At 44.9% G+C, this 144179-nt stretch overlaps 1 long non-coding RNA gene across 2 annotated transcripts; it reads left to right on the top strand.

Moving 5' to 3' along the window:
• The first annotated feature begins 36778 nt into the window (after positions 1-36778).
• LOC139279351 (uncharacterized) lies at positions 36779-114447 on the top strand. Of its 2 annotated transcripts, none has more exons than XR_011596453.1 (3): positions 36779-36837; positions 42509-42859; positions 78656-79813. It is a non-coding gene; the product is annotated as an uncharacterized lncRNA (long non-coding RNA). The 2 variants fall into 2 exon arrangements; XR_011596454.1 differs by lacking the exons at positions 42509-42859; positions 78656-79813 and adding exons at positions 110455-110693; positions 114153-114447 and having other exon boundaries at positions 36793-36837.
• Positions 114448-144179: the final 29732 nt, after the last annotated feature.

The raw sequence follows: 144179 nt of genomic DNA, 5'->3' as shown, positions 1-144179 counted from the left end.
GCTCCCGAGGAAGGTTTCGGGGCTTGGTGCCAATGAAGAATTCTATCTGGACAGGGGTCAATTTGGACGGGATCACCCCACAAGCTTGAGCCTCCACGACACACCTAGTGGAGTCAAGGCCCAGTGCAATTTTTCGCGACTCAATGGCATTGGCCGAGAGCTGGAAGTCCGCCCAGGACAGGCACCGCACGAGCTCTTCTGGCGCCATCCAACCTGCTCCTTCGCCATCCAGTAGGTCCCTGACCCTATTCACCTTGCCAAACACAGCCTTCTCGTCTGCCTGCCACCTAAAAATGCGCTCGTGGAGGTACGGATTCCTGAGCAGTGGCTCTCGAAGGACAGCCGCCACTCCAGACGGGGGAGAATTACACTTGCAGGCGACCTTGTTCCAGACCCTGATGAGTTCCTGGTAAAAGACAGGCAGCCCCTGCATGGAGGCCCGAACGCTTCTCAGGTTTACAAACTGGAGCTGCGTGTCATAAATGAGGCCGTACTGCTGGCGGAATACATCGTTGCGCACACCATCTGGGAGGATGCTCAATGTACAGGTATCTCTGCAGGGTCTGAAGATGGAAAGTCACAGTTTGGGTGCTCACGCACACCAGCACCTGACTGCCCTCCCCAAATGGGAGACTCAGAATCGCAGCAGAGACCCAGTGCTTCCTGTTGTCCCAGAAGAAGTCGACGAGCTTGGTGACAAATGCAGGGGGAGGGATCAAAGTGACCCACTGGTACCACAGCATAGCGGCCACCAGTTGGTTTATGACTAGCGCTAAACCCCTGTAGGATAGCACTCGGAGCAGTCCTGTCCAGCGCTCTGGGCGAGTGGTGACTTTGTCCTCCAGCTCTTGCCAGTTCGCCATCCTCGGCAGGGCTAAGGTAGATTTCCAGATAGAGGAGATGGGTCGTGCTCCAGGCAAAAGGCCTGAACTCCTGCGGCAGGGAGACCACCCGCCACTGACCCACCAGGAGTCTGGAATATTTCTCCCAGTTGATCCTTGCGCAGGACCCGGCTGAGTAAATCTCCTGGCACTCACGCATCCTCCGTAAGTCAAGGGCAACAGCTCTACAACTCTTTTTGTAGAAAACAAAAATAAACATTAAATCAAGGCCTCCTTATTAAAAAGGGGGGGGGGGAGCGTGGTGGGGGGGGGGGGGGGTAGCTCTCCAAACAGTTTTCAAGTGCCCGTTTTTGTATTTTTTTGTGGGGTTTTTTGGGCACTAAAACCACAAATGATACAAGTGCCCACTGGCTAAAAGGGGAGGGGGACACTGAAACCCATAATAAAACAAATTAAACTTTAAAACATATAAAATCAAATTAAAATTTGGTTGCCAGGGGTGATGATGCACTCCAGTCCCTCCGGTGCCCACCTCTCGCGGAAGACCGCGAGCGTACCGGTGGACACTGCGTGCTCCATCTCCAGGGACACCCTGGCTTGGATGTAACTGCGGAAGAGAGGCAGGCAGTCAGGCTGAATGACCCCCTCGACTGCCCGCTGGCTGGACCGGCTGATGGCACCCTTGGCCATGCCCAGGTCCAGTGCTACGAGGAGGCCCTCGGACCTACCCGCTCCCCTCCGCACAGGGTGCCTAAAGATCAGGAGTGTGGGACTGAAGTGCAACCAGAATTAGGGGAGCAGCCCCTTTAAATAATGGAAGAGGGGCTGCAACCTCGCACCCTCAATAATAACATGGAACACGGACTCCTCCAGACCGCAGAAATTGCAGGCGGCCTGGGAGCCCGTGAACCAACTTAAAAATTTATTGCACGGGACTGCTCCGTGCACCACCCTCCAGGCCAAGTCCCCAATAAATAGTGGGAGGACTCCCGCGTAGACTGCACTCCATCGGGGACCTCCAACTCCTCCGGACGGCTAGATGGTGCGCCATGGCATGTCTGGATGGCAGACGAGGATGGCAAAGTTGAGAGTGTGCAGGAGCAGCCCGTACAGGAAACCCCTCCACGCAGAACTGAAAGGCACGGAGGGGATTTCCCTGAGGCGGCTCAAGTTGTGAGGCGCCGGCTCCCGAGGGAGGTTCCGGGGTTTGGCGCCGATGAGGAATTCCGTCCGGACGGGGGTCAGTTCGGACGGGATCTCCACACGTGCTTGGGCCTCCTCGATGCACCTAACAGAGTCAGGGCCCAGCGCTGTTTTTAGCGACTCGATGGCATCGGTCGCGCGGAGGACGTCGGCCCAGTTTAGGCGCCGTGCCAGCACGTCTGGCGCCATCCAGCCTGCTCCTCCGCCATCGAGCAGGTCCCTGACCCTGGTCACCTTGCCAGCCACAGCCCTCTCGTCCGCCTGCCACCTAAAACCGCGGTCGTGGAGGTACGGATTCCTGAGCAGCGACTCCTGCAGGACAGCCGCCACTCCAGACGGTGGAGAGCTGTGCTTGGTGGCGACTTTGTTCCAGACCCTGATGAGTTCCTGGTAAAAGACAGGCAGCCCCTACACGGCAGTCCTGACGCCCCCCAGGCTCACAAACAGGAGCTGCGTGTCGTAGTTGAGGCTGTACTGCTGGCGGAAGAAATACATCGCCAGCGCACGCCACCTAGGAGGGGGCTCGACGTAAGGGTATCTCTGCAGGGTCTGAAGACGGAAAGTCGCTAGCTGCGTGCCGATACACACCAACGACTGACCGCCCTCCCCCTAAGCAGGAGACTCAAGACCGCCGCAGAGACCCAGTGCTTCCTGTTGTTCCAGAAGAAGTCCACCGGCTTCTTCTGTATCTTGGCGACAAACGCAGGGGGAGGGGTCAAAGTGACCAGCCGGTACCACAGCATAGCAGCCACCAGTTGGTTTATGACTAGCGCTCGACCCCTGTAGGACAGCACTCGGAGCAGTCCTGTCCAGCGCCCTCGGCAAGCAGCGACCTTGGCTTCCAGCTCTTGCCAGTTCGCCATCCTCGGCAGGGTTAAGGTAGACTCCCAGGTGGAGGAGATGGGTTGTGCTCCAGGCAAAAGGCCTGAACTCCTCCGGCAGGGAGTCCACCCACCACTGACCCACCAGGAGTCTGGAACATTTCTCCCAGTTGATCCTTGCGCAGGACGCGGCCGAGTAAATCTCCTGGCACTCACGCATCCTCCGTAAGTCAAGGGCAACAGCCCGACAAACCTGTGAGCATACTCACAGGTGCATACATTACAGTGGCAGTATATTTTATAGCATAACTTTCAACTATGCTGGGTATTATTGTGGCCTCCCAGTAGTGTGCCCCATAGCTTTAATGCTTTGAAAGAGTGACAGAAATGGCAAATAAAAGTTATTTCCATTATTTTCCATGTATCTCCCTGAAGGCGCATCAACCGAACATTTACATTTAAGCCAAGTTTTTTACGCGTCAATTGTAAAGGTGGATATACTTCTCCAATTGGCAGAACTTTGCATTTTCTCCAAGGTACAACAAATCTAAAGGCATAATGTTAACTTCCTGTGCTATGGGATGCGGTTCAAATACTGCTCCATTTGTATTTGACATTAGGGGCTGGATTTTCGGGTTTCAGGATTTTCAGGTGCTATTCGCAACGAAGCGCAAAAGTTAACGCCAGGATAACTTTAGCGACCCAGCGAGGAACTTTCACCAACAGAAAGCTCTGGAGGAGCATGGGCGTTAAGTCCGGCATTGCACGACAGAGTCTGTGCGCCAGAGCCCGAAACTTCCGGCCTTGATGGAGGCGGCCATTTTGCGCATGCGCTTTTATTCATTTGTTTATTTCCCACCTCCTGGTTTTGTTTCCTGCCGCAAACGCTAATGCAGGGCGTGGCAGCTTCCTGCGCACATGCGCATTTAAACTGGCCCACTTCCGCCATTTCTGCTGAGATGGAGGAGCAGGAGGGAAGGCAGCGTGCCTGACGCTTCACCCATGAGGCCAATGAAGCATTGGTGGGCGCGGTGGAGAGGTGGTGGGCCTCCCTCCATCTTCGGGGGGGTATTCAGACCTCTGCCTGCCGTTTTCAAACAGACCTGGAGGGAGATAGCTGAAGAAATCACTGTTTCAGACACTGCCCAGGACTGGCACATCATGCCGGAAAAAAGTTTAGCGCCTCACTAGAGTCATCAGTGAGTAACATTTTCATCTATGCACTCCTCCATGACTTCAAGGATAAATCTGAGACACTATGTGATTGTTGTCATGTTTTTGTTCCTCTCAACACTCTGTGGGTTGCCTCCTACAATGCATAACACAAAGGAAGACTTACTTCGGCACCCTATTTGCGTTGAATGAGCTATGTACATAATTATCATTGTTCATCGCAATGCACTGCAACTGCTCCTATCGCTTTATGACAGATCTCTTACACACCTCATCTTAACTGTCTGTAGACTTCAATAACCATCTGACGAAGCACATGCAAGATCCAAGCGCATTAAACTGAGGCCCCAGAACATCCTCACAGTATCGCCTAATCATCATCATCATAGGCAGTACCTCGGAATCGAGGAGTACTTGCTTCCACTCTTAAAATGAGTCCTTAGTGTTATGTCTCGAATAAAGCAATGTGATTGAGTACTGTAGACGTGAGTAAGTGTGACCTTAGTCTCTTTATTCTAACTCCAGAGTACTGGTACAGCATTGGAGGCCTGTTTATATACTGTGCTCCCAAGGGATGCTGGGATCCCTTGGGACTCCAACAGATGCGCCCTCTGGTGGCGGTATAATGCTGGTTACATGGTGTTGCATACATAACATCACTCCCTCCTAAAGTCAATAGTACACTTATTTACAGGATGAGATGATATGGGGCTTTCCGCTCCCTTGTCGATCGTCTCGGTACAAATGCAGGTGCAGGTGAGTTGGTTGGTTCTTCGCTGGGCTGCTGCGCAGCTGGCCTTGCTGGGCTGCTGGGGATGATGAGTTCATCTTCATTGTCAGCCGTGATGTCGGTTGCCACTTGTGTGTGTGTGTCGGAGGGTCGAAGTTGGTGGTGTCCTCCTTAGGTTGCTCGTGGCCGTCTGTGAATCTCAGTTTGGTTTGGTCCAAATGCTTTCTGCAAGTTAGTCCATTTGCGAGTTTGACCTGAAACACCCTACTTCCTTCTTTGGCTATGACAGTGCCAGCAAGTCATTTGGGACCATGTCCATAGTTGAGTACAAATACAGGGTCATTAACATCAATATCACGTGACAAATTTGCACGATCATGGCACATGCTTTGTTGATGCCGACTGCCCTCGACATGATCATGGAGATCAGGGTGGACTAGCGAGAGCGTTGTTTTGAGCGTCCTTTTCATGAGCAGTTTGGCCGGGGGAAGCCCGGTGAGCAAGTGGGGTCTAGTGTGGTAGCTGAGCAGGACTCGGGACACGCAGGTTTGCAGGGAGCTTTCCGACATGCGTTTCAAGCTTTGCTTGATGGTTTGGACTTCCCGTTCTGCCTGGCCATTGGATGCGGCTTGAACGGGGCAGATGTGACGTGCTTGATCCCATTGCGGGTCATGATTTCCTTAAATTCAGCGCTGGTGAAGCACGGCCTGTTGGCGCTGACTAGGACATCAGGCAGGCCGTGCGTGGCAGACATTATTACACTCTCAATCCATTTTGAATAAGCATCCACAACAACCAAGAACATTTTGCCTAGAAACGGGCCAGCGAAGTCAACGTGGATCCTAGACCACGGTTTGGAGGGCCATGACCACAAACTTAGTGGTGTCTCCCTGGTGCATTGCTCAGTTGAGAGCAAGTGTTGCATTTGCGCACACAAGACTCCAAATCTGAGTCGATGCCGGGCCACCACACATGGGTTCTGGCTATAGCTTTCATCATTACTATGCCTGGGTGGGTACTGTGCAGGTCGTGTATGAACGTTTCCCTGCCTCTCTTGGACAAAACCACGTGATTACCCCACAAAAGACAAGTCCGCCTGTATGGACATTTCGTCTTTACGCCGCTGGAACAGCTTGATCTCTTCATACATCTCTGCTGGGACGCTGGACCAACTCCCATGGAGGACACAGTTTTTTACAAGGGACAGTAAAGCATCCTGGCTGGTCCAGGTCCTGATCTGTCGGGTCGTAAAGGGTGACTTTTCATTTTCAAATGCATCCATCACCAAGAGCAAGTCTGCAGGCTGTGCCATTTCCACCCCGGTGGTGGGCAATGGTAGTCTACTGAGGATGTCAGCGCAGTTCTCTATGCCTGGCCTGTGGCGAATTACATAGTTATATGCAGACAGCGTGAGCGCCCATCTTTGGATGCGAGCAGAGGCATTGGTATTGATACCTTTGCTCTCTGAGAATAGCGATATAAGCGGCTTATAGTCAGTTTCTAACTCGAACTTGAGCCCAAACAGATACTGGTGCATTTTTTTACCCCGTAAACGCATGCCAGAGCTTCTTTTTCAATCATGCTGTCGGCCCTTTCGGCCTTGGACAAGCTCCTGGACGCATACGCAACCGGTTGCAATGTTCCCGATTCATTTGCTTGTTGTAACACACCCCTGACCCCATACGAAGACGCATCGCAAGCTAGCACTAAACGTTTACAAGGATTATACAGGACAAGCAGTTTGTTGGAACATTACAGATTTCAGGCTTTCTCAAAAGCTGTCTTTTGTGATTTCCCCCATAACCAGTCATCTCCCTTGCGTAGCAACACGTGTAGAGGTTCTAGCAAGGTGCTTAACCCGGGTAGGAAATTACTAAAATAATTGAGGAGTCCCAGAAACGACCGCAGCTCCGTCACGTTCTGTGGTCTCTGCGCGTTCTTGATGGCTTCCGTCTTGGCGTCGGTGGGTCTGGTGGGTCTGATGCCGTCTGCCGCGATTCTTCTCCCTAAGAACTCAACCTCTGGTGCTAGGAAAACACACTTCGAGAGTTTCAACCTGAATCCCACACGATCTAGCCGACTTAGAACCTCTTCCAGGTTCTGCAAGTGTTCGATGATGTCCCGGCTTGTGATCAATATGTCGTCCTGGAAAACCACGGTGCACGGGAATGACTTTAGCAGGCTCTCCATGTTCCTTTGAAAAATGGCCGCGGCCAATCAAATCCCAAACGGGCATCTATTGTAGATGAACAGACCTTTGTGTGTGTTGATGCAGGTAAAGCCTTTCGAAGATTCCGCCAGCTCCTGCATCATGTAGGCCGAGGTCAGATCCAACTTGGTGAACGCCTTCCCTTCTGCCACCATCGCAGCGTTTGCCTTCGGTAATGGGTACTGGTCCTACAGCGAAAAACAGTGAATCGTTACTTTATAGTCACCACAAATTCTGACCGTGCCATCGCCCTTGAGGACCGGAACAATAGGTCTGGCCCACTCGTTGAACTCCACCGGTGCGATGATGCCCTCTCATTGCAGCCTGTCTAGCTCAATCTCCACTTTCTCTCGCATCATATATGGCACCGCCCGTGCCTTGTGGTGGATGGGTCGTGTACCGGGAATCAAGTGGATCTGCACCTTCGCCCCCAAGAAACCTCCGATGCCTGGCTCAAACAATGACAGAAATTTGCCCAGAACCTGGGCACATGATGTCGTCCCAGTTCCAGCGGATTTTTCCCAGCCAGCTTCTGCTGAACAGTGTGGGGCCATCTCCTGATACAACCCATAGTTGTAGTTCGTGCACTGCTCCATCATAGGAGACTTTTACTGCTGCGCTGCCAATTACAGGGATCAGCTCTTTAGTGTAAGTTCTCAGCTTGGTATTAATAGGGCTCAGCTTGGGCCTGAGTGCCTTGTTGCTCCACAGCCTGTCGAAGGCCTTTTTGCTCATGATGGACTGACTCACGCCCGTGTCCAAGTCCATGGATACTGGAATTCCGTTCAGTTCAACTTTTAACATTGATCGGTGGACATTTCATGGTGAAGGTGTGTACCCCGTACACTTCTGCCTCCTCGGTTTGAGTCTCTAGTTCAGTTTGATCCGCCATGGATTGGTCTTCCTCTGCAATGTGGTGGTTTGCAGGGTTTGCAGCTCATCTGCACATTCACTGGAGGTGTCCCATTGTTCCACAGCCTTTGCACGCATAGTGTTTGAAGCGGCATTGATGGGCTCGATGATCAACCCCGCAGCGCCAACAAGGTGTCAATTACCTCATATTCACACTTGATGCATTAATAGTGGACTCTGGGTCATCTGAGGTCGTGCAGCTGTAGGCGTGTACATTCTGCCATATGCATTCCTGCCTGAAAACGACATTACTTTGCTGAAACATCTTTATGCTGCAAAATTTGTTTGGTGTTATCACTGGCGGACATAACTGCCTGGGCTATCGTTATGGCTTTGCTCAGGTTCGGTGTTTCAACAGTCAATAGTTTACGGAGGGTAACCTCATGGCCAATGCCAAGCACAAAAACGTCTCTTAGCATTTGCTCCAGGAATCCATCAAATTCGCAATATCCTGCAAGGCACCTTAGTTCGGCGACGAAGCTTGCCACTTCCTGGCCTTCAGACCGTTGACATGTGTAAAATCGATACCTTGCCATCAGAACACTCTCCTTCGGATTTAGGTGCTCCCAGACCAGTGTACACAGTTCTTCATATGATTTGGTTGTTGATTTCACTGAGCAAGAAGATTCTTCATGACGTCATAGATTGTTGCCCCGCAGATGGTGAGGAGGATCGCCCTTCGTTTGGTAGCGTTCACACTCCCTTCCAGCTCGTTGGCCACGAAGTATTGGTCGAGTCGTTCCATGAAGGTCTCCCAATCATCCCCTTCTGAGAATTTCTCCAGGATACCAACAGTTCTCTGCATTTTCACGTGATGGTTTGTTATCTCATCATCTCATCGCCAGTTGTTATGTCTGGAATAAAGCAATGCGACTGAGTACTGTAGACATGAGTAAGTATGACCTTAGTCTCTTTATTCTAACTCCAGAATACTGGTACAGCATGGAAGGCCTGCTTATATACAGTGCTCTCAAGGGATGCTGGGATCCCTTGGGACTCCAACAGATGCGCCCTCTGGTGGCAGTAGAATGCTGGTGACATATTGTTGCATACATAACACTTAGGTGGCTGAACAGTCCAATACAAGAAGTACAGTCTCTATCACAGGTGGGATAGATATTCGTTGAGGGAAGGGGTGGGTGGGACTGGTTTGCCGCACGTTCTTTCCGCTGCCTGCTCTTGATTTCTGCATGCTCTCGGCGATGAGACTCAAGGTGCTCAACGCCCTCCCAGATGCACTTCCTCCACTTAGGGCGGTCTTTGGCTAGGGACTCCCAGATGTCAGTGGGGATATTGCACTTTATCAGGGAGGCTTTGAGGGTGTCCTTGTAATGTTTCCTCTGCCCACCTTTGGCTCGTTTGCTATGAAGGAGTTCCGAGTAGAGCGCTTGCTTTGGGAGTCTCGTGTCTGGCATGCGAACAATGTGGCCTGCCCAGCGGAGCTGATCAAGCATGGTCAGTGCTTCAATGCTGGGGATGTTGGCCTGGATGAGGACGCTAACGTTGGTGCATCTGTCCTCCCAGGAGATTTGTAGGATCTTGCGGAGATATCGTTGGCGGTATTTCTCCAGTGACTTGAGGTGTCCATGTCTCTGAGCCATACAGGAGGGAGGGTATTACTGCAGCCCTGTAGACCATGGACTTGGTGGCCTAAACTACCTTGGTGGCCATCTATGCCACAACAGAAGATGCACCCTTTTGCAACTATTCCCATTTTTATCTTTTCAGTCGAAGCACTCCCACAGACACTGCCACTGACTGATATGGAGGAGAGAGTGGCAGCCCTTATCAGAGTCACAGGTTGGACAGCTGCCGTGGGGTTGCTGAGCCCCCTTCGGATACGAAGGGTAAGTAAATGGATCGCGCGACTCAAAACACTGCATTGACACATATAATGGAGTAACGGCGGTCCTTCAAATGAACCTGTGCTATGCCGTCTTCCTCATGTCGCCCTGCCCCCTCCCCTGCTGCTAACCATTCATTTGTTTCTTTCTACTTCCAGATGACCAGCCAGAGGCACCGTATCCCTCGAGGGAGCCCTCCATGCCAGGCCATGGTTTGGAGGATGACGAAATGGATGAGAAAGCTCCGGCGGTGCATCTTAGCCCACCAGGATGTCCCATCGGGACTGAGTTCATCTGGGGACAAGGCTGACTTCCCGGGCTTTGAGGACTCGGAGGCTCCTGATCCTTTCAACATGCAGCAACGCAGTGCTGGGGTGGAATCCCACAGGCCAGCTCTCCGGAGGGTGAGTTGGCAAAGTCAGGCTGCTAACAGACAGGCAGACCTAGAACTGGACCTGGTGGCAATGTCCAGGGCATCACAGAGCTGAACTGTGAGCTCATTGATGCATTGGGACGGATCCCCGCGAGCTTTGACAAGCTCACTGCGACTGTTACAGACAGCGGGTCGTAGATTGTCGCTGTGAGCCAAGAGTCCAGCGAGGCCATCATTGCCATCAGAGGCTGGTGGTCTCAAGCAGCGACAGTGGAGTTCCAGAGAGTGTGGCGCCTGCACTTGATCACGCAGCAGACTCGGGCGCTTCACAAGCACAAGCTCTGCTTCAGTTTGGGTAAGTGATGCAGTCCATGTCTGCCTCCATTCTCTCTGTGTTCCCCACTGTCCCATGGGGAAGTGACGGTGCTGAAGCAGGCCAGCAAGGTGCTCCTTTACATCGCGCTCTGCTTGCTAAGGCTCAGCCCCGTCGGTGGCAGAGTGGCTCCAGGGAGATGGGATGTGCTGCCATTCCTCAGGATGACAGCATTCAGTCTCCCCCCGCTCACTCGCCAACCAAACACCAACGACGGTTGACACCCAAACCACCTGTGACTGGCAACGCCGAGGAAGAGGTGAGCCAGTCAGAAGCTGAGTCTTACAGGCCAGCAGCTGCTCCAGTGCGTCCTCAGACGGCGTCTCCATTGACTCAGCCCCCAAAACAGCAACCCTTTAGCAGCCTTGCTGCATGTCCTGATGCCACATTGAGGAGGAGCAACAGGCATGGGAGGGGGATGAAGGGAAGGGGGGGGCTAAAAACATTAGCCATAAGCAGTAGGACGTCCCAAGAATATAGACCACGGCAGTATGGCTTGTTAATCAATGCTGCATATTGTACACTGCAGGATGCAGATTTTCCATTGAATGATTGTGGGCTTTGTTTGGCGAGGAGGGGGGGGTGGTGCAGGTTGAGACTCTTACATTTTTGATAAAATATTTCCTTCACCTTAACCATTGCTGTCTAGTGTCTCATTTTCAGAGTAAGTGGGGGCATAGCCCACATGGTGGCATAGAGTGGTGAGGCAATGCTAAAACCTCCCGTTACCCGTTCAAGCAAACCGGTCAATGATGAGCTGCTGATGTAAGGCTCTTCCCGCGGCCACATCTCCACACTGCCTCCCCTATAGTTGTGGTGGTTGCGGCATGGATTCCTCGCCAGGCTCCTCTTCCTCGTCTTCCTCCTCCTCCTCCTGAGGTGGTCCTGCAATCCCCATTGGCAGTGCCTGTCCCTTCATGATGGCTAAGTTGTGTAAGATGCAGCACACCACAATGAACTCAGAGACCTGCTGAGGGGCGTATTGCAGGCTGCCTCCAGAGTGGTCCAGGCATCGGAAGCGCTGCTTCAGTACGCCAATTGTCTGTTCAATGATGTTGTGGGTGGCTGCATGGCTGTCATTATGGTGTTGCTCGGCTTCTGAAGCAGGGTTCCGGAGGGGGGTCATGAGCCAGGTGGCCAGGCCGTATCCTTTGTCTCTGATCAGCCAGCTCTGACCTTGTGTTTGTTGCTGAAATATGCGTTAGACATTGCTCTCACGCAAGATGAAAGCATCATGTGTGCTCCCTGGATAGCGGACATTGACTGTGAGGATGCGCTGACTGTGGTTGCAGACTAGCTGACCGTTTAAGGAGTGATATCCCTTTCTGTTACGGAAGAAATGCCAATAATCATGGGCGATTTTAATCTCCATATTGATTGGACAAATCAAATTGGCCAAGGTAACCTTGAGAAAGAGTTCATAGAGTGTATCCAGGATAGTTTCCTTGAACAGTATGTTGCGGAACCAACCAGGAAGCAGGCTATCTTAGATCTGGTACTGTGTAATGAGACAGGATTAATAAATAATCTCCTAGTAAAGGATCCTGTAGGAAAGAGTGATCATAGCATGGTTGAGTTTCAAATTCAGTTGGAGGGTGAGAAAGTTGGATCTGAAACCATTGTCCTCAGCTTAAATAAAGGAGACTACACAGGTATGAAAGCAGAGATGGCTAAAGTGGACCGGGAAACTAGATTGAAGAGTGGGATGGTTGATGAGCAGTGGCAGACATTTAAGGAGATATTTCATAACTCGCAACAAAAATATCCCAATGAAAAGGAAAGACTATAAGAGAAAGAATAACACCCTAACTTAATAATAGGTTGTGGCAACCAGGATTTGATCAGAAAATCTTCCGGACTGCTACATATGGATTGTACTGCATTAATGACCAATATTTAATCATGCAAAGAGAGAGCAGGGACATCTTCTGTAAGGCTTGCTAAAGGTGGACTACACTTTGTGTAAGCATAGTGCAACATAAGAACATTTGATAATGATTGTTAAAGCTATCAATGAATGACATTTATCAAATGACTTTAGGCAGGGTAGTGAAGGGTTACATTCCAGTAATAGTCCCACTAAAATTCAATCAATAATATTTTAAAAACAAAGAAGTTAATTGTTTAACAAATTTAAATGAGTTGTATAAATGGAATACTCAAATAGGTACTTACTGAATATCCCATTTATCGGGCTCACCTTGGGAATTCACGAGCAACAGTGTTACTTGTCAATTATTCAGTTATGGGATAAAAATGGTGTTCCATGATTGCCCAGTGAATGTCTCTATTTATAGTGCCTCTTACTGGCACCACAATCCCCTGGTACCTCAATGAAATGCTCATGATTCATATATGAACCCAGGTAGTGAGTCTAGATGGGTTATTTAATTAAGAAGGGTATCATAGTTGAAAGCCCAGATGTGCTTTCATGACACTTGTGTGTGTGTGTTTTCAGCAGGAGGGAAATGGATGGCAATTAGGAGCAGGAACCCTATCTGCAGACCCAATAGAGATCATCTGACTCAGTGAGGACAGGGGTTCAAACCTGCAGTGTTTTGGTCTGTTTTAAAAGCTATTTTCCTTGTCACGTTTTGTGCATGTGTCTTGTGGATAAGCTGCTAGACCTGATTTATTCATTTTTCAGAATACTTTTCCAGAGAAATTATGTATTTTTTTTGTAATTAAATATATACATGCTTCAATCACTGCACTCCATTATAAACTAGCCACCTTTCCCTTCAGTTCCCCCAGTCAGAAAACCCTGTAACAAGCATAACACGTTCCTAATTATTTGAAGTTAACACTCGATATATAAGCAGCTTTCATCTAGAGGCAGCAACCTGTATCTTAAATCTATTCACCTTTGTGTAAATCATATGCCTTTGTTACGCATTCTGACTTTCCTCTTTAACTTTGGAAAGAGAGAATGAACAGGTTCTCCTGACAGCTTGGTGGGTAGATGCATCCCATGGCCCAATGCAGCAGGTAGGATCTGGTTTCGATCTCTTAGTCTCCGCTGTATGAATTGATTTCAGGCAGAGGTCTTGTGGGACCAGTGCAATTACTTGCATTACCTTTGGGCTGGAGAATGACAGTAAGCCAGAGCTTTCACTCCTGCTGGCTGACACTCGCTGGGCAGGATCATGAAAAATGGTGACCTGGGCAAGATATCAGAGGGCTATTGAACAACACCCCACTGGTATCACTGGAGAAGAGAAAGAAAGACTTGGATTTATATAGCACCTTTCATGACCACCAAACCATCTCAAAGCACTTTACAGCCAATGAAGTAGCTTTGAATTGTAGTCACTGTTGTAATGTAGGAAAATGTATTGTGAAAAGCAACAATCACAACACCAATTTAACATAGAAACATAGAAAATAGGTGCAGGAGTAGGCCATTCGGCCCTTCGAGCCTGCACCACCATTCAATAAGATCATGGCTGATCATTCCCTTGTCCTGCTTTCTCTCCATACCCCTAGCCCCTTTAGCCGTAAGGGCCATATCTAACGTCCTCTTGAATATATCCAATGAACTTGCATCAACTACTCTCTGCGGTAGGGAATTCCACAGGTTAACAACTCTCTGAGTGAAGAAGTTTCTCCTCATCTCAGTCCTAAATGGCCTACCCCTAAATGGCAGACCAATTGAACAAGTACTTTGGTTCGGTATTCACTAAGGAGGACACAAACAACCTTCCGGATATAAAAGGGGTCAGAGGGTCTAGTAAGAAGGAGGAACTGAGGGAAATCCTTATTAGTTGGGAAATTGTGTTGGGGAAATTGATGGGATTGAAGGCCGATAAATCCCCAGGGCTTGATGGACTGCATCCCAGAGTACTTAAGGAGGTGGCCTTGGAAATAGCGGATGCATTGACAGTCATTTTCCAACATTCCATAGACTCTGGATCAGTTCCTATGGAGTGGAGGGTAGCCAATGTAACCCCACTTTTTAAAAAAGGAGGGAGAGAGAAAACAGGGAATTATAGACTGGTCAGCCTGACATCGGTAGTGGGTAAAATGATGGAAACAATTATCAAGGATGTCATAGCAGCGCATTTGGAAAGAGGTGACATGATAGGTCCAAGTCAGCATGGATTTGTGAAAGGGAAATCATGCTTGACAAATCTTCTGGATTTTTTTGAGGATGTTTCCAGTAGAGTGGACAAGGGAGAACCAGTTGATGTGGTGTATTTGGACTTTCAGAAGGCTTTCGACAAGGTCCCACACAAGAAATTAATGTGCAAAGTTAAAGCACATGGGATTGGGGTAGTGTGCTGACATGGATTGAGAACTGGTTGTCAGACAGGAAGCAAAAAGTAGGAGTAAATGGGTACTTTTCAGAATGGCAGGCAGTGACGAGTGGGGTACCGCAGGGTTCTGTGCTGGGGCCCCAGCTGTTTGCATTGTACATTAATGATTTAGACGAGGGGATTAAATGTAGTATCTCCAAATTTGCCGATGACATTAAGTGGGTGGCAATGTGAGCTGCGAGGTGGATGCTATGAGGCTGCAGAGTGACTTGGATAGGTTAGGTGAGTGGGCAAATGCATGGCAGATGAAGTATAATGTGGATAAATGTGAGGTTATCCACTTTGCTGGTAAAAACAGAGAGACAAACTATTATCTGAATGGTGACAGATTAGGAAAAGGGGAGGTGTATCGAGACCTGGATGTCATGGTACATCAGTCATTGAAGGTTGGGATGCAGGTACAGCAGGCGGTTAAGAAAGCAAATGGCATGTTGGCCTTCATAGCAAGGGAATTTGAGTACAGGGGCAGGGAGGTGTTGCTACAGTTGTACAGGGCCTTGGTGAGGCCACACCTGGAGTATTGTGTACAGTTTTGGTCTCCTAATTTGAGGAAGGACGTTCTTGCTATTGAGGGAGTGCAGTGAAGATTCACCAGACTGATTCCCGGGATGGCGGGACTGACATATCAAGAAAGACTGGATCAACTGGGCTTGTATTCACTGGAGTTCAGAAGAATGAGAGGGGATCTCATAGAAATGTTTAAAATTCTGACGGGTTTAAACAAGTCAGATGCAGGAAGAATGTTCCCAATGTTGGGGAAGTCCAGAACCAGGGGTCACAGTCTAAGGATAAGGGGTAAGCCATTTAGGACCGAGATGAGGAGAAACTTCTTCACCCAGAGAGTGGTGAACCTGTGGAATTCTCTACCACAGAAAGTTGTTGAGGCCAATTCACTAAATATATTCAAAAAGGAGTTAGATGTAGTCCTTACTACTGGGGGGATCAAGGTGTATGGTGAGAAAGCAGGAATGGTGTACTGAAGTTGCATGTTCAGCCATGAACTCATTGAATGGCGGTGCAGGCTCGAAAGGCCGAATTGCCTACTCCTGCACCTATTTTCTATGTTTCTATATTTCTATCCAAAGACTGTGTCCCCTGGTTCTGGACTTCCCCAACCTCGGGAACATTCTTCCCGCATCTAACCTGTCCAGTCCCGTCAGAATCTTAAATGTTTCTATGAGATCCCCTCTCATCCTTCTAAACTCCAGTGTATAAATGCCCAGTCGATCCAATCTCTCCTCATATGTCAGTCCAGCCATCCTGGGAATCAGTCTGGTGAACCTTCGCTGCACTCCCTCAATAGCAAGAACGTCCTTCCTCAGATTAGGAGACCAAAACTGAACATAATATTCCAGTTGAGGCCTCACTAAGGCCCTGTACAACTGCAGTAAGGCCTCTCTGCTTCTATACTCAAATCCCCTAGCTATGAAGGCCAACATACCATTTGCCTTCTTCACAGCCTGCTGTACCTTATATATATAACTTATATAGCCTCTTTAACGTAGTAAAACATCACAACGCATTTCACAGGAGCGTTTTAAAACAAAGTCTAACACTGAGCAACACAAGGAGAGATTAGGGCAGATGGTCAAAAGCTTGGTCAAAGAGGTAGGTTTTAAGAAGCGTCTTAAAGGAGGAACGAGAGGTAGAAATGCAGAGGTTTAAGGAGAGAATGTTTGTGGTGAAAGGAGGATGTACATACACGTTGAAAGCTGTGAAGGACATTGAGAAGTGAAAGGTGTGAGGTGGGTAATACCCAGCATTACTCTAGTGGACAGAATGGTTCGATATCACTGCCTGGAAGGGTGGCGGATGCAGAAACCCTCACCACATTTAAATGGTGCTTGGATGGGCACTTGAAATGCCGTAACTTGCAGGGTTATGGACCTAGAGCTGGTAAGTGGGATTAGACTGGATAAACACTTGTTGGCTGGTGCAAATATGATGGTAAGTACTGCAAGGAATCAAATATGGCCAGGGTTATCTCCCAGACTAGTTCTGATCGCCTGCAATGGTCAGACAGGAACTTTCCCAGATTTTTTCCCCCCAACTGGCCTGGGTTTTTTATCTGTTTTTTTGCCTCTCCCAGGAGATCACATGGTTCCGGTTGGGGTGGAGTATAGAATGTTTCAGTGTAAGGGGTGTCGGAGTTGTGTGGGGCGGACTGGTTGGACTGGATGCTCTTTACCTTTCTGCCATTGTTCATTGTTTATAGCTTAATATGTAACCTTCAGGGCTGCTGACCGAGGGCCGCGTGGCTCTTTGTCGGCCAGCGCGGACACGATGGGTCGAAATGGCCTCCTTCTGCGGTGTAGATTTCTATGTTTCTATCAGTTCACACCTGCGGTTTGAATTTCCTGTTTGATTACACTGGTACTTCCCCAGCTGCTGATCACTCACACCTCAGCTTCAGTAACGATCCAACACTATCAGCTACCTGAGTAGTTGTGTGACCAGTCACTGAGGCTATTACAGCCCTGTCAGGCTCTTTTACCTCTGCACTGGAGTCAAATCGATCTGACAGAGCTCGGAACGTGTGGGTACAAATAAAGCCTTTTAGTTTCTAGTCTTCAAATTTTGGAAAAGATTGTAAGTAACACATTTTATAAAGAGGGACATATTTCAGATCACTTAGCAATATCTTTGAAAATATGCAGTTTTTATTATAATCTGATTATTGGAAGATTACAGAAGATCAGAAGCCAGATTCTAATGTAATTCAGACAGTTCAAAAGCACAAAGGAAATAGTCTGCAGGAATCCCAAAACATTTAATTTAATTGTAATTGGCTCGAGTGGAGCATAAACGCCGGCATGGACTGGTTGTGCCGAATGGCCTATTTCTGTGCCGTATATTAGTATTAGGCAGTCCCTCGTATCGAGAATGACTCACTTCCACACCAGAAAGGGATGATTTCACAGGTGTTTCAATGAGGGACCTGACATTCTAGGTCCCGAACTACATATTGAAGGGTGGAAGATGCCTGTGCGTGGATTCTTTTAACGTGGGGTGGCTGTTGCACACCAGCCACCACACGGGCTTGACAGAGCTAGGTCTTGATCCAGTGAAAGGGTTAACCAAGACGACTGGAGACCAAGCTCTGCCTCACAGACCGAGTGTGCACACATACTCCTACTACCCATAGATCGCAGTGTAGGCTGGCCCCAAACCCTCACCTCTCCTGGACCCCGATCATGATGCTCCTGGACCCCGATCTCTCACCGCTCCTCCGCCCCGATCAAAAATGGAACAGTCAGTAACCGCACATCAATTAGCCTCTTATCTTGGAGACATTAAATATCGACACACTGCTCAGTGCCATATAGCCTATGTAATTCATTGTTTATGACGTCTAGGATTTTTTACACTACAAGTTCCATACTGAGAACAAGTTAAAATGTTTTACAAAGTAAATGAAATGCAACTGCCTTTGTACTCAATGTGTTCATGCTGTTCCCTGGGCCGCACGCATGCAAGAAACCATCAGCAACAGGTCGGGGCCATAAAAGGAGCAGTGAGCGGCGGCCATGGGCCGCATGGAAGCATACCACTACAGGGTACAGCGCGAGCTAGTGCAGGAGGGCAATGGCAGCGAAGAGTGACGTCAGCAAGGTCCAGGTCGGTGATTGGAGCGTGGGCAGATACAGCAGGAGCAGTGAGAGACTGTGAAGGGATGTGATCGCGGCCCAGGGGAGGCGTGAGTTCGGGGCCAGGGGCCCAGGAGCAGCACAGACCAGCCACACTGCGATATGTGCGCGCAGTAGGTCCGTGCAGCAGAGCAGGTCTCCAGTTGTCTTGGGTTACCCTTGCCACTGGACCAAGACCAAGCTCTGTCAAGCCCGTGTGGTGGCTGGTGTGCAACGGCCACCACATGTTAAAAAAATCCACGCGCAGGCATCTTCCACCCTTCAGGATGTAGTTCGGCTTCTTCATTCAAAACACCTGTGATCCTTTTTTTGGGCGTGGAAGCAAGTCATCCTCATTCAAGGGACTGCCTATGATGATGATTCAGCATTGAGAATTTCAAACTCCTGCCACCATATCAAATTACTCAATGTAAGTAACAGGATAATGACAGGCAAGATGGACATGCAATAACGGGCAGCAGTCAACTACAAGAGACTTTACATACATCCCGTCCGCTCTGGAAGAGACCGTCATGGGAATTGTGAGCACAGAGTGTTCCTTCTAGAGAGGCAAAAGTACATGTCCCTTGGGGGTTTTGGCCATCTCATCCACTTTCCCCTCTCACTAAAATCTCACTCACAATGCACGAGAAAGTCATTCCTCTGTTTCTGAATGAATGAATACAATAATGCTGCCTTTTTCGGTAGCTTCAGGGAAAAGAGTGAAGCATTATTCATTTAGTACCAAAATATTAGATAAAGTTCCCTTTCAGATCCTGCAACTCCAGAAGGCACAGAGGGACAACAGGAAGAGGAGGCCACCCCTCCCTCCAGAAGATCCAGCATCACTAAACCTTACCCGAGCAAGCACCGGCCCAGAGGCTAGAGCACAGAGGACTGCACTGGGAGATTCACCGATCACAAGCAAAGGCAGGTGGATAGGACACCCCAGGAGGCATATCGCTGGAGGGCAATCTCACATCTTAGCCCTGGTGTAGAGGATAGAGATGAAAACCTTGAGGACTCATCCTACAGAAGAGAACTGTCCCATTTTCATCCGCTTTTGCTTTGCATCATCATCCCTTTGGTCATTTAATTTCTCCTGCCTTCCACCTTATCACAGACTTTCCCTTTTGTTCTTTCCTCCCCCTCTCCCTTTCCCTGCCTCTTCACTTGCTTAAAACCTGATACATCTCTAACTTTTTCCAGTTGGATGAAAGGTCATCGATCTGAACCGTTAACTCTATTTCTCTCTCCACAGACGCTGCCTGACCTGCTGAGTAATTCCAGCATTTTCTGTTTTTAGTTGAGATTTCTGGCATCTGCAGTATTTTGCTTTTATACAGAAGAGAACTGTTACCTATATAGGATGAACTTCTAACTGCAATGGGCAGCCTGCTAGCAAGCTTGCGTAGAATGGCACAGCACAGAGGAGTCCAACTCTAATTTGTGCGGGAACTTTGGGCACGCCGTGCCATGCAGCCAATCATAGAGTGAGTGCTCAGCCTGATGAACATTGCACTGGGATGCACAATGGTGGAGTTTCTGCTGGCAGCTCTGACAGATTCGATGGAAGCTCAGACTGCTGCCACCTTGGGTCTGAGCTCTAGCACTTCCTTTCAAAGCATGAAGGACAGTGTAGACCGGGACTTTGACAACTTCTCATTGCTCCTGCACTCTGTTCGCGCGCAGAGCAGCGGGAGTGCTGAGGTGCGGCCCCACGAGAGTGGCATTGGCTCCATGGGAGGGGTCGATGCTGTCCTCACTCAGAAGGACAGCACACCTGCTCCCTCACCACACTCTCAACCAGTGTTCTTGTTGGTGCCAGAGAGCTAGTTGGGCCTGACCGCTGAGATACATCAGTGCAAAGCTGGCCCTCTAGGGTCAGAGCTATTCAAGGTTTCCCACTACAGCAATCTCAGGTGTCCTCAATGGAAGTGAGCAGCCTTCTAACTCCCTTGCTGTGGCCACTGGGGACGCGCCTCGCAAGAGCGCCAGAATAGGTAAGCAAACACACTAGGTATTATGTATGTTAACTGGGTTTTACCTGCCACCAGAGGGCGCGACTGTCGGAGTCCAAATGGTCACTGGCAGACACGTGCAAACCATGTATATAATGTTGGCCGTCATGTTGAATCCTCACTTTGAGAATAAATAAACTGGAGTAAAGCCATGCCTAAACTAGCTCACCGTACTTAGCCTCATGGAGTTATTTGATATTTAACAATTGGCGACGAGTTAAAAATACGAACTTTCACGCAACCATGTCTGTTGGAATTTTGGAGAGATTCGTGGAAGGAGAAGACTGGGAGGATTTCACTGATCGCCGCGAACAGTACTTCGTAGCCAACGGATTGGAAGGAACCGATAACGTAATTAAGCGCAGGGTGGTTCTCCTCACCGTTTGTGGGTCAAAAAAGTATGACCTTATCAAGAATCTACTCTCACCGACTCAACCAACGGATAAGACTTACGATGAATTGTGTACGCTGGTTCGGAACCACTTTAATCCGAAGGAAGGCATCATCATGGCAAGGTATCGTTTCTATACGCACAATCGCTCCGAGGGCCTGGACAGTGGAATTTGTCGCCGACCTGAGATGTCTCGCTGAACCGTGCAACTTCGGAGCTGCATTGGAGGAAATGCTGTGGGACATTTTCGTGCTTGGCATTGGCCACGAGGTCATACTTCGAAAGTTGCTGGCTGCTGAATCTCTAGACCTGAGCAGGGCCATCACGATTGCCCAGGCATGCATGTCCACGGACGAAAATTCGAAACAGATATCTTCCCAGCATCAAAACTCACTGGCAAGTACTGTGCATAAAATAATATCGTCGGCAGGCAGAGCTGCATATGGCAGGGCCTACTCGCCCGTGTTCATACGACCTGTAGCTGCTCAAAGTCCGCCATCGGGGATGAATCAAATCTCGCCTTGTTGGCGTTGCGAGGGCTATAATTGGGCCCATCAATACTGATTCAAGCAATACGTGTGCAAAGGCTGTGCAACAATTGGGCACCTTCAGCGAATGTGTCCGCAACTGAGCAAGCGTGCTGCGACACACCACGTGGCTGAGGATGATTGATCCAGCGTGGATCAAGTGGCACAGGCAACTCAACCCGAGATACAGGATGAAGAAGTGTATGGGGTACATTCTTTTACCAAAAGTCCTCCGATAATGCTGGAAGTTAAATTAAATGGGGTTCCAGTATCCATGGAATTGGACATGGGTGAAAGTCAGTCAATAATGAGCCAAAGGGTTTTCAAAAAGCTGTGGGACACTGAGGCAAGAAGTCCCAAACTGAGCCCAATCAATGCGAAGCTGCATACCGATACCAAAGAGCTCATACCAGTCATTGGCAGCGTGACAGTAAGGGTATCGTACGATGGAGCTGTGCATGATTTATCATTGTGGATCATTCCAGGCAATGGCCCAACGCTGTTTGGCAGGAGTTGGCTTGAGAAAATTAAATGGAACTGGAACAATATTAAAGTCTTATCATCAGTGGATGACGCTTCGTGTGCTCAAGTGCTGAGCAAGTTTCCCTCGTTGTTCGAACCAGGCAACGGCAACTTCATGGGAGCCAAGGTGCAGATCCACCTAGGCCCGGATGCAAGACCTGTCCATCACAAGACTCGGGCGGTTCCGTACATAATGAGGGAGAAGGTCGAAATCAAACTGGACAGACTTCAACGGGAGGGAATCATATCGCCAGTCAAGTTCAGCAAATGGACCAGTCCAATTGTTCCGGTGTAGAAAAGTGATGGCATGGTCAGGATCTGCGGCGACTACAAGGTAATGATCAACTGAGTCTTGATACAGGATCAGTACCCGTTACCCAAGTCTGATGACCTGTTTGCAACACTAGCGGGGTGGAAGACGTTCACCAAATTGGACCTGACCTCCACTTACATGACACAGGAGCTGGTCAAATCTTCGAAAAAACTGACATGCATCAACATGCACAAAGGACTGTTTATATACCACAGATGCCGTTTTGGAATTCGCTTGGCGGCAGCCATATTTCAGAGAAACATGGAGAGTTTGCTGAAGTCCATCCCAAGAACTGTCGTGTTCCAAGATGACATTCTGATCACCATCGTGACGCCACCGAACAACCTGGAAGAGGTTCTACGTCGTCTGGACAGAGTGGGTCTCAGGCTAAAATGCTCCAAGTGCGTTTTCATGGCACCAGAAGTCAAATTCCTGCAGTAGACGGCATCAGGCCTACGGACTCGAAGACCGAGTCCATCAAGAATGCACCCAGACCCCAGATTGTGACAGAGCTGCGTTCGTTCCTGAGTCTTCTCAACTATTTTGGTAACTTTCTATCTAGTTTGAGCACATTTCTAGAGCCCTTGCACATGTTGCTGAGAAAGGGTAACGACTGGGTTTGGGGCAAATCTCAAGACAGAGCCTTTGAGAAGGCCAGGAACCTGCTATGTTCCAACAAATTACTGGTACACTATGACCCATGTAAGCGGTTAGTGCTGGTCTGCGACGCCTCATCATATGGGGTCGGTTGTGTGCTCCAGCAAGCCAATGTATCAGGCAAACCCCAACGAGTTGCATACGCATCCAGAAGTCTGTCTAAGGCTGAAAGAGCCTATAGTATGGTAGAGAAAGAGGCTTTAGCATACATATATGGGGTTAGAAAAATGCATCAATACCTGTTTGGGCTTCGGTTTGAGCTTGAAACAGACCACAAGCTGCTCATTTCATTGTTTTCTGAGAGCAAAGATATAAACACCAATGCCTCATCCCACATCCAAAGATGGGCACTGATATTATCTGTTTATGATTATGTCATCTGCCACAGACCAGGCACTGAAAATTGTGCTGATGCGCTTAGCCGGCTACCATTGCCCACAACCGGGGTGGAAATGCCGCAGCCCGCAGACATGCTGCTGGTCATGGATGCCTTCGAGAGCAAGGGGTCACCCATCACGGCTGTCCAAATTAGGACCTGGACCAGCCAGGATCTTGTACTGTCAAGCGTAAAAAGGTGTGTCCTAAATGGAAATTGGTCTGCCATTCCCAGGGAAATGCAGGATGAAATTAAGCATTATAGTCGCCGCAAAGATGAATTGTCTATTCAGTCTGATTGTCTGGTATGGGGTAATCGTGTTGTTATGCCAAAAAAAGGCAGGGAAACTTTTGTGCCAGATTTGCACAGTACCCACCCAGGCATTGTCATGATGAAGGCCATTGCCAGGTCTCAGGTTTGGTGGCCCGGCATTGACGCGAACTTGGAGTCATGCGTGCATCAGTGCAACACTTGCATGCAACTGAGTAACGCACCTGTGGAGTCTTCACTGAGTCTGTGGTCATAGCCATCCAAATCGTGGTCAAGGATCCACATGGACATTGCCGGCCCCTTTCTCGGCAAAATGTTTTTAGTGGTAGTGGACACTTACTCCAAATGGATTGAATGCGTAATCATGTCATCCAGCACGTCCACAGCCACTATTGAAAGCCTCCGGGCCATGTTCGCCACCCATGGCCTGCCCGACGTCCTTGTCAGCGACAAAGGACTGTGTTTTACCAGTTCGGAGCTCCACAAGTTTATGACCTGTAATGGCATCATGCATGTCAGGTCTGCCCCTTTCAAACCCGCATCTAACGGTCAAGCGGAGCGGGCTGTCCAAACCATTAAGCAGAGCTTAAAATGCGTGACTTACGGCTCCTTACAGACCTGCTTGTCCCGCATTCTGCTCAGTTACCGGATGGGACCCCACTCGCTCACCGGGGTCCCTCTTGCCGAGCTGTTAATGAAGAGTGGCCTCAAAACCAGGCTCTCCCTTGTACACCCGGATCTCAATGATCATGTCGAAACCAGAAGGCAACAGTAGCAATGGTACCACGATCGCGCGGCCGTATCAGATAACATTGCTGTTCATGACCCTGTGTTTGTCCTGAATTATGGTCATGGTCCAAATTGGGTTGCTGGCACGGTTTTGGCCAAGGAGGGGAACAGGGTGTTTGTAGTCAAACTGTTAAATGGCCAAACGTGCAAGAGGCACATCGACCAAACCAATCTGCGATTCACAGACAACCCAGAAAAAATTGAAGATTACATCATCATCGACCAACCAACATACATCCAACCATCAGTTGACCCTTGTGTCATTCACAAAGACGAACCTACCATCCCTGACATTCTTGTCAGACCGACTACTCCGCAATGCAGCAAAGGTCCTATTAACTCACCCAAGCTTGGGTTCGAAATGAGAAGATCAACCAGGGAGCGGAAGGCCCCGGACCGTCTCAACTTGTAAGTACAACCTGTACCAAGGACTTTGGGAGGAATGATGTTATGTATGTTAACTGGGTTTTACCTGCCACCAGAGGGCGCAACTGGCGGAGTCCTAATGGTCACTGGCAGACACGTGAAGGCCGTGTATATAATGTTGGCAGCCATGTTGAATCCTCACTTTGAGAATAAATAAACTGGAGTAAGGTCATGCCTGAACTAGCGCACCGTACTTAGCCTCGTGGAGTTATTCGATACTTAACACTAGGGCTTTGCACAAGGGTGATTTTTTAGTTTTCAGTATAACAATTGCTAAATGAGGACTGATGAAGTATCTTGGCATGGTATACATTTTTTCTTGGATTGCTACTGGTCTTGATATTCTTTGTCAGGAAAGGGCAACTCTCATGAAGTTGGACTATATCAAAGAATCAGAATCATAGAATAGTTACAGCACAGAAGGAGGCCATTCGGCCTGTTGTGCCTGTGCCAGCTCTCTGCAAAGGCAATTCAGCTAGTCCCACTCCCCCGCCCTTTCCCCGTAGCCCTGCAATTTCTTTTTCTTCAGTGACTTATCCACTTCCCTTTTGAAAGCCAAAATTGAATTTGCCTCCACCACTCTTTCAGGCAGTGAATTCCAGATCGTAACTACTTGATATGTAAAAAGATTTTTCCTCGCCTTTGGTTCTTCTGCTAATCACCTTGAATTATGAGGATAGTCAGGTGGTAGTTGAGGACTGGGGTAGATGAATGGAGGGACTTTTAGTGCATTGGGGAGGGGAGGGAACATTCATGAGAATCTCTCATCAATGGGTTACTTCCTAAGTGCAACATTACATATAGTGTGACCTTTCATCGGGGCTCTGAAGTCTCTCAAGACAATAGCATGGGGCCATAAATAGATATTTATAAAAAGAGAAGTTCCACAAAATCTTGGTCCCGATACAGAGTTATGGAATCTCTTTTTTGTTCTGGTCATAAAGAAAAAGTATCAAGTGAAACATGATCAAGTCTATGGAATGGGCTTGAACACACAAATTTCTGACCCAGAGGTGAGGAAAGATTGAGCAGGTTGGGCCTTTACTCATTGGAGTTTGAAAAAATGAGAGTTGATCTTATTGAAACATATAAGATTCTGAGGGGGCTTGACAGGGTAGATGCAGAGAGGATGTGTCCCCTCGTGGGGGAATCTAGAACCAGAGGACATAGTTTCAGAATAAAGAGTCATAAGAACATAAGAACATAAGAAATAAGAGCAGGAGTAGGCCATTTGGCCCCTCGAGCCTGCTCCGCCATTTAATAAGATCATGGCTGATCTGATCATGGACTCAGCTCCACTTCCCTGCCCACTCCCCATAACCCTTTATTCCCTATCGCGCAAAAATCTGTCTATCTCTGCCTTAAATATATTCAATGACCCAGCGTCCATAGCTCTCTGGGGCAGAGAATGCCATTGACCCTCTGAGAGAAGAAATTCATCCTCATCTCAGTTTTAAATGGATGGCCCGTTATTCTGAGACAAAGCCCCTTAGTTTTAGTTTCCCCTATGAGTGGAAATATCCTCGCTGCATCCACCTTGTTGAGCCCCTTCATTAACTTATTTGTTCCGATAAGATCACCTCTCATTCTTCTGAACCCCAATTATTATAGATCCAACCTACTCAACCTATCTTCATGTCAACCCCCTCATCTCCGGAATCAACCAAGTGAACCTTCTCTGAACAGCCTCCAATGCAAGTATATCCTTCCTTAAATATAGAGAACAAAACTGTACACAGAACTCTAGGTATGGCCTATACAGTTGTAGCAGGACTTTTCTGCCTTTATACTCTATCCCCTTGCAATAAAGGCCAACATTCTATTTGCCTTCCTGATTACTTGCTGTGCCTGCATAATAACTTTTTGTGTTTCATGCACAAGGATCCCCAGGTCCTTCTGTACTGCAGCACTTTGCAATTTTTCTCCATTTAAATTATAAATTGCTTTTCTATTTTTTTCTGCCAAAGTGGATAACCTCACATTTTCCCACATTATACTCCATCTGCCAAATTTTTGTCCACTCAGCCTGTCTATATTCCTTTACAGATTTTTTATGTTCTCCTCACAATTTGCGTTCCCATCCATGTTTGTATCATAGAAACATAGAAACATAGAAAATAGGTGCAGGAGTAGGCCATTCGGCCTTCGAGCCTGCACCACCATTCAATAAGATCATTCCCTCAGTATCCATTTCCTGCTTTCTCTTCATACCCCTTGATCCCCTTAGCCGTAAGGGCCATATCTAACTCCCTCTTGAATATATCCAATGAACTGGCATCAACAGCTCTCTGCGGCAGGGAAGTTCATAGGTTAACAACTCTCTGAGTGAAGAAGTTTCTCCTCATCTCAGTCCTAAATGGCCTACCCCTTATCCTAAGACTATGTCCCCTGGTTCTGGACAGTCCCAACATCGGGAACATTCTTCCCGCATCTAACTTGTCCAGTCCCGTCAGAATCTTATACGTTTCTATGAGATCCCCTCTCATCCTTCTAAACTCCAGTGAATAAAGGCCCAGTTGATCCAGTCTCTCCTCATATGACAGTCCAGCCATCCCGGGAATCAGTCTGGTGAACCTTCGCTGCACTCCCTCAATAGCAAGAATGTCCTTCCTCAGATTGGGAGACCAAAACTGAACACAATATTCCAGGTGAGGCCTCACTAAGGCCCTGTACAACTGCAGTAAGACCTCTCTCTGCTCCTATAATCAAATCCCCTAGCTATGAAGGCCAACACACCATTTGGCTTCTTCACTGCCTGCTGTACCTGCATGCCCACTTTCAGTGACTGATGAACCATGACACCCAGGTCTTGTTGCACCTCCCCTTTTCCTAATCTGCCGCCATTTAGGTAATATTCTGCCTTCATGTTTTTGCCTCCAAAATGGATAACCTCACATTTATCCACATTATACTGCATCTGCCATGCATTTTCCCACTCACCTAACCTGTCCAAGTCACCCTTCAGCCACTTATTGTCCTCCTCACAGCTCACACCGCCACCTAGTTTAGTGTCATCCGCAAACTTGGAGATATTACACTCAATTCCTTCATCTAAATCATTAATGTATATTGTAAAGAGCTGGGGTCCCAGCACTGAGCCCTGCGGCACTCCACTAGTCACTGCCTGCCATTCTGAAACGGACCCGTTTATCCCGACTCTCTGCTTTCTGTCTGCCAGCCAGTTCTCTATCCACGTCAGCACATTACCCCAATACCATGCGCTTTGATTTTGCATACCAATCTCTTGTGCGGGACCTTTTCAAAAGCCAAATACACCACCTCCACTGGTTCTACCTTGTCCACTCTGCTAGATACATCCTCAAAAAATTCCAGAAGTTTCGTCAAGCATAATTTCCCTTTCATAAATCCATGCTGACTTGGTCCGATCCTGACACTGCTTTCGAAATGCACTGCTATTTCATCCTTAATGATTGATTCCAACATTTTCCCCACTACTGATGTCAGGCTAACCGGTCTATAATTACTCCTTTTCTCTCTCCCTCCCTTTTTAAAAAGTGGTGTTACATTAGCTACCCTCCAGTCCAGAGGAACTGATCCAGAGTCGATAAACTGTTGGAAAATGATCACCAATGCATCCACTATTTCTAGGGCCACTTCCTTAAGTACTCTGGGATGCAGACTATCAGGCCCCGGGGATTTATCGGCCTTCAATCCCATCAATTTCCCTAACACAAGTTCCCGCCGAATAAGGATATCCTTCAGTTCCTCCTTCTCACTAGACCCACTGTCCCCTAGTACATTCGGAAGGTTATTTGTGTCTTCCTTCGTGAAGACAAAACCGAAGTATTTCTTCAATTGGTCTGCCATTTCTTTGTTCCCCATTATAAATTCACCTGAATCCGACTGCAAGGGACCTACGTTTGTCTTCACTAATCTTTTTCTCTTCACATATTAATAGAAGCTTTTGCAGTCAATTTTTATGTTCCCTGCAAGCTTCCTCTCGTACTCTATTTCCCCCCTCTTAATTAAACCCTTTGTCCTCCTCTGTTGAATTCTAAATTTCTCCCAGTCCTCAGGTTTGTTGCTTTTTCTGGCCAATTTATATGCCTCTTCCTTGGCTTTAACACTATCCTTAATTTCCCTTGTTAGCCATGGTTGAGCCATCTTCCCCATTTTATTTTTACTCCAGACAGGGATGTACAATTGCTGAAGTTCATCCGTGTGATCTTTAAATGTTTGCCATTGCTTATCCACCGTCAACCCTTTAAGTATCCTTTGCCAGTCTATTCTAGCCAATTCATGCCTCATACCATCGAAGTTACCTTTCCTTAAGTTCAGGACCCTAGTTTCCGAATTAACTATGTCACTCTCCATCTTAATAAAAAATTCTACCATATTATGGTCACTCTTCCCCAAGGGGCCTCGCACTACAAGATTGCTAATTAGTCCCTTCTCATTACGCATCACCCAGTCTAGGATGGCCAGTTCTCTAGTTGATTCCTCGACATATTGGTCGAGAAAACCATCCCTAATACACTCCAGGAAATCCTCCTCCACTGCCTTGCTACCAGTTTGGTTAGCCCAATCAATATGTAGATTAAAGACGCCCATAATAACTGCTGTACCCTTATTGCACACATCCCTTATTTCTTGTTTGATGCTGTCCCCAACCTTACTACTACTGTTTGGTGGTCTGTACACAACTCCCACTAACGTTTTCTGCCCTTTGGAATTCCGCAGCTCCACCTATACCAATTCCACATCATCCAGGCTAATGTCCCTCTTTACTATTGCATTAATTTCCTCTTTAGCCAGCAACGCCACCCCGCCTCCTTTTCCTCTCTGCCTATCCTTCCTAACTGGAAGGATACCCTTGAATACCCCTGGATGTTGAGTTCCCAGCCTTGGTCACCCTGGAGCCATGTCTCCATGATGCCAATTACATCATATCCGTTAACCGCTGTCTGCATAGTTAATTCGTCCACCTTATTCCGAATACTCCTCGCATTGAGGCACAGAGCCTTCAGGCTTGTCTTTTTAACACTTTGCCCTTTAGAATTTTTCTGTAATGTGGCCCTTTTTGTTTTTTGCCTTAGGTTTCTCTGCCCTCCAATTTTATTATTCTCCTTTCTATCTTTAGCAAACTTGGCTACATTACACTCGGTTCCTTCATCCAAGTCATTAATATAGATTGTACATAGTTGAGACCCTAGCACCGATTCCTGCCGCACTCCACCAGTTACTGTTTGGCAACTGGAAAATGACCCATTCATCCCGACTCTCTGTTTTCTGTTAGTTAACCAATCCTCCATCCATGCTAATATATTACCCCAACCTCGTGAACTTTTATCTTGTGCAGTAACCTTTTATGTCAATCATCATAGGGGGTCCCTCGAATGAGGATGACTTGCTTCCATGAGTTCACAGGTGTTTCAATGAAGGACCCAATGTTTCAATCCTGAACTCCAATTGAGGGGGCGGAAGATGCCTGTGCGTGAATTTTTTTAACATGTGGTGACCGTTGCACACCAGCCGCCACACGGGCTTGGCAGGGTTAGGTCTAGGTCCAATGGCAAGGATTAACAAAGATGACTGGAGACCTGCTCTGCTGCACGGACCTAGCCTTCACACATATCGCAGTGTTCTTTGGCCCGTGCTGCCCCTGGGCGCTCGGTTCTTCTAGGCTCCGGACCCTCATCTGTCGCACCTCCGCCACGATCTCTCGGCGCTCCTCCACCACAAACATTCACCGCATCTCGCCACAAGCACTCGCTGCTCATCCGCCCTGACCTTCCCACTCCTCTGTACCTGGGTCCTGCCGATGTTCCTGCCCACGCTCCAAAATGGCGACCAGGGTTTTGATGACGTCACCCAGTCACCCATCTCAAAATCGTCGCACACTTGGAGCAGCTTGCGCTGGAGGTTGAAGTGGTATGCCGCTCCAGCTCTTTTATAGCCTGACCTGCGGAGCTCTTCTCTCGCAGGTCGGGGGGCCACGAAGTGCCACTATGTGGCACCTTATCGAATGCCTTCTGGAAATCCAAAGTCGCCCATTTAAGACGGAGATGAGGAGGAATTTCTTCTCTCAGATGGTTGTGAATTTTTGGAATTCTCTACCCCAGAGAGCTGTGGAGGCTGGGCCATTGAATATATTCAAAGCGGAGATAGACGGATTTTTGAATTATAGGCGAGTCAAAGCTTATGGGGAACAGGCAGGAAAGTGGAGTTGAGGCAAAGATCAGATCAGCCATGATCTTATTGAATGGTGGAGTAAGCCGGAGGAGCCAAATGGCCTACTCCTGTTCCTATTTCTTATGTTCTTATGAGTGCTACCAATGAGCCAAGACTCAGACCTAACTCAGCATATTTCACTAACTTTCTGTCACAAGTCTCTTGTGGAACCATTCGCTCTACCATGTACATACTCTGCATCTGCTCTGACCATAGCACCATATCCTGTCTCCGTATCCTGCCAATTGCTAGTACCTGAAGAAAATCTTATTCCCAAAGGTCTGCTGTCAATTTCCAATAGATCATCGTGTCAAAATATCAATGAATACTGAATTAAATCAATATGGAAATAAGTTCAATGAACGAGAGAAAAAAAATGTATAAGCCGCTCTCTGTCTCCAGGGTGAAGCAATCGCTAGGTGTCTACCAGCATCCAGTTTCTCCCCAAGCTACAACAGTGCAGACGTTGCATTAGAAATTGCATAATATTGTCCATGAAAGAATTTAGAATGGTGTTTACGCAACCATAGTCTATTTATGGGGCATTAGCAACTGGGACAGAATCAACCCTTCAAAGATAGATACACGGCAATACCATTTGAGCATACATACATATAATTGTAAAATCATCTGTGTCTTGCCTTCCATTAACTACCATAAAACTGCCTTGAGGGGAGAAGGGGAGTCTGCCACCTGATGCTTTAATTGAAATGACATTTTTTTTTATTAAAAGGAATTGCAGTGCCTCTTGCATTACTGGAGTAGGAGGAAAAACAGATCTGTCCCCTCCAATCTCATTTACATTCTGAGATGCTGCTTCAGTAAGGCATTTCTTGCAGTGTCGCTGGATTAGATTTAGACTTTGTAACAGAGCAGGAGATGCTGGAATACTTCACTGGAGGTGTTAGATCAAAATTACAGAAAGTTCCATGCACCGTGCCTTAATTCAACAATCGTTAAGTATGTTTCTAGAAAACAAATAAACTACAGGGAAGGCAACGAATTAATCATGAAATATATATATATATATATATATATATATGCGGGGTTTCTCTCAATGATAAATGACTTAGTAACAGTTAATGTTGATTCTTCAGGTGTCTTGCCATCATTACAGTGGAAGATCAGAAGAAACCCCTCAGAAATCCTCCTTCATTGTATATTATTTATAATCTCATAATTAAAAAAAAGAATTTCTGAGGAGAGCAATAGGGAAAATGTCAGCTTCTAGGTCACATGCTCCTATCTTCAAAACAAGCCATCCAATGTTAACAGTTCTTTCATCGCACCACCCCTTCAGAAACCAACCTTCTCCCACCCATGCCTCCCAGTAGAGACATATCTTTGGTGCCTGGGCTTTTCCTTCATCCTTGTATAGTTCACAAGATATCTTGCCAATTTTGACCATCTCACTCTCTTTCTTATCTCTAGATCTCTAGGAAATCATTGGCTTGACAAATGCGCATTACACCTGAGTCAGAAGGTTGTGGGTTCAAATCCCACTGCAGGGACTTGAGCACATAAATCTAGGCTGTCACTCCAATGCAGTGCTGATGGAATGCTGCATAGTCGGAGGTGCCGTCTTTCAGATGAGACGGCCCCATCTGCTCGTTCAGGTGGACATAAAACATCCCATGGAACTATTTTGAAGAAGAGCAGGGGAGTTATCCCTGGTGTCCTCACCAATATTTATCCCTCAATTAACATACAAAAACAGTTATTTGATCATTATTACATTGCTGTTTGTGGGAGCTTGCTGTGCGCAAATTGGCAGCCGCTTTTCTCACATTGCAACCGTGACTACACTCCAAAAGTATTTCATTGGTTGTAAATCACTTTGAGATGTCCAGTGGTCGTGAAAGGCGCCATATAAATGCAAACCTTTCTTTTTTTTCAAACAACTACATACTATACTACGTAAAAAGTAGCTTGGGACTTGGTAACAATTTGGGACAGCATATTTTTAGGATTTTTTATATTCTAAGATAATATCAAAACTTCAATTAACACCTTCACTGCTCCTTTCTGATGATATCATTGTAAATTTTCACCTATGCAATAATAACATACTGACATATTTTATTCCATCATTAATAACTCTCTGGGATTTAATCAATATTATTGTAAGCTGATGTTAACATTCCTTTCTTTAAATCTTTAATCATACTAGTGGGCTAGAAATTGAACTTTTGGTGATATTGGCATTTTTTCGGCAATTTTCGGCAAAAATACCATTAAAAATACCGCTATTTTTTAAAGGCCTAAAATTGGCAAAAAAATGCGGCCGACGGTAAAAATCGGCGTTGCACAAGGATTCGCAGTGGAAACCATCGTCCTCGCCAACTTTAACCCGAGGCCGATTACCACTAAAAAAACAGGAGGGAAAACACGCAAAATAAAATGGCCAAAAACAAAAAAATCAAAATTCACCAAACATTCACAAGGCACTTATCTAGCAAATCGCTGAAAAGGAATTAAAAAATAAAAACTTTAACTTACTTTTTTTGCAGGAACTTCATACTCTCTGCTGTTTCAGGGGCTGCAATGCAGGGTTTTCTCAGGAGTTTTTTTTCTTCCTAACTATGGGTGCGCCGAACGGCCAATTTTAAGTGTTCGCATTTTTTTTGGTGTTGTACGACGGTGGTCCGCTTTTCAGCAGTATTTCAAAACCGCCGACGCACAACTTTGGCCAATTTAGGTGATTACGTTTTACTGACAAAAAAGGCAAAATATCGCCGATAAAACGGGCGCAATGCTGGTCAATTTCTAGCCCACTGACTCTGTCTGATCCTCTCTTTTGTGTATATCTGTTCTCTCTACAGCATGTATTCCCTCTTTCACTATTAGTGCTACTCCTTCCCATTCTTCTTTCTTACCTATTCTGTTCCTCCTAAAAATATTATAAGCAGATAATATTTATGTTCCACTCCTGACCAGTTTGCAGCCAAGTTGTTTTAGCGCTATGAAATCCATAACTTCCGGTGACATAATTGTTTTGAATCTATTTTTGACCAAGCTTTCAGCCCTCCAGATATCTCCCTCCATGCTGGGCATCCACTCGCCTATTTCCATTAGTGAAGCACTTTGGGACTTTTATTTACATTTGAGGAGTTATATAGTAGCAAGCTCTTGTTGTTGTTGTTGTACTGGCCAGCAGTCCTTGCTCAGCCAACACCAGCAAAAACAGAGGCCGCGATTTCGCCTACCGGGTCGGGAGTGAGGCGGCCGGGGTGTTTAGTGAGATTCCGGCCCGCTGCCGGTTCCATCCCACTCTCTACAAGAGATTTAACCTTGATTGGGCTCGTTAAGCCCACCCAGTGAAGTTCCCGGCCAATTAAAAGGAAGTGGGTTTGATGATGTTATTTGATGATGCGTCATCAACTGGTTTCCTTAAAGAGACCATGATCACATTGACTTTGACAGTTGTGCTGTCAGTGTTCTGCAGCATTGAACTGCTGCAAACACTGACAAGCACTGCACAGAGGTGCATGGCCGCACCCAGGCTCTCCCATGACTCCCTCCATATGCTTATGGAGGGAGCACATTGCACAGGAGGGCACAAGCAGAAATGTCATCAAGAGGACCTGGCTGCAGTGGTGCAAACTATTCAATGGTCTCAGTAGATCACAAAACATTACTGCTAAGCCACACTCAACCTCATCCTGCTGTGCCACTCATCACATCCCCATTACTCTGCCTTCCCAACCCTACTCCTGCACATCCTTACTCCCACCAACTTACCTTGCACCTCCACCCATCCCTCTCTTTATCTACATTATCACGTCCCCATTTCACAAACCACCCCTCACCCTCATCCTAGTGCAAGCGTATCAACTAACACATAAGGGTAGGCACTTGGGTGTTTTCGCTAATGTTTATGTGAAGTTTCTGTTAATGTGTTGTCAAACATAAATATCTTTACATTCAACACTTTGCCTTCTTGGACAGATTTGTGTGTACCTCTGTCAGTTGCATGAAGGGTGAGACAAAACAATATCCCCCGCAATGGTGATGAGTGTGAAAGGAATGGGTTGGACATTGCAGGGAGGCTTTATGGTGTTGTTGTGGGGTGGTGCCAACCTGGGGCATCATGTAGCAGCCAGGGTGTACAGCGTCAAGTGAAGTAAATCTGGCCATCGTGAGGCCATCCCTGGCCTCCCGGGCAGCAATGTGGTCAGGTGCTGATGCCCTATGTCCTGTGCAGCATCAGTTGATTGCAGAGAAGGTTGGTATTGTTGTTGGTGCTGCTTGTGTGCCTGGTTAGGCTATGTGCTTAGTGATGTTGGTGTTGGGGCTGATCGTGGTGGGATTCTGAGGACCAAGGTGAGATTTTTTTCAAAGGCACCAATGCTGATGGAATAGATGGCAGGTGAGGTTGAGATGACAGAAGCGATCTGTCAATGGTGAGAGAGGTTGATCCAAGGAGGTGACAGTGGATAGAGAGCTTACTCCAAATACTTCCATCATGCATAAAGCTCAAATGTGTCTTTCAAATCCTGAAGGCTCCAACTTCTACGATTGGAAAATGAAGAGCTGTGAAATGGCAGCTTTTTATACCACATTTGCAGTTATCAACTGTTCAGAAGAATGGATACTGATGGAACACCCGACCTATTTATCTGACGTGATCCCCGAGTGCCATGGTCCTCGTGAAAAAGCTGGAAAAATGTTAAGTACGGGGCAAAATTGTGTTTAATTGGCTTTTAACCAGCTGTTAATGATCTAAATTGAATCTCCCACCACTTGGTGTAGTGTGTGTTACGCGCTGACAGACCCGACACATGGGAGACTAGAGTGGAGGCGGGTTGACAGCGGGCTCCCGACCCTCTGTCAATCATATTTTGACATCTGACCCGCCTCCGATCCCGCCCTCTCAGCACCGGTAAAATTCCGGCCAGAATATCCAGTCATTCGTTTCTTTGCTCTTTGTTGAACCAGGCTGTGTACAAATTGGCTGCTGCACATTGATTGTAAAGCACTTTGGGATGTCTTGAGGACATTCTAAGGCACTATATAAATGCAAGTTCATTTTTTATTACATGTGATTACTTTTCATTAATCGAATAAATTTTCTCAGAAACTGACATTTCAGACGTCAGCTGGATCAGGGAGATGGAATAATCTTTACACCTTTGGGCCTTAAGTTTGAATCTGATCCACAATGATGGGGTGGAGTTTTCCTCTGTTTGGGCAGTCTCAGTACAGTGTGTACTGACCATCAGCCAACAGGGGCCATAGATAAATGCAAGATTTAGAACCGAGAGCAAGGGAAGTTTCTTTATGCGGAGAGTTGTGAGGCCGTGGCATTCAATTCCCGGGTTAGTGGTTTGGGCAGAAGCTAGGTTAATATCCAACATTAGATTGAATAGGTGGATGAAGGAGGGTAAATCTGCTTAGAATTCTTTGCTCGATGGAGGGTAAATGTTGACATGGACTGGTTAGGCGGAATGGCCTGCCTGTGTGTTGTAACTTCTGTGTATTTCTATGCAACAGCACACGCCAACTCATAATTCAGCCGATATTTGCACTAAATTGGTGTGAGAAGTGGAAGAACGTGTAGTGATGCTTTAGGGGATGCTCTTCAAAGGTTGGGATAAAGCAGAGTTAAGGAAGTGTTACAGTGCAGCTGACCCATACTGTTTCTGACCTGGGAATGCTTAATGCTGACACTGAATTCCAAGAATGGTAAAACATTCCAGGGTAGAGTTTCTGCTTTGTGGACAATCGCGAAATTGTGCCAAAAATGCACTTGAAATTGCTCTGGTTAGCAAAATCCCCTGTAAGCTGCGCTTTGTTCTGCGCAGCCTGTTTCTTTTACTGCACGGTCCCTTTGCATTTCCACACATGCGCGGTACTTACAATGTAAAGGCCGGTGAGAGGCCTGCGCGAGACCTTTGAGATTGGCCGTGCACTTGCGGAGGAACATTGCTGGTCAGGATATGTTTCAAATTTCTGCTAAAAATCATTTGCATTATCACAAACGTCAAATCTTCCCTGAACCAGTGCAATGGGCAGCGTAATAGAAGGGAATGGTTTATTTTTAAAATCTTCTTTCCATTGAGACGTATTCCTTAATGTATTTAAGAGTGGTAACCTGATGCAGTTTTATTAATACAACTGAAAATGGATTTATCACCAAAAATAAGCATTTTAAATAAGACTTTCCAATCCTCCACCTGTGTGTAACTTGATTTAAAATCACTGAAAATTATTTAAATAGCTTCATTGGCGTACTCTAGTCAGTTTCTTAGTAAATTAAGTATTTCTTGATATGAAAAACTTCAAAACTGCGCCGAAGAAAATGAGTGAATTTGAAGAGCCTTCCCGAACCAGCACAATCGACGGCATCTCGCACCTGGGATACGGACAGTTTTGTGGGCGGGGCCTGATTTGGGCGAACTGAATCTTGAACCAGTGTGAAAGATCACAGAAAACAGAAGCAAAAGTGGCTTTGGGCGCAACTCGTCTAGATTTTAAATTCCCTGTTCATTTGCGCTGGTTCAACCAATTCTGCCCAGATTGTGCTGGAATCTGAACGCAAGACTAATGGCAACAAGCATAAACTCCACCACCCCCTTCAATTTTAAAGGACAGGGTCTCTCATATTAACAGGTGCAAACATTTATCACAAAATAAGAAGTTGGTATTTGAAGGTTTAGACTTCTGTAAATGCTCATTTAATTCATCAAAAATCCCAGTTATCTAGTGTTCTCAGCAAAGGGAATCCACATATTGTTAACCTGCTATCATGTGCTGATATATCCATGGTTCTTTTTCAGACAAATCAGGAGCCATCTTTTCTTTTCAACTAAATCCCAGTTTCTGACTTTCTCTCTCTTATTCGTTGTAATTTTCTGTATCTCTATCTCTTTCTCTTTCCCTTTCATCCATTGGTTTCTCTCTGACCAACAAGCATGCAATTATGCTTCTTGTTGGCTCTCTCAATTTTGCCTGAGGTGTGCATTATATCACTTCCAAAACCCACTAATGTTTATTGGGATTGTGGTGCACTGCCGTGTCGACCAACTGCTGACTTAACCATAAACCCTCTTAGCTACCTACTGATAACATTATTAGAATCAATAGTTCCTCAATGTGCAAATATGTTCCTTGTGTAATAGTTGTATTAATCAGATGGACAGGTACATATATATTCTTCCAAAAGATGGCCATACAGCAACAGAAAAGAAAGTAAAAGTTCCCTGTGGTTTATAGGGCTGTAACTGGAAAGAGAGGAAGAGGGGGAAAAAGGGAGGAAAGACAACCTAGCAGTAGGCCAGATCTGGGTTGAATTCCCAATATTTCAATGGAAGCCCGGTACCAGCTATTTGGGTATAATTCTGCGAATTGTTTCCTCGTTTTACACAAGAACATAATAGGAACAGGAGTAGGCCATACGACCCCTCGAGCCTGCTCCGCCATTCAATAAGATCATGGCTGATCTGATCATGGACTCAGCTCCACTTCCCCGCCCGCTCCCCATAACCCCTTAACCCCTTATCATTTCAGAAACTGTCTATTTCTGTCTTAAATTTATTCAATGTCCCATCTTCCACAGCTCTCTGAGGCAGCGAATTCCACAGATTTACAACCCTCTGAGAGAAGAAATTTCCCCTCATCTCAGTTTTAAATGGGCGACCGCTTATTCTAAGATCATGCCCTCCAGTTCTAGTCTCCCCCATGAGTGAAAACATCCTCTCTGCATCCACTTTGTCAAGCCCCCTCATAATCTTATACGTTTCGATAAGATCACCTCTCATTCTTCTGAATTACAATGAATAGAGGCCCAACCTACTCAACCCTTCCTCATAAGTCAACCCCCTCATCTCCGGAATCAACCTAGTGAACCTTCTCTGAACTGCCCCCAAAGCGAGCGCATCCCTTCGCAAATATGGAAACCAAAACTGCCGCAGTATTCCAGGTGTGGCCTCACCAATACCCTGTATAGCTGTAGCAAGACTTCCCTGCTTTCATACTCCATCCCCTTTGCAATAAAGGTCAAGATTCCATTGGCCTTCCTGATCACTTGCTGTACCTGCATACTATCCTTTTGTGTTTCATGCACAAGTACCCCCAGGTCCTGCTGTAGTGAAGCACTTTGCAATCTTTCTCCATTTAATTAATAACTTGCTCTTTGATTTTTTTTCTGCCAAAGTGCATGACCTCACACTTTCCAACATTATACTCCATCTGCCAAAATTTTGCCCACTGACTGTATCCTCTTCACACATTGCTTTTTCTCCCATCTTTGTATCGTCAGCAAACTTGGCTATGTTACACTCAGTTCCTTCTTCCAAGTTGTTAATATAGATTGTAAATAGTTGGGGTCTCAGCACTGATCCCTGCGGCACCCCACTAGTTACTGGTTGCCAACCAGAGAATGAACCATTTATCCTGACTCTCTGTTTTCTATTAGTTAGCCAATCCTCTATCCATGCTAATATATTACCCCCAACCCCGTGAACTTTTACCTTGTGCAGTAACCTTTTATGTGACACCTTGTCAAATGCCTTCTGGAAGTCCAAATAAACCACATCCACAGGTTCCCCTTTAGCCACCCTGTTCGTTACATCCTCAAAGAATTCCAGAAAATTTGTCAAACATGACTTCCGCTTCATATAAATCCATGCTGACTCTGCCTGATTGAATTTTGCTTTTCCAAATGTCCTGGACTCCAACTTTTTCCCAACCACAGATGTTAGGCTAACTGGTCTATAGTTTCCTGCTTTTTGTCTGCCTCCTTTTTTACATAGGGGCGTTAGATTTGAAGTTTCCCAATCTGTTGCTTAACCAATAAACACCAGAGAAACCTCACGTGACATAAAGTAGTAAGTATAATAAACGCTGATCATCTTTAGTGCTGAGTAATTTAAATGAAAGAAAAACAGGTGGGCACTCTGTGTCGTTGAATTTGATTTTTTGCTAAACTTGTTTCTGCATTTTGCTTGTGTCACCGTCGGGATTTTGGAGTTATGGTAAATAGAGCTGCCTTTGTAGTTCCGTCACACCTGCCCTGAGGCAAAGCAAATATTTTCTGCCTTGTATTTGGCTGAGCAACAATTTTCATTGGAACCAAAAAAGATTTGTAGATTTGTTGAAAGCTGTGCATAAAGAAGGACTGAGGTTACTGGTTTTTGGAATTATTGCTGGGACATGAGTCAAACGAGATCAATTATTAACATCATTTTTCCCAATAGAATGTTAGACGTATGGAATAGATTCAAAAGCAATTAATACAGGGTACTGCGCTATTTCATCTTTTTAAAAAGAAATTTGATAAACATTACCAAAGGTCATAAGCATAAATATAGACACAGGTGATTAAATACTGAATGGAATGGAATGGTTCCTATGCTACTGGGATGCAACTGGACAGATTTGAATATAGTGGATTGTAAATTTGTCTCGATGCTTTGGAGTTTTTCTTCAATATATCTGTCAGTAGGGGAGGAATCTCACAGAGTTTTATATTCATGGAAAATTATCTCAGGGATTGAGTGGCTTGGGAAAATTCTACGATGTGGAAAACCATATGTGCTCCATGGAAGTAATGGTCTTAATGTGTCAAATGATCCAGTTCCATATTTTCTTGAAGGATTGACCAGGTTTTGGGTCATTCATTCAAGCTTTTCCTCAGATGCATCCAGATGAGGAGCTAAACTATCAAAGGCCGCTTCTTGAACTTGGTGGAATTTCTGTTTCTATATTAGGCACTCTTGCACTTGCTTCGTCTGTATTGGCCTTTGTGTGACCTGGGGCCTCTGGCTGCTCTTTAGCACTGTCTGTTGGTGCTGTCCTCTGACAATGAGGAACACAAGGAGGAGGATGGATGCCTGATTGATTGCTCCCCCCAATAGATTGTTAGGATATGCCTGGTGTTGGGAAGTTGACTGTACTGGTCCCTATCAGGTTGTCTTAATTTTCTCTCTTGAACTGGAGATGTAAATACAGACAAGGATCTTGTATGATTTAATGGACATTTTGACATTGTCACAAAGGGGCGGTGGAGGGGGGTGGAAAGGGGGATTCCTCAAACAGTTTAGATTGTTACGAAGCTTCCTGTTGTGTACTTTTCTATGTTTCTATGTTTCTATGTTAACAAAGATACAGAGCAGTTGTTGAGTTTATGAGGAAATCTATACTTCTAAACACTGCAAGAGTACAGTGGCCAAGTGTGGCTATAATATTGTTTTAGTTTACTGTGGACTTGTGATTTATTTTAAAAAAGGAGCTTGAGTCAGTTTCCTGAATTATTTTATTATGGTATAGGTTGAACCTCCCTTATCCGGAACCTCGGGACCTGGCCTGTTCTGGATAAGGGATTTTTCCGGACGAGGGGTGGTCATGTTAAATTGGATGGTACAGATACTGAGCAAGGGGATATCGGGGCTGGCTGGCTTGGGGCTGGGAGTGCGACAGAGAAATCATAGGGGGCAGGGGTGGAGCACGGTGGATCGCGGGGTCAGGCCAGCGATTGTGGGAGTTGGCAGCGAGGAAGGACTTCAATTTGTTCATGTCGGAGCTCTGCATATGCACCATCCGGTGGCCGGGAATGGTTCTGTACGAGGGGTGGTTCTGGATAAGGGAGTTCTGGATAAGGGAGGTTGAACCTATAATACCCTGTACAATTTTTGGTGCATGAAAATGATAATTAAAGTATGCTGTTTTATCAGATATGAAAAAACTGAAGAGTAGTCAATAAACAATTTCAAATAAAAGTTTGTTATTGAAGTCAATGGAATTGAATGGTCGACCTATGCAACACCGCTTACTATGCGTGACCACCCAAGATGCTTTTCTACCACTAAATCTTCAGTAGAACATTATCTCATGTCACCTTCATTGAAGTTCCAGACCAATTGATACCCAGCATGACAATCTGCAGCTGGCAAAAAATTGCATAAATCTGCTTCAGCAGTGCCCATGTAACATTTCTATCTTTGCTTATATAAGGGCTTAACTGTCAGCTATGGCTCAGTGGGTAGCACTCTCGCCTCTGAGTCAGAAGGTTGTGGGTTCAAGTCCCACTCCAGAGACTTGAGTACAAAAATGTAGGCTGATGCTCCAGTGCAGTACTGAGGGAGTGCTGCAGTGTCGGAGGTGCTGTCTTTCAGATGAGGTGTTAAACCGAGGCCCCGTCTGCGCTCTCAGGTGGATATAAAAGGTCCCATGGTGCTATTTCGAAGAACAGCAGGGGAATTTTCCCAAGTGTCCTGGCCAATATTTATCCCTCAGTTAGCATCACTTAAACCGATTATCTAGTCATTGTCACATTGCTGTTTGTGGGAGCTTGCTGTGCGCAAATTGGCTGCCACGTTTCTTATGTTACAACAGTGACTACACTTCAAAAGTTCGTCATTGGCTGTAAAGCGCTTTACAGATGGTCATGAAAGGCGCTATAGAAATGCAAGTCTTTCTCTTTTTTGAGGGCACCCATCACACTTCAAAGTGTCAAAGGCAAAGAGATTGATTACAGGTTATTGTTTAAGACAGTTTACAGATTAACCTGCAGCTAGAAATCTACACCCAACCGGCAATTTTCAAACAAAACTCACCGACAACAATTAACTCTAATTGATCTCAGGTTTGCTCTTATTTATAGAAATTGGTCTTGGTGGCCTTAAAGGAACAAACTAGCATTATAAAACGGTAGAGCATCCAACTCTTCAATGCCACAGAAGATCTCTTGGCACATTATAAAAGCAGTGATATCAGAGCTGCAATCTCATCACAGGATTCAGATAAGTGTTTCACTCTGTTGGTTCATTGTGTTATCTCAATCCCTTAATTATCTTGAAACCCTTAATAGTATACGATTTATGCTAAGCTCTTAATTTCTTGAAAATTCTGCATTACATTTATTTCTTTATTATTCCTTCCTGCAGTATAAGGATTCAACCCACCCCGGATAGAATTTTTTTTTCATGCCTAATACAAAAGTCAGCTCATATAGGTAAGCTTGCACCTCTGAGGAACTGAATCATGATGTTATGCATGAAGTAATCGTGAATAGTGTGCCCTGGGCGAACAATAAATCCTTTTATTGTGACTGGAAAGTATGTAGGAATTCGCTTCACCTCACATCACTGCAGAAGACAGATAACATCAGGCAGGCACTTTCTGTAACAGACTAAACCATGAAACATGTTGAGAGTTATTTATAAAAGCAGCAATATAAGTGAGATATTGAATCCACTCGAATACATCATGCATAATTCTGGAGCCAGTTCGCCAAGGTTTAAACTGACAGACCAGCCAGGTGACATCCTTCAAAAGTTCGTTGCAGAACTTGGGATAAAGCAAATACTTGTCACTGACCTAAAACAGTTTTAATTCCTTAGTGTACCAACAAAATACAGTTTGCAAGATTTACAGTTGTCTGTCTCCTCTGTCAGACAAAACTGAAATGTTGATACCTGAAGTGTATGTTTATACTCATACCTGTAGTACTCTTTGAAGACTAGCTTGGGCAACATGCAGTGTTTAATGCCAATTGTAAATATGCCAAGGGAGATGTTCGTCTGAATACTGACTGATGCCGGAAGAACCTGAGAGAGAATCTAAATAACGATGCGGCAATGTCATGTGGCTCATTTCTATCATGGCCACATGTTTTACTGCCCCCTAGTCATCAAGATCCACGGCGCGGCCCTGGAAAACATGGACCACTTTCCATACCTTGGGAGCCTATTATCAGCAAGGGCAGACATCGACGATGCGGTTCAACACCACCTCCAGAACGCCAGCGCAGCCTTCGGCCGCCTGAGGAAGAGAGTTTTCGAAGATCAGGCCCTCAAATCTGGCACCAAGCTCATGGTCTACAGGGCTGTAGTGATACCCGCCCTTCTGTATGGCTCAGAGACGTGGACCATATTCAGTAGACACCGCAAATCGCTGGATAAATACCACCAACGATGTCTCCGCAAGATCCTGCAAATCCCCTGGGAGGACAGATGCACCAATGTCAGTGTTCTCGATCAGGCCAATATCCCCAGCATCGAAGCACTGACCACACTCGACCAGCTCCGTTGGGCGGGCTCCATTGTTCGCATGCCTGACACAAGACTCCCAAAGCAAGCGCTCTACTCGGAACTCCTACACGGCAAGTGAGCCCCAGGTGGGCAGAGGAAACGTTTCAAGGACACCCTCAAAGCCTCTTTGATAAAATGCAACATCCCCACCGACACCTGGGAGTCCCTGGCCAAAGACAGCCCTAAGTGGAGGAAGAGCACCTCGAGTCTCGTCGCGGAGAGCATGCGGAAACCAAGCGCAGGTAGCGGAAGGAGCGTGTGGCAAACCAGACTCCCCACCCACCCTTTCCTTCAACCACTGTCTGTCCCACCTGTGACAAGAGCTATAATTTCCATATTGAACTGTTCAATCACCTAAGAACTCACTTCTAGAGTGGAAGCAAATCTTCCTCAATTCCGAGGGACTGCCTATGATTATGACATGTTTTAGGCTGGATGTTAATCACACCATGCCATTGCTAGTCTATAGAAAAGGCAGACATAAAGTTAAAAGGCCACAACAGGCCATGCATACAGTACATGGTCCTTTCATGAATGCCATTATCTATGCCAACAGGAAAGGAATCCCCTCTTACTGTGCAATGTGTAGCTTGTTGCAACCAGCAGCACTGCATTATTCAAGTTAATGGTTACTTTCCTGGCAACTGCCCGTCTCCCAACTTTGCTATCTTCAAGTCGCTCTCTCAGCCGTGGCTCACCTCTGAGTCAGAAGGTTGTGGGTTCAAGGCCCATGCCAGGGACCTCAGCACAAAAAAATTTAGGCTGACACTCCGGTGCAGTATTGAGGGAGGGCTGCACTGTCTGTAGATGTCAAATCTTCAGGGAGCGCACAACACACAACCTGTAAGATGGCTGCAAGTTCCGGAATCTTCTGGCCTGCTGGTCAGGTGACCTGCTCTTTATTAAACAGCACTAGCTGCAGTAACACAGGCGTCCACAGTGTTGCGCTACAGACATTACACTAGGTGCCGTCTTTCAGATAAGACGTTAAACCGAGGCCATGTAAAAGATCCTGTGGCACTATTTCGAAGAAGAGCAGGGGAGTTATCCCTAGTGTCCTGGCCAATATTTATCCCTTAATCAACATAACAAAATAAAAGATTATCTGGTCATTGTCATGTTACTGTTTGTGGGAGCTTGCTTGTGCGCAAATTGGCTGCTGCATTTCCTACATTACAACAGTGACTACACTCCAAAAGTACTTCATTGGCTGCAAAGCGCTTTGAGACTTCCGGTGGTCGTGAAAGGCGCTATATAAATCCAAGTTTTTCTTTTCTATCTCTTTCTAGGATTGTAAGCAGTTGCTCCATGTTGTGGCATAGGCCAGAAAGTGGTCCCACCAGTGGCATTTCTCACATTTATTATAGTTGATCTGTGGGTACCACGACAAATGGTATCAGCAAGCAGCTCATAATGGGTCCGATGTGGTGATTCCATGCAAGTCTGTGTAGGAAATAATACTTTGAGGTGAAGACTGGGGGTGTAACGAGCATCATGCTGGGCATTGGTGCTTAGCAAATCATTTACTTTAACACAGAGTGATGGGATGTCACAAAGGCTTAATCAAAAAATGGATGCAACTACTGTCCCCCCAATTGGCCTCTCAACTATAAGTGCTGCCTCGATCAACCTTTTGGCCAGAACTGGGCCTTCTAAATTTTTGGCATCTTCCGAACATTCCCCTCCACCAGTTCTACCCCACTCGACACCATTTCCGCCTGCTGTTAGTGGAAGTTGATGTTATGGCACTCCATCAAGGCCTCTCAATGGCTCAGCCTGTACTCAGAATGAATGACCCTTTGGATCCGTGGACTCAGTATCCTATTACCATTTATTGGCCAAGAATATTTGAAACAAAAATCCAGATTCATACTTTATAAATAAAAATCACCTCCAGATTGGAGCGAGCCTTTGGAGAGGGGGCGGGAAAAAAATGGGAGGAGAAAAATCTGTATATATATCAAATAGGTTTTGATTAGTCATATACTCTATGACAAAAACAGAATCAGAAGCCAGGGTTATTCAGCTGAATATTTTTAACAGCTTTGACATTCCAGGGACTGAGAATGTCGCAGTCCCAAAGTCAAATACCTCCTGTGGACCGAGAAGGTCCATTACCCTTTGATCTTCTGTGCTGAGCTGACCATGAAACTGACTTTTCCGCTATTTTGAACTTGTCATTTTCTGTTATCCCTACCAATGCCGTTGATCGGAGTGGCTGTTGGTTGCCACACTTGCCACTCTCACACATAGGCCAACATGTCTTGTCCACAGCAAACTGACTCCATTGTGAATCACCTCCACTCAGAGGAGATGCATTTTCTCTTTAGATTTGGATTTTATTATTGGCCTCTGTTTTTATATTGATGCTAGACTTGCAAGTTCTCTAAAATAGCATTCTGTGATTAATGGTTAGTCCAGCTGTCCATCAAAAGAGCAAAATAATATATAGGGCCGGAATTTGCAGTGGCTAATAACGGTGAACTAACAGCGTTACCCCTTTGAAACTGACCGCAACGTCAGGATTCAGCGCAAGCGTATCTAAACTCGGAAATCCTGAAGTTGTGGTCAGTGATTCACTGCTCCAATACTGGCTGCGCTATGGACCCCCGCCCCATCCCTCCCATAGCCGGCAATCAGTGAAAGTGATGATAAACTTGAGCTTTTCCGTGGTAAAATTACTGTTTTAAAAACCCCATTCAAAGTTAGGCCTTATTGGATTAGGTGTAACTGGGATTTTAATAGCGTATTGATTGCTGAACAAACATTATGCCCCTGAAAAACTGACTTTAATTTTGTGGAGTGTCAAATTTTTCAGTTATGGTAAAAATTACAATTTTAAGAAACTTAAAACATTTTAACATAGTTTTTAAAAGTTTGTTCATATTTATTTCAGGTTTACCGTTTCCTCATGTGAGAGTTCCTAACTTTGTTTTGCTCTCTGTAACACTGTTTTAAAAAGTCAGAATAAAAGCAGCTTCTTCACTCTCTGGTTCCCTGTGAGAACCCTTTTTAAAAAAAAAAAATGTGGTCATGGGATGTGGGCGCCGCTGGCAAGGCCAGCATTTATTGCCCATTTCTATTTGCCCTTGAGAAGGTGGTGGGGAGCTGCTTCTGAATCGCTGCAGTTCGTGTGGTGAAGATACTCCCACAGTGCTTAGGGAGAGAGTTCCAGGATTTTGTCCCAGCGACGATGAAGGAATGGCAATATACAGGTACTTCCAAGTCAGGATGATGTGTGACTTGGAGGGGAATTTGGAGGTGGTGGCGTTCCTATGGGCCTGCTGCCCTTACTTCCAGGTACCATTGGTGGCTGTGCCTTCTGTTGCCTAGGCCCAATGCTCTGGAATTCCATCCCTAAACCTCGCGGGTTTGGGAGCTGTTGCCGAACAAGCTTTGGCGAGTTGCTACAGTGCATCTTGTAGATGGTACACACTAAAGCCACGATATTCCAGTGGTGGAAGGAGTGAATGCTTAAGGTGGTGAATGAGGTACCAATCAAATGGGCTGCTTTGGCCTGGATGGTGTTGAGCTTCTTGAGTGTTGTTGGAATTGCACTCATCCAGGCAAGTTGGGAGTATTCCATTACATTTGTGACAACTGCCCAAGATGTCTGCACTCCTCTAATTCTGGCTGCTTAAGCATTCCTCATTATAATCGCTCAACCATTGGTGGCCATGCCTTCTGTTGCCTAGGCTCCAAGCTCTGGAATTCCCTCCCTAAACCTCTCCGCATCTCTACCTCTCTTTCCTCCTTCAAGACGCTCCTTAAAAACCTACCTCTCTTCTGCCCTAATTTCTCCTTATGTGGCTTGGTGTCAAATTTTTTGTCTCATAATATTCCTGTAAAACGCTTGGGACGTTCCACTATGTTAAAGGCGATATATAAATATAAGTTGTTGTTGATATGCCTTGTAGATGGTGGAAAGGCTTTGGGTAGTAGAGGTGAGACACTCGCGGCAGAATACCCAGTCTCTGACCTGCTCTTGTTGCCATAGGTATTTATGTGGCTGGTCCAGTTAAATTTCTGGTCAATGGTGACCCCCAGGATATTGATGGTGGGGGATTCGACGATGGTAATGCCGTTGAATGTCATGGGGCGCTGGTTAGACTGTCGCTTGTTGGAGATAGTCATTGCCTGGTATTTGTGCAGCGCGAATGTTACTTGCCACTTATCAGCCCAAGCCTGAATGTTGTCCAGGTCTTACTGCATGCGGGCACAGACTGCTTCATTATCTGAGGAGTTGTGAATGGGACTGCACACTGTGCAGTCATCAGCGAACATTCCCACCTCTGACCTTATGCTGGAGGGAAGGTTGTTGATGAAGCAGCTGAAGATGGTTGGGCCTTGGACACTCACCTGAGGAACTCCTGGGGCTGTGATGATTGACCTCCAGCAACCACAACCATCTTCCTTTGTGCTAGGTATGACTACTGGAGAGCTTTACCACTGATTCCCATTGACTTCATTCTTACTAGGGCTCCTTGGTGTCACACTCAGTCAACTTCTATCTTGTTGTTAAGGGCAGTCTCACCTCACCTCTGGAATTCAGCTCTTTTGTCCATGTTTGGACCAAGGCTGTAATAAAGTCTGGAGCCGAGTGGTCCTGGCGGAACCCAAACTGGGCATCGGTTAGCAGGTTATTGGTGAGTAAGTGCCACTTGATAGCACTGTTGACGACACCTGTCATCACTTTGCTGATGATTGAGAGTAGACTGATGGGGCGGTAATTGGCCGGATTGGATTTGTCCTGCTTTTTGTGGACAGGACATACCTGGGCAGTTTTCCACATTGTCAGTGTTGTAGCTGTACTGGAACAGCTTGGCTACAGGCACGGCTAGTTCTGGAGCACAGGCCTTCAGCACGACAGCCGGGATGTTGTCGGGGTCTATAGCCTTTGCTGTATCCTTTGTGCTGAGCTGATTCTTGATATCAATGGAGTGAATCAAATTGGCTGAAGACTGGCTTCTGTGATGGTGTGGACCTCAGGAGGAGGCCGAGATGGATCATCCACTCTGCACTTCTGCCTGCAGATGGTTGCAAATGCTTCAGCCTTGTCTTTTGCACCCTCGTGCTGGGCTCCACCATCATTGAGGATGAGGATATTCATGGAGCCTCCTCTTCCCATTAGCTGTTTAATGGTCCACCACCATTCACAACTGGCTGTGGCAGGACTGCAGAGCTTTGATCTGATCTGTTGATTGTGGGATCTGTCTATAGCATGCTGCTTCAGCAGCTTCCCCAAGTTGGCACCTCATTTTTAGATGCGCTTGGTGCTGCTCCTGGCCTGTTCTTCTACACCCCTCATTGAAGCAGGATTGGTCCCCTGGCTTGATGATAATGGTAGAGTGAGGGATATGCCGGGCCATGAGGTTACAGATTGTTGTCAAATAAAATTCTGCTGCTGCTGATGGCCCACAGCAGCTAATGGATGCCCAGTTTTGAGCTTCTCGATCTGTTCTGAATCTATCCCATTTAGCATAATGGTAGTGCCACACGACATGGTGGAGGGTGTTGAAAGTGTGAAGTCGGGACTTCGTCTCCATAAGGACTGTGCGATGGTCACTGCTACCAATGCTATCATGGACAGATGCATCTGCGACAGGTAGATTGGTGAGGACGAGGTCAAGTAGATTTTTCCGTCGTGTTGGTTCTCTCACCACCAGCTGCAGGCCCAGTCTGTCAGCTATATCCCTCGGTCAGTAGTGGTGCTACCGAGCCACTCTTGGTGAAGGACATTGAAGTCCCCCACCCAGAGTGCATTCTGTGCCCTTGCTACTCTCAGTCCTTCTTCCAAGTGGTGTTCAATATGGAGGAGTACTGATTCCGCAGCTGAGGGAGGGCGGTAGGTGGTATTCAGCAGGAGGTTTCCTTGCCCATGCTTGACCTGAAGCCATGAGATTTCACGGGGTCCGGAGTCAATGTTGAAAACTCCCAGGGCCACTCCCTCCCGACTGTGCACCACTGTGCCGCCACCCCTGGTGGGTCTATCCTGCCGGTGGGACAGGACAAACTGAACGATGGTGATGGAAGATTTGGGGACATTGGCTGAAAGATATGATTCTGTGAGTATAGAAAAATAGAAACATAGAAAATAGGTGCAGGAGTAGGCCATTCGGCCCTTCGAGCCTGCACCACCATTCAATATGATCATGGCTGATCATGCATTTCAGTACCCCATTCATGCTTTCTCTCCATACCCCTTGATCCCTTTAGCCATGAGGGCCACATCTAATTCCCTTTTGAATATACAAGCAACTCTCGATTATCCGCACACGGATGCAACGGGAAACTGTTGTAACTGCATTTAAAATTCCATGTGTGTGACGTCAGTTTGAAACTCTGATGTTCCTTTTGAGCCTTGATCCTTACTTTTAAGTGCTCTCCCTTGCCTCAGCTCCCGCTGCTGCTCGCACACAGGTCCACTACCTCTGTCGAGCCTGCACTTGCCGCGCTGCTTTTAAGCGCTCCACCCTGCCTCAGCTCCTGCTGCTGCTCCCACGCAGTTCCACTGCCTCTCATAATTCATTAAAATGCCACGAACAGTTACAGGAAGTAATCAACAATGGTCTTTAGATCTAGAGGACTAGAATTCAAGGATTAGAAGATACGCTACAGCTATTGGTTAGAGCACACCTGCAGTACTGTAAGCATTAACTGTAATGTCAAATCGCTCTTACGGAGAAATCCATTTACTCGGCATAGCCCAATCCCCGAGGGACCCGGATAATCGAGAGTTGCCTGTATCTAACAAACTGGCCTCAACAACTTTCTGTGGTAGAGAATTCCACATACCCACAACTCTCTGAATGAAGACGATTCTCCTCATCTCGGTCCTAAATGGCTTACCCTTTATCCTTAGATTGTGACCTCTGGTTCTGGACTTCCCCAACATCAGGAACATTCTTCCTGCATCTAACCTGTCCAATCCCGTCAGAATTTTATATGTTTCTATGAGATCCCCTCTCATTCTTCTAAATTCCATTGAATACAAGCCTAGTTGATCCAGTCTTTCATCATATGTCAGTCCTGTCATCCCAGGAATCAGACTGGTGAACCTTCGCTGCATTCCCTCAATAACAAGATTGTCCTTCCGCAGATTAGGAGACCAAAACTGTACACAATTTTCAAGGTGTGACCTTACCAAGGCCCTGTACAACTGTAGTAAGACCTCCCTGCTCCTATACTCGAATCCTCTCGCTATGAAGGCCAACATGCCATTTGCCGCCTTCACCGCCTGCTGCACCTGTATGCCAACCTTCAATGACTGATGTACCATGACACCCAGGTCTCGTTGCACCTCCCCCTTTACCAATCTGTCCCAAGTAAGATAATAATCAGCCCTCCTGTTTTTACCACCAGAGTGGATAACCTCATATTTATCCACATTATACCACATCTGCCATGTATTTGCCTACTCACCTAACCTGTTCAAGACACCCTGCAGCCTCTTAGCATCCACCTTACAGCTCACACTGCCACCCAGCTTAGTGTCATGTGCAAACTTGGAGATATTACATTCAATTCCTTCGTCTAAATCATTAATGTATATTGTAAATAGCTGGGATCCCAGCACTGAACCTTGCGGTACCCCACTAGTCACTGCCTGCCATTCTGAAAAGGACCCGTTTATTCCTACTCTCTGTTGCTTGACAAATCTATAGGACAGCTCTCCCAATTCTGGCACAAGTCCCCAGATGTTCGCGAGGAGGACCTGCAGGGTCCATTGTCATGTCCATAGCCGGTGCCGAGGTCAATGCCGGGTGGGCCATCCATTTTTATTATTCTTACTGTTTCTTTTAGCGGTTTGTTACAACTGAGTAGCTTGCTGGGCCATTTCAGAGGGCAGTTAAGAGTCAACCACATTGCTGTGGGTCTGCACTCATCTATAAGCCAGACCAGGTAAGGACAGCTGATTTCCTTCCGTAAAGGACAATAGTGAACCAGATGGGTTTTTACGACAATCCGATAGTTTCATAGTCACCATTATTGATATGAGCTTTTTATGCCAGATTTTTATTTAATTAACTGAACTTAAATTCCACGGCTGCCGTGGTGAGATTTGAACTCACGTCTCTGGATCATGGACCAGGCCTTGGATTAGTTGTCCAGTAACATAACCACTGTGCTACCATTCCCCCAATTTCCATTATGATTGGCTGCTTAGACAGCTTGTTGACGTTGAAATCACTTCTGCGTCGAAAAAGGCAAACTTCTCGACACAGATCGCGAAACCTTTGTGGGCCATCGGTGAATGCCTTTGTTTCGCCGCTGACCACAAACTACGGGCCATATTTTCTATCTCTCTTTTCTTCACCCCTCCTTTACTGGAGGTGTTGACTTCTCGTTGGGATACAGTTCCAGTGTCATTGTTTGACCACACATAGCTTGAACAAATGGCCATTTTTTGTGTGTGGCCCTGAATAATGAGTGGTGGCAGGCTATTTGACTGTGAGGCCACCAAGCTTAATCCTGGCCTCAACTGGTGTCCAAGACTGCACTTCTAGCAAGGGCCAGTGGACGGTGATCCACAGGAAGAATCCAGGGTGATGTTCCTCTGGCTGAGATCAGATAACTCAGCACATGCAGAGAGTGGAACCTGGGATCTCCCTGGTCTGCATGGCTTAGATATTCAATGGCATTACCATCGCAGAAAGCTCCACCATCAACATCCTGGGGGTCACCATTGACCAGAAACTTAATTAGACCAGCCACATAAATACTGTGGCTACAAGAGTAGGTCAGAGGCTGGGTATTCTGCAGTGAGTGTCTCATCTCTTGACTTCCCAAAGCCTTTCCACCATCTACAAAGCACAATCAGGAGTGTGATGGAATACTTGTCTGGATGAGCACAGCTCCAACACTCAAGAAGCTCGACATCATACAGGACAAAGCAGCCCACTTGATTGGCACCCCACCCATCACCTTAAACATTCACTCTCTCTACCAGCAGTGCACCGTGGCTGCAGTGTGTACCATCTACAAGATGCACTGCAGCAACTCACCAAGACTTCTTCAACAGCACCTCCCAAACCCCCGACGCCCACATCCCATGAACAAATTTTAAAAATGCGCTGGTTTAATCAGCTGAGTTACCAGTGAAGCCCTGCAATCAGGAATTTGTGTAGCATTGGGCATACAACATACTAAAAATGGCAGGGCTGGTGGACAAACAAAGTCAGAGCTCTCCAGTTGATAAGAATTGACAAAACTGTCCTCGAAACCACATACTCTTCTGAAAGGACTGCTAGTGTAGCACTGTTTCATTTTGACTGAAAGTTTATTATAGGTATTTAGTACCAATATTTACCTAAATTAATTTTAGCAGATTATTTTTTTTTAGAAATGTAGCATAATTTGTCAATAGATAAGTTACCAATATCTGGAAGGGTATGAGGGCGGAGAGATACTAATTGCAGGTCATTTGAAATCCATTGATGGTCCAGAAATGATGGATTGATTTAAAAAAAACAGACCTTGTATGCCATCCTATCCTCCTCCCCCTTCCTTTGCCCCGGGGCAGGTTCCTATGCAGCTCTGTGCAAGGTCGCCCAGTCCATAACCTTGTCACTTTCTGAGCGGAAGTTCATGTCTGCGGAAGGTCTGTGGGCTTGTAGCCAACTCTGTGACAAGAACATATCATAGCTACATTCGCTGTGCCCAAATGTCTTAGTGTGAAAATTAAATCTCATGCAGTGTACTAGATTCCATGCTAACAATAATTAGATTTGGAAAGTTTAATTGCAGACATGTTATTGAATTTTATAATCTCTGAGGTGTCAGGAGTTTCTGTCTTGCAAGCCAGTAACTGCAGTTGGCAAAAAAATGTCAAATGTTAGTATGCTAATGTTGTGATGGGATGGCCACGGGGATGATATTGATGCTTGGAAAGCTTCGTAACTATCAAAATGGACATAAAATATATTTCACTGTAACAGCTTTAGAAATGAAGTCTTCCTTTAAAACATGTACATCAAAGAATCTACTGGACATGTTCTGGTAGATTACTTTGAAATCAACTTCGTAATGTCTCCATAAATGCTACTCCCCCTGTGTGAATGCTGTCCTCCGTCAAGGACAAGCTGCCTATTGATAGCTAATGTGTGTACTGGCAGCTACTGTTAGAGCAAAAAAATAAAACTCATGCAAAGTAGAACAACCTCCTATCTCCCACACAAGCATTGGAAGAATGTGTATTTGAATAACAGCAGCACTGTTGAGGGCTCAGTGGGTAAATGCACCAAAGTTCTGGCTGTCAGCTCAACTTTGTATGAAAAAAGAAAGACTTGCATTTATATAGCGCCTTTCACGACCACCGGATGTCCCAAAGCGCTTTACAGCTAATGAAATACCTTTTGAAGTGTAGTCACTGTTATAATGTCAGAAACGTGGCCGCCAATTTGCACACAAGCAAACTCTCACAAACATCAATGTGATAATGACCAGATAATCTGTTTTTGTGATGTTGATTTTGATTGAAATTGGGATTTTTTTCATCCACCTGAGAGCAGACGGGGCCTCGGTTTAATGTCTCATCTGAAGGACGGCACCTCCTTCAGATGAGACATTAAAGTACTGCATTGGAGTGTCAGCCTAGATTTTTGTGCTCAAGTCCCTGGAGAGTGGGACTTGAACATGAAGGGGTGAAAACCGACCAGTTCAGTGACACTTTGACCAAGAAGTGACAACATCACTAGAGAGGTCTTCAGACCTCTCTTACCAACTGGGAAGGATAGGACAATTAATTTGGACAAATATAGGGGTTGTCACCTTGAATTAGTTCTCTAAAATACCTTTGTATCCAAGCAGAAAATTCAGACATTTAGGGGTCAATTTTGATCTAACCCGCCTGTCGGGAAACTGACGAGGTTAGGTGCAACGCTGGTTTTAAACCATGTCTGATTTTATCTGCATTGAGATTAATATTAGAACGGGTATAAACACATAGGCCCCAGAATTTACGGTGCGGATGATGGCAAACTGGCAGCTTTCACCATCATTCCGCTTTTGAAACTGACTGCAAGGTCGGGATTTGCCGCTTGTGCAGGTGAATGCGGAAATTCTGAAGTTGTGATTTGTCTTTCGCTGCTCTGACACAGGCTGCGCTGTGCCCCCCCCCCCCCCCCACTCCCGACAGAGCCGGCAGTCAGAGACATCTATCAACATCGGAGGCCTGTTAGGGGCCCGGCGGCGGCGAGGGGCGGCGGCGGTTGGTGGGGCGCGAGTCAGGGGTCGGAGGCCTATGGGGGGCGTGCTTGTGCGGCTGCGGGGAGAAGGCAAAAAAGAAATAAAAAGAAACAGAAAGGTGACATCATAGCCAAAGGGGTTAATTGATTGGCTGGTGATTGGTGAGTAGTTTTTCTTTCTTCTCTTTAACAGTGAGTAAACTTTAACATTATTGTTGCCTATCTAAAGGTTAAGTCATGGCAGAAGAGCTCGGTCGCGTGTTATGCTCCTCCTGTACCATGTGGGAACTCAGGAACGACTCCAGTGTCCCTGACGACTACGTGTGCAGGAAGTGTGTCCACCTCCAGCTCCTGATGGTCCGCGTTGCGGAGTTGGAGCTGAGAGTGGATTCACTCTGGAGCATCCACGATGCTGAGAATGACGTGAGTAGCATGTGTAGCGAGTTGGTCATACCACAAGAGAAGGGTCCACAGCCAGATAGGGAATGGAAGACCAGCAGGAAGAGCAGTGCAAAGAAGGTAGTGCAAGGGTCCCCTGTGGTCATCCCCCTGCAAAACAGCTACACCGCTTTGAGTACTATTGAGGGAGATGACTCATCAGGAGAGGGCAGCAGCAGTCAAGTTCATGGCACCGTGGCTGGCTCTGTTACACAGGAGGGCAGGAAAAAGAGTGGGAGAGCGATAGTGATTGGGGATTCAATTGTTAGGGGAATAGATAGGCGTTTCTGTGGCCGCAACCGAGATTCCAGGATAGTATGTTGCCTCCCTGGTGCAAGGGTCAAGGATGTCTTGGAGCGGGTGCAGGACATTCGAAAAAGGGAGGGAGAACAGCCAGTTGTCGTGGTGCACATTGGTACCAACGACATAGGTAAAAAAAAGGGATGAGGTCCTACGAAACGAATTTAAGGAGTTAGGAGGTAAATTAAAAAGTAGCACCTCAAAAGGAGTAATCTCGGGATTGCTACCAGTACCACGTGCTAGTCAGAGTAGGAATCGCAGGATAGCACAGATGAATACGTGGCTTGAGCAGTGGTGCAGCAGGGAGGGATTCAAATTCCTGGGGCATTGGAACTGGTTCTGGGGGAGGTGGGACCAGTACAAACCGGACGGTCTGCACCTGGGCAGGACCGGAACCAATGTCCTAGGGGGATTGTTTGCTACTACTGTTGGGGAGGAGTTAAACTAATATGGCAGGGGGATGGGAACCAATGGAGGGAGACAGAGGGAAACAAAAAGGAGATAAAAGCAAAAAACAGAAAGGAGATGAGAAATAGTGGAAGGCAGAGAAATGCAAGACAAAGAACAAAAAGGGCCACCGTACAACAAAATTCTAAAAGGACAAAGGGTGTTAAAAAAACAAGCCTGAAGGCTTTGTGTCTTAATGCAAGGAGTATCCGTAATAAGGTGGATGAATTAACTGTGCAAATATATGTTAACAAATATGATGTGATTGGGATTACGGAGACGTGGCTCCAGGATGATCAGGGTTGGGAACTCAACATCCAGGGGTATTCAGCATTCAGGAAGGATAGAATAAAAGGAAAAGGAGGTGGGGTAGCATTGCTGGTTAAAGAGGAGATTAATACAATAATTAGGAATGACATTAGCTTGAATGATGTGGAATCTATATGGGTAGAGCTGCAGAACACCAAAGGGCAAAAAACATTAGTGGCAGTTGTGTACAGACCTCCAAACAGTAGTAGTGATGTTGGGGAGGGCATCAAACAGGAAATTATGGGTGCATGCAATAAGGGTGCAGCAGTTATAATGGGTGACTTTAATATGCACATAGATTGGGCTAACCAAACTGGAAGCAATACGGTGGAAGAGGATTTCCTGGAGTGCATAAGGGATGGTTTTCTAGACCAATATGTCAAGGAACCAACTAGGGGAGAGGCCATCTTAGACTGGGTGTTGTGTAATGAGAGAGGATTAATTAGCAATCTCGTTGTACGAGGCCCCTTGGGGAAGAGTGACCATAATATGGTGGAATTCTGCATTAGGATGGAGAATGAAACAGTTAATTCAGAGACCATGGTCCAGAACTTAAAGAAGGGTAACTTTGAAGGTATGAGGCGTGATTTGGCTAGGATTGATTGGCGAATGATACTTGAGGGGTTGACTGTGGATGGGCAATGGCAGACATTTAGAGACCGCATGGATGAACTACAACAATTGTACATTCCTGTCTGGCATAAATATAAAAAAGGGAAGGTGGCTCAACCGTGGCTATCAAGGGAAATCAGGGATAGTATTAAAGCCAAGGAAGTGGCATACAAATTGGCCAGAAATAGCAGCGAACCCGGAGACTGGGAGAAATTTAGAACTCAGCAGAGGAGGACGAAGGGTTTGATTAGGGCAGGGAAAATAGAGTACGAGAGGAAGCTTGCAGGGAACATTAAGACGGATTGCAAAAGTTTCTATAGATATGTAAAGAGAAAGAGGTTAGTAAAGACAAATGTAGGTCCCCTGCAGTCAGAATCAGGGGAAGTCATAACGCAGAACAAAGAAATGGCGGACCAATTGAACAAGTACTTTGGTTCGGTATTTACTAAGGAGGACACTAACAACATTCCGGATATAAGAAGGGTCAGAGGGTCTAGTAAGGAGGAGGGACTGAGGGAAATCCTTATTAGTCGGGAAATTGTGTTGGAGGAATTGATGGGATTGAAGGCCGATAAATCTCCAGGGCCTGATGGACTGCATCCCAGAGTACTTAAGGAGGTGGCCTTGGAAATAGCGGATGCATTGACAGTCATTTTCCAACATTACATTGACTCTGGATCAGTTCCTATCGAGTGGAGGGTAGCCAATGTAACCCCACTTTTTAAAAAAGGAGGGAGAGAGAAAACACGGAATTATAGACCGGTCAGCCTGACATCGGTAGTGGGTGAGATGATGAAATCAATTATTAAGGATGTCATAGCAGCGCATTTGGAAAGAGGTGACATGATAGGTCCAAGTTAGCGTGGATTTGTGAAAGGGAAATCATGCTTGACAAATCTTCTGGAATTTTTTGAGGATGTTTCCAGTAGAGTGGACAAGGGAGAACCAGTTGATGTGGTATATTTGGACTTTCAGAAGGCTTTCGACAAGGTTCCACACAAGAGATTAATGTGCAAAGTTAAAGCACATGGGATTGGGGGTAATGTGCTGACATGGATTGAGAAATGGTTGTCAGACAGGAAGCAAAGAGTAGGAGTAAATGGGTACTTTTCAGAATGGCAGGCGGTGACTAGTGGGGTACCGCAAGGTTCTGTGCTGGGGCCCCAGCTGTTTACACTGTATATTAATGATTTAGACGAGGTGATTAAATGTAGTATCTCCAAATTTGCGAATGACACTAAGTTCGGTGGCAGTGTGAGCTGCGAGGAGGATGCTATGAGGCTGCAGAGCGACTTGGATAGGTTAGGTGAGTGGGCAAATGCATGGCAGATGAAGTATAATGTGGATAAATGTGAGGTTGTCCACTTTGGTGGTAAAAACAGAGAGACAGACTATTATCTGAATGGTGACAGATTAGGAAAAGGGGAGGTGCAACGAGACCTGGGTGTCATGGTACATCAGTCATTGAAGGTTGGCATGCAAGTACAGCATGCGGTTAAGAAAGCAAATGGCATGTTGGTCTTCATAGCGAGGGGATTTGAGTACAGGGGCAGGGAGGTGTTGCTACAGTTGTACAGGGCCTTGGTGAGGCCACACCTGGAGTATTGTGTACAGTTTTGGTCTCCTAACCTGAGGAAGGACATTCTTGTTATTGAGGGAGTGCAGCGAAGGTTCACCAGACTGATTCCTGGGATGGCGGGACTGACCTATCAAGAAAGACTGAATCAACTGGGCTTGTATTCACTGGAGTTCAGAAGAATGAGAGGGGACCTTATAGAAATGTTTAAAATTCTGATGGGTTTACTCAGGTTAGATGCAGGAAGAATGTTCACAATGTTGGGGAAGTCAGAACCAGGGGTCACAGTCTAAGGATAAGGGGTAAGCCATTTAGGACCGAGATGAGGAGAAACTTCTTCACCCAGAGAGTGGTGAACCTGTGGAATTCTCTACCACAGAAAGTTGTTGAGGCCAATTCACTAAATATATTCAAAAAGGAGTTAGATGTAGTCCTTACTACTAAGGGGATCAAGGGGTATGGCAAGAAAGCAGGAATGGGGTACTGAAGTTGCATGTTCAGCCATGAACTCATTGAATGGCGGTGCAGGCTAGAAGGGCCGAATGGCCTACTCCTGCACCTATTTTCTATGTTTCTATGTTTTTATGTTTCTAATTCATTGAAACTGACGTAAAATTCGTCTCTCCCGCAGTAATTATGCTGTTAAATTCCCCACTAAAAGCTAGACCCAAAGGAATTAGGTGTAACTTGGGTTTTAACAGCATATTGACTGCAAACCAAAGTTGTGGGCCTGAGAAACTGATTTAAATTATGTGCAGTGTCAAATTTATCCATTTTAATAAAATTTAAAAGTTGTAAGAAACTTCAAAAAAAAAAATTTATTTTTAAAGTTTGTCCATCTTTATTTCAGGTTTGCCTTTTCCCCATGTGAGAGCCCCAATCATTGCTTTGCTCTTTCTAACATTTTTTTAAAATTAGAATTTTTAGAGCTTACTCACTTCCTGGTTTGCTATCTGTGAGAATTCTGCGTTTTGATTGGCTGCTTAGACAGCTTGTTGACATCACCGCAGCTCACACTGTGGGATCCCCAATAGCCTCCATTTATTTGAATTGAGTATCGGAAAACCTAAAATTCACGACACAGATCGTGTGATCCTTGTGCAAAGCGTAATTTGGGGCCAGCGGCAAACACCTTCACTGTGCCGCTGACCACAAATTCCGAGCCATAATAAGCAAGGAACACTGTCTCAAACCACCATCATTGCTGAAGCATCTACTTACAGTCCATTCTTTCAGAGCTGTCTTTTCTTAACCGTTTTAGTTTATGTGCAGTCTTTTATTCCTCACAAGCTGTTCATTGAAACATCATCATCATCATAGGCAGTCCCTCGAAATCGAGGAAGACTTGCTTCCACTCTAAAAGTGAGTTCTCAGGTGACTGAATCGTCCAATATGAGAATTACAGTCTCTGTCACAGGTGGGACAGACAGTGGTTGAAGGAAAGAGTGGGTGGGGAGTCTGGTTTGGCGCACGCTCCTTCCGCTGCCTGAACTTGTTTTCTGCATGCTCTCGGTGAAGAGACTCGAGGTGCTCAGCGCCCTCCTGGAGGCTCTTCCTCCACTTAGGGCAGTCATTGAAACATAAGCTTAAATACACTCAGTACTTGTCATTACAACATAAAGGTAGATTCACAGTCTAATTGAATGGCATGGTTAGGAGCAGATTAATCCTGCCTCTTATTAAAATAGGCCTATTTTATTGAGTGATCTGGATTTCTCTTTTCTTGCACCTTTTTGTTCCAATTCGAGAACCTCAAGCAATGGTACTCTGCGGGGAATTTTAGCCTAAAAAACAGGGTGGGTTTGGAGCGTGGGGGTCGTTAAATTGTAAAAAATCGGAATCCTGACCTCAACCCGCCTACTTCCAGTTTTAACAGAGGCGGGACGGGGAGCAGGGATCGGCAGCCAACCCACTGCCAGGAGGCAGGACGTCAATTTAAATATTACAATGAGGCTGGATGTCTCATCCTTAAACATACATTCTGCGCTAGAAATTTGGCATTTGACCGGTTGGGTCGTTAACTTTTTGAAAGTTTAGCGCCAGGCGCTAATCAATCTCGCTGCCCGTTAAATTCAATCTCAGCGCTCAAAGAATGCAGGGGAGCGTTAAATCAGGCGCTAATGGGCATCGGTGAGTGGCGTTAGGCTCCAAGCGATAACTAATGAGGTGTGTAATCGGGAGTGAGCTTTGGCGAAGGCGCCTTCCAGCCATTAGAGGGACGGTCACTGGAGTTTGCACACCAGCCCCCAGTGATTCGGGGAGTGCAGAACGGCGATATGCTGTTGGATGAAATGCAAAGTTCTTTGACGGCCTGCAACACTCTGGGGACTATGCAGCCTTTAATTGGCTGCAGATACCTCCTGCGCTCTCTGCCGCTCATAACTAGCCTTTGGAACGGAAGTGCCTTGACAGCTGGGGCGCATCCTTTTAGGTAGCGCCCTGTCAGCCGCCAGCCGGCTGGTTCATGCCTCCGCTCCCTGGCGCTGTTGGCGCGAGGCGGTAAGGCAAGGGGGGTGCTATTGAAGTTTTCAGATCGGGTGCCCAGCAAGCTGACGATGTACGTCGCAGAAGGTACTGAGCCGCTAACTGTTACTGCTGGCGAATTTGCCGTCTGGTTGCGGGATTCGGCGCTACTTCCTGAGCAACCTGTTAGCATCACCGGCAGGCGCTAACTGGGGGCGCTAACATGCCGAATTTCTCCCCCTATGTTTTTAACTGTAGCTGGACACAGCTCGTAAAACCCGGCAGTAACAGCAAGGCGAGGACTGCTGCATCCAGGAGCTAAATGTCCTTATACCTACCTCCTGCATCCAGTGCACATGCCTAGCCCACCCTGGCAATTGTTCACCACCCCTCATGAGGCCTCCACTCGCCCCCCCCCCCCAACCCACCACACTGATGATCCTGAGGTCGGCCATGATTATCCGACGGCCGGCTCGGATCTTCCTCCCTCCACCCACGATCCCTCGACGGCCCCAATCCTCCTTCTCACCTCCCTCCCCACCCACTCGATCCTCCGGTGTGCGGCACAGTCCCCACCCGATCCCTTTCTCCCCCTCTCCCTCCTCGGTGCGGCCTAGTGCCGCAGGCCTACCCGCCCTCAGCCAGCCTATCTCTCCATCTGGCTGGCTGCGGATGGGAAACAGAGGCTTCAGACGCAAATCAGGCCCTGCTGCTAAAGTCGGCAGGAACTGTGGGAAGCCCAATCTCCTGGGTTTCCCGCCTGCATCGGAGCCGCAACACCACCAACCCGACTTCCCAATAAAAATCTAATCCGTTGTGTACTATTTGATGTGTCGTTTTGAATATGATAATGTTAATCGGTAAAGAGTATAGAGGAAGAGAAGAAAGATAGTATTGCAGAGAAGTGAAGAAAAAGGTCAAAGACCCAAACACTACTGCTGGAGTTTTGATGTTTAGACCCTTCAGAAGCGAAGGGGCGCAGTAGGGTGCGGGAAACCCGGAAGTCCGAGTTTTTCTACATGCTGTGGAGTTTTAACAGGCTGTGTGTGACCTCATGAACAGGTTCACTGCCTGGACGATAGCCTGATTAACAGCTTCGCATCCAGTCAGATGGGGAACGCCGGAGAAGAGGCCACAACCCCAGGTAGATGCAAGCTCCGAGCTCGGGCCGGGGGAAGGTTCTTGTCACCAATCTGGGGGTGGTCCGATCCTAGGAGGGGGCTGATTGCTGACCCTGGAGAGGTGTGAGCCGGCGGGGGGATGGGCGGTGTACCATCGGCGAGCGGGAGTGGGTCCGATCCAGGGGTGGTGCACTGCTTGTGGATTGGATGCGGGTGGGGGTAGGGCTGATGGCAGGGGTGGGAAGCACTCCAGCTCCTCCCGGCCTACAAGGATTGCTCCCCGAGGCTGCCCTCACCTCACAACAGCTTGACCACAGTTAAACTTGAACAGTTGGCTAAATCCGAGGCTTCCAGCCTCATTATAATATCCAATGTGCCAATCCTCCTGGGAGCAGGTTTGCTGCCCTGTCACTCCTCCGCTAAAACTGAAAGTGGGCGGCTGGAGGCCAGTTGAGTCAGGATTCACATTTTTAACTCTTTAACCTCCCACCTGACCCCAACCAACTGGTTTAAGGAATTAAAATTCCCCAATATCCTTTCAGTAGTTATATTGGATGCACAATTATACTTCATGTTTATGATTAAATATTACTAAATATTCGCTCATTCAGCATTAATGTATGTGTTCTGATGCTACATTCTGCTAACTTTATGGTTGAAATGCTATGACATCCAATTGAAAACGGATATAATGATAAGTAGTCTCCAGTTATCCGCTGAGAAATAATTGTGGAAAACGCATCTTAAAATGACATGTTAGTCACCAGCCTTTGATGAATGGTGTAGGTAGTGCTGTGTGGGTGATTTGGAAATATTGCTCAGACTTCGATTGCGTAATGTTTCTGCTACTGGAAAATAAAGTTTGCCAGTGAGTGCCACAGTCGCTAATGGAAATGTGTCATTTCCCCAATCAAAAAGACAACTATGCACATACCTTTTGCATGGACATATGAAGAATCTGTTACTAGCAGAATAGATAAGGGGCAATCAGTGGATGTGGTGTATTTGGATTTTCAGAAGGCATTTAATAAAGTGCCACACAAGAGGTTATTAAACAAAGTTAGGGCTCATGGGATTGGTTAACAGACAGTAGGAATAAATGGGTCATTTTTGGGTTGGCAAGTGGGGTACCGTAAGGATCAGTGCTTGGGCCTCAGCTAGTCACAATCTATATCAACGATTTGGATGAGGGGACCAAATGTAATATATTCAAGTTTGCTGATGATACAAAGCTAGGTGGGAATGTAAGTTGGAGGAGGATGCAAAGAGACTTCAAGAGGATATAGACAGGCTAAGTGAGTGGGCAAGAACATGCAAATGGAATATAATGTGGAGAAATCTGAAGTTATCCACTTTGGTAGAAAAAATAGAAAAGCAGAGTATTTTTTAAATGGTGAGAGATTGGGAAATGTTGGTGTTCAGAGGGACCTGGGTGTCCTTGTACACGAATCACTGAAAGTTAACATGCAGGTACAACAAGCAATTCAGAAAGCAAACGGTATGTTGGCCTTTATTACAAGAGGATTTGAATATAAAAGTAAAGAGTAAAGACGTCTTACTGCAATTATATATTGATACCTCACAATAAAATGCAACATTCCTCACCAACACCTGGGAATCCCTGGCCAAAATCCACCCTTGAGGAAGAGCATCTGGGAGAGCGCTGAGCACCTCGAGTCTCATCGTCGCGAACATGCAGAAACCAAGCGCAGGCAGCGGAAGGAGCGTCCGGCAAACCAGGCTCCCCACCCAATCTTTCCATCAAAGACTGCCTGTCCCACCTGTGACAGAGACTATAATTCCCATATTGGACTGTACAGTCACCTAAGAACTCACTTTTAGATGGAAGCAAGTCTTCCTCGATTTCGAGGGACTGCCTATGATGATGAGGGCTCTGGTGAGATCACAGCTTAAGGATTGTGTACAGTTTTGGTCTCCTTACCTAAGGAAGGATATACTTGCCATAGAGGGAGTGCAACGAAAGTTCAGACTGTTTCCTGGGATGGGGGTATTGTCCTGTGAGGAGAGATTGAGTAGACTAGGCCTATATTCTCTAGAATTTCGAAGAATGAGAGGTGATATCATTGAAACATATAAAATTCGTACACCTTTTGACAGGGTAGATGCAGGGAGGATGTTTCTCCTGGCTGAGGAGTCTAGAACTAGGGTTCACAGTCTCAGAATAAGAAGTCGGCCAGTTAAGACTGAGATGAGGAGAAATTACTTCACTCAGAGAGTGGTGAATCTTCAGAATTCTCTAACCCAGAAGGCTGTGGAGCCTCAGTCGTTGAGTATATTTAAGAGATAGATCGACAGATTTTTGGATATTAAAGGAATCAAGGGCCAGGAAAGTGGAGTTGAGGTAGAAGATCAGCCATGATCTCATTGAATGGCGGAGCAGGCTCAAGGGGCTGAATGGCCTACTCGTGGTCCTATTTCTTATGCTCTTTTGAAATCATCAATACATGAAATATGCAACAAACACAACATTTGACTACAAATTCTTGCATGGCTTCATGGAGTCCTTTCAAACTCATCACATGCTATGTTTCACCATTCACTTCTGTCCACAGCTGTCCAAGACCGGAAAGTTTTGAAAATAAAGATTTTTATGTTTCACACCATATTAACAGAAACTTTACATAAACATAGGATAAATCACCCAAGTGGCTACCCTTGTGTGTTGTTAGTTGGTATGATTGCACTAGGATGAAGATGAGTGTGAGGGATGGTTGGAGGTGCATTTAACCATAACCCTAACCCTAAAGGTATGTTGGCGTGAGTAAGGATATGCAGCAGTAGGCTAGGAAGGCAGAGTGGTGGGGATGTGATGAGAGGCACAGCAAGATAAGCTTGAGTGTGGCTCTGTACTAATGTTTCCTGATCTAATGAGATAATTGAAATGTTTGTGGCACTGCACCCAGGTCCTCCTGACCACAGTCCTGCTTGAGACCTCCTCTGCAATCTGCAACCAGGCTATTTTGGTGTCCTGGGGAGGTCTCTTCCGCCCATTGGAAGGGAAGAGGACCTCCCTGTGTGCCCTGTAAGCATATGGAGGGAGTCATCGGGGAACCTGGATGCAGTCCTTTGCCTGTGTGCACTCAGTGTTTGCAACATCATAGGCAGTCCCTCGGAATCGAGGAGGACTTGCTTCTACTCTTAGCTAAGTTCTTAGGTGGCTGTACAGTCCAATACAAGAATCACAGTCTCTGTCACAGGTGGGACAGATAGTCGCTGAGGGAAGGGGTGGGAAGGGAGCCTGGTTTGCCGCACACTCCTTCCGCTGCCTGCACTTGATTTCTGCATGCTCTCGCCGATGATACTCGAGGAGCTCAGCTACCTCCCGAATGCACTTCCTCTACTTAGGGCGGTCTATGGCCAAGCACTCCCATGTGTCAGTGGGGATGTCGCACTTTATCAGGGAGGCTTTGAGGGTGTCCTTGTAACGTTTCCTCTGCCCGCCTTTGGCTCATTTGCTGTGAACGAGTTCCGAGTAGAGCGCTTGCTTTGGGAGTCTCGGGTCTGGCATGCGAACTATGTGACCTGCCCAGCGGAGCTGATCAAGTGTGGTCAGTGCTTCAATGCTGGGGATGTTGGCCTGGACAAGGATGCTAATGTTTGTGCATCTGTCCGCCCAGGGAATTTGCACGATCTTGCGGAGACATCGCTGGTGGTATTTCTCCAGCGACTTGAAGTGTCTACTGTACATGGTCCATGTATCTGAGCCATACAGGAGGCCGGGTATTACTACGGCCCTGTAGACCATGAGCTTGGTGACAGTTTTGATCTTCAAACACTCTTTTGCTCAGGCGGCCGAAGGTTGCACTGGCGCACTGGAGACGGTGTTGGATCTCATCATCAATGCCTGCTCTTGTTGATATGAGGCTCCTGAGATAATGGAAGTGGTCCACGTTGTCCAGGGCCATGCCATGAATCTTGATGTCTGGGGGGCAGTGCTGTGCGGCGAACACTCCAATGCAGTAGTGCACTGACAGCACTATGTTAGATTAAACTTCAAATGTAATGTGCCCACTGTCTGTTTAAAGATCTTGGCTGAAAACGCATTGCGAATGATGCCACCAGACCTGCTCCATCTAATTGGGCCGGGTAACGAGCTGGGTGGACTTAATAGGCCCCATTAAGGTAAGTTCATTTTCAACAGTGGGAAGGAGCCAGCAGCGGGGTTGTGACCCATCATGGACACCGCCCGCACTGGACCCACCGAGGTTGGCCAAATTCTGTCCTATGTCGTTGAGATGGGCAAAGACACAAGATGGCGGATAAGCTGAACAAAAATAGTGGAGATGTTGGATCTCACGCTGCTATCTCCCTGTTTTTCCTTGTTCAACTCTGTGCAGTTATAACATGTTGGAGGAATTCGTACTTGGGTTCTCGTCAGATGATTGAGAAATATGTAAATATAAGGCCAGCAGAGTTAAATATGGTAGAAGAGCTCCCCCAATGGCCTAGCCGATAAAGGCACTATCCGATGTTGTACAGTCAGAGAGAACAGCAGGTCCCATGTTTCATTCCAGATCCGTATTCACTACATAAAAGCCAGCCAATGCTCACTATCTAGGTTCCTAGGTGAGGATCTGGAAGTCAGCGCATGCATGCGGAAACATAAACCAGGAAGAGTCAATGCATTCAGGTGAAGAAAGGAGAACATTTGAATTATTTAATCAAAAGGTAGAAAATATGGATGCATAGAAGTCATTTATATAAATAAATGCAACACAAAGATGACTTATTTGTGCATAGTGTCACAATCAGTTCCAAAAATTCACATTGCAAATTTAAACGAGTATACAATAAAACAGTGCTCACAATCCTCTATTCCTTTCATATCTTCAGAGATCGTTTGTTCAAATCTCTAGCTAATCTAATCAACAGCTACCACTTTTAAATGTTGTCATGCATTATTCTTCCTATAACTGTGAGTTACACACAGTGTAGGCCTTCTCAGTTATCTTTTTTAATCTGTTCCATTTTGCCCCCGTTTTTTTAACCCTGCCCTATTCTCTTCATACCTGCGGATGCATCATCCTGAAATCAACCGTCCTCAAGTTTAATATTCTAATGCTCTTTCCTTTCCCCTTCCTTAGCCTGAACCTTATGTTTGCAGCTGCTCCCCCACCTCAGATCCTGACATAATGTCCTCATTAGTGGTTAGCATCAGCTCAGCTGTAGCCTCACTGCTTGTGACCTCTTTCCTCCTACAATCTTCAGACTTTTAAAACCAGAGTTTGAGCATCTCCCCGATGGCTCTGTATGGCTCACTGACACTGCCATTGCTCCCAGCCAGCTTTGTGGGATTCTTAAGGTCGCGCTCATTCTAAATGCTGAATGAGTTCACAGCCTGAATTGAATCTTGCTGTTAGTGAGGGAGTTTCTGGGGTTGGGGGAGTGGGGGCAGAAAGGAGGTAGGAAATGATGGTGCGTATAAAAGAACAGTCAAATCAAAAGGGAGGAGGGCTCCACTAAAGTTGGATTATCGTGTCAATTTGAACAGACCAACTTCTCTACAATACCTTGCTTATCCATTTTTGTGTAGCTCCCAATTCGGTATCATGTAAAAGGGTTGCAATGTTTAGATTAGTGTTGTTCCTTCAGGATGTAGCCGACCTTTCTTTAAATGCTGTTTGATTGTAATCTTGAGCATTGTTTTTCCAAACTGCACATTATCAGGAGTCAAACGTTGGTGAATAAGACTATAACTATGTTGCTATTTTAGAAAATTCAATGTATAATTGCCACTCTTTACTCTGGCTATTGAAGAGTAAAGTGATGATGACTTTACACTGTTGTCTGTGAGATACAACCTGACTTTAATTATTTCTAATCTTTGGGCCTCATTTTATGATTGCTGCAATGGCACAGTTTTATTTTTGTTTAGAGATTGCTTGTAGTACACAATAATAAATGTCTTTATTCAATTGTGGACAGAATTATACAGATAAGTCTAGGATCTAGTCTCCGTTGCATTTTATAGAGTTAGGTTGAAATAATGAACTTGAGATATCTAAAAAAAAGACATTTTGTATTTAAGAAGCTTTACTCTGGGGTACAAGATGCAGCACTGCCAATGCTCACAAGTTTGATAAATATCTACTGATTTTGTACCATTGTTTTAATGCATATGATTCACCGAGATAAAAGGTTTGCAGAGACATTGGTCTGTTCAAATTGACACGATGGTTCAACTTTAGTGGGGCCCTCCTCCCTTCTGAGTTTCTCTGTCCTCTTATACACACCATAGTTTCCTATCTCTTTTCTTCCCCCATCCTGGAAACTCCCTCAGTATTGGCACAAATATTAATTTTAGATTTTTTTAAAATGCTGTTAACCCTCCCTTCCAAAGTGAACACTGTTTTAGCACCATAGACACTGTGCTTATATCACCAATTGGAATAATAAATACAACTAAATATCTTGCCCAAAAGACAGGATCTATCCTTAAATGCTCGATTTAGAATGTTTCTGTCTTTCTCACTTCTATCTTGGTGAATCATTAAAACAATGGAGACTAGATTACCTGTACTGTGACCATCCATTTCTCCCAGTTTTGCAAGAGAAAATGGCAGCTTCAGGAGCAGAAGCAGTGACAAACAAACATTCATTTGAAATCATTGACGGGCAATTTTCCTCATCACTTTTTGAATCAAATGTTAAGTCCGTATCTTGTTGTTGATTTTAGCAGTTGCCAATTAAAATGGTGGTTGGGTGAGGTTTCCCTGCTGTCAATTTCATGATTTTATTGGTCGGGACAACAGAAAGCCAGCCAATCAGAGTGCAGTAAGTAGCTCCTGCACCAGTACATAGGACAAATAGTTTGGTCGGCCAGCGATGGAGTGCACCATACCATGAATGAAAACCAGCCCTGTGTGCCCACAGTGCCTTGCGTGCAATGAGCATTCCAGTACTAGTTTTCTGCACTGGTTCATTAAAGTAGCTGCAACTAGGAAGATTGGGTTTTTATTTTGGAAATATTGCAACATCACAAATAGCATCTTCTTTGTTAAATACAAAATGCAAGTGTTTGCAGACCAAGCTCAACAACAACAAAAACTTGTATTTATATAGCACCTTTAACGTAGTGAAACGTCCCACGCTGCTTCACAGGAGTATTATGAGATTAAAAATTTGACACCGAGCCGCATAAATAGAAATTAGCGCAGGTGATCAAAAGCTTGGTCAAAGAGATAGGTTTTAAGGAGTGTCTTGCAGGAGGAAAGAGAGGTGGAGAGGTTTAGGCAGGGAGTTCCAGAGCTTGGGGCCTAGGCAACAGAAGGCACGACCACCAATGGTTGAGCGATTATAATCAGGGATGCTCAAGAGGGCAGAATTAGAGGAGCGCAGACATCTCGGGGGACAAGGGAGCTGGAGCAGATTACAGAGATAGGGAGGGGGGCGAGGCCATGAAGGGATTTGAAAATAAGGATGAGAAATTTGAAATCGAGGCGTTGCTTACCCGGAAACCAATGTAGGTCAGCGAACACAGGGGTGATGAACAAATGATCCGTCATTGTTGTAACAGTCCAGTGAATTGACTAACTCCATGTATTAGGTTTGAGAGGCAAGAGTTTTGTGAAGTAAGAACATTTTATTACAGTTAAGCAATTAATTGAGCTAATTGTGTAATTAATGACTCTGGGTAGCAGCTCCAGCCTGACCTAAACCCTGCTGGCAGAGTGACCCCCATACTCTAATGAATAAACTGACAGCTGGTATGTCTTCATTTGGAGAAGATGTATATGGAATATGAAGATGCTAGCTTTAGATTGTTTTTAAAGTTAATGGAATGAATAAAATATTCACTCATTTAAATGAGTAAATTTATGGAGGTCTTGTCAGCCGAATGTTCATTTGTTAGAATGTGTGAATTGTGATTGGGACTTGAATCAGGTTGGGGCTACATTGGGAGTCAGGTTAAGAAGCAGGAAATAGTTGCATTCTCTTCACATTTTGCCCACCCTGCCTCCCAACCACTAAATCTCACAATTTTCCTGCCAGTGCTCTATTTAAACTTTGACATATAGAAAGAATTTACACTTATATAGCGGCTTTCACAATGTCAGGACGTCCCGAAGTGCTTTACAGCCAATGAAGTACTTTTGAAATGTAGTCACTGTTGTACTGTAGAAAATGCGCCAGCCAATTTTGCACACAGCAAGCTCCCACAAACAGCAATGAGATAATGACCAGATGATCTGTCTTTTTAGTGACGTTGGTTGAGAGATAAATATTGGCTAGGGAGAACTACCCTGCTCTTCGAATAGTGCTACATCCACCTTAGGGAGCACATGGGGGTCTTAGTTTAATGTCTCATCTCTGACAGTGCAGCACTAAATCTCAGTATCAGATATGACTAAGGAATTCAATCTTCAAATTTATTTAAGCAAACTGCATGAGCTTCTCTGGATTGCTCTTCAACAAGGATTTAACGAGCAACTTTCATGGACAGATTTAAGCAACAGAACAAGGCACTCAGAGGAGGTTAAAAACAAAACAAAATCCTGTTATTGGGTTAACTCACTTCGACGACTTCATTAAACTGACTTGTACTTTTTTATTAGACGTTACTCACAGAGGAAAATATAGCCATCCGTTTCACCTCACTCCCTTCACTACAGCTATTTATCCTAGGATTATAGTTTTTAATGCTTCATTGTATGCTTCTCATCTCTCCCTGCTTTCCAGTTTAATGATTTCCCAATGGGAGTAAATTAGATTTTCTTTTCCGATTCCATGTAGTTTAGTCTGTGTCATTTAAAATATTCCATGCCCTCCACAATAATCCACCCCAACTCTAACCCAAAATATCTAATCGTCTGAATAAATGTTCGCACCCCAACTGTTAGGCCATGTTGTCCCATCTACTGTGACAAATTGCAATGGCCATTTCCTGCACCACGATTGCATCAGAATGGGTCCACATTTTCGTTTTGTGTTCCTCTTGATGTACATTAAAAATGCAAAGTAAAGTATCTTGTGTTATAGAGAAACAAATAATATGTGCAGGTGTATTCAAAGCTGCTGTGTTTGTGATTCATTCAAACCCCTCAGCCCCTTGTAACAAACTCCCAGATGTTTATTTTATGCCATGAATTTAAAGAGTAAAAATGTACTAGTGCTATAAAGGCTGAACTAGAACACTGGCTAAAATATGACACATTTAAAATCTGCTATAAGAAATAACAATTGTAAGATGTTATCACATTTGATGCGATGAATCCATTGTATTGTGTGCCAAATTGGTGCAATTGATACTTTTTTTTACTTCAAAAACAAGATTCAACATTTTATAATGCATCAGACACACAAAACTGCCCATTATGCTTCATAAAATATTGTCATTAAATTATTTTGGTTATAAAACTTGTCTGAATTATCTATAGCATTGTGACCCTAGATTAGATTCGATTTAGCAATGAGTACTGCCTGGGCCAATAGTTGCCATTCCTTTGTATAACTAATCACCATTTGGAATGCAAGTTCAGGACTTACGTTACATTCAGATTTCGCCTACTGAGAAACTCTGCACCTGCTTCTCAGAATACACCTTGAGTAACCAAAAAATGATAATTTTCTATCACCGATTTTACCACATAAGCAAAACTCTCAGAAGTGGTACAAATACACAAGAAAGAAAGACTTGCATTTAAATAGCGCCTTTCAAGACCAACGGATGTCTCAAAGCACTTTACAGCCAGTGAAGTACTTTTGGCGTGTAGTCACTGTTGTAATGTGGGAAACACAGCAGCCAATTTGTGCTCCACAAGCTCCCACAAACAGCACTACAATAATGACTAGATAATCTGTCTGTTTTTGTTATGTTGATTGAGGGATAAATATTGGCCAGGACACTGGGGATAACCCCGCTGCTCTTCTTCAAAATTGTGCAATGGGATCTTTTACGTCGAACTGACAGAGGTAAAATTTGATTTAACGTCTCATCCAAAAGACAGCATCTCCAACAGTGCAGCACTCCCTCAGTACTGCTCCGTCAGCCTAGATTTATGTGCTCTGGAGTGGAGTGGGACTTGAATCCACAACCTTCTGACTCAGAGCCACAGCTCACACACACAGAAAGAAAAATGCATTATAATACAGCCTTTAGTTTTGACATTCTTATAATGTCCATTTAACCACATTTTAGCATGTTTGAACATATGGCAGGATATCAGCTGAAATGGCCTAAATATTTTTTACAAAATTTGCCGACCCATCCCGTTAAGTTATGAATGGCACTGATAGTCCCTGCAAGAGTTGTTCAGTGTGTGAGCTCCAGTAGCTATAGGGACATTAGGACCCAGGACTTTTCACAGCAGGGGTAGTGGTCGACCTCTAGCTTTACACAGTGAAATTCTCCCCTAGATTTATTTTTTTTAAATAATTCTCTGTCTACAGCAGGTTTCACTGCGATCAGGCTAGCAGTGATTTACTGTCCAGTCAGTGGCTGACGCTTGTGGCTGTTGGATTCTATTATCTCCATGCTGTGAGTTTGTGAATGCGGAGATGTCAGGCAGACAAAGACGAGGCACACAGTTGACGTGTTTGAAGAATTTCACTTCAGGACATTTTGCCTGTGCTTTTGTACAGTTCAGTGAATCCAGCAGCACGTCGTTGCAGGCCGGCTCGAAATACCCTTACAAATTGATTTTTAGATATCAACATACATTCTGCTGTCAGAAAGGATTTCTTGCTTGGAAAGTTTATTCTGTTAGGCTACATTACCTAACTTCAGCTGGGGCGGCACGGCACAGCCTTTCACTGTCGCTTCCCACACCGTGTGCAAATAGACAGAATCGAAACGACAAACCGCCTGCCTCATCCGCTCTCCATCCACCACAACACACTACTTGCAGTTCAACGCCAGAAATAACTGGGAAAAGCAGGCGGAAGCCAGGCCGAGGACCTCTTCTGCCCAACGCCCTCATTAACCCGCCGAGGGCAACGGCAGAGGCTTTGACACTATTATATTATTTTATGGAAGGGGAAAAGCTGTATTCCACGCCCAAAAGAATCAAAAATTGTTCAGTTAAAAGACTAAGCACAGCCCCATACTTAAGTTGATAAGAAAATGAATTATGTTGAGTTTTATTGCTGTGATATTGTTAACATTAAAGTTTCATGGCATGTGATATTAGTAATTCCTCTTTTCATTTTTAACAATAGTCCTGACCCATTTATTTTAAGCAAGTCAGTGCTTTAACAGATTACTGTCTTTGCCAAAACAATTAAACAAAGGAATCTTATACAATCACCTTAGTTCATTACTAATTTGGCACAGTGTGATCTTTGCCATCAGATTCAAAATTGCGTTAAACAACATGTTGCCTTTATACAGTGCTCTTAATGTAGAAAAACTTCCCATGGCGCTTCAACAACAACAACAACTTGTATTTATATAGTGCCTTTAATGTAGTAAAACTTACCAAGGCGCTTGCTTCACAGGAGTATTATGAGACAAAAGGTTTGACACCGAGCCATATAGGGAGAAAGTAGGGCAGGTAACCAAAAGCTTGGTCAAATAGGTTTGTATTAAGGAGCATCCTAAAGGAGGAGAGAGAGGTAGAGAGGCGGAGAGGTTTAGGGAGGGAATTCCAGAGATTGGGGCCTAGGCAGCTGAAGGCACATCGCCAATAGTTGACCGATTAAAATCAAGGATGCTCAAGAGGCCAGAATTGGAGGAGTGCAGATATCTTAGGCGGATTGTGGGGCTGGAGGAGATTACGGGCGAGGACATGTAGGGTTTTGAAAACAGGGATGAGTATTTTGAAATCGAGGCATTGCTTAACTAGGAGCCAATGTAGGCCAATGAGCACAGGGGTGATGGGTGAGCCGGACTTGGTACAAGTTAAGACATGAACAATTGGGTTTTGGATAACCTTAAGTTTACTTGGGTAGAATGTGGGAAGCCAGCCAGAAGTGCGTTGGAATAGTCAAATCTAGAGGTAACCAACCCATGGATGAGGGTTTCAGCAGTGGATGAGCTGAAGCAAGGGCGGAGACAGGTGATATTACGGAGGTGGAAATAGGCGGTCCTAGTTATGCTGCGAATATGTGATCAAAAGCTCATTTCAGGGTCAAATATGACACCAAGGTTGCGAACAATGTGGTTCAGCCTCAGACAGAAGTTGGGGAGAGGGTTGCGTCAATGGCCAGGAAATGGAGTTTGTGGCGGGGACCGAAAACAATGGCTTCGGTCTTCCCAATATTTAATTGGAGAAAATTTCTGCTTATCCAGAACTGGATGTCGGACAAGCAGTCTGACAATTTAGAGACTGTGGAGGGGTTGAGAGAGAGAGGTGGTGGTGAGGCAGAGCTGAATGTCATCAGCGTACATGTGGAAACTGACGCTGTGTTTCCGGATGATGTCACCAATGGGAAACATATAGATGAGAACTAGGAGGGGGGCCAAGGATGGATCCTCGGGGGACACCAGAGGGAATGATGCGGGGCGGGAAGAGAAGCCGTTGCAGGTGATTCACTGGAGCGTAATCAGACAGAAATTGACTGAACCAAAAAAGAAATAGTGTTAAAGCAGCATCTTAAAGGCGGAGAGAGCGTTGAAGAGTTTGCGGAGTGATTCCAAAGCTTAGGGTCGAGGTTAGGGTGACCATATTTTCTAAACCATATCTGGGGACACGGTGTTGCAGGGCAGCAAAGAAGCCAGGATGGAAATTTAGATTCTGCAGCGTAGTGAGGCAAAAATATTTTCGCAGCCTATATTTTAACAGTTGCACATAAACACTACAAATGCAAAACAAGTGTGCATATAATTACCACGGATGTGACATAACGCGATTGAAGCGCCTTCAGGCACCTCCCCCCCCCCAGCCCCCCAGTGACTGAGGGCACACCTGGCTGCCCCCCCTCCCACACTGACTGAGGGCACACCTGACCGACCCTCCAGTCTCTGAGATCACACCTGACCCCTCCCCCCAAGTGACTGAGGTCACATGTGAACCCCCCCCCCTTACAGTATCTAGGAATAGCCTGCCCCGCCCCCACCCAGTGGCCCACCCACACGACCTCTCCCTCACCTGCTCCGGTTGCCGTGCTTCCAGGCGCTCCTGGCCCCGACAATCCAGCAGCACGAGCCCGGCCGGAAATTCAGAAACAACAATTGGCACATGTGCAGAAAGACCGCCCAGTCACACATGCGCAGCGAGTCCCTCTGGCCATTGTGCAAATCGTTGTTTAATTTAGCCTTAGCGTCACAAGCTGACAGGGGGGTACCCACTGCCCAGGGTACACTTCGGGGGCAAGCTTTGTGACATTGTTTGCCCGGGAACACAGTACCTTATCTGGGGAGTGTCCCTGGAAAACAGGGAGGTATGGTCCCCTAGCCTAGGTGGCTGAGGCCTAAACCAACTGGACTTACTGCTGGAGTCTTTCTGACAAATGTTATTAAAAAAAAAGACTCACTTTAGTCAATTTAGGAAACTTTGGATGTCAATATTGCTGCAAGAAAACTCGACAAAATCACATTATTTCAGTATTAATCTGTCTACGGAATAAACAATTAAACCTTCCACCTGTTGAAGTATTAACTAGTAAATGGAAATGGAAGCCTACTGGTGAAATCTTTACTATCTACTGCACATGCTTCAGATCTGTTGGAGACCACCACTGGATTCTTTCTTTGCAACATGTTGGAACTCGCGTGTTAATTTATTCTTATTTCTACCAGGTTCAGTGCTTTCAGACTGTTGGCTTCAAGCTATGTTTCAATGATCGGACTCAAAAATCACCGACTCGTCTTCATTTCACATGGTACCAGAATGGGAACCCATGTAAAACGTTCAAGAAATTGCACCCAAACTGGGCACAAGTACTTTTGGGACACATGGAGCCCCCCTCAAATGATTTCAGTTCCCTAATCCTGGGGTGTCGAAGCTTTTCGCCTTTTTGGGCCACTTGGATGCACTACATGGAGCCTCGTTGGCCATGTATAGTTTAAATCTGTGCTCCCACTGATTTCCGCTTATTGCTGCTAACAGCAAGTCATGGTGTTCTGATTCTTAAAAAAAAAATCCTCGATCAAAAGGACAGCATCTAACTCTGCCAATATCCAAAGTGTAAAGGATATACTTTTCTTCATAATACAACTTGGTGATTCTGTACTACACGGTGTAAATGTTTGATTTTACAGACCCTTGTCCCGCTAATTGATCCTTTAGGATGGGCACTTGTGTTCCAAGGTTAACCGAGTACTTCATCTGAGGTCATTTATCATTTGTGAGTGTAGGCAGCAAGTGTTGGTTGCCACTTGACTGCAGAAATGCTCAACACCAAGCCACATTGTGCACCCACATGCACTTCAAGTGGGGTCACTGGCTAGGGATCAAGATCAGGAACAACGATTGTGTTTTTGCTGTGCGAGCTCAGGAATCCCAAAGCCAGTTGTAGCACTCCACCATCGCCATGATTGGCTAGCACACAACCTGGAGCTTTCCTGCTCAATATTATCAGAGCTTAACCTCATGATACATGTACTGGCCTTGCCAATGGAGCAGTTATTAACAACAATTTGCATTTTATAGCCTCTCTAATGTAGGAACACTTCACAAAGGTGTAATCGGACAAAAATGGATGGTGAGCCAAAGGAGATTTTAGGAAGTGTGACTAAAAGCTTGGTCAAAGAGATGGATTTTAAGGAATGTCTTAAAAGGAAAAGAGGGAGATGGAGAGGCTTAAGGAGGGCATTCCAGAGCTGGCTTAGGGAGGGAATTCTCGAGCTTAGGGCCTTAATGGTGGAAGGTGAAGGGAGAAGGGCATGCACAAAGCTAGAATTAGACGGACACAGAGTTCTCGGAGGGTTGTAGGGCTGGAGAAGCTGACAGAGATAGGGAGGGACGAGGCCATGGAGGGATTAAACACGAGCGTGGAAATGCCACCATTAATATAAAATGGTGATATTTTACTGGAGAGATTCAATGGATTTTGATGAACAACAAACACTCCTTTTGCCCGACTCAATGCTTACAGTGATTGCTGTTAAGCAAATTAAAATATAACAAAAAGTGCAAAGTTAAAACGACCATGTGACGAACACAGCTTTAAAATGACAGTGCTTAATTTTGCATAGTTTGTGAGCCTCAGTCAGGCAGCCTGTATTGGGAATGTGCAGCAAGAGAAGCTGGCGGGCCACAGAACATTGATCTCACATTTAAGTTGCTGTGTTTTGGTGGAAAATCAGTAAACATGCTTCCTACAACCGCCGTGTGGTGATCCAATTCAAAAATAAGACCGTAGTAAATCCAATTTAATACTCGAATTTGCTGCATTAAGCCTTTGAGGGATACAGCATTTTCTTCAAAATAAATAATGGCTGAGTTACAGCCCTGAATGTGTGTTTGGGGGCAGTGTGTACACAAGCAATACTGCCTTGAGTACGAGTATCCAACAAGGCACCCCTGAAATCCCTGACGAATTTAGCCCCTTTCCCCCTCATCTGTTTATTCCATTATATATATAGGTTAATTGTTCAAAATTAGCTTTGTTTGGTAAAAGAAAATGGCACGATAGAACTCTGAGCGGAGGGTGGAATGCTGAGAAGCAATAGATGTCTGACACTAGGGAAACAAGCAATATCTAAATTGGAAAGAATATTTTCCACATAATATATGACAATTCTATATTACAAGGTCAAGATTTTCAGCTTAAGATTCACCAGCCCCCTGTCCCACTACTGGATCCCAGTTTTTCATTCTGCACCTCCCTTGTTATTCAACACCAACTCCCAGTTGAACAAAATCAACCAGCTCTTGTGCCTTATAATTAATCACCACCATTTAATATTGATTCTATTTTTCTGCACTTTTGGTTAAGGAGAAGAGCCAAAAGAAATTAAAAATCTGTAGTAATCCCAACTGAGTAGATTAGAATTTATTTGGTTGGAAAAAAAACAAGATTTGCCGTAACCTGTATAATTTAGATGCATTATGTCTGCTAAGACCCACATGTTCTGTGCAGTGGCATTTTATTAATTGTAGGTCTCCGTATTTCACGTTATTTTTCTGTCCACACATTCAAGATGGTGACTCTCAGGTGATTGGCTACTCTTTCAATTTCATTTAAGACATTCAACACTCCCCTCCCCGGAAGCACTGGTCACCCTCCCATTAGCAGGTTTTTCTTTGTGGCCAAGCGGCTCCGAGTATCCAGTGAGTCTGTGGGTCTGACTGAAAGGGCAGTCCTGGATGTGAGATATTTGCTTTAAATGATGACTTGGTGACTGAGTCTGTTCAAATGCAGGTTGTTGTCAAAATGGCGTAGGCTCAATCTATCACTGCTGATCTGGACAAGCTGCTCTGAAACCAGACAAGATGTCATATGCACAACATTTGTCAAGGAGAATATTGACCTGCTAAGTAGGAAATTCCTCACAACCGCAGCTTTTTAAAGGAGCAATCCAGAAAAAACAAACATTCAATGATATTTAAAGTTTGTCCACGGAACAAGAATTGCTAAAATGATTACAAACTGTAGAACTAATGTACAAGAATCACATGCTATGGATGAGACTTTTGACCCAGTGGAGAAGAATCATAGAAAGAAGACAGACTTGCATTTATGTAGCACCTTTCACAACCACTGGGTGTCTCATGGCGCTTTACAGCCAATGAAGTAACTTTGGAGTGTAGTCACTGTTGCAACATGGGAAACACGGCAGACAATTTGTTTACAGCAAGCTCCCACAAACAGCAATGTGATAATGACTAGATAATCTGTTTTTGTTATGTTGATTGAGGGATAAATATTGGCCAGGATACCGGGGATAACTCCCCTGCTCTTCTTCGAAATTGTGCCACGGGATCTTTTACATCCACCTGAGAGAGCAGATGGGGCCTCATTTAACGTATCATCCGAACGACTGCAAACTAGACACCTTGTTGCCATTTATGGATTTTGTAGCCATTTGTTAATGCAAGCAAAATAATCAGCTCTAACTTTGCCACTTGTTTATATGGTGAGGTTGTCTTGTGGTGTATAAATCGTATCAGCAAAGCTCGTGGCAGTGTGTTCACTAGTGCTACAGTTGTACAGTGTAGTAGCTCACAAGCACTTGAGATGTTAATGCTCTTTATACTTATGCAGATTGCTTGAAGAATTTATTTATTTTAATTTTATTGGTAACATGAGTGAAATAGATGTGTATTTACAAGAGAAAATTATACTGTGCATCATAAACCTATTCACTTAATAGAAGACTGTTATCAGAAATAGTAATAAACAGGGACAATATTAATGTTAAAAATACCCAGGAGACTCTACCACAGAGATAGAACTATTCCTATCCTGTAACACTTATAAAAACTTACCCATGGCCAATTGTCTGATATTCTAGATAGACTGTAACTGGAGCATAATTCTGCTCACTCATGGCGCTGATAGTCCACACTGCAGTATAAACTAGGCTGAATTCATGGTCTGTTTCTTATATATTTAACATTTAATAAATTCAATATTATTTAGAAAAAGATTAGAACTTGCTGCTATGTTTTTTTTACATGATGCTGATAGGATGATGCAATCAGCAGCATTGTACCCTTGGGCTGAATAACTCTCTTAACACCATGCCACCACAATCACTGCCCAGTAGCAAAGAGAGAAAAAAAATACTAGGACCAAGGTCTAGCAACATATTGTAAATCATTTTTATTTCTTTCAAAATGTCACAGGCAGTATTTCAAAACACAATTTATTAATGAAGCATTTGTTAATTTGCATGTACAGATATTGGGTTGCAAGCAGTAAGGAGAGAATGCGACTCACTTTGCGTGGAAGTAATGTTACAGATTTCTAACCACTGCAAGAGGGCTCCATTACAACAATCCGTCTCTCAGCGCAATTTTAAGATATCTCGTGTTTGTCAATAAAGCAAATTATCTCAGCAAAAATGACAGAGCCAAATAAAGCATGGCATTCTACAAATATAGGTTGAATGGCATATTTACTCAGAAACAAAATAAAAGCTATTCCGTTTTTAAAAGTTATGTTATTATATAAAGAGCACACACACATTATTCCGGTTGAAGAAGCGCAACTGAATAAATCACTTTGCTTGCCAGTCATCTGAATCCATGTTAGCTAACCAGTTTTTTGAAAGATAAAAGAAAACCACTATCGCATGTGTACTAGCCAGGGTCTCTGATACTCAAACAGTAATGTCCGCGTTATTCAACTGTTTAAAAACACACACTCTGACAGAATGAAAGCCGACATGCTTGTACGGCATATTTTGTTTTACTCAATTTCATACACAAGACATATAATTACATATTATATACATGTATGGGAGGCTTCATGATGGTATAATGGAAAGAAAAACTAACATTCTCTTTAATATTATGAAACCACAACAATGTTTAAGTCTCTCTTTAAAGGGTTAGATAGTTTGTGGTTTCGGTTCAGAGGCGGACACTTGACCACATCTAAAACTTCAGTGTGGATATTAGTTACCCAGCATTCTCTGCTGCTTCCTTCTGGAGCTGTCTGGCCAACATCATGAGCTGTAATGTGATATCCATTAATAGAATGTGTCTCCTATTTCTGTTAACTCTGAGAGAGCTGGCTCTTTGATGCCCAGCTTCACAAACTAATGCAGTGGATTGAAATTATATTTGCTTCTGCTTTTCTTTTTCATTTTTATCCCCTCCCAATCTCATGGTCCAGCTGCCATCTTTGCAGCAGCTGCCTGCTTCTGTTGGGGGCAGAAGAAAGCAACCTTTTATAGGACATTGGTACAAGTGCTACTGAGTGCTGTGAGGTTGGTCTTCCACTATGGGAATATGAGTTGTTATATCATACAAAGGGATTCTGGGGCGGAGGAAGCTTTCTCAATAGTAATTCTGACTCCTGAAAGATGTGGCACTGAGTGGTTTATAAACACTCAAGTCGCTGGAGAAATACCACCAACGATGTCTCCGCAAGATCCTAACAGATGCACTAACATTAGCGTCCTCAACCAGGCCAACATCCCCAGCATTGAAGCACTGATCACACTTGATCAGCTCCACTGGGTAGGCTCCCAAAGCAAGCGCTCTACTCGGAACTCCTTCACGGCAAGCGAGCCAAAGGTGGGCAGAGGAAACGTTACAAGGACACCCTCAAAGCCTCCCTGATAACGTGCAACATCCCCATTGACACCTGGGAGTCCCTGGCCAAAGACTGTCCGAAGTGGAGGAAGCGCATCCGGGAGGACGCTGAGAGCATGCAGAGACCAAGCACAGGCAGCGGAAGGAGCGTGCGGCAAACCAGTCCCGCCCACCCTTTCCCTCAATGACTATCTGTTCCACCTATGACAGGGATTGTGGTTCTCATATTGGACTGTTCAGCCACCTAAGGACTCATTTTAAGAGTGGAAGCAAGTCTTCCTCGATTCCGAGGGACTGCCTATGATGATGATGAAACACTGACGCGCTTCTATAGACAATGCTTGAAGGATCCAAGATACACTGCACTGGAGAAATATTGTGCAGAGACATTTTTCAGATAACTGTTCAACAATCTTTGAAAATGAACTTTGCAGCCTTGCTCTTGCTTCTTAATGAATATGTACAGAATACTTCTTATGGCAACATCAGGGAGTTTCCCCAAGAAAGTAAGAAGCAGTACTGGGTAACATTATTCTGGCACAATGAAGCTGATTTAGATGACCTATGTGATACCTTTTATTTTATAGCTATAAATGATGTTACTGATGACGAAAATGATATTTCACAAGTATTAAAATCAAAAGAGATCATTGGGTGTATATAAAATAACATTTAAAAGTCAACAGCAGTGTGTGGTATTTTCAGAATTAGTTCCAGATGGAGTTAAGGCTCTATGAGGAGTTGAGCTGTGTGCCCAGGGAGTAAACAGCAGGCTACATTTTATTTGCTTATTTGCATTGTTGCCAAGTCAGGCACAAAGTGCAATTAATAAACCATGGCACCAAAATGTCACCCTTTATTCAGTGGTATGACAACAGGGTCTTGCTGCCATGTTGGTATTTGCTGCCCAGATTAAGTGCATTTGTGCCTCATTCTCCCATCAGCTTCCTGGAAGGCCAGAGTTCTGTCTGTACAGTGGTGGCGAGTTGGGACGGCGAGGTAGGGCGGTGATTGTGAGCGGGGGCGAGTGGGAGTTGATCTGCATGGTACAGGAATGATCAAGCAAAATAATTGGTTTTATTCCTAAAGTAGGTTTTGTTCCTAAATGAGAGAGAGCGCTAATGATGTGCCATCCAAAGGAATGTAGGATTCATATGATAGGGTGGTCAGTGAAAGAAAGAAAAACTTGATTTATATAGCGCCTTTCACGACCACCTGATGTCTCAGTGCTTTACAGCTGATGAAGTACTTTTGGAGTGTAATCACTGTTGTCATGTGGGAAACGTGACAGCCAATTTGCGCATAGCAAGCTCCCACAAACAGCAATGTGATAATGACCTATCTGGTGATTATTATATTTTGTTATGTTGGATGAGGGATAAGTATTGGCTTGGACACCAGAAATAATTCCCCTGCTCTTTTTCAAAATAGTGCCATGGGATTTTTTGCGTCCACCTGAAAGAGCAAACAGGGCCTCAGTTGCAGCCTCTCATCTGAAAGACGGCACCTCTGACAGTGCAGCACTTCCTCACCATTGCACTGGAGTGTCAGCCGAAGTTTATGTGCTCAAGTTGCACAGGAGGGCAGGAAAAAGTGTGGGAGAGCAAGAGTGATAGGGGATTCAATTGTAAGGGGAATAGATAGGAGTTTCTGCGGCCGCAACCTAGACTCCAGGATGGTATGTTGCCTCCCTAGTGCAAGGGTCAAGGATATCTCGGAGCGGGTGCAGGACATTCTGAAAAGGGAGTGTGAACAGCCAGTTGTTGTGGTGCACATTGGTACCAACGATATAGGTAAAAAACAGGATGAGGTCCTACGAGACGAATTTAAGAAGCTAGGAGCTAAATTAAAAAGTAGGACCTCAAAACTAGTAATCTCGGGATTGCTATCAGTGCCACGTGCTAGTCAGAGTAGGAATTGCAGGATAGCTCAGATGAATACATGGCTTGAGCAGTGGTGCAGCAGGGAGGGATTCAAATTCTTGGGGCATTGGAACCGGTTCTGGGGGAGGTGGGACCAGTACAAACCGGACGGTCTGCACCTGGGCAGGACCGGAACCAATGCCCTAGGGGGAGTGTTTGCTAGTGCTATTGGGGAGGAGTTAAACTGATATGGCAGGGGGATGGGAACCTATGCAGGGAGACAGAGGGAAACAAAATGGAGACAGAAGCTAAAGGCAGAAAGGAGATGAGTAAAAGTGGAGGGCAGAGAAACCCAAGGCAAAAAACAAAAAGGGCCACTGTACAGCAAAATTCTGAAGGGTCAAAGTGTAATAAAAAGGTAAGCATGAAAGCTCGGTGCCTCAGTGCAAGGAGTATTCGGAATCCAGGAGAGGGCTCTGAGCTAGTTAGAGTGGGTGAGAGCTCAGATGAATAGGACCCCAAGAAAAAATGCAAAAGGCAGGAGGCAACAGAGCAGAGTAGCACTGGGGTAAGTGAAAATCACAAGGTGATAGGAAGGGACAATATGTATGAATATAAAGGGGCTGCAGGAGGGGTCAAAACTAAAAATCATGGTTTAAAAGCTAGTATTAAAACACTCTACCTAAACGCACGCAGCATTCGAAATAAAGTAAATGAGTTGACGGCACAAATCATTACAAATGGGTATTATTTGGTGGCCATTACAGAAACGTGGTTGCAGGGTGGCCAAGACTGGGAATTAAACATACAGGGGTATCTGACAATTCGGAAAGATAGACAAGAAGGGAAAGGAGGTGGGGTAGATCTGTTAATAAAGGATGATATCAGGGCAGTTGTGAGAGATGATATTGGCTCTAATGAACAAAATGTTGACTCATTGTGGGTGGAGATTAAAGATAGTAAGGGGAAAAAGTCATGGTGGGCGTAGTTTATAGGCCCCCAAATAATAACTTCACGGTGGGGAAGACAATAATCAAGGGAATAATGGAGGCATGTGAAAAAAGGAACAGCAGTAATCATGGGGGATTTTAACCTAAATATCGATTGGTCAAATCAAATCGCACGGGGTAGCCTTGAGGAGGAATTCATAGAATGCATACGGGATTGTTTCTTAGAACAGTATGTTACAGAACCTACAAGGGAGCAAGCTATCTTAGATCTGGTCCTGTGTAATGAGACAGGAATAATAAACGATATCCTAGTAAAAGATCCTCTCGGAATGAGTGATCACAGTATGGTTGAATTTATAATACAGATTGAGGGTGAGGAAGTAGTGTCTCAAACGAGTGTACTATGCTTAAACAAAGGGGACTACAGTGGGATGAGGGCAGAGTTAGCTAAAGTAGACTGGAAACACAGACTAAACGGCACAATTGATGAACAGTGGAGGACTTTTACGGAGCTCTTTCATAGTGCTCAACAAAAATATATTCCAGTGAAAAAGAAGGGCGGTAAGAGAAGGGATAACCAGCTGTGGATAACCAAGGAAATAAAGGAGAGTATCAAATTAAAAACCAATGCGTATAAGGTTATTGGGAAACTAGAAGATTGGGAAAATTTTAAACGACAGCAAAGAATGACTAAGAAAGCAATAAAGAAAGGAAAGATAGATTACGAAAGTAAACTTGCGCAAAACATAAAAACAGATAGTAAAAGCTTTTACCGATATATAAAATGGAAAAGAGTGACTAAAGTAAATGTTGGTCCCTTAGAAGATGAGAAGGGGGATTTAACAATGGGAAATGTGGAAATGGCTGAGACCTTAAACAATTATTTTGCTTCGGTCTTCACAGTGGAAGACACAAAAACCATGCCAAAAATTGCTGGTCACGGGAATGTGGGAAGGGAAGACCTTAAGATAATCACTGTCACTAGGGGGGTAGTACTGGACAGGCTAATGGGACTCAAGGTAGACAAGTCCCCTGATCCTGATGAAATGCATCCCAGGGTATTAAAAGAGATGGCAGAAGTTATAGCAGATGCATTCGTTATAATCTACCAAATTCTCTGGACTTTGGGGAGGTACCATGGGATTGGAAAGCAGCTAATGTAACGCCTCTGTTTAAAAAAAGAGGGCAGACAAAAGGCAGGTAACTATAGGCCAGTTAGTTTAACATCTGTAGTGGGGAAAATGCTTGAAGCTATCATTAAGGAAGAAATAGCGGGACATCTAGATAGGAATAGTGCAATCAAGCAGACGCAACATGGATTCATGAAGGGGAAATCATGTTTAACTAATTTATTAGAATTCTTTGAGGATATAACGAGCATGGTGGATAGAGGTGTACCGATGGATGTGGTGTACAGATTTTCAAAAGGCATTCGATAAGGTGCCACACAAAAGGTTACTGCAAAAGATAAAGGTACACGGGGTCAGTGGAAATGTATTAGCATGGATCGAGAATTGGCTGGCTAACAGAAAGCAGAGAGTCGGGATAAATGAGTCCTTTTCGGGTTGGTAATCGGTGGTTAGTGGTGTGCCACAGGGATCGGTGCTGGGACCACAACTGTTTACAATATACATAGATGACCTGGAAGAGGGGACAGAGTGTAGTGTAACAAAATTTGCAGATGACACAAAGATTAGTGGGAAAGCGGGTTGTGTAGAGGACACAGAGAGGATGCAAAGAGATTTAGATAGGTTAAGCGAATGGGCTAAGGTTTGGCAGATGGAATACAATGTCGGAAAATGTGAGGTCATCCACCTTGGGGGAAAAAAAACAGTAAAAGGGAATATTATTTGAATGGGGAGAAATTACAACATGCTGCGGTGCAGAGGAACCGGGGGGTCCTTGTGCATGAAACTCTTTTTGGAGTTCACCTGCAAAACATAAAACATTAAACGGTGCCACCCGACCTGGGTGACACTCCAGACATTTACAAGGCCCTTTTTTTTTCCCCCCCCTTTTTTTTTTGTGTTTTTCTTTTTTTTTTTTGGGCACTAAAATCACAATTTTCCCCAGTGCCCCCTATAAAAGGGAAGGGGGACACTAAAAGCACCGGCAATTAAAACAAATTAAACTTAAAAACGTAAAATCAAATTAAAATTTGGTTGCCGGGCGTGATGATGCACTCCAGTCCCTCCGGTGCCCACCTCTCGCGGAAGGCCGCGAGCGTACCGGTGGACACCGCGTGCTCCATCTCCAAGGACACCCTGGACCGGATGTAAGAGCGGAAGAGAGGCAGGCAGTCAGGTTGAACGACCCCCTCGACCGCCCGCTGCCTGGACCGGCTGATGGCACCCTTGGCCGTGCCCAGGAGCAGTCCTACGAGGAGGCCTTCGGACCTACCCGCTCCCCTCCGCACAGGGTGCCCAAAGATCAGGAGAGTGGGACTGAAGTGCAGCCAGAATTTCAGGAGCAGCCCCTTCAAATAATGGAACAGGGGCTGCAACCTCGTGCACTCAATAAAAACATGGAACACGGACTCCTCCAGACCGCAGAAATTGCAGGCGGCCTGGGAGTCCGTGAACCGGCTTAAAAATTTGTTGCACGGCACTGCTCCGTGCACCACCCTCCAGGCCAAGTCCCCGATGAATAGTGGGAGGACCCCTGCGTAGAGTGCCCTCCATCGGGGACCCCCGCCTCCTCCGGACGGCAAGATGGTACGCCATGGCGTGTCCGGACGGCCGGCGAGGATGGCAAAGTTGAGGGTGTGCAGGAGCAGCCCGTACAGGAAACCCCTCCGCGCGGAACTGAAAGGCACGGAGGGGATTTCCCCGAGGCGGCTCAAGTTGTGAGGCGCCGGCCCCCGAGGGAGGTTCCGGGGTTTGGCGCCGATGAGGAATTCCGTCCGGACGGGGGTCAGTTCGGACGGGATCTCCCCACGTGCTTGAGCCTCCTCGATGCACCTAACGGAGTCAGGGCCCAGAGCTGTTTTTAGCGACTCGATGGCATCGGCCGCGTGGCGGACGTTGGCAGAGTTTAGGCGCCGCGCCAGCGTGTCTGGCGCCATCCAGCCCGCTCCTCCGCCATCGAGCAGGTCCCTGACCCTGGTCACCTCACCAGCCACAGCCCTCTCTTCCGACCGCCACATGAAACCTCGGGCGTGGAGGTACGGATTCCCGAGCAGCGGCTCCTGCAGGACGGCCGCCACTCCAGCCGGCGGAGAGCTGCGCTTGGTGGATTCAAATCACAGATAGATAGATTTTTAATCAATAAGGGAATTAAGGGTTATGGGGAGCGGGTGGGTAAGTGGAGCAGTGTCCACAGCCAGATCAGCCATGATCTTGTTGAATGGCGGAGCAGGCTCGAGGGCCTACTCCTGTTCCTAATTCTTATGTTCTTATAAGTTCCTGGAGTGGGACTTGAACCCACAACCTTCTGACTCAGAGGCAAGTGTGCTACCCACTGAGCCACGGCTAAGGTCAATATATTGCCATAAAATAAATGAAATGATCATGGTGGTTCCTCCAGTGGGACTTTCCAACAGCATTTCTGTAGAACTCTTCACATACAGAAAGACAGCTCAAAGAGCTTAACTTTAAGAAGACAAAAGAGTAAACGATGAACAGGAAGGGAATTAGAAAAGTGAAGCGGGTTTGATGGGGAAATCAAAACTTTAAGGTCTTAGAACATAAGAAATAGGAGCTGGAATAGCTCATTTGGCCCCTCGAGCCGGCTCCGCCATTCATCAAGATTATGGCTAATCTTCTACCTCAACTCCACCTTCCTGCACTATCCCCATATCCGTTGATTCCCTTTGTTACCCAAAATTTATCGATTTCTGTCTTGAATATACTCAACGACTGAGCATCTACAGCTCTCTTTGGCAAGGTTTTTTTTTAAAGCAGAGAGGGAGCTGGCAACAGGGAAGAATGAGTCCAGGGCCATTTCACAGGGTAGGAGCATTAGGGCTGAATGAGTTGCCACCAATGGTAAAACTGGGCACCAAGAGAAGCCCAGTGTTGGAGGAGTGTCAGGTATGTATGGGAAGATAAAGCAAGGAGGATATCACTAAGGTAGAGCAGGGTAAGGCCATGGAGGAATTTGAAAGTGAGAATGAGAACATTGAAGTCAACTCACTGGGGCACAGGAAGTTATTGGGGCTTGGAGAGTAGAGGGGTGATGGGGGCTCAGGGCTTCATGTGGATGAGGACACAGGCTGCAGTGTTATTTATTGTATTGCAATGTATTGAAGCCACGGAGGGATAGGAAGGGAGGCTATAGGCGAAAATGAGAGAAATTGAGCCTCATGATGAAAGCATGGACTATAGTTTTGGCAGCAGTGGGGAGGTTTCCCGGGGTGGGGACAATGGGCAAGGCAGGCAATGTTGCAGAGATGGAAGAAAGTGGTCTTCGTAACAGCACAGATATAAAGGAGGACACTGAGGTCAAGGTCTAGCAGGCTGACTCTGCTGGAGGTAGCAGCAGGGGAAGTTGATGGAGTCAAGACCAGAGGCATATAGGTGCTGGTGAGAGCCAAAAAGGATGGCTTTGGTTTTACCAAAAATAAACTGCACGAAATTTTGTCTTATCCAGGACTTGATTTTGGATGGGCAGTTGAAGAGCGGAGGAGGCGTGTAGGTAGACCTGGGTATCATCAGTGTATATGTGGTAGCTCACCCTCAAGTTTCCTGATAATATCACCAAGGGATAGCAGATAAATAGAGACCAGAAGAGGACCAATAATGGACCCTTGAGGCATGATAACTATGTAAGCAGAGGCCGAGAAGCTAATGTAGTGCCTGCTTTATGACAAGATGATTAGAAAGAGGAGAGAACAGCTCTACAGAGGTGAACTACAGAAGAGAGACTTTGGAGGAGGATGGAATATTCCACAGTGCCGAAGGAAAGAGAAAGACAATCGGTATTTTCATTATATTCATATGGAGGAGGTAACTATTCTAGCAAATTAAAAATGATTTATGTTTTATATGTTGGCAAATAACTCTGCATAATCTGTATTTCCCACCCTTTTAATTCACTTAAGAAGATGGATTCAGACTTGGCATACACCTTGAGCAAGTATTTAGGAGCTAAGCAGGATTATACCACAGGAAGAGCAACTACAAATGAGCAGTCTGGAAGAAGACGTCAGAACATGGCTTTGTTCAATTGACAAAGTGATGGAATACACATGTAAACCGATTATTAATAAATTTGACTGTTCACATGACAGTGCCAGAGGATGACTAATAAAACCAGCGATTAATCTGTTGCTGAGTTTTCCTGGACCAGTGCCGACATCACAACATTTTGCAATGTAATAGCAGGGTCAGCATTCTTCTAATTAGTCCAACTCGGCCACCGTCTCAGAAGTTAAATGAAATGAGACAACGCCTAGTTACAAATAGACATAAAGTGGATCAGTCACCACATAATAGGTGTTCCTGTAGACATTGAGTCATCTAATGCTGATGAGCAGGCTTGCTCACCTGTTTTTTTAAGTATAGGATTAATGATCATGCAATTCAACTTCAGACAATGTTGCTACACTCCATTCTATATTATTTTTTTCTGTAGTTGTTAATAGCTCATTAATAAATGGCATTACAGAATTCCAGAAAAAGTGAAAAGTTGTGGGAGAGAAATTTGTAATCTTGGAACCATCCAGCTACTTAATTTGTAAAGAAGGCTGTAAAATTGTCACCTTGTCTGTGGCTGAGCTGGCACTAGTATATTTAGCTTCAGTAGATGCTGAATACATTTGTACAGCTCAGTTCTGACAATCCTGGCTGAGGGGAGCTTAAAGGACTTAAAATCAAAACTTACGAAGCACTAGAAGAGCTCAAAACCACATGGGAAGAGCTTAAATTACATGAAATCTGGACTGAAAGTCTGTGAAGATAAGATCTCTGCTGAATGGATTGTAGAGGCGATGAGATCTCTGACCTCTCCCCATCTTTACACACAAGCACCAATTGAGGTTTTTGGGAATTGGGAATGAACCTCCTCTCTGGCCCAGGCTGAAGCACAAAACAGACAGGGCAGAGAGGCCAGTATGTCAGCATCAAATTGTGCCGCATTGTGTGGTGAAGATATTCCTGGTTTTGGAGGAGTAGTGCTACCAGTCTGGTAAAGCCTCATTAGATGCTTGAAAGTTATTCTAAAGAGGAGACAACTGGATTTTACATATCTGGGGGACATCCACCCCTAGTGCTGAGTTTTTCTGCATAAAGTGATCACACCAGTAATCATAGGAACATAGGAAGGACATAGGAACACAGGAAGGACATAGGAACATGGGAAAGACATAGGAACATGGGAAGGACATAGGAACATGTGAACAGAAGTCAGCCATTCAGCCACTTGAGCTTGTTCCACCATTCAATTAGAATATGGCTGATCTGTATCTCAACTCCATTTACCCACCTTGGTTCCATATCCCTTAATACCCTTAACAAACAAGAATCATAATCTTGGCATCTGATCGGCCCAAAGCTTTTTGAAAGAAGATTTGCCAGGACATGTTAGAACCAGTGCAACTGTGAAGACAACATTTTAAAAATAAAAAGAAGAGGATTACAAATGATGATGTCTAATTGTTGCATTTAGAAAAGACTTCTCATTTTCTTTGGCCTGATCTATGAATGTGTTTCAGAAAGCTATTGTGACTAACAATAGGGGGAGATGTCATGGTGGAAGGATGAACTCTACAATACCCTGTTGAACAATGCATCCTGTTTGTAAATGAGCTAGTGAGGGAAGAGTTCAAATCTGGGCAAAAGGCAATTGTTGTTCGTGCCCCAGGTGCGAAAGCAGAAAATGGGTCCCTTCACAAAAATATTGAAACATTTCAAAAAATATAAGCATTTTAGGCTGGGTCAGAAGCTCCAACCTGCAAAGTGCTGCTTCTCTCCATTTTTCAGATATCGGTCGCAAGTTGTACCTTTAAACTTTGAGTAATGAAAGGTCAATTATCTGCCGGGAGGAAAGAAAGAACTTGGATTTATATAGCTCAGGACGTTCCAAAATCCTTTACAGCCACTTGTTGATGTGTAGTCACTGTTGTAATGTCGGAAACACAGCAGCCAATTTACACATACCAAAATCCCACAAATAGCAATGTGATAATGTCCAGACAATCAGTTTTAGTGCTGATGGTTGAGGGATAAATATTGGTCAGGGAAAGAGAAGTCTCCTACTCCTCTCTGAAATCATGCCACGGGATCATTTACTTCCATATCGGTTTAACATCTCATCCAAAAGACAGCACCTAAATCAGGCACTGGAGAATTAGTCTAGATTTTGTGTACAAGTCCCTAGAGTGAGACATGGGGCTAGAACCTCCACTTTTTTGCCTGCTTAATGCCCACTTAACGCCCATTTTTCCGCTGAAATGGTGTATAATGCCCATATATCGCCCATTTTGGCACAAAATGGAAACTGGCGGGTATTTTTCGGAAGCTTATTGCCGAGCGTTACTTTCCCCATGTGCTTAACACCTAAAAAAATATTACCACCCGCCCACTTTTTTGGGGTGGAATCAGCCGAATGGGCGAATTCAACACCCATAATATCGCCCAGTGTTACTTTCCGCACGGATTTAATGCCGAGATTCATTATTAATGCCTGCCCACTGTTTTTTGTCGTAAAGAGCATATTTATCCAAACTCGCGGCCATGGAGATCGCCCATCGTAAATTTCACCACCTCGCACATATATCGCCCACAATATCGCTCGCTCAAAAAAACGCCCACAAAAAGTGGAACTAACCAGGACGAATCACAGCGTTATGGACGCCATGTTGTAGATCACATGTCGTGTCCTTTAAAAGGCTGCTGTACTTCAACCTCAGCGGAGTTCGGATGTACTCTGCAGGTCGTTGGAGTTGATGTGAACATCTCTAAAAACATCTTGACCACACTGTGACCCATTGGAATTGAAGAGGTGTGTTAGTCGGGACATTCCTTGTTTGTGAGCAATCGGTGGAAAACAGAGAGCTACTGCAATGGGGGCTGTCCTTTCTCACCCTCTCTTGGTGACTAACTACATGCAGCAGACTCGACATCGCCGAAGGAACGCTCCACTGCATTATGTGCCCAATGTATGAAGTGACAGACTGATGAGGAGGACCAGATGTTACACCCCCCGCAAGTACAAGGAGAAGCATTCTTACCTCGACTTGCCCGACACCACCTGCCTTCAGAGACTGCGCTTCCACAAAGAGGTTATCACTGAGGTATGCCAGCTGATAAGGGCAGATCTGCAGCCTGCCAGCACCATCAGAACTGCACTCTCTGTCGAGGTCAAAGTCACTGCGGCACTGTCGTTCTACGCCTCGGGTTCTTTTCGGGCCACAGCTGGCGACATTTGCAGACTTTCTCAGCCTGCCACAAATCGCTGCATTAGCCGGGTGACTGAAGCCCTGTACGCACGCAGGAGGGACTTGATCAGCTTCCCTATGACCAGGGAGGCACAGAGTGAGAGGGCTCTAGGATTCTCCAGAATTGCAAACTTCCCCAAGGTGCAGGGAGCAATAGACTGTACACACAACGCGATGCGGGCACCTTTTCAGGATGCTGAGGTTTTCAGGAACTGCAAGGGATTCCACTCCCTAAATGTCCAGCTGGTTGTCGACCACCAGCAAATTATACTGGCAGTGAATGCTCAATTTCCGGGCAGCATCCATGATGCTCACATCTTGCGTGAGAGCACTGTATCTGACCTGTTTAACAATGAGCCACGAGGTCAAAGCTGGATGCTTGGGGACAAAGGATATGGCTTCGCCACCTGACTGATGACTCTCCTGCATGACACCCACACCGAGGCCGAGAGACGATACAACGAGAGCCACAGAGCAACTCGCAATATCGTGGAGAAATCCATTGGAGTGCTGAAGCAACGCTTTAGATGCCTGGACCATTCAGGAGGTGAGCTCCAATACCACCCTGAGCAGGTAGCTCAATTCATGGTGTGCTCCATGCTGCACAACTTGGCTATCAGGAGGGGACAAGAATTGTCTGATGAGTCTGAGAGTGCACCTCACCAGAGAGGGGAAGAGGAGGACGAGGAGGCGGACGCTAACATCGGGCCAGACAGGCTGACGCTGAAGCATCGCCTGAGGACCTCCTCGGCCAGGCGGCTTGGAGTCAGCAGGGGAAGGGGAAGGGGTAGAGGTAGGGAGGAGAAGCGGGAGGGTGGGGGGAGAAGGGGTTGGTTTGTGCAGAAAAACTGATGATTTCAGACTAATGTTTGGTTTAAATGTTCTTTATGTAACAAAATCTTGTAGCACATTGACTCAGATAGCTGCACCATTACATGCTGGTGATTGCTTAACATCAAAGGGTATAATCACACTTAACTTCAGTCAACTTAAACTTTAACTGTCACCAAAGTGATGCCCACCATTGATGTATGACCTGCACACCCAGCAGTATGTCAGCCTTGTAAATAACACCAACGTTCTTTCAGGCAAAGCGATCATTGATGAGCTCCTGATGTAAGGCTCCTGCAGCTATCACGCCACCATGGGCCCTTTCATGCGGTCTACAGGGGGGCGGGGTGACGGCCGAAGCGTTGCTTGGACGGATACGGGAGAGGACGGTCCCGAGGTAGAAGTGTGCTCTGAGCCATAAGCAAGATGCTGCTGCTGGCTCTCATGTGTGGTTGGCAATGGGGGTGCGGCACCTTGGGGTGCAGTGCGGCGCTCCGGGACCACTGGGAGCCCTCTACCACCAGTGTTCCTGGCTACCAGCTCCAGGGCCTCTTCCATCCCTTCCATGTTATATCTTATTTATTGGACAAAAACTCGGTGCCAACTATGTTCTTGGTGCTTAGTAGGCTTTTTGCTGCTGGTGACTCTCCATCGTTCCTCCCACAACAGCCAAACAAGCACACACCACAGCCACACACGTTTTCAGTGCCTCTGAGCTCCCTCTCGCTCTCTCTGTCTCCTCTTCTGCGCATGTCATGATGACCCTTGACCTCCTGAATCGCAGGAATCGAGCATTGCCATGCTGTTGCTAAGGATGGCCACACTTTACGGGAGAAGGTCAGAAAAATTTTACGCTACCGCCCATTTGATATCGCACACGGTAACGCTCATTTTCAAAAATGTAAACTAGGTGTTTTGAGAATGGGCGAGAAGCCGACGATCTGAAAACCCTTTTTTAACGCCCATTTTTGGGCGATAAGCACAAAAGTGGAGGTTCAAGCTATTGAACACACAACCATTTTAGACTCGGAGGCAAGAGTGCTACCAACTGAGCTATGGCTGACACAATCCAAAGCTTGTGACTTGGACTATAATGGTTTATACACTAATAGAAGAAACTGCCAGGATACACCAATTTTTATTCTGATTCTATCTCTAACCAGTGGCTGTGACACTAGTTGTTCTGTACAGTCTTTGAAATAAATACTCCTGGGGCTAGACTCTGAAACACATCTGCCATCATTTTTCCATCAGAATTAGTTACTCTTTCCAGTTGCTAACAATGATGTGACCTTATTGTGGAAAAGAACAACAACAAACCTTTCTTTTTGGGTCATATCATGACAGTAGTCAAGTGATTTGATCACTGCTAATGAATAAAAATGAAGCGGCTGCGCTCGAAGTGATATTTGTAAACAAGAAAAAAACATTGTCGTTGCTTTTTTATGCATTTAAAAAATCAACATGAAAAATAATTACAAAACAAGACTAATCATTTCCAGGAGGCTATTCTGGACTCTCACCCAGCAGTCTGTCTGGAGGAACAATAGCAACAAAGAATTAAACCAGAAGGAAAAGTGATTGACAGAACTGAGAGCTTGCCTCACTGACTATCTGAGTCTTACTGAGGTATAATTTTACATATGGAGGTGAATGACCCTGCACTGTCATTAATCAGATGGGACAACTTACTGAGTTCTGGCATAATATCCAAAAAACTGTCCCTCTACCACAGACCCTGGGTTCAAACTTAGTCCAGACAGAGGGGTATGGAGGTCACCTCTATCTGATGGCCGAGAAGGGTCATAAAGACTGTGAAAAAGAGAATCTCTACATCACTAGCTCAAATAAAAACTTATATCCTTCTGCTTCCATCCATGTTGACTATTTGAATACATCTGTTAAACAACAGGCATTGTTTACATCACCAGGCAACTGTATGGAAGGAATTACTATCCCCAGCAGCATGACAACAATAACAACTTGCATTTATATAGCGCCTTTAACATAGTGAAATGTCCCAAGGCGTGAGGGAGTGTACAGTTTTGGTCTCCTAACTTGAGGAAGGACATTCTTGCTATTGAGGGAGTGCAGCGAAGGTTCACCAGACTGATTCCCGGGATGGTGGGACTGACCTATCAAGAAAGACTGGATCAACTAGGCTTGTATTCACTGGAGTTCAGAAGAATGAGAGGGGACCTCATATAAAAGTTTAAAATTCTGACGGGTTTAGACAGGTTAGATGCAGGAAGAATGTTCCCGATGTTGGGGAAGTCCAGAACCAGGGGTCACAGTCTAAGGATAAGGGGTAAGCCATTTAGGACCGAGATGAGGAGAAACTTCTTCACCCAGAGAGTGCTGAACCTGTGGAATTCTCTACCACAGAAAGTAGTTGAGGCCAATTCACTAAATATATTCAAAAGGGAGTTAGATGAAGTCCTTACTACTCGGGGGATCAAGGGGTATGGCGAGAAAGCAGGAAGGGAGTACTGAAGTTTCATGTTCAGCCATGAACTCATTGAATGGTGGTGCAGGCTAGAAGGGCTGAATGGCCTACTCCTGCACCTATTTTCTATGTTTCTATGTTTCTATGAATTCACACATGCAATGGAAAGATTGCTGGACTAGAGACCAAACATCCTGCTTTTCCTGGACTCAGATGGGCTTTGACTAATTCAAACAATTTTTTTTCCAATAATGTCATCAGAAAACCTTTAAAAAATGATAACGCTCACTATAGTTTTGTAGGATTTGATATTTTAAAATAGGATGGTGATGAAGGATCTCCCACTTGAAGGTTCGACAAGGTTTCCATTCAGTGCCGAGTGGTCATGCGTCCACAGCATAAATCTGCCCCTAAATGATGTGCTGCTTGGTCCTACAGCATCTTCTTAGGCAGCCCCTCAGAGTTGAGGATGACTTGCTTCCACACTAATATGAGTTCTCAGGCGACTGATGAGTCCAATGTGGGACCTACAGTCTCTGTCACAGGTGGGACAGACGGTGGTTAGAGGGACGGGTGGGTGGGGTGCCTGGGTTGTCGTGCGCTCCTTTCACTGTTTGCGCTTGGGCTTGATGGACCAGCTGGTATTTTTCCTGCCCGTCATTTTTATATGAAAATGAAGCAAACCTCAAACACACTGAACAGCATAGCGATCCTGGTACCCATTACTATGGTTCAAACAACATCGCTACAGACATCAAAGAGTTACATTTAGATTAAGATCAGACAAAGGAAATGAATAAACGCATTTGGCAGAAGGACAACAGTAGAGTTCACTGATCTGATCTAATCTTACAGTAACACTGCAGTGGATGGTTTGAGGGGACTTTGATATTTTTCTCCTTAGTTTTCTCCTCTTTCTAGGTCTCACACTGCTGCTTTCCATCACTGCCTGCCTTCAGGACAAGAATCCCCGAACGGCTGAGATGTCTGTGGCTCTGAGTTCAGGCAACAGGAGGTGGCATCTCTGAGGTGGGACTAGTCGATGGATGATTTCTCCCCCAAATCCGAAGGTGGGTGGGGGGAATCAAAACTGAATTGAGCTTATTCATCAAGAATTAGACTTAAGTGGAGGTACGTTAATGATGTAAAAGTTGAATATATTTTACACATACACACAGAAAAATGAATGCAGAAAATAGAATAGACAGCGCAAGTTTGTACACATCACATAAATTGAACTGATGCAGCTTTTGTGCCCATTCTTTAATGATTGTTGTCGTTATTCTGTGTGCTGCTGGTATGAATGTAAAACCTTCACTATATACATGCATAGGTGTGGATTATTGTCACCACAGCTCTTTGGCTCAGATTTACTAACTCACTCATTGGATAGCATGTCACTTCTGACAACAGTGGTTAGGTTTGTTCACACACATTCTTTGCTCACTTACTGACTGAATGGCATGCAACATTTGGTTAGAGTGGTAGGCTATAATTACTCAACATAATTCATTTAACGATGAGCCAGCACTTGGTGGGATTGTTAGGTTTTTAATCATGATGTCAGGATGACAAGTTAAACATTAATATTGCACACATTCTTGTATTCTTTGTTGCTGCTTTCATTTTGATTAGCTTTGCGATGAAACTAAATTATTAAACTACCTTTTATCTTGGGTTCTGTTCTCACTGGGTTTCAACCTGTCCCAACACCAACCTGCCAAAAACTGCAGTAAAGTGTATTTAGCGCAAAAGAATCGAGATCCCTCATTGGTTAAGAATGATCTGCAGACGAATTGGGTGAATGCTCTGAACTATTGTGAAGGTTTTTGGACATTTGCGACCCATCACAATCCTCTGTCAGCTCACGGTACGTTTACTGGTGAGAAGCTGTGTAGAATTTTCAATTTGGAAAATGTTGGCTCAAAATCATTAAAAAAAATAACAAGATGTTTTTTAATGAAATTTTATGGAAGATTAGGGAAAATGTCTGAGAAATGGAAGGAATTGGCATCGTCTAATCCAGACGGGCTGTGTTCAGTGTATTGTTCGCGTAAGGCAAATTAAGCACTCAGGATGAGCACTGATGTCACTCTGTGTGTTGTGCTAAAAAGAACAGACACTTTAATGCTGGCACGGAGCTAATAATCAGTAAAATGCCAGAGTCATTACTAGCTGCTCTTTATAGCAGTCTCCCCACACAGTCTCCAGGCTGCGCCCCTCTGCGTATCGTTGTTCACATAGCTTTTATTTTTAAAACTGAACTCTTATCACAACAACAACTTGTATTTATAAAGCATTTTTAACAGAGTGAAATGTCCCAAGGCACTTCACAGGAGTATTATGAGATATAAATTTGATTCTGAGCAGCATAAATAGAACTTAGCGGAGGTTGCCAAAAGCTTGTTCAAAGAGGTATGTGTTAAGGAGCATCTTGAAGTAGGAAAGAGAGGTAGAGAGGCGGAGAGGTTTAGGGAGGGAGTTCCAGAGCTTGGGGACTAGGCAACAGAAGGCACGGCCACCAATGGTTGAGCGATTATAATCAGGGATGCTCAAGAGGGCAGAATTAGAGGAGTGCAGACATCTCAGGGGGTTGTGGGACAACAGGAGCTACTTCTGACCCAACACATCACACGTGGCGACATCATTGGATCATGGATATTTCCACTCATAGGAGAAACTAAAACAAGGGGCATCTCAGAATAAGGGGTCGCCCATTTAAAACTGAGAGGGTTGTAAATCGATGGAATTCTCTGCCCCAGAGAGCGGTGGAGCCTGGGTCATTGAATATATTTAAGACAGAAATAGACAGATTTTTGAGTGATAAGGCAGTAAAGGGTGATGGGGAGCGGGCAGGAAAGTGGAGCTGAGTCCATGATCAGATCAGCCATAATCTTATTGAATGGCAGAGCAGGCGCGAGGGGCCAAATGGCCTACTCCTGCTCCTATTTCTTATGTTCTTATCCCATCGAATGGTCACCACAAATGCCCAGAATCACATCACACCTATAAAATGTAAATAATAATTAAAAATCTATAGATATTGGAATCTTAAAATTAAAACAAGAAACAATGTTGGGAACACATGCCTCCAGCAACCAAAAGAGAAAGATCGACTGACATCCTGCACCCAGCTCCTGCTGCCAGTGCTATATTCTGTTGATTGGGGCAATAGCAGTAACACAAACTCCCTTTCCTTCTCCCCAGACATTGATGGATCCGCCGTGCATCTTCCACACAATGAGAAGAAAATGGGAACGATAGTTAAGGCTTGAGGTTGCTAAAGTGCCCAGGAGAAAGACAAGATACAGTGGGGTCATGTTGTGGGTGATAGAAAAAGACTGAGCAAATGCTGATGTGGGGTGGAACTCGAGGACAGCAGTAGCTTGATCATTTTGGGAGGAGGATAGGAGGAAAAAGCAGAGTCGTGGGAAATGGAGCGGAGTGGGTCAAGGGACCAGCTGAGAAAGAGTTTTCAGACAATCTATTGCCAAATATGGCGTCATCAGAGCAGGTACAATAGGAAGTAGAGAAACTGGGAGAAGGGAATATAGACCCTTTAGGGGAAACAGGATAAGCAGAGGCATAATCCGAGTTGTTGTAGGAATAGGTGGGTTTTTAATAGGTGTCTACGTAAAGCCCACAGCCAGAGATGGAGAGAGAAAAGTCAGGGAAGGGAAGAGCTGGAGATGAATTGCATGAAGCTGAGGGATGGGTAGAAATTGGAAGTATAGGGAATAACATTCTCAATCAAAGCAAGAGCAAGAATTGGCACCAACACAATTATCAGTGTGATGGAAGAATATATCAGGCTGGATCCTTGAAGAGCATCGGAACAAAAATAATGTTTCACATATCCTACAAATATACAGGTATAATTGGAATCTATGCAGATTTCCAATAGAAACGTGGGTAGAGTTAAAAAGTTGTGCAGGTTGAGAACAAGATCAGTCAAGTGGAGGACAGCAGTGGCATGATCATTTTGGGAAGAGGGAGACAGCTGCTGTTTAAGGAAGAAATGGAGGGCCTTGGTACCACCCTGGTAAAGGTGTAGGGACAGTACATGGTGAAAAGTAGATGATAACTTGAAGGTGTTAAAGTGGCAGGGATCATCAGAAGGTTCGCAGGTGGGCTCCTGTGCTACTGGGCAAAATCTTCTTACAACTTACATGGGATTACAAAAGATATATGGCACAGAAACAGGCCATTCAGCCCAACCAGTCCATGCCGCCGTTTATGCTCCACTCGAGCCTCCACCCGTCTTTCCTCATCATCAGCATAACCTTTTATTCCTTTCTCCCTCATATGCTTGTCTAGCCTCCCCTTAAATGCATCAATACTATTCGCCTCATCCACTCCCTGTGGTAGCAAGTTCCACATTCTCACCACTCTTTGGGTAAACAAGTTTCTTCTGAATTCCCTATTGGATTTCTTGGTGACTATCTTATATTGATGGCCTCTAGTTTTGCTCTTCTCCACAAATGGAAACATCCTCTCTGTATCCACTCTACAAAAAGCTTTCATAATTTTAAAGACCTCTATTAGGTCATCCCTTAGCCTTTTTTCAAGAGAAAAGAGACCCAGTCTGTTCATCCCTTCCTGATATGTACATCCTCGCATTCTTGATATATCTTGTTTTCTCTCTAACCCTTTTGAACCTTTCACTGTGAGGCTTTGCACTTCACCTATGTTTGCCGATTGCCAAAAAGATTAAGACAAACATATTCTGGGCAATAAAAACAAAAAATGCTAGAAATCTCAATGGGTCAGGCAGCATCTGTAGTGAGAAAAACAGATTTAACGGATCAGGTCAATGACACGTTAGTCAGCAAATTGTGTTAGGAAAATTGATGGGATGGAAGGCCGATAAATCCCCAGGGCCTGATAGTCTGCATCGCAGAGTACTTAAGGAAGTGACCCTAGAAATAGTGGATGCATTAGTGGTCATTTTCCAACATTCTATAGACTCTGGATCAGTTCCTATGGATTGGAGGGTAGCTAATGTAACCCCACTTTTTAAAAAAGGAGGGAGAGAGAAAACGGAATTATAGACTGGTCAGCCTGACATCGGTGGTGGGGAAAATGTTGGAATCAATTATTAAAGATGTAATAGCAGCGCATTTGGAAATCAGTGACAGGATCGGTCCAAGTCAGCATGGATTTATGAAAGGGAAATCATGCTTGACAAATCTTCTAGAATTTTTTGAGGATGCAACTAGTAGAGTGGACAAGGGGGAGCCAGTGGATGTGGTGTATTTAGACTTTCAAAAGGCTTTTGACAAGGGCCCACACAAAAGATTGGTGTGCAAAATTAAGGCACCTGGTATTGGGGGTAATGTACTGACGTGGATAGAGAACTGGTTGGCAGACAGGAAGCAAAGAGTAGGAATAAACGGGTCCTTTTCAGATGGCAGGCAGTGACTAGTGGGGTACCGCAAGGTTCAGTGCTGGGACCCCAGCTATTTACAATATACATTAATGATTTAGATGAAGGAATTGAATGTAATATCTCCAAGTTTGCAGATGGCACTAAGCTGGGTGGCAGTGTGAGTTGTGAGGAGGATGCTAAGAGGCTGCAGGGTGACTTGGATAGGTTAGGTGAGTGGGCAAATACATGGCAGATGCGGTATAATGTGGATAAATGTGAGGTTATCAACTTTGGTGGCAAAAACAGGAAGGCAGATTATTATCTGAATGGTGACAGATTAGTAAAAGGAGAGGTGCAACGAGATCTGGGTGTCAAGGTACATCAGTCATTGAAAGTTGGCATACAGGTACAGCAGGCAGTGAAGAAGGCAAATGGCATGTTGGCCTTCATAGTGAGAGGATTTGAGTATAGGAGCAGGGAGGCCTTACTACAGTTTTACAGGGCCTTGGTGAGGCCACACCTTGAATATTGTGTACAGTTTTGGTCTTCTAATCTGAGGAAGGACATTCTTGCTATTGAAGGAGTGCAGCGAAGGTTCACCAGACTGATTCCCGGGATGACAGGACTGACATATGAAGAAAGACTGGATCGACTAGGCTTATATTCAATGGAATTTAGAAGAATGAGAGGGGATCTCATAGAAACATATAAAATTCTGACGGGATTGGACAAGTTAGGTACAGGAAGAATGTTCCTGATGTTGGGGAAGTCCAGAACCAGGAGTCACAGTCTAAGGATAAAGGGTAAGCCATTTAGGACCGAGATGAGGAAGCTTCTTCACTCAGAGAGTTGTGAGTTGTGGAATTCTTTACCACAGAAGGTTGTTGAGGCCAGTTCATTAGATATATTCAAGAGGGAGTTAGATATGGTCCTAACGGCTAAAGGGATCAAGGGGTATGGAGAGAAAGCAGGAATGGGGTACAGAAGTACATGATCAGCCATGATCATATTGAATGGTGGTGCAGGCTCGAAGGGCCGAATGGCCTACTCCTGCACCTATTTGCTATGTTTCTATGTTTCTATGACCTTTCGTCAGAACTGGCGAATGTTTGAAAAGAACAGCTTTCTCAACGCAAGCTCAAGGAACAGCACCTAATCCTTCGTTTAGGCACTTTACAGCCTTCTGGACTCAACATCGAGTTCAACAGTTTCAGACCATAACTTCTGCCCATATTTGGCTCCCTTCCCCTCCCACCCCCCCACCCTCCCCCCCCCCCCCCCCCCCCAAGCTTGTAAAAAAAAATTCTCTCTGTCTCAAATGGCAGCTGGTAATTATTCTGCCACTCACACCCTATCTAAACTAACCTTTTTCTAACTTCTGACATTATCATTTCAATTCGGCCCATCATCCCTTTTGTCTCTCTAATCTCTCCTGTCTTCCACCCTATCACAGACCTTCCCTTTTGTTCTTTCCTCCCCCTCCCCCCCCCACCCCCCTTTCAATGCTCCTTAAGAATCAGCTCTTTTCGAACATTCGCCAGTTCTGACGAAGGGTCATTGACCTGAAACATTAACTCTGTTTTTCTCTCCACAGATGCTGCCTGACCCGCTGAGATTTGCAGCATTTTTTGTTTTTATTTCAGATTCCAGCGTCCGCAGTATTTTGTTTTTGAATATTCTGGGCAAGCCTGCCAAGGAGAAGTGTTGATTTTTCTCTAAATGTTGTTGACGGCTTTGCTGCTACAGCTGAGTTAGTATATCAGTGGAACTTCTGCAACAAACTGAAGACAGCTTGTCTGAAAGTGTGTTTATTGGTCACCGTTCTGCGAGACAAGAAGCCAAAGACACTTCACACCGCTGTAATGTGCTATTGCAGTAATTTTTTAAATCGGTGGGAAACCTACAGGAGATCCTCAAGGTGGCATTGTATTTAAAAAGGAGGATTGCAGCATCATGTTAAATGATGCTCAAGGGTGTCCCTGTCTTACTGTTCATAGCCAGAAGGGATCTAAAGTTGCTGTTCCATTCCCAGTTTTATAGCACCAGGCTTCTTTGGTATTGTTTAATTCAGAATAAAGTGACAGATTGATTTGGCAAAAAAATAGATTTGCTGAACAACCAAGAAACATTAACAACAACTTGCATTTAAATGGCGCCTTTAACTTAGTAAAATGTCCCAAGGTGCTTCACAGGAGCGTATTCAAACAAAATTTGACACTGAGCCACATAAGGAGATATTAGCACAGATTTTGGTCAAGCAAGTAGGGTTTTAGGAGCGTCTTAAAGGAGGAAAGAGAGGTATTGAGGCAGAGAGATTTAGGGAGGGAATTCCAGAGCCGAGGGCCCAGGCAGCTGAAAGCACGACCGCCAATGGTGGAGCGATTAAAGAAAGACTTATATTTCTATAGCGCCTTTCACGACCATCATCATCATCATAGGCAGTCCCTCGGGATGGAGGAGGACTTGCTTCCACTCTTAGCATGAGTTCTTAAGTGGCTGTACAGTCCAATACGAGAACCACAGTTTCTGTCACAGGTGGGACAGATAGTCTTTGAGGGAAAGGGTGGGCAGGGAGCCTGGTTTGCCACACGCTCCTTCCGCTGCCTGCGCTTGATTTCTGCATGCTCTCGGCGACGATACTCGAGGAGCTCAGCGCCCTCCCGAATGCACTTCCTCCACTTCGGGTGGTCTATGGCTAAGGACTCCCAGGTGTCAGTGGGGATGTCGCATTTTATCAGGGAGGCTTTGAGGGTGTCCTTGGAATGTTTCCTCTGCCTGCCTTTGGCTCGTTTGCCATGGACGAATTCATGACCACCAGGCATCTCAAAGCGCTTTACAGCCAATGAATTACTTTTGGAGTTTAGTCACTGTTGTAATGTAGGACAAACGGCAGCCAATTTGCGCACAGCAAGCTCCCACAAACAGCAATGTGATAATGACCAAATAAACTGTTTTTTGTTATATTGATTGAGGGTTAAATATTGGCCAGGACACCGGGGATAACATTTTTGAAATAGTGCCATGGGATGCTTTACGTCCACCTGAGAGAGCAGATGGGGCCTCAGTTTGACATCTCAGTTGAAAGACAGCACCTCCGACAGTGCAGCACTCCCTCAGCACTGCACTGGAGTGTCAGCGTAGAGTTGTTTGTGCTCAAGTCCCTGGAGTGGGACTTGAACCCACAACCTTCTGACCCAGAGACTTGAACCCACAACCTTCTGACCCAGAGACTTGTACCCACAACCTTCTGACCCAGAGGTGAAAGTGCTACCTATTGAGCCACAGCTGACACTGTGGGATCAGGGATGCTCAAGAGGCTAGAATTAGAGGAGCGCATATAGTTATGGGGCTGAAGGAGATTACAGATATAGGGAGAGTGGAGGCCATGGAAGGATTTGAAAACAAGAATGAGAATTTTAAAATCGAGGCGTTGCTTAACCAGGAGCTAATGTAGGTCAGCAAGCACAGGGGTGATGAGTGAACGGGGATTAAGACATGGACTACAGAGTTTTGATGACTTCAGTTGACATTGCACTTTCTGGAGAGGATGTCAAATTTTTCTCCTTGTGCAGTTTCAGTTTGCTAATTATGGTAGGTTCCAGGGAGGGTGGCAAATCTAACTTCATGTCCACCCAATTTCTGGTAGCTGGGTTAAATCAGGGTCAATTCGTTGCCAGTTTTCAGAATACAATTAGACTGCTCAGCAGTGATGTGCTGAGAAGAGGCTGATGTTTTTTTTAAGTACGGTCAGCTGAATAGTTTTTATTCATTTCTGAGATTGCTGAGGTAATTCAAAAATGTTGAAAGAGTGTTTGAAAGTACACACATTGAATCATTACCAACTGTTGCAGTGTTCATATCCTGTTCCATGCTGGCTGTTTTGATATTTCAGGGTGCTGAAAAGATTATGAGCCTCTCTGCCAGACTGCTCACATTTGTACTTCACTACTTAAGAAAAACATCAAAACCACACAGCACACTACAGCCATAAAAAGGTTATTTTACCAAATAGTTCATTTACCGCCCTTCTTCAAAGCAGAATTTGTTACCGATGTAAATGAGCAACTCACTAGAAGTGAGCACTTCAACCCTGTTCTGAGGTAAATGTTTAAACAAAGGGAGAGCAACCGGTGGGTTAGAACATTATCTTTTCATATCTGGGACCTAGCTTTAAATCCAGCTCAGACAAATGTCTCCCATCATTGACAGCGATTGAGGCCCAGTGCACCGCAACACTGTCCTTTCTCTCTTCGATCTAGGCCTCAAATCCAGCCACGGAAATGACTGTTCTCCCTGAAGGTTGCTCAGAGTGAACCATGGACATTAAACTCATTGAAATATATAACATCAATGATCTGATTGTAAGATTCCAAATGATAAGAGCGTATAGAAGTTTCATAGTGGCCCACGAAGAGATGTTCCTCTGAAGAGGGTAAAGTTCAGTGTTGGGACATGTGTAGCCTGACCTGCATTGCATCTGATTTGTATCATAGCTCGGCCCGGGAACTCTTGATGTTGACACCCAAGTGTAACGTGAGAAAAAAGGCCTCAGGTTTACAATGTGATTCGGCAATGCAAGAATCAGTCTGGAGAAAATCTCCTCAGACTCCCTACATGCTTCCTGTTTGCATATACACGCAAATGAAATCTGACAGTTATAGCCTACTTATCTCTGAATGAGAATGACCGAGTTCACAAGCATCAGACAGCGCCTGCTCTCTCTATGGCTTCTGTTGTCTTTTTTTTACCCATTGAAAGCACATATTTATTTTATTTCCTTTTATTGTATTGGGATTAGAAAGGTTAGGATTTGACATTCAGGTATTTCTCAAAGGATCTTATGTATCTTGCTTGCAAGTCAGTGTAATGTATTTGCTTCATGGGTTTTTTGCATAAGAATCCATAGCAACACATTGCTATTAAGAACTAGTTGGTTTATTAACAAAGGTTTAACAATCACACTACACATTACCAGTTCATCCACTAGGCTCACAACTGCATACCTCATCGTGGATGACCTAGAGCCACTGGGGTTTTATTGAGTATTGTGAACATCACGTGACTGGCTAAGCCACTCACAATGTAACAGCTCTACAAACCTGTGAGCATACATTACAGAGCAACTCGCGTCTGTAAAATGTTACTGGGGAGAAATTGAAGTCATGGCTGCCCAGTTCACCAGTGTGAAATCTGTGCAAGGTCTCTGAATTTCATGTCACAATCTGTCGCATCTGAATCACGCCGGATGCAATATTTGCTCGAGCGGATTTATAGTCGTCCGGGACACCTGTCTGAAGCAGGCATTAGGCTCCTATGCCGGTTGTAGGACCCCGTCAAAATTCAAAGTTCAGGAACAAATGGACGGAGCTTCTGCCATGTATGTTCAGCCTCGTTTTACCAGGCATCGAGTGGCCTAACCGGCGATCCTTTAAGGGTCCGCTGGAGGCTGCTCAAAAAAAAGCACCAGCAAATTTTCAGTTTTTAAATATTTTTCTGAGCCCAGAAGGAGCAAGAGTTCAGAAAAACTCAGGCCCACTGATTGCATGTTTGAAGCCCCTCCCCTCCAGGATCACCTTTCCCCCACTCCCAGACCTGACCTGCCGGCGGGCTCAGTGTAGGAGCGGGCCGCTTTCCCGCTCTGATTTGGTGCCCGCAGCCTGCCAGTGGCATGTCAATCATTTCTGAAAATGGCACAAGGGCGGCCATTGAGAACTCCTGACCCACTCAGGAAAGTTATTTTCAATAAACAGCAGCTTGACATTACTTTTATGCCACTCCAAAGTAGCAGAATGGCGAGCATGAAGATATAAGGCTGGCGCACCTTCTTAACCAAAATGGTATAGCAGCCTTGTGTCAGGTATTAATATTGCCCTGAATTGTCCATTAATGGAATAATGACATTTTATAAGAAGGTATTTTAAACTGGATTGGGCACTCCTTTGATTAAAATAGTGTGCCGTCAAAATGTTGGGGTAGAGTTTCCGCAATCGGCAAATTGTGCTCAAAATTGCACTAGATTCCCCGAGGTGAAGTTATGGTTCAAGTTTCCGCTCAAACTCATTTGCATAATTACAAGCATAAAATCTTTCATGAACCAGCGCAATCAAGCAGCGTTTTAAGACGTAAATGTTTTTTTCCCCCTTGCATTAAAAAACACTCTTGATATATTCTCAGTGGTGACCTGGTGCAGTTTTATTAATACAGCTGCAAATAATGATCTTTAATCAGAGTGAAGTTCACCACCTGTGAGTTACCCAATTTTAAATAACTGAAAATGACTTAAAAAAACTATACCGAACCGTTTACTAGTTTCATTGATGTACAGAAGTCAGCCTTTTAGTACTTTAAATATTTACAAGCTTTTAAAACGTGGCTATTAGTACCCTTGCACCTAAAAAAAAGAAACTTAATTTTAAGAGCCTATTTGAAGGCCCGCAAACGGACTCAAATACCGGAAAGTCGCCATCTGGGGCTTGGCCAGTTGTGGGCGGGGCCAGCTTCCAGCACGATATTGTTTGACCCAGAGCAAAAGATCACAGACAGTCGTGTCAGCCCAAACTTCTCGCCACAATCACTCAAGTCCTGACTCTTCAGAAATTCATCTCATTGTTTCTTAAGCCTAAGTACACTGTCCATTTTCATGCACTTCCCTGGTAACCTACTGAAAATCAATAATCCTTTGGGAGAAAAAGTTCCACTGTTGCTTCTTAGTCCAAATTTCCTAATTTTTTAACTGGAGCCCTTTTGTGGGTCTTAACTTTTCCTTATAGAACTAAAATTCCGACTGCCCTTGAGTGCTAGAGGTGATCACATTGGACTCACGGCGTTAAAAGACTGGCCCTGATATTGTTGGCCTTACCGCCCACTGCCGCCTGTTGCCGCTGACTGCTGCCGAGTTTTCCCGCCGTTTTCCTCTCCTTGACATTTTCCTCTTGGGCTTGAGCGAGTGGGAGGGGAGCACTGTCGGGATGTTCAAGTCGCGTAAGTGGCCTCCCGCCCGCCGAGATGCCAGATCGGTGCGGGCAGGAGCCGGTGCCAGCAGGGGGAAGGACTGCTGCGTGGAGGCAGGTCTAACCCCGACGGTAGGTATGAAGACCTGCAAAAGAAGGTTAGTGAACATCTTTAAAACATTTTAAAACAGTGACTTACCTGGATGGGGTCCCCTGAAGGTGTTCTGGGTGATTTTTTTTTTGTGATGTTTTTACTTTTCAGGTCTTCTGCCCCCCCCACCCCTGGGCCCGACTCCATCCTCGGCGGCACTTGGGCGACAAGCTCATTTGCCGCCGAGATTGGTAGCTCCCGCCCTCTGCCACTCAGATTGACGGCATAAGCCGTTGTTTGGCCGCCGGGCGGTACTGCCACCTCTTTTAGAGGAATCTTCCAGGCAAAGTACCGTCCGGTCTCTCGGCGACCATCGGCAGTCCTTTGGGCGGCACTTGGGTGGGCCTTGCAGCTCATGGAAACTGGGGCCAAGAGTTCCAATCAAGCTTCCACCTGCCAGGTGAGCTGGGCTGAATGGGACAAACAGTGTCTCCCACACTGCCAACAACACGGCTTCATGATGAATAGACCGGATTGTAGCGTTTCAAACTTTCCAATTAATTCTACAGTAATGATCTTTAATTCAAATTCCTAACTAACTGGCAAAGATATGGAACTATACCATTACTGAAGCCACACATCCCGAATGTGATACCCACTTTGACAAGAACTCAAGCTTCAGGTTTCCTTTCCAACCAACCAATGAACTGACTATTTGTCTCTTTCCTAGCGTCAAAAAAAAGCACTGGATTTTGAGAGTTAGGAAGGCAAAAATCTTTACAACATTTAAATAAAATGGATTCCTCTTTCTCTCCCCCCACCCGCAATTTCCTTTCCTTTTGAGGCTCTGCACAGCACTGCGCAGTGACAGTAGATTTGTTTATTAGATTTAATTTTATTCGTTGCTTTGCTATCCTTGACTTCTTTTGGCAATGCCAACTATTTTGATATCATTTGGTTAGATTCAAACTGAAACCACATTCTCTCTTCCCACTTCTCACCTGATGAAGGGACCTCTGTGGCCCTTGAAGGAAATGGAATTGAATCAATTAGCTGATCAAACAAAAGGATTTGTATCCAATGTTTTAAATGATGCTTTGTTATTGAGGAGCGATTCCTAATGTTGATCCTTCAGGAAGTTGAATATTTTTGCACCAAAGTTTAAAAATAATTCAAGACAAGAATTCTGATGCTTGCAATTAATATTTTTATTCAGTACATCAGAACTTTGATTCTTTTAAAATGTTGAACATTTTTTAGTGTTATTGTAAGATTGTAAGTGTTTGTATATGAAAAGGTCACATTCAGATCCCTTAACTCGGTTATTGTCTTACAAAAGCACGGACACGATGGGCCGAATGGCCTCCTTCTGTGTCGTACATTTTTCTCTGATTCTCTGATTCTATTAGCAAATTGGTAAATGGGCACAGTGAGAGGTGGAACAGCATGGGAAAGCGATCAGTATTATTTCCAGGACCCAGCTGCTTACAGAGAGAATTGTAAACAATACCACTGAGAGTGCCAAGGTACGATTCCCCTTTGTATCTCATATTTGTTGCACAGTCCTGCAGGACCCTACATTTGCCTCAGGACGATTTATCCTTCCCTTCCCTTGCTTGCTATAGCTGTCTATAAGTCAGCAGGGAAGACTTCACTGCAGTTCCTTTCTGTCTGGTCTCATGGTCTCAGAAGCTGCTGTTTCCCTCACAGCCACGTCTCCCTCTTGGCCACACTCGCTGTTTTTTCCTGTTATCAAGCACACTAGTGTAAGCTGGCTTGTACATATAACCCACTTCCACCTTGAAACAACTGGTGCATGGCAGGAGGGAGACAACCAGCACAGGATGTGGTCACGCCACACTGCAAACACTCACCGCTATGGAACTGGCCACCATTGACATCACAGGAAGATACACAGCAGAAGCCATAGAAGATGGCCAGGCCCTTTTCTACTTAATTCTTCAGTCACACACTCATTTACCTTCTGAAAGTGAAAAGCTGGTGTTGCATCTGACTGCCACTTTTCCAGTTGTTGGCCTCACAACGGCATCCTAACCCATGTCTCTCGCCCTTTTTGCTAGATCAGTCAGAAGTCTCGGAGATGGAATCTACACTTTGAAATATGAAGAAGGAGTCTGTGTACACAGTGGAATAACCTGAAATGGAGGGGAAAAAGAAAAGTCTCGACAGCACAGAATGTCACCACCTTCACTGGTACAATTAGCAGGGGCTGGACTTCTCATCACACAGGTCTCGCAACATCTACTTATTAAAGCTGTGTATAAGAAAGCAGAGCACGTTGGATCAATGAAGAGGAATGGTATGTCTGTAAATCTTGAGATAAGCCTCTTGAGTGTACTTGTACCAATACCTGTTCACGATTGTTTAAATGGTAAAACTATGTGAAGACAATAGCCAATTATACTGTGTTCCAACACAATGGGCCCAAGTTTCGAGCCGCGCCTAGAACGGCGCAGTCCCGACCTGGACGCCGTTTTTCGCGCCACAAAGTGCGCCTAAAAAAAACTTCCAGATTCTCCGGCTCCCTGCAGGTCGTTTGCAGCTCGGCGCAGTGCAGCACGAGCTGTAGGGGGCGGAGCTAGGTCCCTGCGCTGAAAACAGTGCCGGGACCTCTGCACATGCGCTACAGTAGCTCCAGGCGCCCAAAACTGTGTGGGAGGGGCCGAAGCACGCAGCCCCTAGCCCTGGCCGAATGGCCTCACTGGGGCTGCGTGAATAAGGCTCCTCCCATGCCCAGCTCCTGCTTCCTCCCAACCCGACTCGACTCCCGCTTCCCGCCCCCCGCCTCCGGACCGGACCCGACACTGACATCGACCCGACTCCCGCTCCCCCCCCCACCCCCCCCGCCCCCAGACTGGACCCGACCTGACCTCCCTCCCCCCGACCTGACCTCCCTCTCCCTCCCTCCCCCCGAACCGAACCGACCTCCCTCCCACCACCCCCCCGACCCGCGCTCCCTCCGACCCGACCCGTGATCCCGACCCGACCCAACGCCACCTACCTGTAAATCTGGTGCTGGGGACGGGCCCTGCCTGAAGTCTCGGGCCCAGCTGGGCCCGGCCCATTCAGCCTCCCTCCCCCTACTCCTTCCCACCCCCCATCTCCTCCCCACCCCATCTCCTTTCTCCCCATCTCCTTTCCCCCCCATCTCCTTCTCCCCCATCTCCTTTCCCCCCCTCCCCCTTCTCCTCCTCCCCCTCCCCTTCTCCTCCTCCCCTCTCCCTTCTCCTCCTCCCCCTCCCCTTCTCCTCCTCCCCCTCCCCTTCTCCTCCTCCCCCTCCCCTTCTCCTCCTCCCCCTCCCCTTCTCCTCCTCCCCCTCCCCCTTCCCCCTCCCTCACCCCCTCCCCCTGCTCCCCCATCCCTCCCCCTTCCCTCCCTCTGCTCCCGCCCCTCTCTCCCTCTACCCCCCTCCTCCCCTTCCCCTCGCTGTCAGAAACACAGACACTGACAGACAGAGAATGAGAGACACACACAGACAGACAGAGAGATAGAGACACACTGTGGGGGGGGGCATCCCAGCATGCTGTTGGAGGGCTCCCGGTGCTGCAGTCGGTAAGTAGAAAATGTTTTATTTATTGATTTTAAAAAAAAATTTATTTCTTATTAATTTTTTTTGATTGATTTATTGGTTGATTAATTGATGTTTTTATCATTTATTATTGATGATGGCTCTTTATTTGTAAAACTGAAGTGTTTAATGTCTGTAAACTTCCCTTTAACCCCCCCCATTGCGTACAAAAATCTTCACTTACTCCATTCTAAGTTAGTTTGGAGTAAGTTTTCACTGCCGAAACTTTGAAAACAGGCGTAAGTGGCCGGACACGACCCCTTTTGAAAAAAAAATTCTGTTCCAAAGTGAAACTGTTCTAACTGACTAGAACTGGAGCAAACTAAATGGCGAGAATTCCGATTTCTAAGATACTCCATTCTACACCAGTTGCTCCTAAAATTCAGGAGCAAATCATGGTGAAACTTGGGGCCAATGGGCTGAATTCCGACTTCAGAACTCACTATTATGAATATAATTACACTGTGCACTCAAATGTCTCATTTATACACAAAGAAAATGCAACAACCTATAAAAACATATTTACATGACCCATTCGGTTCTGTCTGGAAACATGGTACAAAATATAAACTGTGCCTGATTCAGCTCTGCCAGGCTCTCTCTCCTCTGAGTCAGAAGGTTGTGGGTTCAAGGCCCACTCCAGAGACTTGAGCTCAAAAATCTAGGCTGTCACTCCAGTGCAGTACTGAGGGAGTGCTGCACTGTCGGAGGTGCCGTACTTTTGGATGAGACGTTAAACTGAGGCCCTGACTGCTCTCTCGGGTGGACGTAAAAGATTCCATGGCACTATTTTGAAGAAGAGCAGGAGAATTATCCTTGGTGCTGTTTGTGGGAGCTTGCTGTGCACAAATTGGCAGCAGTGTTTCCTGCATTACAACAGTGACTACACTTTAAAAAAAAGTACTTAATTGGCTGTAAAGTGTTTTGGGATGCCGGTGGTCATGAAAGGCGCTATATAAATGCAAGATTTTTGTTCTTTTTCCTCAATAAACCTAATATACAAAAGGATAAATGTCAAACATTTTACATTCTTTGAGGAAAAATAAATAATGCATTGTAAAGAATTCATATCTAGTGGGTTTAAAGCAGCAATCTGATCTTGGGTAAGTTATTGCCTAACTCACTGCCAGTCATTTATTTCCTTGCACATAGTTTGTCCCAGAGTGAAATTCAATTCTTATTGTTTTCAAATCATTCAACAATTATAAAGTTACAGAGAAACTTCTTCACAGTTAAATCACTTTTGCCACAACGCTAGATGTGAAATGACCTGATTGAGAATTTGATGGAGTGGAGCAAGCAACAAAGTCAAGTACTATTACAGTGACAGGCTCAACTTAAACCAGATATTAATTCAAAGAATGATAATTCAAGGCCTCCCTAATCCCGAGAGATGCTGCATTCTGCACTTCAGGCACCAACTTTCACCCGAAACTCAGCGGGTATCTGGCAAAATAGGGAGCAGCACCTTGGGCAGAATTTCCCTTCAGTGCGGCCTGCAGAGGTGTGACTCATGGCCTTGGAACTTCTCCATCTGCTGGCAGTTGTAAAGTCAGGATACCCCAGATGTGCAAATCCCTGTATATTCAAGCCACAGCACTAGGGTGCTCATTTATTTGCTTTATAGCTTATTTACTGTCCTTGCAACTTGCAGTTCCAAGCAGGCTGTTTGTGTACAGTATGTAAACGGCATCATGATTTTATGTGAACCAGTTCCTGCTTCTGTTAGTTCTCCAGTGTCACCATAGGAATTATTCCAGCTCTGTTAATTTAAGGAAATGGTCTTTTTACTGTTCCAAGTTACTCCAGGAAAACAGAGCACAACTGAAGAACTGAAGAGTTTGACAGGAGACTGCTGACTGGAGAATGTTAGCTGTCGGGCGCACATGTGTAAAAAGGTTTCACTGGTAACTGTACAGAATAACAGCAGCACCAAATAGTATCTGAGGAAGAACATTTCCTGAGCTTTCATCACATGTGTTTCCTGAGGAAGAAAGTTATCAATTTCCCACTTCTTCCTCTAAGGAAGTCGACAAGATTTAAAGAATTTTCAACTTTATCTCTTGTCGCTCGTTGAGTCATTTAAAAATGACACCTTGGTGTCAGCATTTGGATCACTTGATTCTGTGTACTTTCATCTTAAGCTGGTTGGTTCACAGCAATTTACTATCTCAGTGTTTGATTTTTAGGGGAGGAATAAAGAGGATATTTAGACACTGACTTGACTTTGGAAGAATATGATCCTGTGGAAAACAGTAGGAATCTGAACACTTCAATTGTGCTTAAAAAGGCCACAATAACGAATATTTAGCATAATCTCCATTGTTGAATGGACAAGCACCAAAACGTTCCATTTGCTTGGTTTTATTGTAGAGTTGCGTGAAAATTAAATTGTTGTTTAATTGTACTCAAACTACATATTTATGCTTTATGAAACGCTGATAAACTCTGATAAAGAGTTTAAACACTGCACATTCCTGAAAACCCGTCATTTTCTACATTTCAGTGATGATAAACTACCAACATTTTACAAAATTAAAAGCAGTATGGTGGAAATAGTTGATATTATGAGCTGATTTTTTTGAATAATAATTAAATGTGACTTTTCAAAAGAGTGCTTAACTGTAAAATGACTGTGAAAGTAGTGTAATAATTAACCCTATTCTCTCCCCCAGAAGTGAGCCCCTTGCGTGAAATTTCTGCTGTAGGATAATCTGCTGTCAGGAAACCTGCTTGAGCAGGATGGGAAGGAAAACATCCTATTTTTGAGGTGTGGCACAAAGGCCGATTTCAGCTGGAGATTTACCATATGGGGAACTATCCTTTAAGCTTGGAATTAGAAAACGCCCAACAAGACCAGTACTTCCAGGAACGACATAAAATTTGTTAATCGATCTTGTTTTTTCCTGTTGGAGCTTTTGTTTTCTTCAGCTATTTTTAAACTTGCAAAGTAAAACTCACTGTCATGATAAAAAGGCCATTTTGCTTGCGGGGAAAATTTAGGTTTTCATCCATGTTGGCTGATTTGCGATCATTTCAGTGGATGAATCTGTTGACAAAGAAATGTATTGTTTTTTTTAAACTAAATCTGCCAAATATTTTAGAAAATAATACTTTTAGAGCTGTTTTAAAAGAAAGTTAAAATAACTTTGAGGCTTGAAGGTTTTCGGAATATAGCTACAGGAGCAGTCCATTCAGCCCCTTGAGCCTGTTCGGTTCTGATTTTATTTCACTCAGATATTACTGCCCAGTTAATCTACAATATCCCGATTTAACATGTCATCCAGGCAGCTCAATTAGTGCAACTGCCTTGTAAGTCATTTGTAGACATTCATAATTGAGAATCCATTGTGTAGTATAGGGGATTACCAACCAAGAAGAATTGATGTACAAATAGACGCATTAACTTTTTTTGACATTTTCTGATGGACCACATTATGGGCCCAAGTTTCCACATGATTTGCGCCTGATTTTTAGGAGCAACTGGTGGAGAATGGACTATCTTAGAAATCGCAATTCTCCACATTTTTTTTTCTGCAGTTCTAGTCAGGTAGAACAGTTCTACTTTGGAACAGAATTTTTTCTTCAAAAGGGGGCGTGTCCGGCCACTGACGCCTGATTTCAAAGTTTCCACAGTGAAAACGTACTCCAAACTAAGTTAGAATGGAGCAAGTGAAGATTTTTGTAGAACTGAAAAAACCTGTTCTACACATTAAAAAAATCAGGCGCAGGTTACAAATTAGACGTCCGGAACGAGGTGGGGGGGGGAGGGGGGGGGAAGGGAAGTCATTAAATTCTACAATAAACCCTTATTTATACTTCTACAAATATTATACAAATAAATCCAACCTGAATAAACATTTATAAGCAAAGAAAAGATTAAATAAACCATCTTCCTACCTGTGTGAAAGTGCTTCAGGCACGGAGAATGCTGCAGTCAGCCTGAGGCGCCCGTTCTTCCTGCGGGGGGGGGGGAAGGAGGCGCCCGTTCTTCCCGCTGGGGGGGGGGGGGGGAGGAGACAGTGAGAAGGCTGCAAGTGCTGATGTGCTGATGGCAATGTGCTTTTATAAAAAAAATGTAAAAAAATTAAACAGCTACAAAGAACTACAAAAATGGCCGAGTGGCCAATTTTTTTTCACACTGAGCATGCGCGAACGCTCCAACGCGCATGCGCAGCGTTGCCGGCAGGAAAAAAACTAATTTAAATAGTACCCGCCCCCTCCCACTTACAAAATCGGCGCGAGTGTAGGCTCCGCCCCCCTGGGCGCCGTGCCAGGCAGACAAGGAGCTGCAGAACGCTCCAGAATCGCGAGGTTTTTTTTAGGCGCCGTTCTAGGCGCGAAAAACGGGCGCCCAGCTCGGAGGGGCGCCTGTTTTTTATCGTGTGGAAACTTGGGCCTTATGAAACTATGAGAAGAGAGAGAGAAACAATAAAGAGAATACGTTCATTAGGGAAACAGCAGCAAGTGTTCCTAGTGAATGATGTGTAGCTGACAGATATCTACATTCTACAATTGATTAATCCATGGTTTTGTATCACAGGAATTGGCTCATCTATATCTGTCCTTATGCTTATAATTTTCAGTTTCATTCTCAAAGATATGCATTTGTTTATCTATCTGCTTAGATAGTGAACAAGATGGTACACTCTAATTCAATTAGATACAATGGTTTGCAGGGCCAGAACTATACCTTTAGTAGAGATACTGCACCATGTCTGTAAAGTGCTTTAGAATTTCCTGAGGTCATGAAAGGCGCTATATAAATGCAAGTTCTTTCTTTTCTTCTTTCATTGCATTTACATAATACAGTTCTATATCAGCAAAATTCAGAGGTCATCATCCCCGTGCTCGTCAACCTACATTGGTTCCCGGTTAAGCAATGGCTCGATTTCAATGTTCTCATCCTTGTTTTCAAATCCCTCCATAGTCTCGCCCTGCCCCGCCTTATTTCTGTAATCTCCTTCAGACTCCCCTGGTGTATAGCGCTATTACCATCTCAATTCGGCCCATCATCCCCTTTGTCTCTCAAATTTCTTCTGATTTCCACCCTATCACAGACCTTCCCTTTTCTCCTTTTCTCCCCTCCCCCTTTCAGGGCCCCAGCACTTCCTTAAGAATCCGTTACATTTCGAACTATTGCCAGTTCTGACGAAGGGTCTTCGACCTCAAACATTAACTCTGCTTCTCTCCACAGATGCTGCCTGACCCGCTGAGATTTCCAGCATTTTCTGTTATGTTTGGAATTCCCTGCCTAAATCTCTCTATCTCTCTTTCCTCCTATAAGACACTCCTTAAAACCTACCTCTTTTACTAAGCTTTTGGTCACCTGCTCTAATTTCTCCTTATGTGGTTCGGTGTCAATTTTTTTTGCTGTCTCATAACACTCCTGTGAAGTGCCTTGGGGCATTTTACTATGTTAAAGGCGCTATATATATATACAAGTAGTTGTTGTTATCATGGTGGTAAACTGTAATACATGAGATGGTGTCATTCAGGCTGAAGGTTTGGAGTCTGGTTCTTTTTGAAGAAATTAATTGGCGCATCACTAATTGCTTTTGTTTGGAGAATATTGCATGGATCTACTACATTTCTACTAATGTCTAATATCACTTGATATTTGTTATCTTTGTACTTCCAGTTCTAAAACAAGCCTGCTTATACCTACATTATTGATGCACGTTATTATTTTACCTAGCTGGATTAGGTCCCTCCCGAATCAAAGCAAAAACTAACCACATGCTATGAAACTCTCTTCATTATTTGAACCATTCATTACACCCTGTTGGCGTTCCTTGAACTTTTTTCATTTCTTTAATTTTGGGGATCAAAATGACATTACACATAATGGGCCCGAAATTCATCGACATATCGCCCACTACCGCCAGCTTACCGTTCAAAAATGCATGTTTGGGCAAAAAACACCCATATACCGCTCGGTGGAAAATTCATCATTGACATACCACCGAGCGGTATGCACACCATCCGCCATGCAGAACCACCCGCATACCGCCCAAAAAGTCCAATTTTCATGACATACCGCCGACATAGCACCGGAGCTGCATACTGTCCTGGAGAAGGTGGTTTTACACGATGTCAAGTGGGCGGGAATGGGCAGTAGTGCTCGGAGCCGCCATTTTGAAATCGGGAACAGTCAGCAAAAGCAGCACCTCTATTTTTCTGAGGAGAACAGTGACTTTACAGTGGGATTTATAGTGGGAAAGGTATATTTATTGGTACTGAGTACATAGAAACATGGAAACATAGAAAATAAGTGCAGGAGCAGGCCATTCAGCCCTTCTAGCCTGCACCGCCATTCAATGAGTTCATGGCTGAACATGAAACTTCAGTACCCCCTTCCTGCTTTCTCGCCATACCCCTTGATCCCCCGAGTAGTAAGGACTTCATCTAACTCCCTTTTGAATATATTTAGTGAATTGGCCTCAACTACTTTCTGTGGTAGAGAATTCCACAGGTTCACCACTCTCTGGGTGAAGAAGTTTCTCCTCATCTCGGTCCTAAATGGCTTACCCCTTATCCTTAGACTGTGACCCCTGGTTCTGGACTTCCCCAACATTGGGAACATTCTTCCTGCATCTAACCTGTCTGGACCCATCAGAATTTTAAACGTTTCTATGAGGTCCCCTCTCATTCTTCTGAACTCCAGTGAATACAAGCCCAGTTGATCCAGTCTTTCTTGATAGGTCAGTCCCACCATCCCGGGAATCAGTCTGGTGAATCTTCGCTACACTCACTCAATAGCAAGAATGTCCTTCCTCAAGTTAGGAGACCAAAACTGTACACAATACTCCAGGTGTGGTCTCACCAAGGACCTGTACAAGTGTAGCAACATCTCCCTGCCCCTGTACTCAAATCCCCTCGCTATGAAGGCCAACATGCCATTTGCTTTCTTAACCGCCTGCTGTACCTGCATGCCAACCTTCAATGACTGATGTACCATGACACCCAGGTCTCGTTGCACCTTCCCTTTTCCTAATCTGTCACCATTCAGATAATAGTCTGTCTCTCTGTTTTTACCACCAAAGTGGATAACCTCACATTTATCCACATTATACTTCATCTGCCATTCATTTGCCCACTCACCTAACCTATCTAAGTCACTCTGCAGCCTCATAGCATCCTCCTCGCAGCTCATACTGCCACCCAACTTAGTGTCATCCGCAAATTTGGAAATACTATATTTAATCCCCTCGTCTAAATCATTAATGTACAATGTAAACAGCTGGGGCCCCAGCACAGAACCTTGCGGTACCCCACTAGTCACTGCCTGCCATTCTGAAAAGTGCCCATTTACTCCTACTCTTTACATTATTAAGATCAAAGGCATTTTAATTATATTTTCATTGAAAAATCTTCTGGCGATTTAAAAAGAATGGGCCTGTACTATCTCAGCCTGTATTGCTGACTACCTGTCTAATGCAGGATCCAGATGGCAGAAGGTTTATTGAGCAGAGTTATCAGGGTAATGGAGGAGGTCGCAGACTGATGAGAAGGAGGAGACCTTAACCCCTAAGGATGTTCAGGGAGAAGCGCTCATACTTGGACCTCACCAATCAACAGTGCGTTCGAAGGATGCGCTTCCAAAAAGAGGTGATCAATGAGATTTGCCACTCATTAAGGCAGACCTGCAGCCCAGTACCCACCAACAGTACTGCACTCTCTGTCGAGGTGAAGGTGACTGCGGCACGTTCCTTTTATGTATGTGGCTCTTTTCAGGCATCAGCTGGGGATATATGCTGTATTTCTCAGTATGCTGCTCATCGCTGCATTCAACAGGTAACCGAAGCACTGTATGCACGCCGGATGGAATTTATAAACTTCCCAATGACCAGGGAGGCACAGAATGAGAGGGAATTTTCACGCATTGCTGGCTTCCTCAAGGTGCAGGGTGCTATTGACTGTACCCATATTGCCCTGCGAGCACCATTACAGGAGGTGGAGGTGTACTGAAACCGTAAGGGATTCCACTCCCTCAACGTGCAGCTTGGCTACGACCAGACGCAGCGCATAATGGCAGTGAATGCCTACTTTCCAGGGAGCATCCATGATGCGCACATCTTGTGTGAGAGCACTGTGTCTGACCTGGTGAAGTCTGAGCCACAAGGTAAATGCTGGATGCTGGGGGACAAAGGGTATGGTCTCACCACCTGACTCTTGACCCCTTCCTGTGGAACCTTCAGACAGAAGCCGAGCAACGATATAGTAAGAGCCATATAGCCACACGTAATATTATCGAAAAGACAATTGGAGTGCTGAAGCAGCGCTTTCGATGCTTGGACCACTCGGGAGGCAGGCTGTAATACCACCCTGAGCAGGTTGCTCAGTTCACAGTGCTGTGCTGCATGTTGCATCATTTAGCAATCATGTGGGGACAGGAATTGCCACAGGGGACTGCGGGACCATCTGAGGAGAGAGTGCAGGAGATGGAGGAGCAAGAAGAAGAAAATGAGGGGGAGGAGGATGAGGAGGAAGCTTCCAGATGGACCCATAGCACCAACCCCGCCCCCCCCACCCCCAACATCACAGTGGTGGGCACACGGAGCGTATGTCACTGCAAAATTGTTACGTCAGCAGCTCATAAATGAACGCTTTGCTTGAATGTGGAGAGCTGCGTTTTGGGACCTTGATGACTGTTACCCCAAAGGTTTGACACTGCACAAGAGTGCTTAAATTCAATTCAAACGTTTATGTAAAAATGTCAAAAATATACAATTGTAAAATGTTGTAAAACTTATAACTATAACTTTAAACAACTGTAATAACTTTAACAACTTTAATAACAACTTTAACAAAACTTTAACAACTTGAAATAAACTTTTAAAAATCAAACTTCAATTATTTTAAATGATCAAGTACAACAAAAGACTTTTTACTGTCCTCGACCTCGACCGCGTACTCCACCACCCTTGGGAATCACTCCCCCCCCCCCCCCTCCTTTCCCACTGCCCCTGAGCCCAGACCTCCCCGTGGTGGTACCAAGCTGGCGTGCAGCACTGCACCCAGAGGGCTGTTGCTGTTGTGGGGGCTCAGACATTGCAGGCGCAATGAATGGGGCCTCAGGAGAAGCTCAGGAGAAGACACGGCTTCAGGGCTGGAAGCTGCTGGCAGCTTCCCATCCTCAGGTGCTGTCGACCCGACTACTATGGCACGGGGGGATTCTGCACCATGTCCCGCATGGCATCGACGGAGTCGGCGCTTCACTCCATCGCGGTGATAGAAACGTAGAAACATAGAAAATAGGTGCAGGAGCAGGCCATTCGGCCCTTTGAGCCTGCACCGCCATTCAATATGATCATGGCTGATCATGCAATTTCAGTACCCCACTCCCGCTTCCTCTCCATACCCCCTGACCCCCTGATCCCCTTAGCCGTAAAGGCCACATCTAACTCCCTCTTGAATATATCCAGCCTGTAGCCCTCGACCAGGCAGAACAACCCCCAGGGGAAGAAAGGAACCAGGCAGCCACCCCCAAAGGAGCGGTGTGCTGCAGCACCAGAGGGGACGTTCCCCCGATAGTGTGGGACTCAAACCCACGTCTAGTCAGGATACTTGGGGTTAGATGGTGCAGACTGACCTATTACCTACCTCGCTGGACACCCAGCGAGAGAAGAAGAAAGAGAGAAGGCAGGAATTAACCTGGCCACCCGGAGACGGGTGGCAGATGTACATATATAGTGATATGGATTTAAGAATGTTTAGTAATAAGTTAGAGTAGAGTAAGATTATCTGTGTAATGATAAGTATGTATATATATTAGTTACTGGGGTAAGGAAAAGAATCTACCTGTGCAGCAGTTAAAAGAGGCACAGGCCGGGTAATAACCGGGAGTAAGTGGCTATTAAGGAAGCACCGGTACGATAAGAACCAAACGGCTGTGAGATAAAAGTTAGAAGCAGACATCAGTCCACAAAGAACTGAATAAGACTGTACTTAGAGACATGTTCAAGAAATGTTATGAGTTAGACTTTGGAAATGTAGATAAAGCAGACCTATACACCCTAAACACTAGGGACACCATGGGCTCGGGGAGACCTAGAAGGGGAATCATAAATGACGTTTTCACTACCTACAATACAGCATCCTCTGTAATAAATAGCCTAGATGACATAGAACTGCAAACACAGATAAACAGTTTAAAGACCCAATTGAGAAAAATCCTAAAACAGGAGAACACTGTAGTAGGTTCAGAACTACACGAGGACCAGGCTATGACTGTCCATTTAAAAGAAATAGTGTCTGAGCTGGAAAAACATGCATATATAGTGAATACACTCATGCGGGAGGATAGAAACGCTTCAGACCATGCCGCACAGAACGAGGTGTGCATATTATATGGGGCATGGTTGTTGGGCGAGGGCTGCAACAACTGGAGGATTTAAAACAAGGTGTAGTCCCCTCTTGGATCAGGAACAAGCACCTCGCAGCCCTCCACCCGTATAGCAATTCACTAAGCCCGTGCCAGCTCCGCCTAGCCTCTGAAGCCTACCCTGTCCCAGTAGACTGTGGGAAATCTAACCACACCATTATGGGAATCGTACTAAGGATGCCGGTCATGGGTGGGACAGCCCGACCCGCACCGGTATACCGGGTGGAGAACATTGGAGTTATTCAGGGAGGTGCACACATTTGTTTCGCAGCGGTCCCACCCTATGTCATAAAGTGGGAGCACGCTGTAACGGGTACTGACCTCTCCGGGTGCTGGAGCTGGGGTGCTCACGTAATACTGTGTCCCCAGTACTTGAGTGCCCATTCAAAGTCACAGTGTGGGTTTAAAGCTGCTGGTGCACAGCCTATTAACTGTACCATGGAGGTAATGGCACAAGATCACGTCCCTCCACAGGTAGCATACATAGGGGGTGGGACATCTTGTGTCACCACCAGTGCGCCCCACTATCAATATGCACTCTTCTGGTGTCAGGTAAGTGACAGCAGTTTTTGCTTCAAACCTGAGGCATCGGTTCAAGTGGGCCAGGAACGGATTGTCCCCATTCCTGAACCCTCCACTGTCCACCTCAGTGTGTGGGAAAACATTACAAACCTGCAGGATTATGTTGTACATTTTGGCTATGCAATTCCCCCTCTACCCGAACATCTTACCGCTCTGCTAAAAGCTGTAATTATCTTACAAAAACACTTCTACACTCTAGAACAGAAAACAATTGAGAAAGGGAAAAAGATTCTCGAGATCACCATTCCGCCTTGGTGGGACCTTTTCAGAAATATAGAAGTCCCAGTCTAGATCAGAATCGCTTCCCATACTTTAGTTATTTGTCAACTCGTGATTATACTTTACTTATGGTGTCTCACTTGCCGAGTGAAACGCAGAGGCCGTCAGGTCAGGCACCAAAAGGTGCTATATAGCACCTTGGTCGAACTTGGGAATCGCGCAGGGAAGGGTGGCACCATACTGCCATGTTTAATTTGTGTTTGATTTTACCTGCTGTAAACCGCAACATCGCGAGTGTTGTAAGAGTGTTACTTAAAGATGTGACTATGTACTTTTATTTTGCTGAACTTGATTATGTGTTTGACTATGGACCTTTATGTTACATGAGAATGTGTGTTGTCTATGTGCTTTTATTTTACTTTACGTAAAGTTATGTTTGACTGTATACCGTTATTTCACTGTGAAAATTGAGTAAAAGAGGGACATGAAACCCCCTCTATACTGCAACCGAATTGCAATAACTGTATTCGCCTGTAAATTGCATTTGCATTTCAACGGGGGATGCAGGGTAATGTTTAGCTAGTGTAAATGCAGGGAAGGTTGACTCTAGGGAGCAGGAATTTTGCTTACCTTGATTGACAATCAAGAGTGTGGAGTATCAACAGGGGGGACTGAAGCAGGTGCAAAATTCACAAGAACCGCCCCCCCCCCTCCTCCCCCCCAGTGTTTGGGCTCATTCGAAAGGAAATTTAATTTTGGACTGTCTACAGAAAAGTTTGGAACTCTAAAGTGTTTATGAAAGAAACTACGAACTTTAATAGAATTTTGGATTTTAAAAGACAAATTCAAGGCTGTGGGTGGACCTAAGGAACTAGCAGGAGACAGTCTAATTAAGTGAAGCTACCTGGGTGTGAGGACTAAGCTAAGCTGTCTGGAGGGATGAATATTCGAAAATCCTTCCCCCACAAGAAACATTTACATCACAAAATCACCCAGAGGTAGCTACCCACCAATATGGGTCTGGACAACCATTTCAGCATATACATCACAAAGAGGCCCAATCCAACCTGTATGGAAAGACTAAGCACAAAAGGACATTGCAATTACCAAACTAATATTTTCGAACATCAACTCACCCAAAACATATCAACTAATGCCGATTTTGTAAGGGGTGGTCTCTATGAGGGGGTCAGGTTCCCTTCTGACCAACATGAGCGGTTCGAATCACTCCCACTCCCTTGGGTTCTGTACTCTGGATTTATTTGGGGGGGTGTGACAAAAGTGCAAAGGACACTGGCTTGATGCAAAAGAACTTCATTTTTATTACAGTCAAAGTAATACAGGCTTATTACTCTAGTCAGAACTACAAGGCCAAACTTGCAATCACTCTAATAAAGGACAATACAAGGAAAGATACAAGGTCAAACTTAAAATCACTCTAATAAAGAACCTTACACTACACATTCAAAGGGGGTTACAGTAAATTATACCTCCCACCTCCCAATACATAATTCTAGCTAGGTTAGACTCCAGGGCAAGCAGGGACTATGCTTACCAATTCTTTTGACAGTTAATGGTAGATCGCGGTTTCGGGGTTCGCTGGATGTGGTAGGGTCTGCATGCCGTACCCCGAATGTCGGAGAAGACTTCTACCTGCGCAATCTTCAGTTGAGTTGAGTGCACTGATGTGATAAAGATGCGTTTTGGATCTATGGGGTAAGTACCTGGTTTTCGTCATTAGAAATAGGTTTCGACAGTCTTTTAGGTAAGGTTTTATCTGTTGGTAGGTCAGAATTAGATTGTAGCGTGGAAATTTTTCGATTTATTGTTTTTTTTCCCGTTGGAGTTTTGTTCGAGTTTGGTCGATTGCGGTTTGATATCATGTTGACTGTCGTCGGTCGCTGCCATGATGGTGATGTTCTACCTTCCTTCAGGACTTTGAGGCTGGAGTAATTAGTTTACAACTGTCGCGTTGGTTTCTCTCCTTGTCGTGATGACACAGCGTAGTGTGGTACTAGTCTGTCAGTCAAAGTGTCATCTGAGGTAGTAGCAGCCTTGTACCTACCTAGCAACCCTAACCTCTGTTGAAAACAGGGGCCAGTTATATGATTTCAGTGTTTCTAATCTTGGCGCAAAATCTGTTCAAAATGTTTATATAATTTTGGCGGGCTTGGTTCTTCTTTGTAATATTTTGGTGGGCTCGTTAAAAGTTGATATGTTTTGGGTGAGTTGATGTTTGAAAACTGTTTCCTGATGGAAATATTAGTTTTGTAATTGCAATTTCCTTTTGTGCTTAGTCTTTCGCATACAGGCTGGATTAGGCCTTTTTGTGATGTATATGCTGAAATGGTTGTCCAGACCCATGTTGATGGGTAGCTACCTCTGGGTGATTTTGTGATGTAAATGTTTCTTGTGGGGGAAGGATTTTCGAATACGCATCCCTCCAGACAGGTTAACTTAGGTACTCACACCCAGGTAGCTTCACTTAATTAGACTGTTTCCTGCTAGTTCCTTAGGTCCGCCCACAGCCTTGAATTTGTCTTTTAAAATTCAAAATTCTATAAAAGTTCGCAGCTTCTTTCATAAGCACTTTAGAGTTCCAAACTTTTCTGTAGATAATCCCAAATTAAATTTCCTTTTGAATGAGCCCAAACACTGGGGGGGAGGGGGTTCTTGTGAATTTTGCACCTGCTTTAATACCCCCTGATCCCCTGAGCCGTAAGGGCCACATCTAACTCCCTCTTGAATATATCCAACGAACTGTACTCAACAACTTTCTGTGGTAGAGAATTCCACAGGTTCACCACTCTCTGGGTGAAAAAGTTTCTCCTCATCTTGGTCCTATATGGCTTACCCCTTATCCTTAGACTGTGACCCCTGGTTCTGGACTTCCTCAACATCGGGAACATTCTTCCTGCATCTAACCTGTCCAGTCACATCATAATTTTATACGTTTCTATGAGATCCCCTATCATTCTTCTAAATTCCAGTAAGTAAAAGCCTAGTCGATCCAGTCTTTCTTCATATATCAGTCCTGCCATCCCGAGAATTAGTCTAGTGAACCTTCGCTGCACTCCCTCAATAGCAAGCATGTCCTTCCTCAGATTAGGAGACCAAAACTGCACACAATACACAAGGCGTGGTCTCACCAAGGCCCTGTACAACTGTAGTAAGACCTCCCTGCTCCTATACTCAAATCCTTTCGCTATGAAGGCCAGCATGCCATTTGCTTTCTTTAGTGTCTGCTGTACCTGCATGCCTACCTTCAGTGACTGATGTACCATGACACCCAGGTCTCTTTGCACCTCCCCTTTTACTAATCTGTCACCATTCAGATAATCTGCCTTCCTGTTTTTGCCACCAAAGTGGATAACCTCACATTTATCCACATTATACTGCATCTGCCATGCATTTGCCCATTCACCCAACCTGTCAAGTCACCCTGAAGTCTCTTAGCATCTTCCTCACAGCTCACACTGCCACTCAGCTTAGTGTCATCTGCAAACTTGGAGATATTACCTTTAATTCCTTCGTCTAAATCATTAATGTATATTGTAAATAGCTGGGGTCCCAGCACTGAACCTTGCGGCACCCCACTAGTCATTGCATGCCATTCTGAAAAGGACCCGTTTATTCCCACTCTTTGCTTCCTGTCTGCCAACCAGTTCTCTATCCACGTCAACACATTACCCCCAATACCATGTGCCTTAATTTTGCACACTAATCTCTTTTCTGGGACCTTGTCAAAAGCCTTTTGAAAGTTTAAATACACCACATCCACTGGCTCCCCCTTGTCCACTCTACTAGTTGCATCCTCAAAAAATTCTAGAAAATTAGTCAAGCATGATTTCCCTTTCATAAATCCATGCTGTCTTGGACCGATCCTGTCATTGCTTTCCAAATGCACTGCTATTACATCTTTAATAATTGATTCCAGCATTTTCCCCACCACTGATGTCAGGCTAACCGACCTATAATTCCCTGTTTTCTCTCTCCTTTTTTAAAAAGTGGGGTTACATTAGCTACCCTCTAATCCATAGGTACTGATCCAGAGTCCATGGAATTTTAGAAAACGACCACCAATGCATCCACTATTTCTAGGGTCATTTCCTTAAGTACTCTGGGATGCAGACTATCAGGCCCTGGGGATTTATCGGCCTTCAGTCCCATCAGTTTCCCTAACACCATTTCCTGACTAATAAGGATTTCCCTCAGTTCCTCCTTTCCGCTAGACCCTCGGTCACCTAGTATTTTTGTGAGGTTATTCGTGTCTTCCTTAGTGAAAACAGAACCAAAGTATTTGTTCAATTGGTCTGCCATTTCCTTGTTCCCCATTATGAATTCACCTGATTCTGACTGCAAGGGGCCTACATTAGTCTTAACTAATATTTTTCTCTTCACATATCTATAGAAACTTTTGCAATCAGTTTTTATGTTCCCTGCAAGCTTACTCTCATACTCTATTTCCCCCCTCCTAATTAGACCCTTAGTCCTCCTCTGCTGAATTCTAAATTTCTCCCAGTCCTCAGGTTTGCTGCTTTTCTGGCCAATTTATATGCCTCTTCCTTGGATTTAACACTATCCCTAATTTCTCTTGTTAGCCACGGTTGAGCCACCTTTCCTGTTTTACTTTTACGCCAGGCAGGGATGTACAATAGTTGTAATTCATTCATGTGATCTTCAAATGTCTGCCATTGCCTATCCACCGTCAACTCTTTAAGTATCATTCGCCAGTCTGTCCTAGCCAAATCGCGTCTCATACCATCGAAGTTACCTTTCTTTAAGTTCAGGACCCTAGTCTCTGAGATAATTGTGTCGCTCTCCATCTTAATGAAGAATTCTACCATATTATGGTCACTTTTCCCCAAGGCGCCACGCATGACCAGATTGCTAATTAATCCTCTCTCGTTACACAAGACCCAGTCTAGGATGGCCTGCTCTCTAGTTGGTTCCTCGACATATTGGTTTAGAAAACCATCCCTTATACACTCCAGGAAATCCTCCTCCACAGTATTGCTACCAGTTTGGTTAGCCCAATCAATATGTAGATTAAAGTCACCCGTGATAACTGCTGTAACCTTATTGCACGCGTCCCTAATTTCCTGTTTGATGCCGTCCCCAACCTCCCTATTGCTGTTTGGTGGTCTGTACACGACTCCCACTAGCGTTTTCTGCCCTTTGGTGTTTCGCAGCTCTACCCATATAGATGCCACATCATCCAAGCTAATGTCCTTCCTTACCTTTGCATTATCCTCCTCTTTAAACATTAACGCTACCGCACCTCCTTTTCCTTCCTGTCTATCCTTCCTGAATATTGAATAACCCTGGATGTTGAGTTCCCAACCTTGGTTACCCTGGAACCATGTCTCCGTAATCTCAATTACATCATATCCGTGAACAGCTATCTGCGCAGTTAATTTTTCCACCTTATTACGAATGCTCCTCGCATTGAGACTCAGAGCCTTCAGGCTTGTTTATTTAACACTCTTTGTCCTTTTAGAATTATGTTGTAATGTGTCCTTTTTGATTTTTGTCCTTGATTTCTCTGCCCTCCACTATTGCGTTTCTCCTTCCTACCTTTTGCTTCTTCCCCCTTTTTACTTCCCTCCGCCTCCCTGCATAGGTTCCCATCCCCCTACCATATTAGTTTAACCCCTCCCCAACAGCACTGGCAAACACTCCGCCTAGGACATAGGTTCCGGTCCTGCCTAGGTGCAGACCGTCCAGTTTATACTGGTCCCACCTCCCCCAGAACCGGTTCCAATGCCCCAGGAATTTGAATCCCTCCTCCTTGCACCATTCCTCAAGCCACGTATTCATCTGAACTATTCTGCAATTCCTACTCTGACTAGCATGTGGCACTGGTAGCAATCCTGAGATTACTACCTTTGAGGTCCTACTTTTTAATTTAACTCCTAGCTCCCTAAATTCAGCTTGTAGAACCTCATCCCATTTTTTACCTATATTGTTAGTACCTATATGCACGACGACAGCTAGCTGTTCACCCTCCTCCTCCAGAATGCCCTGCAGCCGTTTCGAGACATCCTTGACCCTTGCACCAGAGAGGCAATATACCATCCTGCAGTCTCATTTGCGGCTGCAGAAACACCTATCAGTTCCCCTTACAATGGAAATCCCTATCACTATAGCTCTCCCACTCTTTTTCCTGCCCTCCTGTGCAGCAGAGCCACCCATGGTGCCATGAACTTGGCTGCTGCTGCCTTCCCCTGATGAGTCATCTCCCCAAACAGTACCCAAAACGGTGTATCTGTTTTGGAGGGAGATGTCCGCAGGAGACCACTGCACTACTTTCCTTCTACTGCTCTGCCTGATGGTCACCCATTCCCTATCTGCTTGAGTAACCTTTACCTGCGGTGCGACCAACTCTCTAAACGTGCTACTCATGACATCCTCAGCATCGCAGATGCTCCAGAGTGAGTCCATGCGCAGCTCCAGTGCCGCAATGTTGTCTGTCAGGAGCTGCAGCTGGATACACTTCCTGCACACATAGTAGTCAGGGACACTGGTAGCGTCCCTGATTTCCCACATAGCACAGGAGGAGCATGACATGGGTCTGGGCTCTCCTGCCATGACTTAACCCTTAGATTAACTTAATTTTTCAACAATGCCAAAGATTTCCTACTGATACTAAAAGAAGAAAAAGATCACATAATCACCAATCCACCAGCCAATCACTTACCCACTTGGCTTTGACATCACACTTTGAGTTCTTTTTTCTTCTTTGTTTACCTTCTGCCCCTGCAACTGCTGGCCTCCTCCCAACTGCCACTGGCTGCTTCCCAATGTTCGCGCCCTTTTATCAGACGTGACATATCCTCTGACTGACGCTGTGATAGAGCCACGATGTTTGCAGCTATCGTAGCCATGGCCTTGACCAGCTCTCGACCTATGTCGACGCTAGCCTGTTACAGACACACCATGTCCTGGTACGCGCCTATCTGCCGTGCAGCAACCAACCTTTTCTGCACTAACCTCCGTCGCTTCAGCAAAGGCGCTGCAACACTGGGGGTGCCTTGCTGCGCACCACTTGGTCCCGCAGAATCAGAGGAGCCATGGGGGAATCCCCTGATTATAGAGTCGGTGGTGGAGGATGTTCCAGCTGGCCCAGATGGAGCTGGTGTAGCCTCCTCCATCTCCACCCCTACCTCCACCTCCACTGGGTCCAGGATCAGCTGCTCTTCCTCTTCCTCTTCGTCTTCATCATCTCTGCAGGTGGTGAAGTCGGGAGAGGGCTGGGTGATGCCAGAGGTGGAGGCAGTGGGTCTGTTGTCTGGTCTCTCTGCGGAGGTCTGGTCTGAATCCTCCGAGTCTGGAAATACAAAACAACAGTTAAAAATGCTTGGCACCAGAGGAGGGGTCATGGTTACATGAGTACATGAGTACAGTGACAGCACAGTCCTAATTAAATGTCCACCACTGCAACATTACTGCATTACATATCGCAGACAGACAATGCACATATGTATTGCATTACATGCCCTCAATATCGCAGTACATCGCACGAGGCCAACATTATAGTGCAATAAACTTAGATTACATTAGATCAGGCCAACATTGTAGTTACAGTTACATTACATGACCTTACAGGACTGTAACACAGACCAGGGATTGTATTGAACTGACCATCCTGTGTGGGTGGGTCAGCGCCAATGTCGGTTGCTATCCTCGACCAGCGACAGGGCACAGATCTCTATCTCTGTCAATGGTTCTTGCACTGTGGGTCCTCCCGCCGTACACTGCTGATCCGCTGCTATTGCAGATGTCTTCTTCTGCAGAAAGTGAAGTAAATGAAAGTAAAAATCTTCAATCCATTTAGCATCACAGACACACAGGTTCACACACACACCAAAACACTGCGTTGATCCTCTTGTCATTGCCTGAAAGCACGAATACATCGCCGTAACCTTGGGATAAATAACATCATCCATGTGACATTGAACCTATGTGGTACATGGCACATGGGGGGGTGCATAAATAAAATCATTACTTACTCTTGCTACCCTCACCAGGTCATTCCATCTCTTACGATACCTTTCTCCGGTGCATACCATGGTACTTGTGGAGGACACAGCCTTCCCGATCTCGGCCCATATTCTGTTGTACTCCTTTGGGGAGGAGCTTCCCACGACCACCCTTTGTTAGGTCAGAGTACCTCTCTGTAATATTCTCCAGCAGGACAGGTAGCTCCATCTCGTCGAAGGCGGGCACCCTCAACCTCCAATCCTTCTTGATGTTCCTGTGCTTTGACTTTTTTTTGAGCATTTGCATTATATTTATATTATTATATGATATTTGATTCATAAAATATTTCTTAGTATTGTTTATATTATATAATAATTATTTGTTATTAATATTTTCTAATTCTACAATCTGTGATTAAACTAACTGACCCTCAAATAGCTTGCTGCCCCTTCTCACTCTCTTTCCCTCGACTTCAACTCACAATGCGTGGGCGACCCCTGACCCCCGAAATCTCTGGTAAAAAGCTTCTCTGAAAGAAAAAGAAAAAAAAAAATTTGCACATGCGCAGTGCAATGCCGCATGACCATCAACAAGAAAATCGATCTGGATCGATTACAATGCTGCCTGCCACCGCTCACATACTGCCGGAAAAAAATCTACCAAAATTGCTCTCTTTGGTCTCGGCGGTATGCCGGCATTTTGAAACGACGCACCACCGGCATATCGCCGAGAAATGGGCGGACCTTATGTCCTGACCAATTTTGGGCCCAATGAATGAGTTAGAAAGTTGTTCTAATCCATTTCAACCTATAATCACACAATCATAGGATAATTATGGATGCTGAAGGCTATTCGCCCATCTTAGTTCATCCATCCAGAAAGACCTTACAGTCTTTCCATTGCAACGTCAGTTGTTTCTTAAATGATTTCACGGTTTTTGCCTCTACTACTTTATGTAGAAATCCATTCACTTTATTGATCCCCCTGTGTGAAGACGATCTTTCTGATATCAGCTGTTAGAAATCAGGGATGCCTAAAAATGTATGTGGTTATGCGATTAAAACTGTGATGGGAAAAAGCTGTGTTTAAATGGTTGTATTCGAACTGGAGACAAAATGTCTCCTAGACTGATGGTAGATGCTTAGAAATGATAATATTTTGGTACCCTGCTGAGATAACCATTATCTGTGGTTTTCAAGTTAAAGCTTTAATTCTGTTTATGTATCTTTAAGACAATTTGTTTCAGAAAGACTTAGAATGGATGGAAGTTGAGAGATTTAACGTAAACATGTTGCTACATAAAGGCGATAATGAGCAGTTTTCTGGTTTGGACCTCATAGTTCAAAGGGTAGAGCTAAGGCTTTGTATTGATTGTACCTGAGAGAATCGGGACAAGAGAGATGGAACGAGTTCCACAGGAAGAAATCCTGGGTTAGTGTTGACAGGTGACCAAAATCGTAAGACATCTTTAGGGCGGGCTTTGTTTCAAGAATCGAGACAAAGAACTCGAAGTTTATTGGATATTAAGTTTTTAGGGAACCCTCTATAAGTCAAAAGATCTAATCAATATCTAGGGTCAGGCCTACCCCTAAAAATAGAATAAAGGTAACCTACTCAAGGTTGCTCTCACAAACGGTGTGAGGGGAGAGCGGAATAGAAGTTGGTCTGGTTGAACACTCTTCGAGTGATTCCATGCTTTACTGAAGGAAGCTCTAGACAGAGAATGAGACTGCAAGCCAGAGAACTGCTCACGTGCACCACCCGTTTATACGATCGAAAGTGGTATTAACTACCTGTTATGGCTGTATGTTTTTGCTAAAAAATTAATGCGTTATATTCTGTCTTAAACTCTGCTGAAACACATTGGGGTAGAAATTCCGATGTCCCGTACGAAGTTTCTACCGACCCGGGAAGGCATCGGAAAAGCCGGTTTTCAGCGCGCAATGTGCATGCACTGAAAACCGTTTTTTCCGATCTGTCAAGTTTCTGGCTTGATAGATCATCCACAGATCAGGAGCGAGGACATTTGTACGGGCATGATTGTGGGATTTATGCAAAACTTGCCCAGCAAATTTCCTCAAAAATCTTGCGCCTGAAATAAAATAAAATAAAATAAACACATTGTATTGTTAAAAACTCTGCCCGCTAAGGTAAGTTTCTTTTTAACCCAAATTACACAACTTTAAAAAAAATCAGAAATACATTGTTTTTTTCTGAGGCATTTATTAACTTTAATTTCAATTAATTTTAATTATGTGAGGTCTGCTTTTTATTTTTTATTAGTGTATGTGTGTTTTTTTCCCCCATTAATAGCATTGAGAGCTCGAAGATATGCAAGTATCAGTGCTATTAGTGGGAACCTGTGAACTACCTACCTGATTGGCTGAGCAGTCACACGTGACTGTATCTTCTGCGTGGGAACCCTCCGGACAGGACCACGCTTCGCAGTGCGGGAGGAGAAGGCCACCCCACCGGAATCCAGGGCGCCTCCAAGACCACCAGGTACTTTCGTAAAAAACCTCCGGTCGGAAGGCAATTGCCCGCGGGAAGCCTCCAACCGGAATTTTCGGGCCAATTATCCACCAGATTGGTTTTACATTCGATCCCGATTATTAAAGTGACCAGAGATAGCCTTAAACTTGGCTATTTCTAACACAGCTTTAAATTTTCCTTTTATTAGTTGGAACCTGTGCCCTTTATACGACACTTGAAATTCGAAGTAATTTTCTGGATTTACCTTTTTCATATAATTTGAATAGCTTATTAGATCACCTTACAAAGCTGAAAAGCCCAACTTTCTCTAGTTTTCGTCATAACTCAGACCTCCAGCACTAGGGATCAGCCTTGTGACTTATCTCTGCATCACCTCCAATGCTTGAATGTCTTCCTTGTGTCTTGCTGATCAATACTGGGACTGCACACAGTACTCAAGGTGTGGTCTGGCCAGAGCACTATACAGTTTGATAATGACTTCCTCTGATTTGAATTGTACTGTATTGGCGATACAGTTTAGCATTTGTTGTTTGTTGCTCTACATGGGTTGGACGTGTTGTGTGTCAAGTCAACCAAGGGCTAGAAATTGCGTAGTGCCCATTTGGGGCGATAAATTTTTCAGGGAGTACAAAAGTATCGCCAGGCAAAAAATAATTTTTGCCCCCGGGAACTTCCTAAATCAAGTGCTACCACTTCCCTTCAACCGCTAAAGTGAGTGAGAGGGGCGGTAGTGGCAGAGTGCTGAGCAATGGTCTGTGCAGCGCTGCTGTCTGTAAAGGCTGCTTCGCTCACTTAAAGGGACGGGCCAATGCTGGGTTGCATCAATCTTAATGCTGTCTCTGTGGGGCCACGGGACCTGTGCAATGTGCATAACAGCCCCAAGCACTTGAAGAGAGTGTAGGGCTGAGGAATCGCGGCGTCAAAACAAATCGGGAGCCACCAGACAGGGGAGAGAAATAAATTTTTCGCTACCTGACCACAACTGCCTTTAAATATCGCTCCCCAAGCCGAGGTGACAAGGCCTCCTGCAACTGCCGTTGTTGACGCCCAGTGATGCTGCAGGGGGCGGGAGCAAATATCACATCCAGGGCGGTAACAAAGCGCTGTGCACTGGATGATGTCATTTTCAACCAACATCACAAACAAATGACCTGGTCATTATCTCCCACAGACACTAATAGGAGGCGCAAACCAGGCCAATTTCTTCACCCAAGTCTTTATCAACTTCTTTAGCTTTCTCAACTCTGTTCATGTGTTGTGTTTCCCATATTTTCTTCCTTGGTGCGGTAATTTATATAGAATGGAATCTGCCATTGTTCTGCCTACTTACATATGTTGTCCTATCCATTCTATAATTTCTGCGTTGCCTCCTTCAATTTCACTGCCTCGCCCAGTTTGGTATCTTCTACAAATTTGACCAATTTGCAGTGCATTTCAAAATCCAAGTCATTTATGTAACCAGTAGTGGCCCCAACATTGAACTCTGGGGCACCCCACTGATATTTTCCTCTAACTCTGACAAAACTCCTTTAACCCATTATTTTCTCCCCTTTAGCCATTTTTGTTTTTGTTATAACTAATATCCGTGTTTGGAACTTTGTCAATGCTTTCTGGAAGTCTAGGTGTGACACATCGTAGGGTTTAATAGTCCATTTAGGATGCAATTTCATCAACGTCATCTAGGAGGCTGGCCAGGTAGGATCTTACCCTTCTGAATCCATATTGCCTGCTGTTATTGTACAGATAGGTTTCAGGTTTACACCAGATATCAATTCCCTTATTTTACATGGGATTGAAGTAAGACTAATGGGTCTGTAGTTACCAGTGTCTAAGTTGTTACCCCATTTGAATATGAGTATCACATTGGCCTGCTTCCAGTCAACTGGTCCCTATCCAGGGTCCAGTGACTTCCTCAATGATAGTCAATGCATCACAAATCTCATTCCTAGTCTCCTTTAATACTCTTGCATAAATACTACCTGGGATTCATTGGTTTTGACCCAATTTTAGACTGTTTATGGTTTCTATCATTTATTTCAAATTCATTAATCTTGCCTGGGTTATCTCAGTTTGGAAGGTTATGTTGCTCATGTCTTTCCTTGGGAATACCTGGAGGAAATATTCACTCAGAATATTCACTAGCTTCTGCTCATCTTCTGTTTCAAGGCTATTTGCCCCTATTATGGTTCTCACTTTTTTTCTGATTGTCTTCTTACTATTGAAACACTGAAAGAATGTTTTACTGTAATGTTTTATATCTGCCGTTTTGTCTTTTTTTCTTGGCCTCTTTATTCCTCTGATCTTCCTGTTAACATGTTTCCGCACATTCTTACATTCGTCGCAGTGAACTTCATCCCATTTCTCCGTGCGGGATTTGTGGAGATTATTCTTTCGCTTTTGATGCCCAATAAAATTGAGATGCATATTAGTAACTAATTAGATTGGCTGATCTCGCCTTCCTGTAGATTTTTGGGTGTGTCACTTGGCTGTCTTAAACATGATGATGGGTTCTAAGTTCAGAAAGCTTAGAAAAATCTAGGCTGGCACGCCAGAGCAGTGCTGATGGAATGCTGCACTGTTGGAGGTGCCGTCTTTCGGATGAGACGTTAAACCGAGGCTCCATCTGCTCTCTCAGATGGATGTAAAAGATCCCATGGCACTATTTCGAAGAAGAGCAGGTGAGTTATCCCTGGTGTCATCCCTGGTGTCATGGCCAATATTTATCCCTCAATCTATCTGGCCATTATCACAATGCTGTTTGTGTGCAAATTGGTTGTCACATTTCTTACATTACAACAGTGACTACAATCCAAAAGTACTTAATTGGCTGTAAAGCACCTTGAGCTGTCTGGTGGATGTGAAAGGTGCTAATTAAATGCAAGTCTTTCTTTCACAGAGCACTGCTGAGCTTCCCATGGACTGTTTAGCTCGCCCCCCCCTACCATTGGGTTAATGTTTGCAGGGTGATCTAGAGCCAAATGGGAAATATGCCAGGCCTTAATAACAGGTCAACTCCTTACGGTTTCACTATTAGCTAGGCTGGCTTGTCAATCATCAACACTGTCCTGTAGTACCCTGGACTTAGTGGATTACCAAGTCTACTGCCAGAGATTGGTTTCAAATTTATCACCAGGCATGAGATTTTGGAACTTCTTCTTCGCACCCCCCGCAAAACCCCCCAGATCTTTTTCTTTCCGAGATTTGCGCATATACACCATTCATCGTGTATATATAATTCCTCCTCCAAAGTGTAGTACCTTACATTAGTCCACTTGTCTATATCTGCCAGTCTTTAGCCTATCTACTTACATTTCTCAGATCCTTCCAAATACTATCAGTCCCCTTTACCTGGTCACTTGGCCTGGTGTAATGAGCACATTTGCTAATGTTGCTCGATAAAAGTCAGTTATTAATACCATAAACAGTTATTCAAAACAAGACCCTGTGAAACTCTGCAAGTCAGTGGTTCCTTCCAGGGCTTTTTCTGTTCATATCTGCTTTCTGTTGGAAAGACACTTTTCAATTAACAAGAAATTTGCTATTCATTCTATGAATGATTGTCTTTCCTCCATTACAACAGTGACTACACTTCATAGAAACATAGAAAATAGGAGCAGTAGTACGCCATTCGGCCCTTCGAGTCTGCACCACCATTCAATATGATCATGGCTGATCCTCTATCTCAACACAATATTCACGCTTTTTCCCCATACTCCTTGATGCCTTTTGTTTCCAGAAATCTATCTATCTCCCGCTTAAATATATTCAATGACTTGGCCTCCACAGCCTTCTGTGGTAGAGAATTCCACAGGTTCACCACCCTCTGAGTGAAAAAATGTCTCCTCATCTCGATCCTAAATTTCCTGAGACTGTGACCCCTTGTTCTAGACTTCCCAGCCAGGGGAAACATCCTCCTTGCATCTAGTCACTCCAACCCAGTCAGAATTTTTACGTTTCAATGAGATCCCCTCTCATTCTTCTAAACTCTGGTGAATACAGGCCTAGTCGACCCAATCTCTCCTTATACGACAGTCCTGCCATCCCAGGAATCAGTTTGGCGAACCTTCGCTGCATTCTCTCTATGGCAAGTATATCCTTTCTTCGGTAAGGAGACCAAAACTGCACACAATACTCCAGGTGCGGTCTCACCAAGGTCCAGTATAATTGTAGTAAGACATCCTTGCTTCTGTACTCCAATCCTCTTGCAATGAAGGCCAACATACCATTTGCCTTCCTAACTGCTTGCTGCACCTGCATGTTTGCTTTCAATGACTGATGTACAAGAATACCCAGATCCCTTTGTACATCAATACTTCCCAAGCCATTACCATTTAAATAATGCTTTATCCTTATGTTTTTCCTACCAAAGTGGATAACTTCACATTTATCCACATTATACTTCATCTGCCATGTGTTTGCCCACTCACTCAACCTATCTAAATCGCCTTGCTGCGTCTTTGCATTCTCCTCACAACTCACAATCTCACCTAGTTTTGTGTCGTCAGCAAACTTGGAAATATTACATTTGGTTCCCTCATCCAAATCATTTATATATATTGTGAATAGCTGGGGCCCAAGCACTGATCCCTGTGGTACCCCACTAGTCACTGCCCGCCACCATGAAAAAGACCCGTTTATTCCTACTCTCTGTTTCCTGTCAGTTAACCAATTTTCAATCCATGCCAATACATTACCCCCAATCCTATGTGCTTTAATTTTGCACACTAACCTCTTAGGTGGGACTTTATCAAAGGCCTTCTGAAAATTCAAATACACTACATCCACTGGTTCTCCCTTATCTATTCTATCAGTTACATCCTCAAAAAACTCCAGTAGGCTTGTCAAACATGATTTCCTTTCATAAATCCATGTTGACTTTGTTTAATCCCGTTGATATTATCTAAGTGTGCTGTTATCACATCCTTTATAATAGACTCCAGCATTTTCCCGACTACTGATGTCAGGCTAACCGGTCTGTGTTCTCCGTTTTCTCCCTCCCTCCTTTTTTAAATAGTGGGGTTACATTTGCCACCCTCCAATCTGCAGGAATTGTTCCATAATCTATAGAATTTTGGAAGATGACAACCAATGCATCTACCATTTCCATGGCTACTTCTTTTAGTACTCTGGGATGCAGATCATCAGGCCCTGGGGATTTATCTATCTTCAGCCCCATTAGTTTCTCCAGCACTATTTTCTTACTAATAATAATTTCCTTTAATTCCTCTTGCTCACTCGACCCTTGGTTCCCTAGCATTTCTGGGACATTATTTGTGTCCTCTTCTGTGAAGACAGAACCGAAGTAGTTATTTAATTGTTCTGCCATTTCCTTGTTCCCCATTATAAATTCTCCCGTTTCTGTCTGTAAAGGACCTACATTTGTCTTCACTAATCTTTTTATTTTTATGTACTTGTAGAAGCTTTTTCAGTCGGTTTTTATGTTCCTTGCAAGTTTACTCTCATACTCTATTTTTCCCTCTTAATCAATCTCTTGGTCCTTTTTTGCTGAATTCTAAACTGCTCCCAATCCTCAGGCTTGCTACGTTTTTTTGGCAACTTTGTATAACTCCTCTTTGGATCTAATACTATTCTTTTGTTAGCCATGGTTGGGCCACTTTGCCTTTTGTATTTTTACGCCAGAAAGGAATGTATAACTGTTGCAATTCATGCATTCGTTCCTTAAAATTTTGCCATTGCCTATCCACCCACCGTCATGCCTTTTAATGAATCTTCCCAATCTATCATAGCCAATTCATTCCTCATACCTTCGTAGTTTCCTTTATTTAAATTTAGGACCCTAGTTTCAGATTGGACTACTTCATTTTCCATCTTAATAAAGAATTCAATCATGTTATGGTCACTCTTCCCTAAAGGACCCCGCACAACAAGACTATTAGTTAACCCCTTCTCATTACACAATACCCAATCTAGGATAGCCTAATCCCTAGTAGGATCCTCAACATACTGGTCTAAAAAACTATCTCATACACGCTCCAGGAATTCATCTGTCACAGTATTATTATTAATTTGGTTTGGCCAGTCTATATGTAGATTAAAGTCACCTACGATTCCTGTAGTACCCTTGCTACATGCCTCTCTAATTTCTTGTTTGATGCTGTCCCCTACACTACCACTACTGTTTGGAGGCCTAGAGACCACTCCCACCAATGTTTTCTGCCCCTTGATGTTCCTTAGCTCCACCCAGACTGATTCTACATCTTGATTTTCTGAGCCAGTATCCTTTCTCACTATTGCTCTGATTTCATCCTTTACTAACAACGCCACACCACCCCCTCTTCCTTTTTGCCTGTCCTTTCTAAATATCGAATATCCTTGGATAACCAGTTCCCAACCCTAGTCACCCTGCAACCATGTTTTCATAATTGCAACATATCGTATCCATTTACATCTATTTGTGCTGTTAATTCGTCTACCTTATTATCCCCACTCTCGGGCCTCGGTCTGCTCCTGCTCAGGTACCTCCGCCTCCACTTCACCTAACTCGCCTACTTACCAAACTCTTGTTTTCTCACTCGGAGCTGATGCACTTCATTGGCTGTAAAGTGCTTTGGGACATTGAGATGGTCAAAGGCAAATGCAAGTCTTTCTTTTTCTTTCTTTTAGTAAGCCTCACTAGTGCAACACATACCATCTGAAAATCCAAATAAAATGTTATATACTCACTATTTTAGTTTGCACCTCAAAAATCCAATAGTTTCAATCATGACGCATGCTCTTTGGCTTCTAAAGCCATTTTGACTGCTTCTTGGTGTCAGCCCTGGTTCAGTGGGTAGCACTCTTGCCTGAGTCAGAAGGTTGTGGGTTCAAGTCCCACTCCAGGGACGTCAGCACAAAAATCTAGGCTGACACTCCAGTGCAGTACTGAGGGATTGCTGCACTGTCGGAGGTGCTGTCTTTTGGATGAGACGTTAAACGGAGACCCTGTCTGCTCTCTCGGGTGAATGTAAAAAATTCTGCGGCACTAATTCGAAGAAGATCAGCTATCCCTGGTGTCCTGGCCAGGGATCTTTATCCCTCGATCAACATCACTAAAAACAGATTATCTGGTCATTATCACTTTGCTGTATGTGGGAACTTGCTGTGTACAAATTGGCTGCCGCGTTTCCCACATTACAACAGTGACTACACTTCAAAAGTACTTCATTGGCTGTAAAGCGCTTTGTGATGTCCGGAGGTCGTGAAAGGCTCTATATAAATGCGAGTCTTTCTTTCATGTTTTTCTTTATAACTTGTGTGCCCTTTAGAAAGCCAAAGTATATTGTGTACAGCCAGAAATGCAATGAATGAGTTAAATACACAATTTTCCCAGTTTGTTCTGAAGACTCCGTGGTGTATGATGCAACTTGAGCCCCAGGCTATTCCAACTCAGTAGATTTCAGATCAGACTTTTCTGGCACTGCCAATAGTTCCAGATAGTTTTCATATGTAGAACAATTAACTGGAACTCACACTGCCAGTCGAGAGCCAGAAAACAGAAGTTTCTGCAGGCGTTTGTAAAACATCAACAAACACAACCAACATGAAACTTAACCTATATTTCTACATCAGGAACTGTGACAAACAATCTTGAATTTTTAGATGCAATGATGTTGTTAGACATTTGTTCATGTACATTGAACCCATATTGTTCAAAACTTGCGCAACTGACAAAGTAGTTCCTCTTAATTGGGGTCCATTTTGATGAGGTTCTTCGATTGATTATAATGGACAGTCAGTGAGGCCCATGGGGACAGAGGTTATTTTTTAATTTTTCATATTCCAAAACATATCTCTCCACAATTTTAGCCTTCCTCACTGCCACATAATATTCCCTGCTGGAGAGCTGAACGTTAATCTGCTCCCAGACCTCTGACAGTGCTAAAACTGGCTGCTAGGAAGTGTGCAAGAGAATGATGGATCATCTCACTCAGTCCTTTTACCTCCAATCCCTGTAGCAATGCATCTTGCTCCACCTTACGTTACTCTTCTGGATAACCCTCCTAGGATTTGGAATATAATATTTGGATAATTTCAAACGCAGTCCAACATTCTGAAGTCCTGTAGGGCAGTGTGTGGTGGTCCAATATTAAACTTCAACTAAGCTTCCCAATGGGAAATGTATGAACTAAGTAGACATCTGGAACTATCAACTTTGACTTCAAAGGAAATACAAATTAGTGGGTGTAAAGCGGGTGGCCTATCCACTACCACCCATATTGTGCCCCCACTGAAGTTGAATTTCAGGCCCAAGGCCTTGAGTCTATCAACCAAATCCCCTCCACAGATGATGGACTAAAAGAGCATGGACTCTAGCCAACCTTTTCATCGAGGAAACCAACCTCAAGTGAAATCTCCAGGAAAATTAAAATCTAAAATGTCCCCATAATCTTTAACATAATCATTATCATCACCACCATCAAGCATTTATATTGTGTAGAAACATATCCCAAAGTGCTGCTCAGAGAGGTAATCAAATAATGGACACTGGGCCAAAGATATTAAGGGGAACTGATAGGGTAGATCGGCAGAAACTATTTCCACAGGTTGGGGATTCTAGGACTAGGGGGCATAATCTAAAAATTAGAGCCAGACTTTTCAGAAGTGAAATTAGGAAACTCTTCTGCACACAAGGGAGGTAGAAGTTTGGAACTCTCTTCCGCAAACGGCAATTGATGATAGATCAAATGTTAATTTTAAATTGGAGATTGATAGCTTTTTGTTAACCAAAGGTATTAGGGCTATGGGGCAAAGGCGGGTATATGCCACTGTCAATAGAGAAGGAGGGAGCGTTGCGGGAAACAAGGAAGCAAAACTTCAAGATAGCAATTCAACCTTACAACTTACATTATTCACCTCTGACCAGTTGCATTCTGCAGCTGAAACATTGCAATTTGTCTAGATGAAACAAGTGAATGTAAGAGATTGGGAGCCCTGGGACTCAAGTCAATGTTCTGGTGGTAGTTGCATACACTGTTCAAAGAGCCTCTCTGGCTTTTCGGAAATACTATAGTGTGCTTTCAATCACTTATGTTTCAACCTGGGTACATTATATTGTATCAATAATTATATCTGTTGTAGGAGGAAGGGTTCTGTGATTGTCAGAGAATTCTGACATTTTAAATGCAAAATATGAAAATATATTCTAAACATAAATATTGCTATATTTAAAAACACAATGTATGAATAACTTTTGTATGCTGATCATAAACATTTGACTTTACTTACTATGAACCTTCATTGTGCCAAATAAGAAACATTTCTGTATTATAACTTTTTATAGGCTTCTGCCCCGTTAAATGGATTTCCTCTTCTTCTGGTGCCACAGCGTAAGTTTTGCTGCAACATTACTGCAATCTCCTTCCTTGCTTGGGTGGGCTCCCACTTGATGGCCAGTTGGCCGACCTTCAAATGACAATACCCCCATATTGGGAAAGATAATTGGGGCAGTGTGTGGAGGCACTGGCCCTGCCCCAACCCTCTTCCATTGGGGAGGTGCTAATCCAGCCCCTGATCTCCCTCAATCTCCCAATTGTGTCATCACGTAGTCACTCTCATCGTCTCGTAACTCTTTCAACCTTGGTTGTGCGCTGCACTCTGGACCCTGACCTCGTAGCGTTGTTTCTCAGTTAAAAAGTAATGCAATCTTTCAATGCTGGATTCCCTGTGAATAACATCCGAGTAATAACACTTCTCATTTAACAGGTTCACTGTTTGGGAACTTTTTCTTCAAGGAAGTACAGACTAGCATGGAATGTCCCTTTAACAAGCATTTAATTACATGTTAAATGTTCTTTTATAATATTAGTACATACTTATTGGAATACTGTTGACAGATGTTGAACATTTCAAAAATGACTGACAAAGTTTTACGATTTTTGTAACACGCATTATAATAGAGCTATTGTTACACAATTCCCACTTGTTCCATCGTACAGCACACTAATGATATCGGACAGTTTAGTACATTGTAATAAAACTGTTAAATGCTTGTTCATATCCTCTTAAAATTACAATCTTCTTTGTACATTGTTGTATAGAGTCACTCAAACATTGTTTTAACTATGATTTCCAAGATTATATGTTTGCAGCATGACAACCAGATGTTATATAGGATTAAATAGGATATACGGCACAGAAACAGGCCATTCGGCCCAACCAGTCCATGCCAGCATTTATGCTCCTCTTGAGCCTCCTCCCGTTTTTCCTCATCTAACTCTATCAGCATAATCCTCTATTCCCTTCTCCCTCACATGCTTATCTAAATGTCCCATTAAATGCATCTATACTATTTGCTTCAACCACTCCCTGTGGTAGCAAGTTCCACATTCTCAAGACTCTCTGGGTAAAGAAGTTTCTTCCGAATGTAATATTTGATTTCTCGATGACTATCTTATATTGATGGTCTCTAGTTATGGTCTTCCCCACAAGTGGAAACACTCTCTCTGTATCCATTCTATCAAAACCTTTCATAATTTTAAAGGCCGCTATTAGGTCACCCCTCAGCCATCCCTTTCCAAGAGAAAAGTTCAAGTTAAAATGTTAAAGTATTATG

This window comes from Pristiophorus japonicus, chromosome 14 (genome assembly GCF_044704955.1).
Source record: "Pristiophorus japonicus isolate sPriJap1 chromosome 14, sPriJap1.hap1, whole genome shotgun sequence".
Lineage (NCBI taxonomy): Eukaryota > Metazoa > Chordata > Chondrichthyes > Pristiophoridae > Pristiophorus > Pristiophorus japonicus.
This window is presented reverse-complemented; position numbering and strand designations above follow the sequence as displayed.